Source organism: Pygocentrus nattereri, chromosome 2 (assembly GCF_015220715.1).
Source record: "Pygocentrus nattereri isolate fPygNat1 chromosome 2, fPygNat1.pri, whole genome shotgun sequence".
Taxonomy (NCBI): domain Eukaryota; kingdom Metazoa; phylum Chordata; class Actinopteri; order Characiformes; family Serrasalmidae; genus Pygocentrus; species Pygocentrus nattereri.
In genome coordinates, this window is record NC_051212.1 from 34,034,214 (window position 1) to 34,178,392 (window position 144,179).

General features: G+C 39.0%; 6 protein-coding genes and 1 long non-coding RNA gene across 11 annotated transcripts; 2 read left to right on the plus strand and 5 right to left on the minus strand.

Annotated features, from left to right (window-relative positions):
• Nucleotides 1-9,814: 9,814 nt before the first annotated feature.
• On the minus strand, nt 9,815-30,175 carry nsmaf (neutral sphingomyelinase (N-SMase) activation associated factor). The gene is made up of 31 exons (XM_017712446.2): nt 29,979-30,175; nt 29,246-29,341; nt 27,377-27,455; nt 27,226-27,290; nt 26,525-26,561; nt 26,356-26,406; nt 25,812-25,883; nt 25,668-25,715; nt 25,524-25,576; nt 24,111-24,240; nt 23,483-23,554; nt 23,280-23,388; nt 22,520-22,696; nt 21,965-22,044; nt 21,228-21,318; nt 21,030-21,093; nt 20,870-20,921; nt 20,654-20,774; nt 20,000-20,131; nt 19,490-19,532; nt 19,217-19,383; nt 18,175-18,283; nt 18,012-18,070; nt 17,688-17,755; nt 17,270-17,337; nt 17,021-17,144; nt 16,716-16,799; nt 16,049-16,199; nt 15,842-15,944; nt 14,810-14,919; nt 9,815-12,705 (listed from the first exon to the last, which is right to left on the minus strand). The coding sequence occupies exons 1-31, from the start codon at nt 30,014-30,016 to the stop codon at nt 12,611-12,613; spliced, it is 2,748 nt and encodes a 915-aa protein (XP_017567935.1). The 5' UTR covers nt 30,017-30,175; the 3' UTR covers nt 9,815-12,610.
• A 797-nt stretch (nt 30,176-30,972) lies between these two features.
• ggh (gamma-glutamyl hydrolase (conjugase, folylpolygammaglutamyl hydrolase)) lies at nt 30,973-36,434 on the plus strand. Its single transcript, XM_017712448.2, has 9 exons — nt 30,973-31,147; nt 31,559-31,667; nt 32,210-32,260; nt 32,346-32,430; nt 32,679-32,817; nt 34,247-34,353; nt 34,527-34,617; nt 35,760-35,894; nt 36,073-36,434. The coding sequence occupies exons 1-9, from the start codon at nt 31,045-31,047 to the stop codon at nt 36,189-36,191; spliced, it is 939 nt and encodes a 312-aa protein (XP_017567937.1). The 5' UTR covers nt 30,973-31,044; the 3' UTR covers nt 36,192-36,434.
• Nucleotides 36,435-37,094: 660 nt separating this feature from the next.
• unm_hu7910 (un-named hu7910) lies at nt 37,095-78,715 on the minus strand. 4 transcript variants are annotated; one of them, XM_017712443.2, is made up of 21 exons: nt 78,536-78,715; nt 68,446-68,595; nt 65,231-65,302; nt 51,341-51,397; nt 50,354-50,470; nt 50,146-50,181; nt 49,886-49,915; nt 49,701-49,736; nt 49,526-49,588; nt 49,151-49,330; nt 48,967-49,052; nt 48,773-48,859; nt 47,151-47,301; nt 46,935-47,071; nt 46,558-46,656; nt 45,115-45,204; nt 44,861-45,001; nt 43,551-43,686; nt 43,253-43,344; nt 42,180-42,313; nt 37,095-38,054 (listed from the first exon to the last, which is right to left on the minus strand). In XM_017712443.2, the coding sequence occupies exons 1-21, from the start codon at nt 78,573-78,575 to the stop codon at nt 37,904-37,906; spliced, it is 2,085 nt and encodes a 694-aa protein (XP_017567932.1). In that variant the 5' UTR covers nt 78,576-78,715; the 3' UTR covers nt 37,095-37,903. The 4 variants fall into 4 exon arrangements, with proteins under 4 accessions (XP_017567932.1, XP_037389158.1, XP_017567933.1 ...); XM_037533261.1 differs by lacking the exon at nt 78,536-78,715 and adding an exon at nt 71,010-71,082; XM_017712444.2 differs by lacking the exons at nt 50,146-50,181; nt 78,536-78,715 and adding an exon at nt 71,010-71,083.
• Nucleotides 78,716-82,019: 3,304 nt separating this feature from the next.
• LOC108436145 (syndecan binding protein (syntenin)) lies at nt 82,020-94,476 on the minus strand. 2 transcript variants are annotated; one of them, XM_017712438.2, is made up of 9 exons: nt 94,303-94,476; nt 92,933-93,020; nt 92,661-92,772; nt 91,252-91,358; nt 91,002-91,163; nt 89,360-89,535; nt 87,285-87,456; nt 83,462-83,553; nt 82,020-83,330 (listed from the first exon to the last, which is right to left on the minus strand). In XM_017712438.2, exons 2-9 carry the CDS (start codon nt 92,981-92,983, stop codon nt 83,276-83,278), a joined length of 927 nt encoding a protein of 308 aa, XP_017567927.1. In that variant the 5' UTR covers nt 92,984-93,020; nt 94,303-94,476; the 3' UTR covers nt 82,020-83,275. The 2 variants fall into 2 exon arrangements, with proteins under 2 accessions (XP_017567927.1, XP_017567928.1); XM_017712439.2 differs by lacking the exon at nt 94,303-94,476 and adding an exon at nt 93,838-94,226.
• LOC108436146 (piggyBac transposable element-derived protein 3-like) lies at nt 83,746-86,164 on the minus strand. Its single transcript, XM_017712440.2, has 2 exons — nt 85,944-86,164; nt 83,746-85,327 (listed from the first exon to the last, which is right to left on the minus strand). Exon 2 carries the CDS (start codon nt 84,876-84,878, stop codon nt 84,225-84,227), a length of 654 nt encoding a protein of 217 aa, XP_017567929.1. The 5' UTR covers nt 84,879-85,327; nt 85,944-86,164; the 3' UTR covers nt 83,746-84,224.
• LOC119265261 lies at nt 93,665-112,202 on the plus strand. Its single transcript, XR_005131538.1, has 5 exons — nt 93,665-93,808; nt 106,244-106,328; nt 106,480-106,639; nt 111,896-112,010; nt 112,155-112,202. It is a non-coding gene; the product is annotated as an uncharacterized LOC119265261 (long non-coding RNA).
• On the minus strand, nt 97,344-115,518 carry LOC108436144 (cytochrome P450 7A1). The gene is made up of 6 exons (XM_017712437.2): nt 115,350-115,518; nt 110,499-110,739; nt 109,120-109,709; nt 106,487-106,617; nt 100,003-100,181; nt 97,344-98,615 (listed from the first exon to the last, which is right to left on the minus strand). Exons 1-6 carry the CDS (start codon nt 115,433-115,435, stop codon nt 98,283-98,285), a joined length of 1,560 nt encoding a protein of 519 aa, XP_017567926.1. The 5' UTR covers nt 115,436-115,518; the 3' UTR covers nt 97,344-98,282.
• Nucleotides 115,519-144,179: the final 28,661 nt, after the last annotated feature.

Consider the following 144,179-nt stretch of genomic DNA (forward strand, 5'->3'; position numbering starts at 1 on the left):
TACTGAGATGTACCCTTGAGGGTACCACCCCAGTGACAAGAGGGGAACTGCCCCAGTAAGAGCTTCTCACCTTTTTTTTCTGAGAGTGTAACGCATAATTGAACCACATGCTATTTATACATATGTGGAAGAAATGTGTTATTAATAATATTATGTAATCCTAATAGAATGGTTTTGTCTGTATCATACACAGAGGAGCACATCTAGGAATCAGACAGAGTGATTCTGTCAGAAACTTATCACAGGTGTTAGTGGATTGATTGGCGGCTGTACAGGACATGTCTCTGATTTTCAGACATGGGGGAGGCGCTATAGATCAGTACGACTCTCACACACCCAAACAAAAAAGGGAGAGAAAGTTCTCCTCACTGCTTTAAGCAAATGGAGATGGATGGAGGAGACTCCACTGGCCAAAAACTCATTTAATCAGCTAAAGACCGCTAAAGACTCAAATCAGCCAGCAAAAGGTAGCTGTATATCACTCAATAGAAGTTTTACTTTGGTGAATAGCTGAGCAGATGCCTTGTAGATGAAAATATAGAGGATTTATTTGGTATAAATCAGTGAAAGTAGCCTGTAGCCTCTGGATATTTCAAGCAGTTTGATATGTACATACCATGTGTGCCTGTAAAGCAAAGACATACAGTACACACCATCACAAATCACACATTTAGCAGAATATATATGCTTTGGTTACATTTGGCTATTCAACATGATTGAGCCACTGATGAATTATCTCAGCATAATTGTAATTATGCTAACAAATGATAGGAACTGTTTGCTTGCATTGTTTGACGTAGCATTTCTCTGTGGAGACAGACTCTAATATATAAAAACACAATTCTGTAATGTTCATATATAATAATCCGCCCTGTCGCCCATGTCAGCGAATGATAGAAATACAATATCCTGAATGAAAATAGATTTGTATCCTTTCTTCATTTATTGTCAGCTCCTGACGCAGAAGAAGCTTCAGAAGGTCTGCTTCCTCCTAATGGGAATCACCATGGTTGCCAAGGCTGGCTAAAGACATTACTGTTGAATCTGTTGAGTCATGGTGCTGACGTCCCGTAATATCCTGACCCTGTTCCTGTGAAAGATCCCTCCGCCCCCGCTGCCCATTCCTTTTTCTGTCACACGTGTCAGAGTAGTGGAAAGCACTGATCTCCCAGCCGTAGTGTCTACCTCAGATGTATGTGGGTGGATGTGATCCAGCGAAAGGGATGTCAGCAGATGTTTTCCTCTAGTTTACAGTCTTGAAAGTGTAGGTCTCAAAGAGGATTGTATGGAGCTATGCAACAGAGGAACATGTTTGGTTCCCTAATTAACCTTAAAATCAATAGTTCTTCTTTAAGGTCAATAAGATGTGTGAAAGATGTAATGCAAAGGCTGTTGTGAAGTTTGAAGGATGTAATATAAAAGCTCTATACTAGCTATTTTTTTCCCCCTAGAACTGCACATCCAAGCCAAGAAACATTCAGGACCATGTATTTCAATGTGAAGAAGTAACAGTGTAGGAGGCAGAAATGAAAATGATGTCCTTCATCAAATGTGAAATCAGACATATGCATGGATTCTGAGATATATTAACATCATACATTTGTACTTGGGGGGGGGGGGGGGGATGAAAAATAGATTTCGATTATTATTTCTGTTGATCAGTTTATATTCCTCTGTCAACAGTCGAGGAAATTAAAATTAAAAAAATTGCCAATCTGACAAAAAGCTGCTGCCATTCTCAGGACAATGGATGGTCCCAACCTCAGCATCACTGAATGTGTTTGGGGTTACTTGGATTTTGGAGCAGAAAATCTAACCAACTTCACTGTACTGTGGAAGTGTGGAAAAAATCTGTATTTGATGGGTGGTCTCTGTCTTTTGCCCAGTGCTGGATCGTCTGCATCCTCTCAGCTCTTTTTGCATATTTATTTTATTACAAAAAAAATCACATTAAGAAGTCTCATCTTTTCTGTTGATCAGTTTGTATTCCAAAAAAACAGTGTGGATTCTCACAAAGTAAATATTGGTACCCATAAATGTTAATGAATGGACGATTTGCTAACTGCAGGGAAGGAAAGAAAGAGAGAAAGAAACGAACAAAAAGGCTTTGGCTTTGGTAAAGGTTGGGCTACAGGCTTGCCTTTTTAGAGGGCAGCACTGGTGTTGGTCTTGCTACATGCAGATCAATACATTTGAAAAAATGTTCTATTATAGAAAAATTGGCAGAGGAAAACTGGTCTTTGTATCAGACGAGTAATAATAGCCACCTTAGATAAGTTAATGAGCAAACACAGCTGACTGGAACAGCGCTGGATGCTAATAAGGACTTGTCTTTGTAGAGGTGGCCATTTCTGCTTTTCTCTATCTTTGTACTTTTCTGATAAAGTAATATGTTTGCACATATATTTAAAAACTGGCCATACTACCAAATTGGTCCAAAGTCAGAGTTCAAAGCACATTTTGGACTAGATTAGATTTTATTCTTTGAGTGACTCTTTTAATATGTAATTGAAATGAGTGTATTTTAATATGTAATTTATGAAAATAAATGACAGCACATTCCGACTAGAAAACAGCAGTTGTTTCAGGAGTGACAATTCTTAAGGTCCCACACTGATTTTCAGACTCTGAGTCATATTTACTCCAAAACACTGGGCTCCAATTGCTCACCATGTGGCCATGAGGGACATGGATGCAGTCTGACGTCCTGCTCTAAAATTGCTAAAATAGGCCTCCGCCTGTGGACTAAAATTCTTTGTGTTTTGGTAGTGACATGAAAATGTGGGACAGCAATTTTTAAAATTTATTTAAAAATTAAATTCATGATTATTCTAAAACTTTCAGCTTCCAAAATCATTTAAAAAAACATTTGAAAAAAGCAGAAATGTTACTGAATTATAATTTTCACAAGTGTAAATTTAGGGCTTAGGGTTTGAGACAGCCACTTCCTAATGAAAAGTAGCTTATAAATGATGATTTTGTACATATCTGGCTTATTACTATCTCATTTAATGCCACAGGTACATCAAAACATGATCCTTGTAAATATCTAAGGACCAAATACTCTAATGTAAGGACTGAAGATTCTTTACTGTGGGGGTGCAGTTTGAACTAATTTGGTATAATAGTCCTGTATAAAATATATATACTCTTTCTTATTTAGCCATGTTAGTGATAAAGCCATGCCCTCTCTAATTATTCAGTCACATCCTTGGCAACACTCAAGGAGCAAAGCACAATATAATATACATTATATTCCTATTCTTCCCCTGCACAAACTCCCAAATACAAAAACTCTCCACATTTTACAATCATGTTAAAACACGAATTAGGCAGTTGACACAACTGTTGGCCAGTATGTCGTCTGTCTTTGTGTGATGAAACATAATAAATACCTAAAAGGTGATTTCTTTATTAGAATACTGGGACTGTGACCAGTTGTGCTTGAGTACCCATGCACAGCCATAGTAACTTATATTGTAGAGTTATGTGGTATTACTATTATGCACTACATTTCCTTTGTCATTTGCATCCGCTAAGCTCTTTTTACACTGATGATTATTTGAACTTAATATAGAAACCCACAGAAATCTTATCTGCTGGCTCTGTATCTCTCTTATGATATATGCAGTGCAGAAATTGTACGATGGCAATACAGAGAATTATAAACTGTAATTGCTGTAGTTTTGGGTACGTGTGATAAGTGAGCTCTCACACTGATAAATTGTGCATGATTAGGGGAACATTTTTCTCTTTGCTCAGTCCTGCTACATGTCTTGAAAAGACCTGGCATAGTTTTTTTTTTTTGGACATCTCTATAGTGTACTTATTTGTATTATTTTTATAACTATACTTCAACGTAATTTCAACAAGCAAATGAAAATCTATCGGCTTCTTGAGTTTTAAATGAAAGCAGCATTTTCAAAAGCACAAAAGAGGACTGGCTGAAGGTCCCCATAAGGTCAGAACAAAGTTTTCCTATCATTCTGGGGACATTTGTTCCCCACAAGCTACAGCGTCTGTGTGTGTGTGTACGATGGAGCAGGCGAAAACAGTTATTTTTACAGAAGCACTGAGGTGACTCAGGTCCACTTCCCCTGTCAGTAAGCATCATACTGAAGTGCCCTGCAAGGCTTGCCTGCATGTGTGTGTGTGTGTGTGTTTACCACAGTTGCCCAAAAAGGCCAGCAGGTGAGGACTCTATGTAGAGTAGAGGGGAGAGAGTGAGGGGATTCAGAGCGAAAGAAAACTGGTTCAACATAGTTCAATATAGTAAACTGTGATAAAAATAAATAAATAAATAAATGAGAACATGCCTTACTTGCATTTTGCTCATTAGAACTTCTAGCAGTGCCAATAGTGACATTTTTATTAAACATTAAGTCCATTTAAAGGTTAGAATTTTCTCATATTGTCAGTGCGAGAGTGAACTAATTAACCACAAAGACCATGGATCTGACTGAATATAAAATAACATGCTGTCCTACTTCACGCTTGTGCAAACTATCAGGGGAAGTCTGGAGCAAAAGAGAGTATTGTAAATCTGGCAAGCATGCAGAATGACTGAGCTAAGACATTCCATTGACACGCACACACACACACACACACACACACACACACACACACACACACACACACACACACACACACACACACACACACACACACACACACACACACACACACAGGAGAGAAGAAGCACTACACTGAATCACACACCCAAAATAGACACACAAATGAGCAAACACAACAGAGATGTATTTTGCTACTAACCTTGTCACAATTTTCATGAGCTGTCTTAAAAAATATTTGCACATAGCAGACATATTCATGCAGATTACATAACTGTTACTGCTCGTTCCTGTTAATGTGGATCTCTTTCTTATTTTTGGCCACTGTATTGAGCATTGGGTATTATCATGTTGAGTCATGACTTGCATATATAAGTGACAGCAAATGTTTTAGCTGAAAAGCTTTCAACTCACTTCATTACTGCACTCTTAGCAAAAAGGGTTCTAGAAAAATAGTTCTATGACAACAATAGCAGAACCACTTTTGTTATCATACAGAACCATTTACACATGTCTACCCTGAATATATACATACACTGATGAGCCAAAAACGTTATGACCATCTGCCTTATACACTTCTAGTCTTCCGTATGCCACATTAAGAGCTCGGACTTGCAGAGCCATGACCTCTACAATACCTCTGAAGTTACTCTGAGTTACTCTGGTCACAGGACATTTTTAGCAGATCCTGTAAGTCCTGTAAGGTGCGAGGTGGAGCCACTGTGGATTGGACTTCTTGTTTCAGCACATTCCATAGATGCTCCATTGAGATGTAGGGAGTTTGGGGGCCAGAGTAACACTTTTCGTCATGTTCCTCTTTCTTCCCAAACAGTGTGTACAGTGGGGCGAGGCCACTGCCACTGGGAAAACCACTGCCATCAAGACGTGTACATGTCAAACTGATGTCCATAGGAAAGGCTGGACACGGGGTTTCCCAGCAAAACATCACACAGGTTATCACACTGCCTCTACTGTCTTGTCTTCTTCCCATAGTGCATCTTGGTGCCATCACTTCCTCGTGTAAATGGCACACACCTACCTGGCCATCCACACAACTCATTGGAGCAGGAGACCTTCTTCCATTGCTACAAGATCCAGTTCTGATGCTTGCATACTCATTGTGGGTGCTTTTAATGGTGAACAGGTGTTAGTATGGGCACTTGTGACACACTCCTCCTGTAACCGTCAATAAAAATGTCCACGACTTGTGCCACACTAGCCCTTCTGTCATTTTGGACCAGTTCCGTAGTAAAGCTTCCACTGTCCACATGAATTGTTGAGGCTTGCGTGTCATACTACTTCTCACACTGCTCATTTAACATCTAGAGTGCATTACACATCCCTGCTATATTTTATTTTATTCTGGTGTCCCCCCAGACTATATTAAACAGTCTGAAGGAGTAACAGTGTGTCCTGTGTTTAATTGGTTTATCCTCACCTCTCTACATCCTGTACAACATCCGAAGGATCCGACCCTTCCTCACCCGAGAGGCCGCCCAGGTGCTAGTGCAGTCTCTTGTCGTCTCAAGACTTGACTACTGCAACTCACTCTTGGCTGGTCTTCCCACGCAGACCATCAAGCCTCTGCAACTCATCCAGAATGCGGCAGCACGACTCGTCTTCAATCTGGCCAAGTTCAGCCATGTCACCCCACTGCTGCGCTCCCTTCACTGGCTTCCTGTAGCTGCACGCATGAGATTTAAAACCCTAATGCTTGCCTACAAAGCCAAAAATGGACCAGCCCCTTCCCACTTGATGGCAATGGTGAAATCTCGAACTGTACCACGAGCCCTTCGAGCTTCGAGTACAGCTCGGCTTGACCCGCCATCCTTCAAGGTGCACGGAAGACAAGCGTCGAGAATGTTCTCTGTACTGGCACCCAGGTGGTGGAATGAACTCCCACTGGCTGTCTGAACAGCAGAGTCTCTTGCTGTCTTCAAATGTAGACTGAAGACTCATCTCTTTACACAGCACTTGAATGAGCACTGAATTACAAGCTGCACTTATTTTATTGTACTGCACTCTGTATTGTAGTGTATTGTATTGTATCTTATTGTTATTGTATTGCATTGAATGGCACAGAGTTCTGCGTTCAACTCTGTTTCTTTTTCTCTTGGTGTCTGCAGTGACATTTTGTTTCTAGCAGTATCTGAGCTCAGGACCGTCTTTTTCTCTAAGCTATTGGTAGCTAGCAAAGATACTTTCTCTAGATTGACACTTCTTGTAAGTCGCTCTGGATAAGTCGCTCTGCTAAATGCTGTAAATGTAAATGTAAAATGTACCCTCTATCCTCAGTCTCTCACTGAGTTGTTTCTATTGGTCCATTTCTATTTTAAGTTGTTTCTATTGGTCCATTCATCATGACAGGTTCATAAAAGGTACCTGGAATCATTTTATATATTAAGGCAGCATACTGGTACCATTGTATACAAATGTTTGAACACCCCCAGTCAAACTACACCATAAGTTAGCACATCCTCTACAGGAGATACACTCATATATGACATTTTTCTGCTATGATACTTTTCTCTAGCAAACAATTTCTATTTATTTTTTGAGTTTAACGTATTGAAAAAAACAAAATATAACTTGTGCCATAACTAATAGTTTCTTCCAATATGTAAACTTCAGCAAATAAAAGTATTTGTGCACTGAAGTTTACAGAACTGTTTTCTTGTTAAAAAATTTCAACTTACTTTTACTTAAAAAATCAACAAGACATGCAATTTGACTGTATCTATACTCACCAAGGGCTTTATCGGCAACCCCTGTACACCTCAACTCATACATCTATCTACTCAGCCAATCATGTGGTAACAGTGCAGTGCATAGAATCATGCAGATACAAGCCAGCAGCTTCACATAACATTCACATCATCCATCAGAATGGGAAAAAAAAAAGATCTTCGTCATTTTGACTGTGGCATGATTGTTGGTACCAGGTAGGATGGTTTCAGTATTTCTATAACTGCTGATCTCCTGGGATTTTCATGAACAAGCCTCTAGAGTTACTCAGAACGGTGCAATGAAGAAAAAAATTCCAGTGAAAAGCAGTTCTGTGGACTGAAATGCCTTGTTGATCAGAGAGGTCAATGGAGAATAGCCAGACTCATTTCAGCTGACAGACAACCACTCTGTACAACTGTGATGAGCAGAAAAGCATCTAAGAATGTATAACCTTGAGGTGGATGGGCTACAACAGCAGAAGACCATGTCAGGTTCCACTTCTGTCAGCCAAGAACAGAAAGCTAAGCTTGCAGTGGGCCCAGGTTCACCAAAAATGGACAGTTGAACACTGGAAAGCCTAGCCTGGTCTGATCAACCTTGAGGCACACACAGATGGTAGGGTCAGAATTTGGCACAAACAGTATGAATCCATGGACCCAACCTGCCTTGTGTCAACAGACCAGGCTGGTGGACGTGGTGTAATGGCGTGGGGGCCTATTAACACCAGTCATCGCTTGAATGCCACAGCCTATTTGAGCATTGCTGCTGATCATGCACATCCCATTATGGCCACTATTTACCCATCTTCTGATGGCTACTTTCAGCATGATAATGCACCATGTCACAAAGCAAAACTGGTAGCAAAACTTCTCAAACTGGTTTCATGAACATGACAATGAGCTCAGTGTTCTTCTGCGACATTCCCAGTTGGAATGTTTCCAACATCTTGTGGAATCCATGCCATAAAAAACAGAGACTGTTTTGAGAGCAAAAGGAGGCCCTTCCCAGTATTAGTATAGTATTATTAATAAAGTGTTTGGTGAGAGTATATTTAACAAAAGGTGACCATACTGTAGATATGAAAATGTAAGTGTATACATTTTTCTGTTACAATTCTTCATTTGACTATCAGCGTTTCTATGTTTGTTCATCAGTTTGATAGTTTATCTGAAAGTCAGGCAGGAGTCCAGACTCCACTCCCAAGACAAAAAATGGATCACACACAGCAGGTGTGATAAGGCTGGATAGTGGACATGGACATGGTTGGCTACAGATTTGGCACATGCTGGTCACATGGCCTTTCTCTTCTCATGCCCTGTGCCCAGTTTATTTAGGTTTTATCTCAACGTCACAGAGGCCTAATTGTTCCAGCAACATGCCCGAGTGGAAGAATGCAATGGATGAATGTCAAAGACGCAGACTGAGCTGCCAATCAATGGCTGGGCATGGTCACCTTCAGGTTTAGTTATCTAAAAATGAGGGAGAATTAAAGGTCAGGCTAGAATTTGAACAGCAGCTCTATGTAGGCACATTAGCAGTTTTGTGATCAGAAATGTTTGAGCTAAGTCTAGATAATTTATACAACTAAGAATATTACATCTAACATTACATTACAAATATCACTATTAATTATTAACTACTTTTTAATACTGCTTACAGTATTAATGATACTAATACTTTAGAGAAACAAAGGTCAAAGCATTTTCTAGGAATCACAATGATGAATAATGATCTAGTGGATAATCTGGTGTTTGTAATGGCAACAAATTCCTGACCACAAGCTACAAAGCAGCTAATCGCATCTCTAGATCTGTGATAACTTCTGCCTCGAGTGTAAAATTGAAGTTCTTTTCTCCCAAACACAATTGTGTCAGATGTCTGAATGAATTCAGTGTGACTGTGCTGGCCTACTTTTCACCCACTCCTGCTATGATTCAACTAGGTTAGTGGGTTCAGTAAACTGATGTTTCTGTATCACGATGAGACTCTTACATTGAACCATTCACTATTATCATCTTTCTTGTGGTTATAGCAAAATGCAGTCTTTCAAAATTTGAAACGTATAAGCCACTAAACCTTTGAACATTAGACGTTACTACAACATAGCCACTAGTAAATCAGTAAGCACTATTGTAACTTCAGTGCTGCAGAAGTTCTAAAAGAGATCATTCAACATATTTTGCATCACCTCTGTGGAGAGGGACAGTTACTATTTCAGGATGATATGGACTCAAGGCTGTGTTAATCACATGAGTTGGACTTAGTCATACGCTGCCAAACAATGAATATTGTGCCCTCCACAAATATTGGCACCCCTGGTAAATATGAGTAAAATGGGTGGTAACAAATATTACTGCTTATTCTTCTGATCTTTCATTCAAGACATTAACAAAAATCAAATCTTTATTCGAAGTACAATGATTTAAAGGAAAAAAAAAATCTTTTCTTGAAATATTTTTCTCAAGGTTTCCCATACTGTATACAATCCTATGCAAAACTCATGATATATGAAACCATTAATCAGAGCAGTATTTATTTATTGTAAAACATTAGAATTAATACAATAAAGCATACATTGTGTGTGTTCGCTAGACTGTTTCCAAAGCTCTTCTTAAGAAGTCCAAAATCCACTTCAGCTATTTAGTTAATTAAATAATCAGATGGAATTGAACAAATCTGTGTATTGACTAGAGTGCCGAGAGATGTCAGATATCAATCCAAACTGTAGTCTTATAACCAACATATTAATAATTTGTCTAGAAAAGGAAATTCATATTTTCTGTCCTAAGTGATTATAACAAGGTCTTCATGGTTTGTTTCCAGCATTTATTATGAAACATCACCATCTGCTGGACTCTTATGACACTTTTCAGCCCCTAGTTTTTACTCTTAACGCTGAAGGTCAGTGAGTGAGCATTTTTTGATGGCACCGTGACATTTGTATAGAGGGACATGACATTTATTTAGTTCAGAACACACACAAAAAAAAAACCCAAACAAGTTAATGTTCCAAAGGCTGATCCAGTTTTCCGGAAAGGCTAAAGATAACATGACACCTTGGAAACTTGTCATTGTAAACTAATGCAAAAGCTCAGGATCTCATCCTACTGTTTTCCGCAAACTGTCAAAAAAAAACAACAACAAAAAAAAAAAAACACAAGATACAAAACCCAAAAGACAGGTCACTTGTTAATGCACACTTACTGCAGTAGATATACATGATGTCTTTGGACGTAAACTACATATTTATATATTGGCTTCTACAGATTATTCAGTTGTATATTGCACAGCATGATGTCATAATATCTTTCCTATACATTTCTTAGCCAAGTAACTTCTTTGCTGAGTTATTTTTTTGAACTATATCAAGAAAAAAAAAAAACTCTTCACTGAAGAGCAAACTCTGAATACTTTCTGCAGTAATATATAAATATAAAATGAAAATTAATATGTATGTATTGATATATATCAATATATACATATTGATATATATTGATACACACACACACACACACACACACACACACACACACACACACACACACACACACAGTGTTTTCATGTTTGCATAACTATTAATACAGTTTAATACCTACCTATCAAAACATTTATACACAATAAATATGAGTCTATTTACCAAGTAGTTTGTGGCTGCATATTCAAGCTTAAATGTTCAATAATTAAGGCACATTTTTGAAGCTTCAAACAGGTTTCGTAGGTCAAAAAAAACTGCATAAAATTTTACATAAAATTTAATGCGTAAATAACCGCACTAGTGATAAGCAAAACGTATTCAAGTTGTAACTGCGTCAATGCCACTTTTTTAATGAACAAAGGAAATAAAAAGATTTACTGTATAATGGTAATGCACTTCAATCTTTTTACCTGCACTAAAGTGAATAAAGAATATAATCAGCTGTCTTGATTATATAAAATTTTGCATATTGTGTAAAATGTCACATCTAACCAAGTAATAAAAAGAGTCTCATTTAAGCCCCAATTTGAACTGCTGAAACTACAAGACCAGGTTTGACTACCAAGTTCTTAACAATAACCCAGCCAGGAAAACGTACAACAAGAACATTTATGATCATCTACGTTAGTAAGTTTAGAGCCAGTCCTGTGTTCACGCCACTGTTTTGGCAATTCCTGATTGTTAAGCAGGTATTCGGGATTGCATGCAGTAATAAATGTTATATTACATAATGTTACATGAATAAATACTGCTTTCAGGTATTTTTTTAACATTGACATTTTTACGCCTTTTAAAAGGTCATTTTCTTTTTACTATTTGGACTGATTTTCCTCATCCTTACGCTTCACCAGCTGGAGGAACGTGAACCTGCCACCCATTCCTCCTTTTAAAAAAGCAGCAAATTACAAAACTCAGTTCTGTAAAGGAATGTACCTATTGGCTGAGCCACTGCAAGTCCCTGTAATGTAGACACCACCAGTGATGTAGGACTTCAATGTTGCAACAACACAATACATTACAAGAACTGAAACAAGTCCTAATATTATATATATATATATATCACACGGTTATGAAAATGCATATTTTATAGTCTTTTCATACTATTTTATTAAGCGTTATGCTTTACTAAATACTTGTGTGTATTGCACAGGCTCTGTCATATACTTGTGATATCTATGGGCATAAATATGATATTATGAGTTTTTATGTTAAAAGAAAAGAAAAAACATGTTTTTGATAGGATAAAGATTGGGACTGCACCATCAATAAGACAGATGTATTCCATATAGGACAAGACAAACAAATGTTCTTTAGATATTTATGCAATATGTGACTCATTTCTCTCTTTCTAGTGCAACCTCACTATACCATCCCCGTTTATTAACATGGCATCATATTGGTTGTGAAGAAAAATAAAAGTAATAAAAGAATAATCTAAAACAATAAAACTCTCAACATCATGTTACAGTGTAATGTTTACATATTTAGACTGTGGTTTCGCTGTAAAAACGCCTCACTATCAGTAAAACAAACTTGATTACATTGAAATCTGTGCACAAACATTTACTCAGTGGTTCCCTTCCCTGGTCATGGAGGCCCCCAGTCATGCATATTTTGGTGTTCCAGAACTCTAACTCATCTCATCCAGCTAATCAGATAATTAAAAAGCACTCCTGCAAAGAACAGGGCTACTTTAGGAACCCCTGATTTCACTTATGTTCTCTTCTCTGTATCATATTTATGCTCATATAATCACAGGATATGTCAGTTTGGTAAAAATGGATCATGGCTTTTAGACTGAATACTTGTGTCCAGCAAAAATGTGTGTGTGTGTCTTTCAATACTGGTGTTTCCAGAACATGATTTGTTTATCTTCTCCTCCTGTGATGACACTGCTGCATTGTTCATTCATCCAAATACAAGTGACAGGACCTGAAATCAAAAGAAAGAAAAAAAAAAAAAATCAAGCTTGTGTGAGTAAGTGTAAACCTGCTTCTAACACAGAGGCCTTCATCTACAGACCATATCGGAGTTCACAGTTCTCGAGTTTGCAATCACTGCTGGCTAAACTACTGATGTGCCTGATCTGCCATCTCCAATGTGGTCCACACTGCCCTCACCCACCTGGAGAGAAAGGATTCTTATGTCTGTATGCTCTTTGTGGACTTCACACCTGCCTTTAACACCATGATTCCCCAGACCCTGGCTTACAAACTCCACACTTGGACTGAGCACCTCTCTCTGCAATTGCGTCCTGGACTTCCTGACAAACAGGCCGCAGTCTGTGAGGATCCACAACATCTCCTCCTCCCCCATCATCCTCTGCACCGGCTCCCCTCAGGGCTGTGTGCTGAGCCCCCTCCTGTTTACACTGCTCACATATGACTGTTCAGCCATCCATCCAGGCTGTCATATTGTAAAGTTTGCAGACGACACGGCAGTGATTGGATGCATCACGAATAGTGATGAGTCTGGCTATAGGCAGGGGGTGGAACACCTGGAGAGTTGGTGTAGTGAGAACAATCTCTGCGTCAACGTGAAGAAGACAAAGCAGATGATTGTGGATTTCAGAAGGGGCAACACCATCCTTCCCCATCCCTACACATCGGAGGAACTGCAGTGGAAGCAGTATCCAGCTACAGGTACTTGGGCGTACACCTAAGTAACAATCTTATCTGGAGTAATAACACTTCCAGCCTGATCAGTAAGGTACATCAGCACCTCTGCTTACTCAGATGGTTGAGGCATGCTGGACTCGGAAGCTCAGTCCTCACCTCATTTTACAGATGTTCCAGCATCACCGTGTGGCACGGAAGCTGCTCTGTGGCAGAGAGGAAAGCTCAGCAGAGGGTGGTGAAGGCAGCACAGAGGACTGTTGGAGTCAGCCTTCCCACCACCATGGACATTTACACCTCCAGATGCAGGAAAAGGGCCACTGGCATCATGAAGGACCCCACTCATCCAGCACACACACTTTTTGTCCTGCTCCCCTCAGGTAGGAGGTTGCGGAGCATTAAGATTAAAACAACCAGACTGAGGAACAGCTTCTTCCCTGAAGCTGTAAGACTCTTAAATTCCAATTAGACAATCACTGCAATGGCACTTCATGTTCACTTATTTATCTCTGCTGCTGTACTGAATCAGTGCCTCTACTATATCACCCCTACACGTCACTTTATACATTATCAGTATTTAGATGTACACCTCATTAAGATGTGTCTACCTCGAACTCATGCTGCTGTTATTTGCACCTTAGTATTTATTGTTTGTTACTTTTGGGAGTTAACTGGGACCTTGAGTACATTTCGTTCCACCCCATGTACCACATGTGATGCGAATGACAATAAAGCCTCGTCTTATCTCTTATCTTATCTTATCTCTTATCTGCCTACGCTCAGTCCCAAATAACAACCCTAGCCCTGCACTCTTCACCAAACTCCATACTTCGGATCTTTTTTTTTTTTAAATAAATGCACCACTTTGCTCACCTACAGTATCTCAATTCAGATAACACACATAATGTAGCTCAATGACAAGGTAAATTAATATCTTCCTCTCTGTTGTGCTGGTCAGACAATTGTAAACAAAGCCACCCATTCTGATTGGTCCTCGGCCATATCACCGAATTTCACATAACAGGTAACATCTGCAACGTTGTAGACATCACCAAAGGCCGCAGTAAAGGCAGAGAGAGGGTGTTCCTGAGCACTTCTTGGGACACCCCACTGTCTTACAGTACTCATTTGCACATGCAATTGTGGACTGCAGGACCAGAAGTGCACCAATGGGACTTGACTCTGTCATCCCTATCAGTGATTATAAAATCCAGGACTGGAAACTGGATTCAAGGTCTGAGTTGTAGGCCTTTGCTGCAACATAAAGGCCTAGATTTAACAAAAATTCAATTCAAATTTCATTCTTCATTATATGTCATGTTAAGCTGTCCATACCGGTTGTCTGTTTTTTTTTGTTTAATGAAAGCTTTTTATATAATATTATTACCTCTATAATTATTATATTGTCTGTGTGCCTTTACCTGAGTGAGCAGGGATCTTGTGTATGACCTTGCTGCTAAGAAGGTCCCAAATGAGCAGGTTCCCTGACTGTCCACCAGATAACACAGTGTTACCGTCCCAACAGAAGCACCTGTTGTCAGAAAAAAAACATCAGGGTCGAGCAGTTATGGATCTTGAGAATTCTGAGAGGGTAAACTGATTTGCTCATTTTATGGCTCAACCTACAAAACACTTGAGAGTGAATATGAGGTAAGGCTGGTCAGCAAAAATATATAAGTACTTGAAAGCATTTTCACAATGTTAAATTTTTCTGAGGTTTGCGAAGAACAAAAAGCTCCAGCAAAACAGTAGTACCACATTAAAAAAAGGCTATGAACCATGTCTTTTTTAAATTAAACAACTGGAGAAATAAATTATTTAAGATGAAACAAGAAGGAAAAACAAAGGTAAGACCTTTGAAAAACTTTAAAAAAAGTTAATGAGTAAAATGCCACGGCATAACATGAGCTTGCATTCAGTCAACCACCCCATTTATGTTGGTTCTTATGCACTTGCGTTGACATTCTCCGAATTCTCGGAATCGGCAAGTATGGCTTGGGGACTCAGAATGAAAAAAGGCACTTAGTTTGGGGATAACTCTAGCCTTGCGCATCCTCCCTGCTACGTTTCTGTTTTAATCTTCTCACCTGCCAGTCAGGCCTCGATGGACAAACTTCCAATTAAGTAATTAAATGCAGATATAGAAAATGCATTTAATTTACTCTTGCTTTGAATGTGGTCAAAATCTGTCTTTAATCACCTCCAAATGTGGTACAAGTGACCTGATCATAATCTGCTCACAATGCATCAGGGATTTTCATGCAGTCAAGTGAAATCTGAATGTGATCGGATCACATTAAAAAAAGCATGTTGGTGCAAGGTGAAAACAGCATTTATAACGCATAAACAAGGACACACTGCTCTTGTGAAGTACCAAAAGCAACTGGAGCGATAATAGCACCCCTTGTGGAGCGAGCGTGTGAGTGTGCAACATTTAAGCCAGGTCCAGTTACCTCTGCTCATCCTCTGCAGGAACAGTAGAAAGCAGCATGCCTGTCTGCACGTCTGTAACCTTCAAACACGAGTCCTCACCCACACTAAGAATATTTCTACTGTCTAAATAAAACATTCACACACAATAATTAGTCACTCTTTTTCCAGAATTCCAGGATTGTTCTGTAGCCAGACTGACTGGCACAGACATAGACAGACATACTCACCTGGACTAAAGGCCACCTGGTGGATCTTGCCAGAATGGCAGGCTATTTGATGAAGTAGGGAACAGCTGGCGATATCCCAAACACTGAGAGAGCCCTCTTTAGTGCCTGATGCCAAGAGTGTGCCAGCAGGACTGAGAGCTATTGTGTTAACCTGCGCGCACACACACACACACACACACACACACACACACACACACACAGAGTAACAAATGTATTCACCCAAAGTAGCCAATCCATAATCTCACATGTTGAACTGCTCTGATTACTTTATTCACTAATTTAGTCACCGACATCAGCTATGGGAAAAGCTATTGATTTAAAAACAAAAATACTTCATAATGCTCAGTGCTATGTGGTATTTCCAACAGATTGCAGTACAATACACACCATTTGTGTGAAATAGCTTTTGTTGTTTCAGTGCACCATAAAATAATGAATTACATCATACAGAGGACAGCTAGAGAAATGGTGCTGCTGTGAAGGGGTGTAAAGGAAATAACAGCAGGCAGACTGTTCAACGAACTGATTAACTGAAAAGTTAATAGACTAATTTATTACAGAAATAACTATGACTTGCAGTTTTAGCCACATTACAGTCCATAACAAATTAACTGTAATTTGTAATCTTTCTGCATGAACTATGGGTGAAATGCAAAACAGCACTCACCCCAGATTCATGTTCCAGCTCAGCCAACAGCTCAAAATGAGCCCTCTTATTACTGGAAATATCTGCTGCCACACACTTCCAGACCTTTTAGAAAACACAAATGTAAGCAATGAATTCAGAAACAGATTAGGAAAAATTCAAACATGGAATGCATTGAATATCTTACAGCAATCTAGCTATAATCCTGTTATCAGTTTTTTTTGGAACAACTGTGTGGCTACAGAGCAGAAACCTGCTTTTCACAGGCCTGACAGATTACAGATGCTTTCATCAGCATAATGCCGACAGTTGCGTGAACTCCTGACCTTTATAGTAGAGTCCCAGGACGCTGTGTACAGCTGATTGTCTCTCCAGCAAACCTGACTGACTGCATCATCGTGACCCATGAGCGTGTCCTGCCTTCTACCATAGGCTATTGAGTAGAAGTACCTTTTGAGAGAGATGTGACACAGAAAAAAAAACAAAAACAAAAAAAGGGACAAAAAAGTTAAAAGGCTGGAATAAACAGCTGAACTAGTGTGTAAACATGAAAAATCAGCCTTGCGAATGCTCACACATTATTGTCCCATGAAGAACAAACCACCGTTTTATCCTCTGGCAGCATCACACAAGAGGACAGAGCCTAGAAATACAGAGAGAAAGAGAGACAAAAAGACAGAATGAAAGAAAGAAATAAAGAATTTACATGTGGTTCTTTCAGTGACTCCGCATGTGTTCAAAAGAACAGAAATCAAATTATAATGCAAGTCATGTTTGGCGTCTGATGGTTGTTTCCTCAATTTTAGCTGAGCTCAGCTTTAATAAGCTGAGGCTAACCTAGCCAACAATAGACGCTTAGACCACATCAAATAGCACTGTGCATATGGCATGCCTACATCACTCACTTTCCTCAAACCATGTAGAGTTGTTAAGAAATCTCAAATTGTGTTAACTTGATTTTTCACTAAACATCTCTGCAAAGTTGAGACATACCATGTTGGAAAAGGATATGCTCCTCTGCAGACCACCTCCCTCTTTAGAAAACATCTTCAAGGTTGAGTCTGCAATGAAAATCAAGCAAATTTGGGCTTAAGGCACGCTTATGCTTATCAAAAAACCCAGCAAACATATGCAAACATTTGGGGTTCCTGTTTTCAATAACATACCAACTTGTTTCAAGCACATACATAAAAATGATGGATAATCTATAAATAAATATCAGTTTTTTTAATCATTTCACTTCTAGATGTCATATTGAAAATATATTGTCTGAAATATTAAAAAAACATCTTGGAATATCTTCTCGCCATTCTCTACCTTGAGATGTTGAGAAAATGGATGTTCCACTTAAGGTCCCTGCGATACCCGTCACTACCCTAATTCACCATTACACACAAAACAGGAAAGAATGCATTAGATACTGACTTTGTGTTAGCACCCACACAGACGAAGAGAGACATAAAGATGGTCACACTCTTACTCTTTATGTATCTTGTGACTGGACTGCAGTGCGAGTTTGTTCATATTGCTCCAGGCCAGCGTCTTACTCTCCTCTGTCAGGTCCTCAAAAGAGTCCAAGCTTGGAGAGGCTGAATATGAGAGTATACATGCCACTTGATCACATTAGCTTGCTGTAGATAATTGTGATTAATTGCATTTGTATTATATTCTACAATTTGATCCTAAAGAAAAGATTTTAAAAAGCTGTGCATTTGCTTATAGAGATCTGCGTGGATAAAATAAGCTTCATCAGTGTTTTTATTACCTTCAATAATTCAACCTGAAATCACATAACATGTGATTCGCTGAACATGAAAACAGGGTAAAAGCAGTTTCCTGTTTTCAGACATCCAATGAAATCAACAGCACATGCATGATTCTAGCTGTCTCATTCTCACACTGCTATGTTATGTCTTTGTTTTGAGGAGGACTGATGCGTTTCACTTTACTAATGCTTTTGTTAGTTTGCTGCTTTATTGACTGAAGGGTCAAATTATGAAAAAGTATTAACTGTTTAGAAAAATAGTAGCATTAATATCATGTTAATGTATTATTAATGCATTACCTTTGACACTTAAAGACTACATAGGACTTTGCATAGGCCCTCCGAGAGAGTAGTCAAGCTATTTAAAAGCAATAAAATGTTCCATTTTTTATGGAGGCATTCTATGTGAACATTCATGTTAGAGGAATAGTTTGGCAAAATATCTAAATTTAAATAATGTTGATCAGCCAAGACAAAGACGTTTGGTGTCTTAGGCTCATTTCTTTAGTTTTGCACTAGGACTGCAAACTAATGCTAACAAGTAATAGAAGTTAACAGTCAGAAGAGTCAAACTAACAGCTACCTTAAAGCCACATTTTTGTTTGTTTGCCTTTTGTCTGAAATAGAGAAGCAAACTTGAGAAACAGAACTTCAAAAAATAGGCACCAAACAAATCTTGGTTCATCAAGTACATTGGTTTTTTTTTGGTCATAGTAATCCTTTAATGCATGTTTATATATGAGTTTAAAATTAAAACCTGGTGAAAGGTCATTGGGCGAGGTGCTGAGGCTGGTTCCTGAGGAGACGCTGTGGAAGCGGGGAGTGATCCGCTGAGGATGAGGAGTGGTGAAGAGCTGTCGAGGCGTCTGTCCAAACTCCAAAATCTGCGTCAGCATTGCTATCTTCTGATCTGGATCCTCAATACTGAACAGAAAACACACATATTAAAAGCATTAAAAAAGGCAGGAAATAAACAGTCAAAAACTTTTATATAATCAATATAGAGTGATCAATATTAGCAATTGTTTACCTGTCACAGTCAATGACTCCCTCATATGTTAATGGATGGAAAACTACAAAACGAAAAGACAGACAGCTATATAAGAAAAAGACTAAATGGAAACATAGGACCATTTGCCGACTTATCAATAAATATATATAATGCTCACAAAATAAATAAATAGAATTTGATGTTTTTGTTTCCTTTCTAATAGGAATGAGTGATGTACGCCGTGATCTGTGATCCAAAGCTTCATTGTTGGTTTTAGTTCAATTTGAGTCCATGCCTTTTAGTAACTGGAGAATAATCAATAACACAAGTGAATCTAGCTAGTGTAAGGTTATTACCTCTGGCACAAATGGAAACTGTCCTCGATATATATAAAATCTAACTAATATCTTTTAATATCTGTAATATTTTTGATAACGAAAATGAAAAATATTATACATTTTGTATAATAATTTTGTTCTGATTTATTGATTTTTAGAATTGTTTATATCAGGCCTGTGTATTTTGCAAGTATGTTGTGTGTATGTATACCATTGTGTGCTGCCACAGCTTCACTGCCTCTCTGTTTGTAGCCAAAGATCAAATCGATCCACTCATGCAGGTGCTCAGAAACATGCTGACTCTCCAATGCAGCACGCATCTTCTGCAGGAAATCATCTACTTCTACTCACAGAGAGGTGCGCAAGAGAGCGCGACAGACAGAGAGAGATAAATAACACTGTCAATGTTCTTGAGCACTATTTAGGTGTTTAAGCTACAGTTCAGTAATATAATCTGGGATTTAACTAGTCAAATAATATGGGCTAAATTTCCCCAAATTACCACAGACAGCCCACAGAAATATCCGAGCCTATAAGTACACATTAGAGTTAAGAGCACAACAGCAAATAACAATAACAACTCAGCACATGGTTGTTACTATTACAAGATTTTGTTATTACATCATTGTGAGGTCTATACGAACATTAGTACAGTAAGACTGCAAAAACTACAGACATTAGATTTCAATAGTAATCACATAAATTACAGAACATCCCCAGATAATACTAATGCAGCTTGAATAGGGATTTAGTTTATAAACAGAACTGTAATGAGTCAGAGATCGTGAATTAAAAAAAAAAATTCAGGTTTACATATTTATCTAAAACAAACAATAAGAGAGCAAAGCATAACTTGAAGGACTACCTGAGGCCCAGGAAGGCAGCTCAACGTCTCCTACTCGACCTCCACCCTGCCTTCGACCCAAATTCAAACTCAACAGGTTCTTCAGGAAACTGCTGTCTGTGCCATAGAACTCGGGGATCAGCTAGAATACATATATATAAATCTTTTAATGCTGCTGTGAAAAAAAAAGAGGGTGCAGTGTTGTGTAAATACTACCCACTATTTCCCGCCTCTCACCTCTTTGAAGTCAGTCCCTCCCTCTAAACAATTTTTCCATGTTTCTCCAACACTGCATAAACAGACATTACAAATAAATTAATCATTTAATAAATACATTTTGATTTTGTGGAACAAAGCAATGACGCAAGCAGTGAAAGCAGGGTATGGGTGACGATACCTATTGAACATCCGGTCTGCGTGGTCATAGCGTCCATTCTGCAAACACAGCATGTGCTCTGGAGCTTTAATGAAAAAGACCAGGCAAATACAGGCACATGAACCTTTGTCAAACTTGTCATCTAATCGGTGATTCCTACACACTTATATTTAGTGAATTAGACATGTCTGAGGAAGGTGTGAAGAGAAAGAGACTTACCCACTCTAACGAGGTAGAAGAGAACATACCCTGGAGAGGAGTAATGGCTACCATACATGAAACGAGGCTCAGGCATGTCCCTGTAACGCTCCTGTACAAAGACAAAGACATTTATACATACACTTCATGAGAGACAACACTGAATACACGATACACAACACACGCAGGCACACGCACACACGAGCGCACACACACACACACAATGTCCCAGCAGTAAGATTTACATACAGACCATGCTTTGAGACCATAGCAAAGGCAAACATATTAGGGAAAACGATCCATTCTTTATTACACAGTAAGCAGCCTAAGCAAGAAAGGATGCTGGACTGTCCACCTAACTGTTTCTGTACAACCACAAATATGTAAATATAGTGACATTTTTATTGTGTACCAAGCAGACTAAGTAACAGCAGTGCCAGACTTCACATTGCAGAGAACCTGTATAGCTGACACAGGAATTGAGTTGATACATTGCAACAATTTTACTGGAGTGGTGGAGTTACTGATGTTTAAAGCACAGTACTGTGCTGAAACAGTCTTCCTGTGACAGCAGATAAAGTTTGTAGTATAGGGGGGAAGCAAAATGGAAAACAAATTAGAAATTTATGAGGTGAACTAATTTTTTTTTTTTACCATATTATAGAACAATTCAGACTTGGTGGCTGGAGCAAGCACTTACATTCCTGCCATCAAACCTCAAATTTGAACACTGTTTGATGGGTCTTTGCAACACTTACTAGTAGTCTTTCCAGTCTTTCAGTGTTTAAAGCTCCCACAGGTTTACTTAGATCCCGAAACGAAGCAGGATTCAACAAATCTAACAGAAATAAACACCTTTAATTAGTTATCACACGCCAAGAGTGCACTGTGCATGCAACACATCCACTTGTGCACTCTTGCAATCATCCATTTACAATACATTTATAGCATATAGCAGATGCTTATGTGCTTATCCAGAGCCTTGCCCAAGGACTCTTATCGGTATGCCACTATGTGCTTTGTAGGGAATGGAAACCTGGTCTAGAGATGAATTCAAATATATGGAAATCCAAACTTGATTTAATATTTGTTTATTTAATCATGTATTTAAATAACAGGTGTAGTTTGGAAATAAAACATAATTTAACTTGTGTTGTTTCGTTATTTGAAATATTTTGAGCATAACAACATGAAATATTTTCTGAGATATTAGACTATTTTTTAAACAAGTGGATATTTCACTAGCAAAACTAGTTCCAATGTCCATCCCATAAACCCAGTCAAATATGTCTCCCCATGCGATTATGGCTCACCCAGTTGTGGGCTGCTGTAGTCGCTGATGACCCAGGGAAACACAGGGTACTGAGAGAGGTCGTTAACGCTGCGGTCTGCCAGGTTGTTGAGGTGCAGCAGGTACTGATAGTTAGAGATGTGGCCTCTCTGCCACTGCAACATGTAACTCTCTGCTGTGTGCTCTGTTATGTGATTCTCTGTCTCAAACAAACAAACAAACATCCTGATCACATTTTATAATAATGAGTTAATGAACATGTGTACAACAAAACATGGATATACTGGTTAAATGTTTCTTCAATCAAATTCTTATAATTAATTGAATTAAAATTATATTGTGACAATTTATAGAAAACAAAACAATATTGATACAGACTGACAATTTTTACTTATTTTATAAACACTGTAATAATATTTTTATATATATTTTTTTCAGATAAGACACTAGGGGATACTGCACCATCTTTATATAAACAGTAGTTTAGCTGTAGTTTAACAAATGTCAAAAGGCGTTAATGCACAACTGTGTGTTGCATGAACTGCGAGTGCTCTGGTTTATCTGAGGCCTCAGCTCCACTGCCAATAAACAACATGTACTCAAGTGACGGCATTCAAATGACAGATGCACATTAAGCTGCAGCTTCTAAGATCACAGTATTTGAGTTAAAGAAACACGTGACCCATTTAGGTTTAAGTATTAAACTCCAAATGGCAGCTAATCTAATGATGGTGCACTTGACAGTGAGTTTGTAAGCGTGTGGGTTAGTGTGTGTAACATACCTAGGAAAGTGGCAATGTAGTAGTACAGCTCATCCCTGTCTTTCGTATTGTAGAACTTCAGGTAGATATCTGAACACAGATCGTTCTCTGTACAAAATACCTCCAAGCCCTGTCACACAAACACCCAAACACATGAAGAGATAAACTACTACACACATACTACCTACACAGTCAGTCATTTCACAGACAAAAAACACACGCACCAGTGGTCTCAGGCCGTGTCTTCTTTTGTAGATGCGCCGAACACTATGAAGCCCAATCTGCACCACTGAATCCTGTCTCATACACACAAATACAGAACATATCATTTCATTTGCCCCTGCCTGCTGAGGGTGCCCTCCCCATGGCACTTATGATGGTATAATTTACCCAAGAAACTATTGGGAGGGCTTGTGTGAACAGAAGCCAGTAACATCTAAATTGGTAAAGTGTTTGTGTTGCTCTGGTTATTAGTTTCTTAGTTTAGTGAAAATGCCACTATAGTGTATTTTGCTCAGAATTCTGGGAAGAGGAAATAAATAAAATAAAATAAAAAAAAACAGAAAAATTCTACCCTGCTTGTTTGCAAGGTCATTTTCCATTTTTGCAAATAAAAAGATTTCAGGAATGTCATTTTCCACATGATTCAGAAATGAAGGAGCTGTTGGCTATTCACACTGAGGATGTCACATTCAGTTCAACAGGAAATTCATGGAAAGTATGAACTTGTGCATCCTGATAAAATACTATTTAATGGCTACATGTGTGAATGATGCAAGGCCAAAACAATCCTCGTAAAAATATTCCAATACTGTCCTGGTTTTGAATATAAAGATGGCTTTAGTAACTCACAGGGTAACTGTTGAGGGGCTGGAAGTAGAGGTTGTGGTCAGTGATGCAGACGTGTCCAGGGTTGGTCACCAATGGGGACACCATCTCAGCCTCACACTCCATATGTGGACGCTCCGTCACACTCTGAAAACTACACACACACACACACACACACACACACACACACACACACACACACATTTATCAAAGAGTGTTCTCTGAATTTGTAAACTCTGTGTGTAACCACATGCATTCAGTGATAAAGAGCCAATTAAAGTTCAATTAAAAATTACATTTACAAATTTTCCACACATTTGCTTCTTTTACTTCGCACTGGAGCTATGAAACTGACACAGTTAATGAGTAAGGCAGCTAATAGCCACAAATCAGCATTGTGCAAACTGCTTGAATCAGCACATTTTCACATGGATTATAACAGTAATAGCGGCTGATTCTTGACTCTACTTTGCCCAAAATGCAGATATTTAGCTTACATCTCTGATATTTTTCTATTACTGTGAACTACAGCCAATGAAAGAAAAACAATGAGCACAGACTACACTAGTGACACATGTGGTAACACAAAAAAAAAAACCTCAAGCAAATCAGGCTGTGTTGACTGCAATACAGCTTACTGTGTTACTTCCTGAACATGCAGCCAGTAAACATTATACTATGGTGTGATCTGATGCTAAATAACCTATGGCAACTAATCAAGCAATGCTGTTCTGATGCCTAGTACACAAAACATCAGGAACACCTGTCTTACAGGTCAGGTTTCCAACCACATGATGAAACAACTTCAGTACCCTGTGTATAAATGTAAAACCACCGCTTCTCGTGTCTTCTCATGGTCACTTGCTTGCCATTTTTAATATAAACCAGTGTAAGCCAAGAAAATAAGGCATCCAATCATAATAAATGGGGTCGGTTGTCTAAGCCAAACCAATACATTCAATATAATGGTTTGTAAAACTAACACATAAAATATCAGAATCAGGATTTTAAAAAATATATATACCAAACCTGGAAATATTGTTCATTGTTACATATAGAATACCTGCTCTCAAGTAAGGAAAATCAACAGTTAATTCTCTTTCAAAAACAACATGTTTTTGACTGCATAGCAAGTCACATGGTTATTAGTTTCTTAGTTTTGTGAAACTTTAGCCACATGATTTGTATAAGTATACAAACATCTACTGTACACTCTGTAATATACACCCTCTAAAAGTTCTTGAGAGCAAGAGATTCAGTCTGACTTGTCAGATGCAAACTGTTCCAGGGTCTACAAGCCAGATATATTTGACAATTAAAAATAAATGTGACTGCTGCTTGCCTCAATTACAACCGACCTTGCTCGGCATTTTTGAAAACTTTAATCTGCTTTAGTAAACATAGCCTTAACAGTGGAATTACAAAAAGCCAAATTACCTGTTCTTATCAAAAGATGTTCTTGCCAACCTGGACTGCAAATTAGCAGCAATCTGGAATATAACATTTAGCATTGTTATAACCAATTAGAAAAAATGTTTATTAATAATCACATGATTTATGTGCTTGTGGCATTTTACGAACCATGGCTGTCTGGTCTCCCAGCTTGTCCAGACATGATGCTCTGTGTAACTACAGATATGAAACGAACTGATTAACCAAAAAACACCAAAGAGACCATCCTGAGAAAAAAATACAAAGAAAAGTACAAAGAGCAGCAATGCAAACCTGCAGCAATGTCTGGACAACATCTTCTGTTTTTAAGGGCATATCCAGCTGGAATATGACATTTCTTTCTCCCTAGAAAGTTAAAACATCAATTATTAATAGATTTGCTGCCCAAGATTAAGGCTGAGGGGAATAACAGTAATAAGGTATACTGTGGTATTTAAAAATGATGCCGGTATTTCAGAGTTATAAACGTAGCCAATCAGCATCAACTAGCCAGAATTGAACATGTTCTGATGAGCAGAGCTGTTATCATACTAGCAAAGCTATGCTAAGCAGCACCTCTCTCCTGGTTAGCAGTCCTGTTTGACATTTAGCAATCGTTAGATAGATGGGTTGACAATTACTGAATGATGCTTTGAAAACTGTGCACTGAGTTCACTTATATGGTGACAATGTGAGCGATTTTTTCAATTTTGTTATGTTATGAATCTTATCAAAATCAGACAAGAAAGACAAGGCAAGGCAAAAACAAACCCAAGACTGTACAAATACATTAATAAAAAAAATATATATCTAATATATATATATATATTGTTCTCACCCTCTCATATTTGTACGGAGCAACGACATCTCCCTCTTTAATGAGATAAACCTGTCAAACAAAAAATATGTAGTTAAGAAAATATTAAATAAAGCCACTGACAGTTTAATATTAGCACATTCACACACTCTTGGCTTCTTTCGGCATACATTCTGAAGGGTGCGCTCACCTGCTTGGTTTCCACAAGTATACATGCAGGTTTGGTTCTGCAGAAAAATAAGGAAGTGAAAACAGGAAAGAAACGTTTAGAGTGAAATAACAACAGCTGAATATGTGCGCACTGGAAAAGAAAATATGGACAGAGCAGTTTCATCATTTTAAAACTGACCGTTCTAAACACAAAGCCGAGGGCACACTACAAGATTTTATCCTCAATTCTCCAGTCACAGAAAGATTTTTTTGGAGTTCCCCTTCCAGTTCAGCAATGTGATTTTTTAGACTGTGAACTGTTGCTGACGCCCCCATATTTTAAAGCGTGTCTGACATTCTTTGTGAAGATCTTACTGTACAACAAGTGGTAACAGCAATGAGCAGCAGCCAAAGAGAGTACAAGAAAACTCTCATGGTGTGAGGTGTGAACAACCACATAACACCAAACATGGCAAAGGAGTTACTGGAGAAAAACTGTGAATATTCAGAGAGGATGTTGCTGACAGCCACTTGGGATGGGTACGGAAGACCCTGTGTGGACATGGCTGCTGGCTTTCTGTAGGGCTGTGCAGTGTGAGCAGTTAGTGATTTTGAGATTTTAAAATGTGTAGCATCCACTTGGTGGAAATTTCAATGTAATTGTGCTTGGATGTAACTCATGAGTATGTGAGGCTCCCCAACATCATCAATAACAGCGGGTAAGATCTTTAAAAGCCTCACTCTTTAAAAGGGTTGCCGTCATTCTCCTCCACTGCTTCTATCCGTTTGCAGTCTTTCAGGGGAATCTGTGAGAAAAGCAGTAGGTCAGCATTTTCCTTAAGGAGCTGAATATCTGTCGGTTCGAGACTGAGGATCTGAGCATGATATTTACCTTTAGAATGGGTTTGTTCACCTCGTCTGGCTCAAAAATAACTGATTTGGAGCAGATCTTCAGTGAGCCTTGATTATATCTGTAACAACAAAAAGAAACAAACAAAAAAAACAAGACGTGTTATATGAAACCCATAAGAAGTCATTAGCTCGGTTAAAGCACATAATTTCACACTCCTGATAACATTATTAGAAACACAATTTTACAAAAATGGTACAGTTTTAAGGATATTTAGCACCTTATCAGTTCACTTAGGGTGGGTGAATATAAGGATAGTTAAGTTTGAGAATATTAAGTTGCTATTATGTGTTATTAAGGTATTGTTTTGAAGGCTGACTCATGTTGTTGATGCAGATTGGACTATTGGAGGCATCCGGGACTCCACTTAAAGGTAGCAGGGCATTTAGACTCACTATAAAATGAGTATTTGCTTTGTAGTCAAGACCTTGACAGCTTGGAAGTAGGGATGTCATTATAAATTATGTAAGTAATTAATCTACTTTTTAATAAATCATACATGCTAGATCTGACAACAGAAAGGACAAACTAATAGCTCTTCTAAAAAGTTAAGAATAAGTAAAATAGTTGGTAGCAAATTAACGCAAATAAACAGAAGTCCTCCCCAGGCTCCATTTCTTACTGTAAGACAGAGCAGTGATAAAAAAATAAATAAATAAGGAAGATGAAATGTAAGAGCCTGGTCTTATTTGCATGTGTAAACTATTACAACTAACGACAGCTACAACAGGTGACATTACTTACACTGTCAACACAGCAGAGGCCGTTATTCAAAACTGACCAACATTCAAGTCAGCCATCTACTCTTTAACCATTCTGACGGCACTGGCCAATGAGCTGCTCTTCTGGACTTTGAAAGACTGGTCCTTTAGTAAAACTTTTTACCCAATTAAAAACTGTCCAACCACAACTAGTGTTTAGAGAAGTGTCCCATGTGTGTTTGTCCTCAAAAGTGTGTAGTATGTAGCTCTACTTACTCAAATAAATGTTTCATGGATTTGTACTGTGCCCAGGATTTTTAAATGGATGACACTTTTACTTCACCATAAGTGTATTTGTAAGGAACTGAATCTGCTTCTACTTTCACATTTTAGTCATTAACATTTACTTGTTTGATTTCAGCCTGTGATAAATACAGCATCTGTCCGGTTTTGTCCCTCAAGGTTTATTATTTTGAAAAATCCCAGAAAATGTAAAGCAAGTCCTAAAAACTTTAGTTCCTCAGCTGACAGTTGCTGGGTGTATAAAGAAGTAGGGATGGACACTGTGTCATACCAACATCAACATATTTTCATGTACATAAACTAGTCTAGAATTATTATTTAAGAGAAACATAACACTTTTTGTAGAAGGTGACAAATGCAGTAAAATGAATAAAATACAGACATTTTAGCACATTACTCCATTACTCTGTTTTATTATTTTTTTCACAGTACTCTAAATTTTCTTTCCAGAGAACAACAAACGATTAATTATCAAATGTTTTCAAATTATCAAAATTATCAAATGTCTGTCTGATGGCAATGTTTTAAACTAATGTTATTATATAATATTATATATTACACATGGGATCATTGTACATGCCTACTGAGAAATTCCCCTGTGGTCCTTAAGGGAAATTCATTACTTAGGTTATTCTTTCAGTTCCACTCAAGCTCAGGTTATGGAGTATTTTCAATTTAACTTAAGCCATAATTTGACAGAAGCAACGATACTTTTGTTTGATTATAGGTTTAGGCCACTGTACCCACCTCTATCTGTGTCCTACTTCCCAGCTGTTTGTAACACAATCATTACACATACTGTACCTTATCATTTATTCAAGACCCTTTCAGTTAGAGCTGAACTCACCTGTTTGGGAGTGAACTGCTGCCATTGCCAGTCATATGATATGCAGTATGCTGTTCAAAATAATACTCCTCAAGGTCCAACAACAACAAGGAGAACCTGAAAGACAGCACAGAGAAAAAGTTAGAGAGACAGAAATAAAGAGAGTTAGCACTACTGTGAAATCCAACGAGAAGGTCTTCCAAAGGCTGAGAGAAAACACCAGTTCAAATCAAGCCAACGTCAATCATCTGACACACACGTCCTGTGAGGGGCTTTGTTTCTCCAGTTTCTCCTTTAAGGAAAACGCTGGCTCAGGTTCCGGCATAAACAAACATGGAAACTGAGAACAAAACACGTCTCACAAGCTAGAAGCGCAGAGAAAACGAATGGTTTCTTCTCTCTTTCTTCCTCAGCGTCAACACGTAGCTAGAGAAGATGTGAGGAGGCGAAAAGGCTTAGCCTAGCGAAACACTTCGGGCCTGCTCACACTGCGGACTCGACTGGCAGCGCCAGCCAGAAGGCAGAGTGAGGAGGCCGGACGGAGCACGAAGCTGAAGCTTGTTATTCGAATTTTCCGTTCCACCTTAAATAGTGCAGCAGTTCCTTTTAGGCACTCACTGCCCACGAGGCTCCTGCACCATTTAAGGTGGAACGGAAAATTCGAATAAGAAACCAACTTCAGCCTCACAGTCAGAGCTGAGGGAAAGTAAAGGGGCTCAAAACACTGCAGGATAATACAGACACGGTGAAGTACCTCTCTCGGGAACGCTCCTTTCTCCTGATGAAAGCCATCGAGCTTGGCGCCCGGCATCAGCACAACAACAGCAGCCGCAGCAACAATCAGCGAGCAGCACTGCACACGGAAATCCTCTGGAAAATGCAGAAGAACCGGCTAGAGCTCATACCTCAGCCAGCCCACTGCTTCTGTTGGACTGCTGTGAGTTAGTCTGTTTTCTCTCTCTCTCTCTCTCTCTCTCTCTCTCTCTCTCTCTCTCTCTCTCTCTCTCTCTCTCTCTAGTGCGCATGTCAGCTCATGGCAAGCTTTTAGTTGAGCTCTTAATGCAGTTTCTTGATATCAGAAAATCAGTTTACACAAGTGCAATGTTATTAATGCTAGGAAAGTACGACAATAATCAACATTAACTCTAGCATGTCAGAACTGCACTTGTGGGAATTATATATTTGGCATTTATCACTAGTAAGATCTTTCTAGTAGGAATTAAATGTGGATTTTATCACGTTTTTTGTAATGAGACAGATAAATAGCACTCCCTGCCCCCCTCCACACCGCATGATGTGACTGCAACGTGACTACAGTGTGACTTTAACTTAATATGACTCACAGTTTTCTCCATTTCCAGCTGATATAATTTCCGCATATTATAAAACTATGTAATGTAAATGAAGTAATACGTCTTAAAACATTTTAACCTTTCAACTTTAATAAGTTACAAAACTATAACGGACAGTTGTTTATTTACCTCGCAGGCCCCGCCCATTGGTGACGTCGCCGACAAGGAACCGACTCCGTTACGAAATGAACAGAGCGGGAAAATGACCGTTGTGCGCTTATCATCTAAAATATGTGCCAAGATTTTGATGAAAGTTTTAAGACACATATAGCCTGAAAATGTTTTTTTGCGGAAAACATATCAGCTGGGGTAGCTTGAATGTGCTCGTTTTTTGTGTGTAGATGAGAAAAAAACATCTAAAGGTCCGGTTCAGTGAACCGACTCGTTTAAAGAGTTCTTCGAAAAGTCCCGGATCGATCTCTGGTCAACAACGAAACTTCATTTCGTCCCGGGGTGAAGAGGAGGAGAATGAAACGCCTGTACGGGGCCGCATGTTTCTTATTTTTACTCCAGACGGTTTCCTCTGTTGTCGTCCCAGCGGGAGTCAAAAGAAATGACAGTCCTGTGATAGGTAAAGTGAACTGCTGCTGATTGCCGCTGTCAGCTCGACTGTGAGTGCAGTGCTGTAGGTTAACTGTGTTGGCCTCAGTCTGTGGCCAGCTGCGCTGTTATGTCTGCTTAACACTTCCGGGGTGTAACGATAGTTTCACAGAGCAGAATTTAGGCAAAAACTATCCAGCTTTCCTTAGAAATTCTCCTCCTAAAAAAATCATAGACACCATTTAAAGTTCTTGCTGGTTTCTGGTGATTTTCCTGATGGCTTGATATCACAGTGTAAATGTTCTAGTGGTTTAACAGGTGACCTTTCACTGATTCCAGTTTTTTTCATGTTAATGGTTCTAAAGGTCTTTATTTTCAGCCGGGCCTTCTTCATGCACTTCTTTATTCCACTGCAGTAATGACTGTGATTCTCTCCCTTCAGGTGTTCTTGCTCAGGAGGTGTCTGCACCCACACCTGGAAAAAATGCTTACATTGCAGCCTCATATGTCAAATATCTGGAGTCTGCGGGCGCAAGAGTCGTTCCAGTCATGTAAGTTTAAAGCAGTGATTCACAGAAAAATCAAATTCACACAATTTCCCCCTCACCATAAAGGAAGGCTTGTCGGGAGTCTGAAGTTTGCCTCACTTTTGTAGTGGAGCTACAGGGCGAGTGTAGCTAAAAAGTAATGGAAACCAACAAAGATTTTGGGTGGCATAGTTTTGGGTTTTTTTTCATATTAATATGTATAATATATAAGTGTGTGTGTGTACGAAAAAAAACCCCAAAACTATGTCACCCAAAATCTTTGTTGGTTTCCATTACTTTTTAGCTACACTCGATATTTAGCTACACAATATATTAACCCCAATATGTATATATTGAAATAGATTTTTTCACTGAACTGTTCCTTTAAGTGGTCATAACTCTATTGACCGTTTTAAATTAGACATTTAAAAAAAGGGGTATAAATGCAGTGTTACTTGCCACCATTGGTTACATAGTTTTAAGCAATGACCTTCTCCAGTGCTTCTTGACAGTTTATTATGCAATTTATCGCTGTTGCAAAGACTGACTTATCTTTACGTCCTCAGGATTAAAAAGTCTGAGGAGGAGTACATCAAACTCTTCAAATCCATAAATGGGTGAGTGACTGAACATCAGGAATAATCACACTGTTCACTGTGATGCCTTTGCATTGCGCTGTAAGGATCTCTATTTTCTCTGCAGAATCCTTTTTCCTGGAGGTGGCGCCAGCATTGTTTCATCTGGCTATGCCAAAGCAGCTGGTATTTTCTACAGACTTGCTCTTGAGGTCAGAAATGCCACTTCTTGGCAGACTTGTTCCCGTATCTCACATGAAACGATCCTTTTTTCTTTCTATCATTAGTGTGAGCGTAACGGTCACTGTCAGCTGTAATTTCAGAGAACAGTTCAATGTCTGTGACCTTTGGTTGAAAGACTGTACTTACTAGCGTGTTTATGATCTCTGGTCAAGGACTCAAAGCAGAGGAAGATTCCTGCACGACTTGCATGCTGAAAATATTTTGTTTGTGTTTATAGGCCAACTTGAAAGGTGATTACTTTCCTGTGTGGGGGACGTGCCTGGGCTTTGAGCTGCTAACATTTCTGACTAGCCAGAAGTTACTACTGTCCCACACTAACACCACTGGCGTTGCGCTACCACTGGACTTCACCAAAGGTGCGATAGCAAGATTAGCGAACTGTTAACATGTAATGGTTAATTACAGTTTCTTCAAACCTATTGGCTATTAATCATGAAAACTCTTCGCAAAGTACATGAAGGCAGGGGTGTTGATTAGTACTGACTCTATTCTGCTCACATCAAACAGGACCAGAGGTGTAACATATAGCATTTCATACAGTGTATAGCATTTCATACAGCAATTGTTATCGAGACATCAGGCTTTGTAATTACAATATCACAAACATACTAAAATGATTGCAGTATACGCTGCAATATAAGCCATGAAATCCAATGTCCTCAACAACAGAGGCAAAAAATGTAATAATTTGTGTCATACTTTGCACGTCGGTACAAAAACTGAAGCTACAGATGGTGTCAGTATTCTAGCACTTTCTTTTCAGTTGTTTTGATGTGTTCTGAATATCGAGCGGGATGTTGCATTTTGTACCATCTCTTAATGCTCATAGAACCTGTGATTTAGGTTTACACAGCAGAGATTTACACTTTTAATCTACTGCTGCTCACACTGTTTGAACACGTCTGGTAAATTATCAGCACAGAAGAGCAAAGAAAACAAAACAGCGCTTTGATTTTGATTTACATTCAAATTATTGGTGAAGTCTTCAGTTTTTATACTCTGTTGTAGGCCTATTTAATAGCCTATTTAATCTTTGTTTTTTTTATCCAGTCAAAACTTCTGGTTGTTTTTTTCCTTTTTTTGGTATACGTTTATCCTGATAAACTACATCACATTACGTCACAATATGCTTTTGTGAGCATATTGTGGACATCATCAGTACTGAACAACTGCATGTTTTATTACAGAGAGCATAATTAGCCTTGTTTAATTGGATGTAGTGCAGTATGTATATATTTTGACCACCCTACTTTAACCATGTTAGATCAAAGATTCACTAAGGTGAAGATTGCATTTGCAATATGGACCAATTTAGTTGCAATATAGTATTTTGTCCATGTTTTGCAGCACTAAATGGAACATTGAATATTGAATTTAATTCCATCTGAAACTTTTTGTTTAATGTTTATTTTGCTCTTTTTGCGAATAGATAACAGGGTCATGTTTTTTTTTCCCCCCCAAAGATCATAATGTTTTAAAAAAAATTGTAATGTGACCATTTCCTCTGATATCGTTCAGTTTTAACCAGTACTGCATCACCTCTGATTCCACTCATCAGCTAGATGTCAAGCGGTTTCTATTAACTTACACCAACCTGTGGAGTTATGTGACTCCCCATGACTGAAACTGTCCCACAAAAATAAATGAACAGTGAAAAAAAACAAGTTGTTGATACGGTGAGGAAAAATAGTTCAATTGTAAAATATTCTATCCTGAATATTTTACCTGTCCCAGGTATTTCCCCTGTAAAGAGCTACAGCGTGGTCTATTGTTTTATTGTTGTAGAATCAAAGGACAGTAGAATGTTCAAGGACTTTCCAGATGACCTGATAACATCACTGGCAAAAGAGCCACTCACAGAGAATTCTCATCGGTGGAGCATCACTACTGAGGTATCACACTAAATGTGTTGTTACGTCAATAGAAAGTTGATGGGATTATCTGTGTTATTACCTCATTTACCTTCTGTAATGCAACCATCTGGAATAATGCATTTTGACTACGATTATCACCAACACACTGCTAGCATCAGAGCACATTCACTGCCCCCCTCCTTCCCCCGCAGAGTTTTAATAAGAGCGAGAAGCTGAAAAAGTTCTACCGAATTCTGAGCACGAACACAGATGGACAGAAGGAGTTTGTGTCCACAGTGGAGGGTAAGAACATACTCATGTAATATGTGATCTGGAGATAAAGGACTTGTATATGATTTGCTGTTGCATGTATAGAAATGAAAGTTTAAATATATCTACAGCTGAAACTATTGACTATAATAGAGTCATAATAATAATATTCTATGTAGATTATAGTTAATGGTATATAGTGTTTATTATATTAAAATGTTTTTTTTTAAAGCTTCCTAGTTTCTTACTGTAAAAAAAAGACCTGTAATAGAAATGAAAAGGCCCATATCATGGAAAAAACAAATTTTCCTAGATTCTTTTTTAACCATAATAAAATTTATTATAATACATAAACACTGTTAAAGTTTTCAAACTGTACCCTTTTCTCCTCGGTTTGTACAAGGTAACCAAGCTGCACTAACAGATTAGAATTAATTGTGTTTGTGACTGTGTTTACAGATATCAGCAGTTTAGCTCTGCTCATTTATGCTGAAGTTGTAAAAAGTGCTTCCGCTAGACTTTTTTTTTTTTTTTCTTTTTCTGACAGCCAATCAGAACAAAGCTCATTCAGGCTCCCAAGTGCTGCAATTGTCTAGGTATTGGGCTTTTCATTTGGAGACCTGGTGATGCTACAACTATCTATATCCAGTAGTCCAACACAGCATAGCTGGCTTTCCTGTCTTTGGGTGGGTGGGATGGTCCTCCTACTCTTCCCACCCCCCAAAATCTGTCTGTTAGCTGATGTAACAGAATTGACAGTTAGTGTCCTCCTCCAAGTATACTGACCTGTCCCGTGACATTGAAAGCAGTTTGAAAACGTGGTCACACTTCACATGACTTGGAGGAAACGTACAGTAACCTTAAGGCTAGTAGAATCATCTGACTGGGGGAGTCCTAGCTAGCTGGTGGAATTGGAATTGGGGAAAAGAAGATGGAAAAAGAGGTCATTTAAATATACCAACTTTAAATGATGGAAAAAGGTCTTGTAAAAAAATACAATAGAAGAAAAATATGTACGTAAGATGGACGCTTTAAAATATGCAGTATTTTTATGCAAACTATTTTTAAGCCAATCACTGCTGATTAATCAAGAAGCAAAGTTTATGCAATTCATCATGACCGGCCTAAATGGTGTTATTTAATGTAATCCATCATGCCATTTTACATCTACACAGCATATGATTTTCCAATTTATGGAACCCAGTGGCACCCAGAGAAAAATGCCTTTGAATGGACTCGTCCATACATCCCTCACACACCCTCCGCCATCAAAACCACTTTCTACACGGCCTACTTTTTCGTCAATGAAGGTATGGATACATTTACTAGTCTGCAATATACTACACCATCTAGTCAGGCCTCTTAACGGGCCTTTTTGTGGTAAATTGAATTCCGAGTAAATGTTTTTGATTAAATCATGAATCAGTAACGCTAAAGTCAATAATTAAAAGTTAATCTTTTAATTTCTTCCCAATTTCTTTTTAACAGCTAAAAAGAGTCTTCATAGTTTTTCCAGCCAAGAAGAGGAGCAGAAAGCTTTAATTTATAACTACAGTCCTAAATACACTGGAAAGAGATCTTCTTTTGAACAAATCTATTATTTTTGATTATTTTTTTTCCTCATTTCCCAACAGTAATCTCAATTTTCATTGAGTGGTTTTTAAAATTTTGGATTTTTGTTGTGTGGTTTGGCCTGTGCTTACAGAATATTAAACAGTATATTAAAATAAATCTCTTTTTCTATGATTTAGTTTATCCTTGAGGTGTTAAGCCATCTTTCAAAATTGTACCATAATTCAATGGTTGAGATGTGAACAAAGTCAATAAACGTGCACTGATGAAATAGTTTACGGTAGAGAAACTTACTGATTACTTTGTGTGTGTGTGTGTGTGTGTGTGTGTGTATATATATATATATATATATATATATATATAAAAAATGTGAAAACTTGACCTGTTATGGTAGAAGAAAATGAGCTTCAAATTAGGGGTGGGCAATATGACAAAAATATATAACTTTTTCATGATTATATTGTATCTCAACATTTTCACAAATATACAGTGCATTAGTAGTGCCACATAAAAAAAAGCTTTAAAAAATGATTCAGAATTTCACATATCACGCTACACTAAAACAATTTAAACAGGACTACTGATGCTTTCTTTGTAGTGCAACATGCTATAGGTCAGTGTTCTTTAAGTAAGGATAAGGTCCATAATATGCTCAAAAATCATAGTTTCTGTTGTAAAAAAAAAAACTATCATGATAACGATGAAACATTGTAATATTGCCCACCTGTTTCAAATAATAGTTAATTTTCTTGTAGCTCTTCAAAACCACTGGTGGTCAAACATGAGTGGCACCTAAAAGTACACCATCAAATAAATTTTCCACCTTGAAGAAACACACATTTGTTTCAGCCACTGTCAGTTTGATTCACCCCAGGGGATTTCAGTAAGCCTGCACCACATCCTGTTTTCTGCAGACCTCAGGATGACAGAAATCAAACTTGTGAATTATAATTCTCTTTTATTTAACAAAAATAATGCTTGTTTTGGGTTTACATTGCATGTGTAGTGGATATCTTTAAAGGCCTGGCAATTGTGTGTAAGGCACAGTTTATAAGTGATGAAAGTTTATAAATGGCATCTCAGTAATTTTGACTCCCTCGCATACACTCATTCACATCAAAAACACACACACACACACACACACACACACACACACACACACACACACACACACACACACACACACAGGCATGTAGTGCAATGTTAAATCACGTCATTTCCATATCTTAAAATGCTGCTTTTGGCCTCTTAAGTGGCATATTTCTTAGAGCTAAAATACTTTCATACAGTAATATGCAGTGTTTGCAGCTTTGGAGGTCACAGTTCTCCTTAATGGTTGGTCATCTTCTGTAATTCTCATAACTACCTGTCTATGCCTATACTTTTCCTCTCAATCCTAAATATGATCCCAAAATAATTTGCGGAATGCTAATCCATCGTGTTTTAGCCTCTTTTACGTATAACAGGAATTTCAGATCAAAACTGGCGTTAACCTGACAGAACTCAAGTAATCTATCCACATATTCTTCTCCCTGACTCAAATGTTCATTCTTAATGTTCTTCATAAATCACGCTTAAATTACCCATATTTATTTTAAAAAGCAGCGTACATTCATGTTGCCTTTTTGTTCAGTACCAGAGATCAGCTAGAGGTCAGAAGAGTCCTGTGACTGGCCAAGAGCTTAAAAAGAAGTCACTCAGATAGGCTGAAAGCTCTGAGCAAAACTTTTGGGATTTGCTAAGACCTTCATATGGGTGAGAGTGCGTGTCTCTGTGATTGGCTAAGTTCTGGATGCCAGACGTCCACGATAAAGATGAGCCTGTAGCTATCTGCTTCCTGCCAGACCTCATGCTCGAACGAGTCATCAAATATTAACACCTTCCCCTCTTCCCACTCCCTGCAACACACAAAGAACACAGAGATTTCACTGAAAACAGTTATTAAACTGAGCACAGTACTGAGTACCTAACTGAGCACCAGGCCATGTAACCAATGCACATCTGGACCTGGTTACATCATTATACCAATATTCTTAAGTGCATTTACCAAAGCTTTAATTCATAGGCTTTTGGCTTCGCGTTATACCAAACAGACTTTCAATGATGTGAAAAGTATGACTATAGCACACAGCATTGAGTGCTTTAATAAAACAATGACAAATTACACTATAATAAAACAGACACACACATATTTTATAAGCTGCTTAATCATCTGGGTTGCAGGGGGGGTGCTGGAGCCTATCCCAGCCTGTTGTCAGTCCATCACAGGATAATATAAATGATTCATTATTAATACCCATACTAAACAATTCTTCTGCAGTGCAGCTCTCCAACAGTAGGCTATGGTTGATGCCCAGCATTATGATCAAATATACTCTATAAACAGCAGTAGTTTTATAAACTAGTGCACTAATATACAAGTCAGTTGCTGTGCACAGTCAAATGTGTGTGTAAATACTGATTATTTAACAACAGCTCTCAAAGTGGCTCAGCAGGTCAGAGAACAGGGATTTGTTTTACAGTACTGTACAAAAGTTTTTGGCACCTGAGAAAAGCTTTTATATTTAAAAGCTATGTATTTGGTCATGTAAGCATTTATTTGCTCACAAAAAACACTCATATTACAATAACCACAAATTATACACCGCTCAAAAATAAAGGGAACACTTAAACAACACAATATAACTCCAAGTAAATCAACCTTCTGTGAAATCAAACTGTCCACTTAGGAAGCAACACTGATTGACAATCAATTTCACAGCTGTTGTACAAATGGAATAGACAACAGGTGGAAATTATTGGCAATTAGCAAGACACACTCAATAAAGGAGTGGTTCTGCAGGTGGGGACCACAGACCACTTCTCAGTACCTTTCTGCTTTCTGGCTGATGTTTTGGTCACTTTTGAACGTTGGTGGTGCTTTCACACTCGTGGTAGCAGGAGACGGACTCTACAACCCACACAAGTGGCTCAGATAGTGCAGCTCATCCAGGATGGAACATCAATGCGAGCTGTGGCAAGAAGGTTTGCTGTGTCTGTCAGCGTAGTGTCCAGAGGCTGGAGGCGCTACCAGGAGACAGGCCAGTACACCAGGAGATGTGGAGAAGGCCGTAGGAGGGCAACAACCCTGCAGCAGGACCGCTACCTCCGCCTTTGAGCAAGGAGGAACAGGAGGAGCACTGCCAGAGCCCTGCAAAATGACCTCCAGCAGGCCACAAATGAGGACTCCATGAGGATGGTATGAGGGCCCGACGTCCACAGATGGGGGTTGTGCTCACAGCCCAACACCATGCAGGACGCTTAGCATTTGCCAGAGAACACCAGGATTGGCAAATTCGCCGCTGGCGCCCTGTGCTCTTCACAGATGAAAGCAGGTTCACACTGAGCACATGTGACAGACGTGACAGAGTCTGGAGACGCTGTGGAGAGCAATCTGCTGCCTGCAACATGCTTCAGCATGACCGGTTTGGCAGTGGGTCAGTAATGGTGTGGGGTGGCATTTCTTTGGAGGGCCGCACAGCCCTCCATGTGCTCGCCAGAGGTAGCCTGACTACCATTAGGTACCGAGATGAGATCCTCAGACCCCTTGTGAGACCATATGCTGGTGCGGTTGGCCCTGGGTTCCTCCTAATGCAGGACAATGCTAGACCTCATGTGGCTGGAGTGTGTCAGCAGTTCCTGCAACATGAAGGCATTGAAGCTAGTGACTGGCCCGCCCGTTCCCCAGACCTGAATCCGATTGAGCACATCTGGGACATCATGTCTCACTCCATCCACCAACGCCACAGACTGTCCAGGAGTTGGTGGATGCTTTAGTCCAGGTCTGGGAGGAGATCCCTCAGGAGACCACCCGCCACCTCATCAGGAGCATGCCCAGGCGTTGTAGGGAGGTCATACAGGCACGTGGAGGCCACACACAATACTGAGCCTCATTTTGCCTTGTTTTAAGGACATTACATCAAAGTTGGATCAGCCTGTAGTGTGTTTTTCCACTTTAATTTTGTGTGTGACTCCAAATCCAGGCCTCCATTGGTTAATAAATTTGATTTCCATTGATGATCTTTGTGTGATTTTGTTGTCAGCACATTCAACTTTGTACAGAACAAAGTATTCAATGAGAATATTTCATTCATTCAGATCTAGGATGCATTATTTGAGTGTTCCCTTTATTTTTTTGAGCAGTGTATTAATGCAATAAGTAGGTCATACATGTGAATGTGTTTGTTTAATCCTTTCCTAACTTCTCCTCGAGGAAGCCCAATATTATTTAGATCATCCAGTGCCTGGTTTGGGTAACCTATATTCAGTGGTGGACAGTAACTAAATAAATATAATTCATTACTGTACTTAAGTAGTTTTTTTGTGTATCTGTACTTAAGTTTTTCCATTTTGGGCGACTTTTTACTTTCACTCCACTACATTTCAAAGTCAAATATCTGACTTTTTACTCTGCTACATTTTGAGAAATCTGTTGTTCCTTTTGGTTTTTGTGTGTATAAAAATGTAACATGTCAAAACAAAAGAACCACAAAGCATCATACCGACCCAGTGCAGCACACGGTTTGACATCAGTGCAGCAGTGTAAAAATTTTGTAGCACATACGTCCCTAAATGATGAACTAACCTAACTTTGTGTAAATAGACCACAACATAGAAATATGTACACATATGCAGTCGTGACTGGCATGTTTCTTTTTTTTTAATTCATACAAACACTTTCATTTTATAGTAAATTAGTTTCGGTTAGTTTATGTTTATGAACAGAGACCCTACAGATCAATACAGTGAAGGAAAACTTATTTGTGATCCTGAGTTTAAAGACTGTGTTTAAGGTTTTTATTCGACTTGTAACTAATTTACAAAGTATTCTTAAACTGAAACTTTGTAAACCTTGTTTGTAAAAGTGATTTCAGAGCCACTCGGTTCTCCTTGATAAACTGTTTACCTCCAGTGTTCTGTGCTTATGATCATTTTAATAGACGTCAGCGTCACTAATTAATGACATTCTATTAAAAGACTGGTTTACCAAGAGAGACACTGGAGGATTTTCACCTAAAATGAGTTCATGAAGCGAGTCTTGTTACAAAAATGATAACAGGACATCAGAGCCATAATTACTCTTTTAGTACTTTTACTTTCGATACTTAAGTACATTTTAAGGCAAATACTTTTGTACTTTTACTGAAGTTGAGGTCTAGATTAAGGACTTCTACTCTTACTGGAGTAATATTTTACCTTGGGTATCTCTAATTTAACTCAAGTACATGATTTGTGTACTTCGTCCACCTCTGCCAATATTTCATTGTGGTAAATGACTGCTGTGTGTGCTGGTGAAGTTAACAAACCCATGTGATTGCTGTGGGTATCGAAAAAAAATTAAATTAGCTACTTTTTTAACAATTCTTGTTACTTTTTTACTGCATTTCAGTTTATTTGCATACTGTGCGAAAGTTTTAGGCCTCTAATCAAATTTTTAAACAATTTACCTCAGCAGTGAGTTTATCACAATATATGTTAGAATAAAGTCATTCATAATTCAAATAAACATAAAAACAATAAAAAAGTAACAAGAATTTATTGAGTCCATATTTTTCCTTGACACCCTCACTGTCACCACAGAGACTTGTTAATATCGTCAATTACATCTTGAGCAATTTAATGAAGCACTGCTTGGTCAAACCAGGAGTTGCTTTTTAACTACATATAATACTGGGCTTCCTCGAGGAGACGTTTGAAAATGGTTAAACAAACACACTAACATCCATAAAATCACTATTCATTTTATATATATATATATATATATATATATATATATATATATATATATATATATATATATTCCATAAATTTAGTTTATTCAAATAACACTTTTCTCAGCAAATAAACACATACTGCACAAATAAATATATTTTAAACAATGTGCTTATGTGCCTTTTTTCACAGTACTGCATACTGCCACCGCTACTAAAGCTAATGTTACTGTTTAGATTTCTGGTCCATGTGCTTGTTTGAGATTAACTGACCGGGTTTGATTGGTGCACCGGATTCTGCAGCCAGTATGGGGAATGACGAGGCCCAGATGCATACGCAGGCGGCAGTTAGTGGGACCAGTGTGTGGCCATACGTGTGTGCCAGGCTGCATCACTGAAAATTTGATCTGAAGGAGAAAAACAGGCAGAAAAAAACAAAACAGAATGCAGGGAACTAAGTTTAAACAATGCAAACAGCCAACCAAGGTATTCTTTTCAAACTATAATCTGCACAAGACCTCTGAACAAATGAAGTAGGTATGATGATGTACAATCATATTGGTATCTAACAGATGTTTATGTGTATGCATTGACAGATATGTACATAAAATATCAGCTCAAAATTCTGTGCATCAATAAAATGAGTAGTTTGTGTGGCTTTTGTCTTATTTTATATGTACAGTTGTACGCCTTAATGTCTCGTTTTTCATATACAAATACTGGTATATGTGTCATATGTACAAATATATATACATATTTGTATATACAAATATATACATCACGCAGCAGTCTGCATGAACATTCCCCACTTCATTATTCCTGCCTGAAAAATATTTACTGCAATAAACGGATTAAGTGTGTATGTATTACTGAACATGCACTATTTACCAGATGTACTAACAAATTTCAGCACATTTAGCACGTTAAATTACTTTTTCATTTAATTTTACATTGAACTTGAAAAACACACTCATCTCATATCTCAAATTTGGTCACATCTCAATTAAATAAACCAAGAGAGTTGAGCACAGTACATTTACAAGGAAAGGTTTTTATATTTCAGTCACAATAAACTTAATTATTCAGTTGAAACAATGACTTACAGTATATTACTATATAAATAGATATCTAATCTAATTTAGTCAGTCCAATCACTTCTGAAAAACAATAATTACAGTTATTTCTACCTCCATGATGTAAGTGCTCTTCAAATCATAGGCTTAATTTCTCATTAAGTAACAGTGCTATAACACTGATGCACAATAATTAGAGAATGTAACATAAATCTTCAGCAGGGCCTGGTTTAAGTGGTTTTTCGAGCATGGGGCTATATAAAGGAGCTTTACCTGGCCTCTCTTGCAACTGGTGGCTTCCGGGTAACGTTCTAGGAAAGCACAGGTTTTAGGAACACTTTGGCAGGAAGTACCAACCTTCCGGCCTGCAGAAGAGAAGTGATTTTGAAATGCACTTGTGTTTACAAGAGGATACTGTGTGAGATTGTGGTCAATATTATTTACTCAATCTAAAGTGACAGACAGTTGGTAAGTATGTGGATGTATCTTATATTTTCATGAGGGTTTACTATTTTGATTATGTGTGTATCTAGGTTACTGAGATGACATTGTTGGTCTGCATTTGTATTACCCTGTTGCCAGAGTGTGAACTGGCCCCAGTTTCCTGTCTCTCTAAGATTTTCATCCTCTGGCAAGAACAGTCCACTACTAGTGTCCAACACTGCTAGTGCTTCATCTCTAATGGTCATCCAGTTCCGCTCCAGCATCTACAAAACAACCACAGATATGCAGTAATGGAACAAACACATAATTAATGCTTCTAAAAGAAATATTCTATGTAAATGAATGTGATATTATTGGAAAGAAGCTTTTGGAGGAAATTAAGCCAACATTCAAGAATGCATGCTGGCAGTAAAACAGCAGCCACTAAAAACTATAACTTTATGATGGAACGACTTTCCCCAGTGAAGGAGATGATCTTAACTGTTGGCGTTCGTTTATATAATAATATATATAATATAACATAATAATAATAATAATAGTAAAAAAGAAGTTGATAAAAAAATGTAACATCATTATTAAAATAAATAGCGTAATACGTAGCTACATTAGCATTGTATTCATGTCGGGTCAACTTCAAATTTTAGGTCTACTTAGGTTAGTCACAAGTTGGCCCAACTTATGTTTAAGACAATGCAGTTAGGTCTACAAAAAGGTTGCCTTATAAAGCTAAAATAGCTTTTTTGTTGGATTTTCTCTCGGTTCCTCCCCCTAATTTATTCACTGGCAGCTCCCAGCTTCAGGCTACAACTCTCTCCATCAATCAGGGTCCCCTGCCTGCGGGGGTGAGGGTTTCCTCCTCTCAGACTGCAGAGGCCTGAGGTGTTATTGGGATTCGAACCCATGATCTACTGTCTTCTGATCATCATCATGCAGTAAGCCAATAATAACACAAGTAACTGTTTTTCTATCTAAGCACAGTGCTGTCTGAGCATGAGGAACTACTGAAACACCAAGTTAATTCACACCGAAATCTAAGCAACTCTGTGGTTGAGTGGTGCAAATGTTTTACTGCTTAATCATCAAGAGTGCATGACTTTGAATCCAAGTAATGTTTCAGCTGTCTGCTGTCAGATGTCTGAGAGAGAAAGCCCTCAGCCACTCCCCAGCACTGAATGATAGGGGGAGTCATACCTTGTGGTTGGAAATTAGCAATGACTGAACTGGGGACAGGACACTACCATCACTTATTAAAGGTTTTTTTTTTTTAATTTTAATTAACCTCTTCATATGGTACTAGATAATGAACACATTCTCTTGCAAACCATGTTACTAATTTACTAATTCACCACATGCTTGTTTCACTCCAAAGAATGTAGATGTAAATGTAGAAAATTTCAAGCATAAGCCTAATTATGCATGATTATCCACATTCAGTACCCGAACGAGGTCAGTGAATCCAGTTTCCTTGGCTGTCCACCACGGTTGAGCACGCAGTCCTGGTACATTATAAAGTGATCGCTGCCACACCGATGCAAAATGACCATGCTGGTAACCAGTCTCATACCATTCATAAGCCTCCTGCCCACACATACAAGCACATACACCTCATTACCTTCACATACACATCATTACCTCTGTATGGAACATCTTAGATTTTGATTAAGCTACTTTCTATTTCTGTTACAACTTACATTGGCATCACCCATTCTCTGCAGAGCATCTCCAAGATGAAAATAAAATCTCCCATCATCAGTGCCTGGCTCCCCTGACTGCAAACCCTCCTGAAACACAAACAAATCCAGATTCACTTTAGGGGTCTTGTTTTGATGTAAAAGCACAAACCAAAAATGAAATGGCAGGTAGAGAATTAGCGATGATAGAAAAGCTGTAAGAGAGTTTTGAGCATGGGATTTAAGCAAATACCAATATAAAACCATTGCAGAATGACTGGGCATCCTAAAAAACAACCGTATGGAACATTCTGAAAAAGAGGACTACTGGAGGTGTAAGCAATTTGCAATGATCAGTCCATCCCAGAAGGCCACAGCAGCTGATGAAGGGAACATTGTTAGATCTGTTAAGCAAAATCCCCCCCAAAAAAAAGACTAAAGTCTGCAGAGGTTAAAGTGTTAGTATTCATATTTATACAGTACATCAAGCACCACAGAAGCTACACTGTTTTGTACGCCACTGGCCTTTCATCACCAAGAACAGAAAGGCCAGTTTGGAATTAGAAAGGAGTTCTGGAGCTAAATTAATGTCAAGATTAATGTTCATCAACATAACTGGAAGTGAAAAGTATGAAAAAAAGAGAAGGACTGCATATGATCCTAAGTGCGCCTTTTCATCTGTGAAGCATGGTGGAGGCAGTGTCATAGCTTGGGCATGCATAGCTGCTTAATAACTGGCTCACTAGTCTTTGCTAATGCTGTAATTCAAAGGCCACCAACCTTATTGACAAAGAGCTGACGTAGCTGCAGATTTTATTATAACAAAATAGCTCACATCATAGTGTTACTCAATCACTGAAAACTGAGTCCAAGTGATTAAACAAGTGAAATAAGGTGTGCTCCTGCTTGATTGGAATGAAAACCTGCATTCACACAACGGCACTTTGTGGATACACCTGCTGACCCCTGCTGTTCCTGGTGAGCAGCAGAATCTGTTCTGTAGTGTACACGAGCATCTTTTATGGCCATGTGCAAGCAAATACTTCTGAACTCACTAGGCTGAAGCTCATAATGCAGAAAGACAATAACCCGAAGTATACTGCACACTTAACCTAGAAAGGTGGACAGCCTCCTGATATATACCAAATTTAGCAAAGAAACTCAAGTCAGAACACAACAAAAACAAACACCAACTGAGAGAGGCCTGGCAGAACCTTCCAAGTGAAGTCATTACTGGGTCACACACTCGAGACAGTTATTGATTGTAAAGGGTTTGGAATTCGTTTTTTTAAATTGATCTGTCCCAATACTTGCTGAGCTGAAATTGGAGGACAACAAATTTATTTAATATGGTTTATATTGTGCTACAGTCTCATGCTCAACTTTTATGAATATATAACAAAAATAAGCCATTTCACACTATTTTTGGTTTCTCGCTGTTTATAAATAATCTGTAGGTCTCACCCTGAGGTAAGGTATGCTTTCTGCAATCTTATTTTCTGATTTAAGGATGAATCCATAATGCACTTTGGCAAATCCATCATTTGGTGCCATAGCCAAAACCTATAAAAGAGAAACAACAAAGGGAAAAGTCAGTCAATTTTTTTCATCTGAATAGCAACTGTTTTATGTTAGCTTCTCTTAAACTGGCTAGATTGACCATTTTTTAATAAGCTGTAATATTAAACTGTGTTGTAAGTGTTATCTGATACTGTTTTTATATTATTACCTATGGAATAATCTTTGACCGTCATGTTGCAATTGTAGTCCACTGTTACTGATCTACACTACTACAAAACTTTAAGTTATCTTTTCTGGGGCATCTTAAGAAAACATCTCACCTCCCCATAGATTTGTTTAGCACCCTTGTTATCCCCGATCAGCAGATGAGCCACTCCAAGATCATTCTTCAGAGTGATTTCCTCTGGAAAAATTTGCACTAGTTTCTCCAAGGTAGCTAAAGAGCCTCTTGTACGACCTGTGGAAAGATCAGTTAGAGTGCACCCTGAAGACAAGCATTTAAGGATGTGCGAGTGCGTTTGGGTTCATTTGTGTACCTAAGAATTGTTGTCTGTCAGCACGTCTCTTTAACGTAGCTTTAATGAGATCTGCAGGGGCATCTGGGAGATCTGCTGCTTCTTTGTAAGTGTTTACTGCCTTCAGTAACATCTCATTACTTCTCAGCTTCTCAGCCATATCATCTTCAGCCTGCACACAAACAAATCAATGTTTATATATACAAGCAGCCCCCAGTACACTTTCATCATAAATACATTTTCAGCTCATCTGTGGTTTATACATCTACAAATGTTTACTTTGTTTCTTTAACCCTTGAAAGTTAGATTTAGAGTTATTTATTTCATTGCTATGCTTTTTTAATATAATTGAGCAATAATATATGTAAGAATATGTAATATCATGAGCTATGCAGTAATTTCTATTTACACACTGTATCGACTAGGAGTATAAAAATACATCATATATAACACCATTTAGCGCAAGTCTTTCAATTCAATATACACATGTAAGGAACAACACATTAAACAGATGGCAGCAAATAAAGTGCTCAGTTAATAATACTCATTTTATTTTATAAAACATGATAATTAATCTAGCTAGCCCACAATGAGGGCAGACTCTCACTCCTCTGAAAATAAAGCTTCCTCTTCACTCAGAATTCAGAGCTAACATACCACATAGCTCAGTCCTTGTCCATCATTATAAAATACCATGCTGTTAGGATTGCCTGAAAATCTGCCTTATGTAATGTCTATCTATCGAAGAACGACGTGAATCAAAACAACTATATTGTTTTCGAAATGAGTTATGATTTGTGAAATCACTACACTCATACTGACAGGTTTGAGCCTTTTTTTACAATTTTTGTTGTCAAGCAACAACAATCATGGCAGAAATATATTGTTTTATATTTCTGTAAAAAAAGACTGCACAATATTTTTACAATAACAAATTTAAATTATAATGTAATAACTCCTTGGCTACATACTATTCAGTACTTCGATTCTGCACTTTTAATAGGTTTTCTTTGCTTGTTTCAACAAGCTCCACTTGTTTCATTAATAAAGCCACAATCTTCAAGGTTCCAGCACAAATTATCTCAATGAGGTACATCAGACTGGGGCCTTTTCGTAACAGAGATATACAATAAGAAATACAATACATTTAATGAAAAATTTTCTTATGAGCAATTAAAATCATTATCAGACTCACTAAATTGTTTTATCTACATCCAGCTTCATGTCCTCAAGTGAAATGATGTACAAAAAATACTTTATTCGATTGCTACTCTGCTTTCATAGCACCCAGTAATTCGGGTGAGTTTTTGAAGTATTTCGGTTTTATATGAGCCAACAAATCAGCAGCGCCCAAATTTATGTCTGTAAGCCGCATAGTGTAGGAATCAGGCAAAACATGAAATACTATGCTGTAGCACCCCCTTCAGGCCAATCCAGCTCAACTTCAGTTTGGTCTGCACACTTGGCTTTAAAAAAAGAAAATAATTTATACAAATCTGAGCAAAAGCAATAGGAATTCAGCACTTTCAGTGGTTGGAGCTCTAATAATGGCGCATTACACAGTGGGTCTTTTATTGTGGGTAATAACTGAGCTTGTCAAGCGTGAGTGAGCTGTTGTGCATATTTCCTTCAAAATCTATTACCTGAGCTTTTCCATATCGGCTTCTGGGACTTTGAGGATATTTTTGGACAAGAGCTTCAAATGCACGCAGAGCTTCCTCAACCTTCCCCTAAAGAATCAAGCCAAATACAATTAAAGCACATTAAAGTACATTTGCCATATGAAGTTAATTTTATTTGCCCTGGTTAACTAATAAAAAACAGGCACAGTGCCAACCTTCTTCCGTAGTTTCTCAGCTGCGTTAATTTCAGCTTTGATCGTTTTGTCAAATTTATTGAAGAATTTTGGCTTTTTCTTCTTGGCTGTGGAAAGTCAACACACAAATACAAAGAATTCAGTTAACCCAGAGAGTCAGACTGGTAAAAGACTTTTGAACAGCACAGCAGGACTCTGAACCCACCCTCTGTTTCTGTGGTAACCTCTGGAGTAGATTCATGCCCAGGAGAAGACTCTGAGGAATCTTGAGGTGCAGATGTTTGAGGTGTAGTCTCTGGAGCAGTCTGAGTTAGAGGTACAGATTCTGCTGTAGGTTCAGGTTCTAGTTTCTTCTCTGGTGGAGCTTTACTTTCAGGTGTAACGTCTGGTTTATAATTTTAGGAATAAAAGGTTTGTAATCCAAGAATGAATTAACATTTTTTTTTTTTAATAATTGAAAGCTAGTGTACACCTTGACAGATCATATAAACTAACAAATTAAAGGTTAAAATATGAGAAAATACCTTATGAGTAACTTAACAATTAAAGGAAGCCCAAAAGGGTGCACAAGTGTACATACTAATTTCTTCAAGTTTTACTGGGATTGATTCTTCCTCTTGGTATCTTTCTGTAGCAGACAGTTCTAGAAAAAAGAAAAGAACACAAATCAAGGTTTGCAGGCATGACATGTCATTGGTGTTGGCATAAGCAATAAACCTCAGAAAAACTAGTCTATAAATAAAATCCAACATTACCTAGAGTTTTCTCCGGTAAGGCCTCTACAACTAACTCTGAACACACAAAGCAAATATATATTAATACATACTGATAATACTGATTTTTTAACAGATTTTTTATTTAAACATTACATGAATTAATTTTATAAAAAGGTACAATTAACTAAAATGCTTGTTCTACAAAAAAGTCATGGAAAACTTGCCTCCAGTGCTGTCAATGTTTTCGTATGAGTCTACAAACAGAAAATGGAAAGTGTAAAAGCTGGAAATAGGATATTTTAAAGCCAGATTTTGCTGATCTCACTACATATTTAATATCATGACAGCTAGCACTTACATTTTACCGCTATTTACGTTGTATTTATTGATATTTACTATGTAAATATTTTGGGCTAATCAATAGAAACAGATCTTAAATTAATGGCTTAAACAAGGGAAGTGTAAAAAGCTAATAATTACTGACCAAAAGAGTGAAAATCTGATGTTTGGGCAGCCTTGTCTGTAAATACATAATAGAAACTTATTAACCTGACCTTTATTTTTAATTATAATAAGCTGATAAAGGCAAAATATGGAAAATAAGGGAAAGCATTTCAATTAGTAATCCATTTCATTAAAAATAAAATAATTTTGCCAAATGTATGAAGGTAAAGTTAAAACTGGTAACATGCCTTCATAAACAGAAGTGACTGAGACAGACTCAGATCCTTTATCTCTCACTTCACTTTCAGTTTCTCTTTGGCTCTCTCCTGCAAGGACCTCTTCAGTCTTTTGATTGACTGAAGCATCTGAAACCAGATCATGGAATTCTTTATGATGTAAATAATGATTAATAGTTTCAAAATGTCTGAACTTTTTCTGTAATCCATGGAAACATCTGTAAAGTTGCTTTGTGACGATGCCTTTTTGAAAAAATGACATGGCTAAAATGGAAATGAACGGAATTTTAAGTTAATTCATATCAGTCATCTTACCTCTGCTTCCCATATTTCACTGAGTAAACGGTTAATATATTATTTTGTTTCCAAGGCTTGCAGGAAGACTTAGGTTTTAACTAAATGTCACTAAACATGCATGTCATCATCATCAACGCTGCTTTTTGGTGCAGAGGATACATGACAATGCTTAGTTTTGTGCAGGCTTTCCTATTAATGAATAGCATACATATTCATACTAAATTGTAAAATATTTACTGTTTATATATATATATATGCAGTAATATGCTAAAGTCTGGGTGCCCCTAGTCAAATTACATATTTTGTTGATTTTCTAAGTGAAAGTTAACAAATCCTCTACAGTCACAACATTTCTGCATTTATTAACACACAATTACTATTTATTTGCTGAAATTTTAAAATATAAAATGTGTCATAACTTTTGCACAGTTTACATTTTAAAATTCAGCAAATAAATAATAAATTCATGCACTAAAATCTGCAGAAAAATACCATATTTAGGTGTGTTCCATGTAGAAGATGTGTTAAACTATACTTACATAGAAAAATCAACAAAGCATGTAATTTGACCAGGGACACCCAAACCTCTGCATACAACTGATGATTAGACAGCCTAATTTGAAAACCAGGTTGCTTTCGGTGTCCTCTAAATTAGTTCCATAGTCCACTGCAGGATGTGCTGTATTGTGGCTGGGGCCTTACCTGCTCTTGTGTAAGCTGCCTCCCTTGTTTCCACTGTGACATCTTTCTCCTTTAACCCTGTTTGTTGTGTGCAAGAAAATAAGAAACTAAACCTTACCTACTTATTCATATAACAGTCACTCACTCAGAAAGAAAGAAAAAATTACCCCTCCATGCTCCGCCCACAAATGTGCTCTTTCATTGTAACTTCTGCAAGGCTGGACAAGCTTTACAGAAAGTTGGGAAAAATCTAATGAAACTGCAGCAAACAGCTCCATATTTGTTAACACACCGAGATTAAAAGTGTGTTATTTATCCTAAATTATATTTATTTTGAACTTTTACACTGTTAACATGCACTGTGGCAAATCTGCTTAATTTCCTTTAGTCACAGCAACAACTCAGTAGTATAAATTCAATAACATTAATTCATTGAAAGTGTGTATGGGAGTATGTCCAAATTTGAACGTTACCATTTAAGAACCTGAAAAATGCTTGATTTTAAGTTAACTAGCCACAACACCATCAATATCATTTATAATGCCAATGATAAGAACAAAAATGGAAAATAACAGTAATATTAAACATTTATGCACATGACAATCTAGTACAAAACTGGATGTACTTATTTTACATGCACACTGATAACCAAACACATTTTCCATTTAAAGTCATATTGCTCTGCACTTGTTTTTTATACTACAGATACTGCCCAAAAATACAAAACACAGCTAGTGCATATAAATCTCATATACCATAATAATACAGCATTTAAACATTATTTTATGAAAATAATCACACTATACCATCACGTTTCTATCTTAAAATTTTTTTTTAGTAGTTGTAGTTTTAACACTCACTCCTCAACCTCAAACTTAAGCACAGTCATTGGCTCATGGGTCACTAAAAACTGATGTTCGGCTTCCTACTGAAACATCTGTATAATTTAGGACATGCTTCATGTAAATTATATGTAAATGAGGATTTGGTTAGTTAACTAGAGCTTGATTTCACACAATGAGGTTGATTTATCATCTGCATTCATATCTCCACTTGTTTCTACACAAAGGTTTCATGAATCAGATGCAGAGTAATTCATACATCATTAAAGGTCAAATCGGTGTTTTTATCTTTTTTATACAACTCTAAATGAATAAAGGGCCAACATTCTCAATCTCAGTTGCTACCAAAAGTACCATTTGAGGGCGAAGCATGGATAGTTCAATCAGATATTCACAAACAACCAGCCAATCACCGAAACAAAACATGCAGACTTACAGATACACAGACACATACAGATAGATAAAAACTGCATGACTGACTAGAGTTTTTCCACAGAGCTCACATCCTATTCAAAAAGGAGTTCACTCATGCACACACAGAGTCTAGGCAAATATCAAGTTGCTAAAAATATATTTTAATAAGGAAAGGTTACATCACATTAGAAACAACTACATTATCTTCACCTTTGACCAAATACAGTACTTACATTCTGCTTTCTGAAAACATGTTGGCTCGTTTTCATCCAGTAATTCATATACAAACCAAGGTCTGACCAATATGAACATTTTGTAACCAGTGCCAATTTTAACAAGCTAACATTTCTGATAGCCAACATCATCTGGTAATATAATTCAATACGATTAAAACTAAACACTCCTTTAAGCTATCTGTCCACGGTCAACTGTGGATTGTCAAATATCAGTTCTCAACTGCCAAATTTCTTAAACTCACAAACTTATAAATCATTTAAACATTGTAATGTGAGGGCAGAACTACCTAGCATTAGAGGTTTTGTTTGCCATTTATCCTCAGTGTTTAAAGCAGTTTAGCAGTCTCTATACAGACAAGATTTCTGCCAATAACAACAAATCTGCAGAACATTATCAGCCAATCAACATATCAGCCCGGCTCTGCTACAAACAATAGTTTACATAAACATTAGTAATAAAATCAGCAGTCTTAAGAACCACAAATGTTTACATCACATTTTGACAGTACAGTAATGTACGTTTATCAAACACCAAAAACTATACAGAGTACTGTGTAAAAGTCAGAGACCACACGTTTAGTCATTTTTCAGTGTTAGCAAAAAACATTTAGCAGAAAATGAAACTACATGTAAATAGGCCATCAATTCTTCAATAATTTTATATATGCTGCTCTCACAGTACATACTCTGTGTACATTTATGTTTACCACTTTACCATCCTTAATTGTAAATATTCTAACCACAGCATCGCTTACCATGGCTATGTATATACTACTGTACCTGTATTTTGCACCTCTGGTTAGATGCTAACTGCATTTCATTCACACTCTAACTGTATCTGCGCAATGACAAAGTTGAATCTAATCTAATAATGAATGTGTTCACTCTTTTGCCTTTCTTCTGTAGGAGACAGAAGTATTTTTTCACACCTTCAAAGTTGAGTCTTAGAATTTGGTTGCATTTTCTGGTCATTCTATCATTCTGAGAACACCAGCAGCTTTTTGTTTTATTTTCTTCTCTATTTCCTTTCCTCACTAACAATTTCTTGGCAGCTACACATCCTTTTAGACCCATAGTGGTGACCTGACTTCTCACAGTGGATGGATGGATTGACTTTTTCAGATCTGAAGCAAAAGTGAAGCTTGATTTTCTCCCGTCTCTGAAGGATGAAAGCTTTAAGTACTATTTATCTGATGGTGACTGTGTTGATGGTCTTACTTTTGACTTTTCCTTTCCTGATGATAGTGTATTAACTTGCATGTAATAGCTGAAAAAATATCTCCTAGAAAATAAACTTAATGTAATATTATAAATAATCAAATAAAATAAATGTAATGGCCATTTTCCTGGAAATTAATTAAATGAAAATTGTCCTCTGACTTTTGCGCTGTAATACATATACATAAACTGGAAAGGACTCAATATTTAAACAATAATGCTGAGATGAAAAATTTGATGAAAAATTAATTTTCATCTAAATGTGCATTTTTCACCATAATAGTACACTGTTTCAGAGTGATAATCTTGAAAAATAACCATAAATGGCAAGATATCACATAAATAAATGTCTGTTGGTAACTTGCATTTTCGACAATGCCTTGTAAGCTTCTATTCTAGACTAAAAAAACTAGAATGCATGCAGACATGGTCATCAAGTGAGTGCCACTACAGCAAAAATATCCATTTAGTTCAATCAAGGCAAACATCAGAAAATGTAAGAAGAAACTCAATAATTATATTGAGTAATAATAACACACAATAATTTAACCAAACAAAGGAAATTTGTTGAAAATTAAAATAATAAATAACCACCTCATTAGGTTCACCGTGAGAACAAAAAAGTGATTTAGAAAAACAACTATTTAATAAACTTAACTAACATTTCACTTCTCATTAATATTCACCTTAAAAAGAACATTTAAATTCTAAAAAGTCTCATCTGCACAGTGTCTGTTGCAAAATCTAAACCCCTTTAATTTGATAGGCTCAACTAGGGGATTATTTAAAAGAATCACTTTCTGCTGTGTGAAAATGAATCAATGAATCACTTCATTTGAAATGACATAATTAACATCACTGACATCAATAGAAATCATTGACATCATTTCTTGAAGGCTGAAACACCAAGCACTTCATAACAACAGTAAACCAAAAGATACCTCTATTAATATATATATTGTACATGCTTAATATTATCACAAAAGTTGGTAAGAACCTTACAACCACCCCGAAAGCTCTACTACCAATGTTACTGTACTCCAACCAAACAAGGCTATGGGAATGCTGACACCAGCTCCAGCCTTCAGCCAAGACCTCAACACAACTGTGACGAAATACACTGTATTTTACAGGATGTATTTTACAAGATGTTGATCTTATGTCTTTAGGTTACCACATGAAAATTCACCTAAATTTGGTCTGTGTGTCTCACGTCTCAGTGGGTTTAAACCAGCCCTGTTTAAAACCTTCCTGCTTTAATTTAAATAGGTTACATCAAACCTTACAAAGCTTTATAATATCCTTAATCGAGCTTTTCCAAATCCCTTCATTTCCTGTTTTTCCTGATTGAAGATTTCAGGAGACCCCTTGTATTTACTTTCTCTTCTTTTCCATTCTTTTCATCCTTCTTCTCTTTCAGTCTTTCGGGCTTCTCTTTCTCTTCTTTCTCTGCCTTCTCCTTTTCTTTGGCCTGCCTTTCCTTTTCCACTCTCTCTTTCTCTGCCTTTTCTTTGGCTAGCCTTTCCTTTTCCGCTCTCTCTTTCTCTGCCTTTTCTTTGGCTAGCCTTTCCTTTTCCACTCTCTCTTTCTCCGCCTTTTCTTTGGCTAGCCTTTCCTTTTCCGCTCTCTCTTTCTCCGCCTTTTCTTTGGCTAGCCTTTCCTTTTCCGCTCTCTCTTTCTCCGCCTTTTCTTTGGCTAGCCTTTCCTTTTCCGCTCTCTCTTTCTCCGCCTTTTCTTTGGCTAGCCTTTCCTTTTCCGCTCTCTCTTTCTCCGCTTTTTCTTTGGCTAGCCTTTCCTTTTCCGCTCTCTCTTTCTCCGCCTTTTCTTTGGCTAGCCTTTCCTTTTCCGCTCTCTCTTTTTCTGCCTTTTCTTTGGCTAGCCTTTCCTTTTCCGCTCTCTCTTTCTCCGCCTTTTCTTTGGCTAGCCTTTCCTTTTCCGCTTTTTCTTTGGCTAGTCTTTCCTTTTCCGCTCTCTCTTTCTCCGCCTTTTCTTTGGCTAGCCTTTCCTTTTCCGCTCTCTCTTTCTCCGCCTTTTCTTTGGCTAACCTTTCCTTTTCCGCTCTCTCTTTCTCCGCCTTTTCTTTGGCTAGCCTTTCCTTTTCCGCTTTTTCTTTGGCTAGTCTTTCCTTTTCCGCTCTCTCTTTCTCCGCCTTTTCTTTGGCTAGCCTTTCCTTTTCCGCTCTCTCTTTCTCCGCCTTTTCTTTGGCTAACCTTTCCTTTTCCGCTCTCTCTTTCTCCGCCTTTTCTTTGGCTAGCCTTTCCTTTTCCGCTCTCTCTTTCTCCGCTTTTTCTTTGGCTAGCCTTTCCTTTTCCGCTCTCTCTTTCTCCGCCTTTTCTTTGGCTAACCTTTCCTTTTCTGCTCTCTCTTTCTCCGCCTTTTCTTTGGCTAGCCTTTCCTTTTCTGCTCTCTCTTTCTCTGCTTTTTCTTTGGCTAGCCTTTCCTTTTCCGCTCTCTCTTTCTCCGCCTTTTCTTTGGCTAGCCTTTCCTTTTCGGCTCTCTCTTTCTCTGCCTTTTCTTTGGCTAGCCTTTCCTTTTCCGCTCTCTCTTTCTCCGCCTTTTCTTTGGCTAGCCTTTCCTTTTCCACTCTCTCTTTTTCAGCCTTCTCCTTAGCTAGTCTTTCTTTCTCCAGTCTCTCCTTTTCAGCCCTCTCTTTCTCTGCTTTTTCTTTCGCTAGTCTTTCTTTTTCCACTTTCTCTTTTTCTGCCTTTTCTTTGGCTAATCGTTCCCTTTCTGCTCTCTCTCTCTCAGCCTGCTCTTTGGCTAGCCTTTCTTTTTCAGCTCTCTCTTTCTCTGCTTGTTCTTTAGCTAGTCTTTCCTTTTCAGCTTTCTCCTTTTCTTCCTGCTCTCTAGCTAACCTTTCACTTTCTACTCGCTCCTTCTCTGCTTTTTCTTTTGCTAGCTTTTCGGCTCTTTCCTTCTCTGCTTGCTCTCTAGCCAATCTTTCTCTTTCTGCCTTTTCCTTTTCAGCTTTTTCTTTAGCCAGTCTCTCCTTTTCTGCTCTCTCTCTTGCTATCCTCTCTTTTTCAGCGTTTTCCTTTTCTGCTTTCTCTCTGGCAAGACGTTCTTGCTCAGCTTTACGCAGTTTAGCCTCAGCCTCTTCTTTGGCTTTCTTAACAGTTAGGATGGCCTGCCTCTCCTCCTCTTCCCGAGCCAGAATGGTGCGAACCTCAGCCAGTGCTATCTTAGCAATCTTTTTAGCCTCAATCTTCTCATGGATCATCCGAAGCTGCTCCTTCAGAGCGACCTTCAGCTTTTGCCCAATTTCTCTGGTAGAGCGCTCTAGACGAGGAAAAGTGCTTAATTTGTAAAAGCAAATTTTCTCTATCTATGCAAAAACATAGCTCACGCTCATGACAGGAGTTAGTGGTCATACAAAGTCTCCTCAAAAATCGGCACTTCTGTGCCTGTTACCGTCATTCATGTTACACCACTAAACCAGGAGACTACAAGTTAATCAAAACATTCTCTGTTAGTGTGAGGCCACACAATGCTGGTCACAGACAGATCTTTATATTATGTGCACTAAAGGTGCATAAAATATCAGCATCATGCAGATTTGGACAACGTTTAAAACAGTGTTTAATATTTCATGCATTTACTGCACTCCAATCTCTCTTTCTCCACTTTCTCCTTAGCTAGTCTTTCCTTTTCCGCTCAGAAACAGCAGATGTTCAGGTGATGCTGAGTTACCACATTAACATCTGCATTTTTAACTCTCTACAAATAAGACATATTTCTCTATAAAGCTAATTCTGGTAGACATAGATTCAATTTCTACAATTTATAAAGGTTTAAGTATAGACATCGGAAACAAGTGATGTTTACATGCAAACTACTGGATATTAGCAACAGCCCAGAATTCCCTTATCATGCATCCATAATGTACACCTAAGCAAAACAGGTTGTGCCTGTTAAGAGAAAATAAATAAATAAAAGCAATAGATCACAGTCAGGCAACTCACCTAGCGCCTGACAGGTCACGTCATTAATTTCCATGAAATGGTTTTCATGAAACATTTTCAGGAGTACCTTCTACTAAACTCACGCTACAATACAAAAGCTCAAAAGTGTTCTCTGAATAGTTTATAATCCACATACTTTTAACTTTGGCCCAGCAACTCCTGAACTGCATCATACATTGCATATTGACTCAAAGTACTTAGTGATCGATTCAACTGAGCTGAAACACAGCATAAACTAATTATAAATAACATTGTTTCTCTTTACATTAATAACTTTCGGTTTAATAAACACCCACAAAAAGTTAATTTATTTAGGAATGTAATGTTTTTTTCAGACCATGAATCTTTTCAACTTTGATGGTTACCTAAACAGAAATGAACTAATTTCTCTCAAACCTTTTCTGTCCTGAGTAAGGACAGTTATGTCTCACTCCTCACTGTGGGACTAATAAAAGACTATCTTAACATATAAAATGTACATATGTACTAAATCACCTTCATGGTTTAATACATTTTTAAACATAAGTACAATATAAAGAAACAGTAAAATTTCCAAAAAATAACATTTGCGAGAAAAGAGATCTGTAGAGGCTCTTAACAAGTATCTTGTCTTATGCGTTACTACAAAAATGTTCATCTGGGGGGGTCACTGAGGAACGGTCTGAGAAACACTGCCCGGAGCAGATTTCATCCTTACTCCGAGTTTCTGTTGCTGGTGTCTTTAACGTTTTTAATACTTGGGTAAAATGCTCGATCCCAATTTCATGGTCTTTCTTGCAGCAGAATAGTACTGATGACCAGTAATTTTGTGCATATGTATAAAACACCAAAACAGAGGGAAATATGCCTTCCTAGGAAAGGGTATTACAGGGTCATGTAAAATCAAATGTTTTTCTATGAACTGTTTTACTATGTCTTTATATTTTACTATGTCTTTATATTGTGTTCAAAATGTATTAAACCATGAAAGAATTACGATATATCTGTTTTCATTACATAAGACGTAACTGTTCTTATTCATAGAAAAAGTTTTGAAGAAAATGTGATGTCAAATGGTCTCCAAACTGGGTTTTCAGTTGTGAAGCCTTTCTGAACTTATAATATAATACACACATATAAATATATCAGAAATGAGTAATTCTTAGGTTTGGTACAGAGATATAGCAATACTACATGAACTATACAATTGTATAACTGACTGAATGATTACATTTCAAAGATAAAAGATTTTGCAGTCCGATATCAAAATGATGTCCTCCAATAAATTTACATGAAACCAGTTGATTTAAAGTGAATTATTCTTCTTAATGTTGTATTTATGCCCAGATATTTCAGCTCAGTTTACACATTCTGTAAGCAGTTCAACTCAATTTAGTATTTCATTCAGAAGCTGCTGCGGCACATTTTAATAATAATACTTAAAAAGTGTTTGGAGCACAGCTTCAAAATTTTGTAAGATTTTATGAATTAAATAGAAGTTTTTGCTTAGTTATTTAAATGGAAACCATAACATGATAAATCACTAATATGTTAAATGCACATCAAATGCATTAGTATGACCTTAAGATTATTACAGACATGGAATCCTGAAGTCTTTTAAATCAACAATGCAGCTCCACACACACAATCATCAGCACAGCTCATGCCAAGTACCTCGAGTTCTCTCAGCTGCATCTTCTTTATGATTTTCAACTGTGGTATGAGAGGGGCAGACAACATCATTGACCTTAATTTCATGCACAGAAGAGTGTAATTAAGATTTAAAATCATGATTTTACACCTTCAATTAAAACAACAGACTGATTCAACAGACTCAGAGTAATATTTCTGCCGTCTGTACGCTTTTTTTTTGTGGGGGGTTTAAAATAGTGTTACTGGTAAAATTCAACAGAAATGTAGCATTATTCTCAGAGTTGCTGACACCCCCCCCCCCCCCCCCCCCCTTTTTTTTTTTATTTGTCTCATGCCTCAACTTTGCTAAGAGAACACTGTCTGCTGGTCAGAATGTGTCCTAAAGAAAGGTCCTACAGTCAAATTTATCTGCACATGCATACATATGCAACATATCTGGCATGTTTTCTGCAAGTTATTTTTTCCTAATAAACATCATACAAGTCAAAACAAAGTGGTCTGTACTTTAAATTATGTGAATAAGGGTATGAGAAATCTGTTGCAATTTTAGCGTTAATAAGTGGCTGTCATGTTTATTATAACAGACACCGCAATTTTCAAAATAGCGTTGCATATTCTCTTGATTAGCATGCATGTAATCATGGTCAGGGAACAGCAATTACTAGCCACAAGGAATTTATATTGTGTTACACCATTTAGCATGCAAACCTGATTACAGGCATTGTGCCATGCTTCCTATTTTTATACTGGCTCTTATAGTGGTGACTTATAATATAATGGTATCTCAGTTGCCTCCGAAACCAGTCACTTAAAAACAAATGGTTAGACATTACTTGCACATATGTTTGGAGATAATGCAGTCAATTAATTTCCAACCCTGTTCAACCTCAACCACGGGGTAATAAAATGTAAGACAGTACATTAACAACTATACCGAGGTGGACAGAAAAGTCTAAACCTGTATTCAACCTCAAACGTCAGAGGTGTGACCAGTCACAAAGCAGTACAGATTCAAAAAGTTAATGATTAAAGTGTAACGAAGTAAAATGTAATTACTTTCCTCACTAAAACAAGTAGAAGAGTTAAAATGATCATCATTTAAAAATAAAGAGGAAAGTAGAAACCCTTCAAAACTTTACTTGAGTACATGGAGCTCAATAAGTAGTACCCACCTCTGCAAACATAGATGTTAGAAGTGCAGTTGCCAGAGACAACAAAGCCGTAATTTTAGGGTTGTGACCAGCTCACTTTGATTGTAATCTAATCAGGGCTCCTCGACATTAGAGAGTTTTTCTTACTTTCTTACAGACGTGGTGTTTGAGTGGAACAGCTCCAAACTGCAAGGCAGGACTTACAAAACTATACAGACACAAGGAAAGCCATTCAAAAACCCACCAACCAAAACAAAGTTCCAGCTGTTACTGTACCATAACTACCATCATCATGCATGCTTTGAGAACTTGCTGGTTTCGTTCCATTGCTAGCTAAAAAAAAAAAAACCCACCACCACAAATATGCATAATTTATTAGTTAGTCAATATATGCTCAAAATAGCCACACAGCCAGGAACAATGATGCTGCAGTAATGCTACTGGAGATCCTCACAGATGCCAACATGAGCACACACACAGGCGCGTCTCAGGATGTTGAGCCAACCTCACAAGAAATTGAATATAATAACCACAAAAAGCCAAGCAAATTACAGCAACAAGAAACCACGGTCACTACAGTTGTGGAAATGCATCTGCACCTTTTTTACTTGCGCCTTTTTTCTTGGTGTTCACAGGAGTGTCCTCTAAATTCAGAAGGAAAAATTATTTTAGTTATTCAATAACTTACATGAGGATGTATCCTCCTACACACACCCACTCTGACATGTGGGCATCAGTGTTTTCAGAAAACAAAAACAGTGATCAGTCAATGGGAGCTACGTGGACAGTGTTCAAACACGTGTGAACTCTTCTTGGTGAACATGCAGCAACCACATAAAATAAACTACAGAGGATGAACAATACACATTCTATCACAACACACACTCAATATGCGTGTGTAGATGCACACACGCTCCCTTCTTGGAAGAAAAAAAAAACATGCAGCTGGCATCTACAACAGAGGTGTCAAACGAATAAACTTAATGAAAGAAAAGGGAAACATCCCGGGACAGATTACAATAACTTGTAGCAATACTTGGATCAAGTAAAGCACATTAATGATAAAAAAAATACAAAAGACAGTTCTATGACATTCTTCTCCCAAGAGCTTCTGAAAAGGGCTGCTGTGAATTAGTGACCTCTACTGGATGAGGTGTGTTACTGCTTTGGGATTTGTGCTGTCAGTAAGATGACTGATCGATAAGCAGACAGAAAATAGACAGACAGACAGATGGATATTTATTTTTTAAAATAACAGCACACAGGTTGGTATGTTTGACACCCCTGATCTAAAACTACACTAAGTAAAATGCCAGTCTGCTGCAGACTGCATTTTTAAGGAAATACCTTGAGCAGGGCTTTTATTTCTTGGAAAATCCCCAGAATCTTCCCATTCAAATGGAGTAAATGCTAATGGCAATAAAAGAAAACTAACACAGTCAATAACTATTAGACAACTGCAACACTTGTGTTCAACTATAACAGCTGAGGCCTACAGTCCTCTCTCTCGTGTAGTATAACACATAACACAGGACACATAAGAAGTTCTGCACCTCACTCATAGTCTCTGGTTGGACACAGTACAACTTCATATATAATAGGGGAATTACACAGATTTCTCAAAAAACTTAATGCAAACAAAGTCATTCAGAACATTTAGATGTGAAATGCTCTGTTCTAGAGAAACAACTCAGAGTGTTTACAGCAGTGGTGATGGGTACCAGACGACATCTGAAATGTATAGTGTCTATTAAAGCTCTCTGATAGACAGATTTTACATTTAAAAGTTATAAATGTTGGGTCTGATGCCAGACATCATTTTATATGAGAAAAGGTTTAGGCCTAAAGGCTAGTCCTGATGGACTGACACATGCAGTGAGTTATAATTTACCACTGTTTTACCATTAATCACACACAAAAACTCCAAAACAAAATGTGCAGGTTCACTGGTCATTTTGGATAGTAAATAAAATGATTCACATCATACCACTCACAAGAACCCATAACGTTTTACCTCAATGACGGAGTTATTTAGAAAGTATGAAAAAAATCTGTGGAATCCCCCTTTGACGTTCCTCCAATCTCGCAGCAAAGCAACTCTAGCAAGTTTACTGTCTCTCTCTCTCTCTCTCTCTCTCTCTCTCTCTCTCTCTCTCTCTCTCTCACACACACACACACACACACACACGGAAGACGACTGTTAACAATGACACATTTCATGCATTTTCATATGAAAAACTAATTCTGATGAACACACACACCAATGAAAAATAAGCAACATAAAAACACTGAAAAGAGGCTAACTGCTACACACAGGCAAACACACAGCAGCAGAAGTTCGTTCATCATTCATCAATCCATGGCAAACTCACTCCGTTTTAAGACACTTTAAAAGACGAGCATGCATCTGCACATTCTTCAAATGCTGAGCACATTGAGAGCCTCTCAGAACTGATAAAAGCCTCAATGCAGAAACATATCCGCCTTACAGGAGTGCAGCCCAAGTTACAGGGCTAATGCCCTCTAGCTTCATGACATACCAGCAGCCCTCGCCTCCTCCTCCACAACACTCTCTCCATCTTCTCCTCCCTCACACAGAACCAGCGCATCACAGAGTAAAGCCTGGAAGCTTTTTAACCAATCAGAATGCTCATCTGCAAAAGCATCAGCGCTCATATTTTGCACAGAGCTGCCACCCTTACAACAGCCAGGCAAACCTATGTAGCACAGAAGAAGGTGCAAAAAGTGAGAAAGACAGCAAAAAAAGTACGTGAGGAAGAAAAGAAGAGAGGGGAATAGAGCAAAGAGAAGTAGATTACACAAGAAAAAGTCTTCACTGAACTTTGGTTCAGAAATGTTTCTCTGGACCCTGAAAGATTTTAGTAAAATTTTGCATTGAGATTCACATTTTTCTTCTACTTTATGGTCCACAAAAAGCCAAGCAAATTACAGCAACAAGAAAGCACCGTCACTGCAGTCATAGCAATGCATCTCCACCCTTTTCACTTGCGCCTCCTTTTTATCCCAGGCCGTTTCTGTTACTGTGCCTTTAGGCTTGATATATATGTTAATTAGCTCTATTCTGACTGGCTGTCCTGTATTGTTCATCTTCAGTACTTAAAAATAACTGACAAATCATTAAATAAGCAAAATCAAGTAACCAACCGTTTTAAAAATAATACTTTTCTAGAAAAAAATAGTCTTTTAAAAAGATTTTTACACGCACATATATAACTTAAAAAGATATACACATATACATAACAATGAAAAGTGAATATAAATGGGTGTATCTGTCCAGCTCTGCTTCTCACTACTAAACAGATTTGCTGAGAATGTAAATTTTAGTTTAATACTAAAAATGAAGCAGGACAGCCTCATGTGTCAATACCTTCTTAGTGGCCTACTTTCCTTCACTCACTGTTAATTTGATAGTATTATTTTAAATGTGGCACTACTGGTTCTTTTTTATCTGTTCCAACTTATGAAAATGAAACATCATGAGGGACATTGTGTATTTTGAGAATGTCTTAAAGCACCATGATCGTTATATTTTTTTCATATTGCCACCTCTATCAACATGTTCCTGAGTTTTAACACCATATGATCATTCATAGAGTTTGGGTTGCTTATATTTTGGTGTAGTTTACATAAATAAAGGGAACTGCTGCAGTAACAGGCCTTAGGGATGTTCTTAGTCATTGTGGTCTCACTGGTGACGAGCAACTAGACAGCAAGTCCGAGACCATTTCCGCTTTTGAAGGATGTGCTATACATGTGTGAACCACAGATGCAAAAAAAAAAGAAAATGATATCAGAAGAGTTTTTCAGAGAGAGCCTTGTATGTTTAGAAAACGGTTCTTTGCTGTGAACTGCAAAAGGCATGTGGTTAGTAGATGCTTTTTTTTAACTACATGTGAAAGATTAACATTAGCATATTGTATCTCACAGGAAGAAAGCCAGTTAAAAAAAAAAAAGAAGACAGCCACTAGTCATCGTACACCGCACTGACCAGTAAATCTATTGCAGAGGTTTTCAGTGCAGTCTTTCATGACACGCTGTGACATGCTGTGTTAGCTCCCGATATACTTGAACCAACTGATCAGGATTCTGAGTCTGAGGACTGCACTCAAAACCTCCGATCCACAGCTTCTGTCAATAAATTAATAACCACCCTAAAAAAAAAAAAAAAAAAAAAAAAAAAAAAAAAAAAAAACACACATCTCGCACGATTCTAGCACTTCTTCTCTAATAATAAGCTGGCATGGAGTCAGACACATATATATCTTGCAGTTGTCTACAATTATGGACTAGGAATCAAGATCCCTAGTCAGTCATGCAGAAAACACAAATTGGCACGGTACACACACACACACACACACACACACACACACACACACACACACACACACACACACACACACACACACACACACACACAGAAAGTACTTAGACTCACCCAAGAGAACTTTGGCATCTTCCACATCAAAGTCACCATCACCATCTGCATCATAAACTCCTCCAAGCGTACCTGTGATTGAAAGACATGTGTTGTCACTGCATTCTCAGTCTATAACACAAAATCCAACTAAACATAATCTTTCTTACTACATTAGTCTCAGATTTCCATGGTCAGGTCAAAATCTTGTGTCTCCAAAATAGTAACTTTATGGAATAAGGAAAAAGAATTCTCTTAACGGTAAAAAGTTAATTTAACAATATTTTATCATAGGTCACTTCGGACCTTTTCTGTTGGTCAGTTTGTCATAAAATTTGACAGTGTAACTGGCAGCAGGTGCTTTTTAGAATTTTGTAGAGATAAAACAGAGAAAAGAGACCTGCATTTTATCAGAAGAGATTGTTCAGAAACAATAACAGCTACAGTGGCGACACAGCATGGACATTATTTAGTATCCTACTGTAGGTCATGGTCATAAGGCTTCATGACAACTACATAAGCTTTTCATGCCAAATGAAATAACATGCATCAACATTTAGAAAGTTTTATTCCAATAAACACCAGTGATATAAAGGCTGCTTTTATTAACCTCACTCCCAAACTGGCATATCATGTATACAGCTTTTCGTTGACAGTGTCTATCTGGGGTGAAATGACCTAGCATGTTATGACAGCTGGCCAAGTAGCTCAGTATATTTTGGTATGTCAAACATGTAACACATCTTGACAAGTAAGCAGATATAAAAATCAAGTTCAAAATTGGCAGTTTTTTGAAAATCTACTGTACACTGGGAACATTAAAGAGGTTTAATAGTTCTCTGCAGCTAATGTAGTCTAGTGTTTTACATAAAACAATTTGTTGTTATTTAAAATTATTTTTGAATCGTTCAAGTATTCAGTTCCCATTTTCTGCCATTGTAGTTTTGGCATATTTCATATAAACAATGGCCAGCTGGGATCATGGCAAAGTGTTAAGTAAAAATAAAATAAAAACACAGCTGGCCCACTGACTTATTGAGGTTTTTTTAAATATGGCCCTTTTAGTGGCTGAGTTTGACACCCTTGACTTTGTAGCACTTGGAATAAAAAAAAAACACTAACGGCATTATGTTTTGAATACTTTAATATGGTTACTTTGTCACAACAGTGCTATGCATGTTTTCTCTAGCCCTTAAGTAAAGTGAGTGTAATAACTGTGTTCATGATACACTATATTACCAAAAGTATTCATTCACTCATCCAAATCACTGAATTCAGGTGTTCCTGAAGTCGTGAAATTTCCTCGCTACTAAATAGCCCGCAGTCAGCTGTCATTGGTATTATAACAAAGTGGAAGCGATTGGGAACGACAGCAACTCAGTTACGAAATGGAAGGGCCGCGTAAAATGATAAATGAAAATAAAAAAAAGCGGGGTCAGTGGATTCTGAGGCGCACAGAGGTCACCAACTTTCCAAACTTCATGGGATCTAATCTTGAGATTAGCTCAAGAACAGCACAGAGAGCTTCATGAAATAGGTTTCCATGACTGAGTAGCTGCATCCAAGGCTTACATCACCAAGCGCAATGCAAAGCATTGAATGCAATGGTGTAAAGCGCTGCCACTGGACTCTAGAGCAGCGGAGACGTGTTCTCTGGAGTGATGAGCTACACTTCTACTTCTGGCAATCCGATGGACGAGTCTGGGATTGGCGGTTGCCAGGAGAACAGTACTTGTCTGACTGCATTGTGCCAAGTGTAAAGTTTGGTGGAGGGGGGATTATGGTGTGGGGTTGTTTTTCAGGAGTTGGGCTCGGCCCCTTAGTTCCAGTAAAAGGAACTCTTAATGCTTCAGCAGACCAAGAGATTTTGGACAATTTCATGCTCCCAACTTTGTGGGAACAGTTTGGGCCTTTCCTGTTCCAACATGCCTGCGCACGAGTGCAGAAAGCAAGGCCCATAAAGGCATGGATGAGCGAGTTTGGTGTGGACGAACTTGAATGGCCTGCACAGAGTCCTGACCTCAACCTGACAGAACACCTTTGGGATGAATTAGAGCGGAGACTGAGAGCCAGGCCTTCTCGTCCAACCTCTTGCCTGACCTCACAAATGCGTTTCTGGATGAATGGCCAAAATTTCCCATGAACACACTCATAAACCTTGTGGACAGCCTTCCCAGAAGAGTTTAAGCTATTAAGGCTGCAAAGGTGAGCTAACATCATATTAAACCCTATGGATTAAGAATGGGATGTCACTCAAGTTCATACTTGTGTGAAGGCAGACAAGTGAATACTTCTGGCAATGTAGTGTATTTTTATGAAGCCCTATGGCAATGCCTAGTATGGTAAGGGCAGAGTTATGTTATTTGCCCCTTAAGTAAAGTGAGTATCACATTTATTCTTATAATATCTTTAGTGATCACTATGGCACTGCCATGACACTGTGATGAGATATATATATATATATATATATATATATATATATATATATATATATATATATATATATATATATATATATATATATGTTTTCTCCAACCATTAAGTAAAGAGTGATTCATTTAGCTGTTTATAAGATGTTATAAATCCTAATGGTAATGCCTAAACACTAAAATGAGTTATGTATATTTTATGTTATTTGGCTTGTAAGTAAAATTAACAGTTTTTGCAGGTTATTTTTTTTTTTGCTGAACGTCCCGGCAGTTAAACCACTGCTTCATGTCGTCATGTCTTTTCTCTCTCTTGGTGGAGGTCCCATAAAAAATGTCCTTACTATACACAATATTTAATTCTCATGGAAAAATGACCTCGATGAACAGATTCAGGTCATTTTTGAGTTGGCCTTAGGAACTAAATGGGATAGAAATTTTGTAAGCACTGAAATGTATAGTATAGTAGTTTAAGAATTACATGGGAAATAGACACTAATCGAAACATAGTGACAAACTGTAAAACTGAAACAATGCCACTAAAAACTCAGCCATCATTGCTTGCTGTGCCATTTCACCCAGACAGTGCTATGACACAACCCAATCTCAGCAAAAACCGATGTCACTTGGCATTGGTGTTCTGTCAACATAACAGTGAAGTTTATAAAATCAGCCTTCACTAATATCTAAGTAGGTTTATATGAGCGGTCATAAAATGTTTAGTGCACAGTGACCTGTTGCATACTTTTTAAGACTCACAGAGACTCATAGCCACATGGCAGGATGCAGAACAGAGAAGACCCATCCTACCTACAACGCTGTTGTATTCAACCAGGTCGAACCAAATAACAGCCACAGAAATCCAGGCACCCAGCAGAGCCAGCACTATCAGCCAGCTGAAGATAGAGTTTCCCTCTGCCTTCTTAGCGCTCTTATTGACAGCAGGTACTGCCTGGGGCTCTGTGAAGAAAAACAGATAATAATACAACACAATCATAGACGCATACGTACACAGTTTGTGCTTATATTGTGTGAAGTTCCTTTTTTTTTTTGCAAGAAGTGTAAGGAAAGAAAAAAAAAAGTTTCTTTATAAGGAAGCTGCTGTGGCCTAGTCAGTGCGAGAGTGATGTTATTTGTTTGCTGAATGGGATGTTCTTTAACAGGCTTACAGCTAAAGTAAGAACTGTATGCAGGAGGGCACAGAGGATGGGTTTAAAGGAATATTCTGGTGTTTTTAACCTTATTTTTAACCTTGGTTTTAATTACAAATGAGTTTTGAGTGTTCTACTATTTTACTAAGAACAGCAAAAAGCTGTGACAATACTGTATGTGGTATAGACCGTTCCTCCAGAACGTTCCTTTAAAAGGTCTCATATTGTGCAAAACCAAATTACTCATTTTTCAGAATAAAAGAATTTCATGTATAATGTAAGCATACAATTCAATCACAGGCCATACATGGAAAGTAAGCTGCAAAAAACAGCCCATTCTGAATACGTTGCTTTGGTGAGGCCTTTAAAACCAATGCATTCTATATATTCTATAGAATTTTATATTTATATTTTATATATATTTTAACCACATACATTGTGAAGTTATAAGGAGTGTTTCAGATTGGACTTCTTTATGAATGATGGACAGTACAGGTAGCCAGTCAGATCAAAGATCATTTACATGTATTAGTCCTAAAGATACCATCAAAAATTAGCCTGTTTAATGCAGAGGGATAAAGAGAGGCCATTTTTGGTACATAAAACCAAGCAAATGTCATGAATGGACCTCAATGTAATTAATTCCAAGAAAAGTAAAGGATGTTGTTATTCAACCCCAAACCAGTCCTCAGGACTCAGCAGACAGCTCACATTTTAGCTCTAATTCAGCTTCCAGAAAAGTCATTCAATTTAGATGGAAGATTATTGTTTGTCTTTCAAATTATTTACATTTACATTTATGCATTTGCAGAGTCTCTTATCTAGAGCGACTTACAATTTAGTCTTGTTACAGAAGTAGGTGAATGGAGCATTAGGAGTCTTGCCCAAGGACAATGGATTTTAATGACTAATCAATTAACAAACAAATTTGTAAAAATGTTTGAGATTACAGCACTATCACAACTTTGACTTGCAAATGTGTTTTGTTAGCTAACAGCTAGCCTGTGTAGTTAGTCCCATTACAGAAAAAGCTTAAAAGTAGTGAGCTACCTACTTTATTTTAATTGTTGTTTAAGCTCTGCATATTCACTTAAAGTCCTGGCAATGCTAAATAAAACCTCATATATCCAAAATTGTAACTTTACCAGAGAGGAGAAAAACAAATGTATGAAGTTAACATAACAATGTGGGGTGTTTTTTGTTCATGGGTTGTGTCAGCAATTTTGTCGGTTAACAGCTAATCAATGACAAATTATGACCGGTTAATGGTCAAAAGAATTTGCCAAAATTTGCATCCCTATTAACGACTGTTGGTGTTCTTACCAGCACGGGAAGTCAAACCCCAGTCGCCGCATGGAGAGCAGCGCTGTTACCTTCTTCGCTATACCAACCAAATGATGTAATAAATCATGTATGAGCAGGGACAATAACTAACAGGGTAACAAGGGTCAACTTTGTTTAAGGTTGACTTTAATGGCTTTGTGTTGGTGTTTTGGGAGCTAGGAGCAAAACTGTGACAGAGCTTGAGTACTGCATGCAGCTGAATGCACTTAAACAAGATGAAGTGAACAAAGGCTTAGAAAATAACATCAGGATCATATAACACAGCCTATATTTTGCTGACAAGGTCACCTTTGTGCTACAATACCAAACGTGCGCACACACACACACACACACACACACACACACACACACACACACACACATATATAGCTTTTCACACAATACAGAGACTTTCTATGACTGCTTAATTTCGCTGCTCTGACACTGACAGAGGAAGGAGTAATAATACAATGGGCGTGTCCTAAACTGTCCATCAGGTGCACCATAATTGGGGAAAGCAATGAATGAAGTGATCCAAAGCCAAATCACTTTAGGATCACTTTGCAAACTCATTTGAGATGCTATGACAACCAAAAATGGACAAATAGCTACTATCAGCATCTCAGTATAAATAAAGTAAGAAAGACAGCGAGAGAGCACAACACAAAACAGCTTTGTGAACAAAGTTGGTAACTTTGTGAATGATGCTCTGTTAGTGAATTACGGCCCAACATGTATACTAGAAAAGTTTCCCAAGAAGCAACCTCACTCATCATGAGGCCAAGTATGTGTAAATTCACACAGACACAAAAACAGGGAAACACACTCCACGTAACAGGCAAGCAAGTCCTCACACATGCCATACCAGTCAGTTTCACGTCAATCTGCACATTATTTTACCTGCTACGTTTACCATTTTGGTTCCATCTGCTTTAGTTTCTCCCATTCCAGCAGGTTCCTAGACTAGTGATCCTGAAGAAAGCTGCAAGGGAAAAGCAAGTCTTTTTTTGCTCATACGAAACGGTGCTCGCTGGCTCAGCTGCAACTCGATATACGCTTCTGCCTGCCGAGTATTTTTAGTGTGGCTGTCACCACATCACTCTCTACTGGGCCTCATATGGAGACGAGCAGCGGTGGCAGAGCTTCTCTCTCACTCACTCACACGCACACACACGCACACACTCTGGGCATGCATAAACGTGAGCAGGTTCTCTTTCCGCTGAACAATCGGACTGGCTCAAACTCGGACGTGTAAAGCTTCTGCTATATCAGAAAGAAAATCGGGAAACTAGTATGATCACACACTCATACACATGCACTTTCTCACACTCACAGACACAGACGCGCGCACGCCCACGCACCTCCATGGTTTTAGAATATGAAATAGCTGACATGTTACGTAGAAATAACTAGAACATTCTGTCTACTCAGTTTTCAAACTTCAGTCCAGCATGTTTCACCAAGTCAGAGCTGCCTCACCAACTTCATGACACAGTAAAGAGATAATAATAAACCAGTTATTTAAAATTCTAACAAATTTGTGTTTTATATGCAACATCTTTTATGAGTTTATGTAAATTTTTAGTCGAGTGAAATGACATGATGAACGTATCAATATTGGGCAGATATCAGTGGAAAACACTGGAAAGAATCTGATTCATGAGGACTGTAACCACACACAATTTCACAACATGTTAAGATTTTGTATTATGATACAATACTTATGGTACAGATGCTAGAAAACAGATACTAACATATCTTTCACAGACAATGACAATATTTATCATGATTAAGGTCACAATATGCTTTTCTGAGTATACTGTGGAGATCATCTGCACCCAATAACTGCTTGTTTGATTACAAATAGAGCACGATTAGTCCTGTTAGCGCAGCACAGTGTGTGAAATAAAAGGCTGCACTATGTAAAATTTATTTGCTAAAATTAAAAGAAATTGCATAAGTGAGTGAAGAGGAAAAAAAATCTGCTAAAATATAGTGTTTGTGTGCTGCTATCAGTCTCTCTGTAAAGCGTGAAAGCTGTGAAGCTGTCGGGTCATTTTTTCGGGTCAGTTGGTTTTTACGTGTTGGTGTCATACACACAGACTCAAAAAGAAGGTCCAGCTCGACACGTGGTGAATTGGGCTAATGAGTCAGAATCTCAGTAAGCAAGACCCAGGTTATCTATTTTACAAAAAAAAAAAAAAAAAAAAAAAAAAAAAAAAAAAAAAAAAAGAGTAAAGCAACTCATATTCAGTTAAAATTGTATTGGCAAAACTTAGAACAGGTATCAGAAATTAGCTACGTAGGAATGTGGATGGACTCCCAGTTCACATTTAAGAGGCACATTAATAAATCAAGTGTCTAAGGACAAAACCATAATGAATGTGTGATGTTTAGCATGATGTCACCCGGGTGCGAGCCGCCAGGCGCGGGACAAATATCTTCTTCTTTCGGCTGCTCCCTTTAGGGGTCGCCACAGCGGATCATCTGCCTCCATCTTGCCCTATCCATTGCCTCCTCTACTTTCACACCAACCATCTCCATGTCACACCTTCACATCCATAAACCTTCTCTGAGGTCTACCTCTTCTCCTTCTACCCGGCAGCTCCATCTCCAACATTCGTTGCCCAATATATCCACTATTCCTCCTCAACACATGTCCAAACCATCTCAACCTGGCCTCTCTGGCTTTATCTCCAAACTGCTCCACCTTCACTGTCCCTCTGATCTGCTCATTTCTCTTGTCCATCCTTGTCACTCCCAACGAAAATCTCAGCATCTTCATCTCCGCCACCTCCAGCTCAGCCTCCTGTCTTTTTCTCTTTAATACAATCAGCCCTGGACTATGCACATGGTTCAGCATCAATAACACTATTAAATAAAGAGGATGTAGTTCAGACACAGGCATTAAGGGCTTGCTGAGGTGCTTTCAGGGCCTCTCTTTATCCTGCAATACAAGTGGAAATAGGCAAAATGCTACTACTAGGTCTGAGCGATAAAACAATAAGGACAATCATTGTGATAACTTTTCCTCGATAGAGCAGTACATTTATCGATATTTGATATAATAAACCACTCAATCACACTTCCACGTTCAGCAACACCCCAGGTGGCATTTTCTACTGCAAGGAAAACTACTCCGCTGTCACCAGGAGAGGGCGCACTTCCGAGTTTTGCGATACGATTAGCGAGAAAAATAAAGGGAACACTCAAATAACGCATCCTAGATCTGAATGAATGAAATATTCTCATTGAACACTTTGTTCTGTACAAAGTTGAATGTGCTGACAACAAAATCACACAAAAATCATCAATGGAAATCAAATTTATTAACCAATGGAGGCCTGGATTTGGAGTCACACACAAAATTGAAGTGGAAAAACACACTACAGGCTGATCCAACTTTGATGTAATGTCCTTAAAACAAGTCAAAATGAGGCTCAGTGTTGTGTGTGGCCTTCATGTGCCTGTATGACCTCCCTACAACGCCTGGGCATGCTCCTGATGAGGTGGCAGATGGTCTCCTGAGGGATCTCCTCCCAGACCTGGACTAAAGCATTTGCCAACTCCTGGACAGTCTGTGGTGCAACATGGCGTTGGTGGATGGAGTGAGACATGATGTCCCAGATGTGCTCAATCGGATTCAGGTCTGGGAAACGGGCGATAGTCCATAGCTTCAATGCCTTCATCTTGCAGGAACTGCTGACACACTCCAGCCACATGAGGTCTAGCATTGTCCTGCATTAGGAGGAACCCAGGGCCAACCGCACCAGCATATGGTCTCACAAGGGGTCTGAGGGTCTCATCTCGGTACACAATAGCAGTCAGGCTACCTCTGGCGAGCACATGGAGGGCTGTGCGGCCCTCCAAAGAAATGCCACCCCACACCATTACTGACCCACTGCCAAACCGGTCATGCTGAAGGATGTTGCAGGCAGCAGATCGCTCTCCACGGCGTCTCCAGACTCTGTCACGTCTGTCACATGTGCTCAGTGTGAACCAGCCTTCATCTGTGAAGAGCACAGGGTGCCAGTGGCGAATTTGCCGATCCTGGTGTTCTCTGGCAAATGCCAAGCGTCCTGCACGGTGTTGGGCTATGAGCACAACCCCCCTCTGTGGACGTCGGGTCCTCATACCATCCTCATGGAGTCGGTTTCTCACTGTTTGTGCAGACACATGCACATTTGTGACCTGCTGGAGGTCATTTTGCAGGGCTCTGGCAGTGCTCCTCCTGTTCCTCCTTGCACAAAGGCAGAGGTAGCGGTCCTGCTGCTGGGTTGTTGCCCTCCTACGGCCTCCTCCATGTCTCCTGGTGTACTGGCCTGTCTCCTGGTAGCGCCTCCAGCCTCTGGACACTACGCTGACAGACACTGCAAACCTTCCTGCCACAGCTCGCATTGATGTGCCATCCAGGATGAGCAGCACTACCTGAGCCACTTGTGTGGGTTGTAGAGTCCGTCTCATGCTGCCACGAGTGTGAAAGCACCACCAACATTCAAAAGTGAGCAAAACATCAGCGAGAAAGCAGAAAGGTACTGAGAAGTGGTCTGTGGTCCCCACCTGCAGAACCACTCCTTTATTGAGTGTGTCTTGCTAATTGCCAATAATTTCCACCTGTTGTCTATTCCGTTTGCACAACAGCTGTGAAATTGATTGTCAGTGTTGCTTCCTAAGTGGACAGTTTGATTTCACAGAAGTTTGATTTACTTGGAGTTATATTGTGTTGTTTAAGTGTTCCCTTTATTTTTTTGAGCAGTGTACTTTAGCAACATCTGAAACACAGAGTTATACGTTCCCTGTCTGAGTGGAGCGACTGGCGGTCTGTTCTCCTGTGACCGAGTGTGAGTGATGTGATAAGTGTCGTAGTTCTGCTGTCCTCCAGTGAACTCACCTCTTTCTCCACATCCTGGCAAGCTTTAGCAGCGTTACATCACATCTGCTCCTCACAACTACAGCGCTCAAAAACTCATATTTTAGTTTTAGTGCATTCCCAAGCAGCAAAAGTGAAAGAACGAAGTGGGTTCATGCGGATTACAGCCCTGATTTAAATGAAAGTAAACTGAGGACGCTGTGGGGCGTTGTGAGAGTGGGTGAATACTAACTAGCTTCCCAGGCTAACTAGGTGTTTTAGCAGCTGGCTAATTTGAAGCAGCGCTCCGTCACTCAGACAACACGGAGAATTAACGACACTGTAGATCAAACAAGACAAAAAAGCGCTGTTTTCAGTTTAATTATACCTAAAAGAAGGACTCAGTTTGTCTGGTGTTGATATACTGCGCTTCACCCCTCAAACTACGACGACAGCACAGAGAAACCCAGTCATCTGCTCGCTGGTGTCTGAATGCTGTGATGTGGTGGGAGTGATGGCGGTAAGGCCGTGTGATCTGTCACTGACCTACTGAGCCAGCTAATGTTTGCTGTTCGTACTGAACTGATGCTGTTGAGAAACTAAACAGTTTAACACTGTTTTTGGCCACTTGTTCAGAATTAGTAACAGGATACCTGAGCGCTCGTCACCAGACAGGTAAAAATAATCTGTTTTTCTTAACGTATGACTATTACAAAAAATTGCCTCAGTGCTTTTCCAGCTGGTAAAAACAGCTCACCTGAAACTTTCTACCACTGTCCCATGACAGACTTGTGAAATGTTCCACTGTTTGGTGAGTGTTTGTCATGTTCTGACCATAAAGGACCGTTTAAAACAGCAAGTAAGAACAGCAGTCTGCTCAGACTATCCAGCAGCATTACAAAGCCTTACAAACAGCCGGCTGTCGGCTAGGGTGGATATACTGTAAGATCCTTCTTAGGCTACAGCATTTGGGGTTGCCCATTAGTTTCCTGTGGGTACCAGCACATGTAGGGGTAGAAGGAAATGAGGTTGCAGACAAACTAGCAAAACAAGGCTTCAAATTGGGGCACGATGAAGTTAAAGTACTGTCAGGGAAATCAGAAGCAAAAACGAGTTAACGCAATCAAGATATGGCAGAAAGTTTGGGATAAGGAAATAAGAGGGAGACATCTTTATAATATTCAAAAACAAGAAGAACCCAGAGTGACAACTGAAAACTGACAGGAGGAAGAAACTGCAGCTAGGTTACCTATCGGACACAGTGGGCTAAATCATTCTTCATTCAGGATTGGAAAACATTTAACTGGTCAATGTACACACTGAGCAGCCTGAGACGGTGGAGCATGTATTAATACATTGCAAAATATGAGAAAACGAAAGGAAAGAGGTGTTTGCTGATTATGGCGAAATAGATACGTTAACAATCAAGACGTTTTTGCAAGATATAACAGGGAATATGGGAGGAAAGTTGATTAGATTTCTGAAAATTACATGGTTGTTTGAAAAAATTAGTTGTTTTCTTTTCTTCTTCTTCTTCTTCTTTTAATGGATAATTCTCCCATTACATCACAGTCCTTGTTTAATAACCTGATAGTCTCCTTTAGGTGGTAAATGTTAAATCCTGATATTGGTGCTCCATTATCCAGTCCAGTAAGCAGTAGTAATGCACCACGACAAGATTGCCAACTGCCAAAAAACCTAGAAGACGATCTGAACTGGTTACCTGAGCAACAGTGGTGGGGACGCAGCTCACAGTCCTAAAAATTAGTGAAAGGAAGTGCGACATCGCTGAATATGGAGACATCAGAACGGCAAACTCTGTCACCTCTGCAGCATCAACCGCAGTCAGAGCAAGAAATGTAAGACTGAAGCGTTGGTGATCCAACAATGCATTCTACCCACTGAGCAGTCTTACCGAGCATTCGCATGTCATTAGTGCAGCGTAGTAACTAGTGTTTAAAACCATTTACTGTGTTAATGTTAATTCAGTACAGACTCCACTTAATATTACTACTTACCCTCAATAAACATATTTAGGCCATCAAATTATCCTAATAATTCTTTAAAGTTGATAATATTTTCTGAGAAGGACATTTACCAGCATCTTGTTCGAATTCACCTGCTCCACTGTGGCACATGTTAGTTAACCATCAGCTGTTTGTGTTGAAGCGGGTAACATACTCATACATTTCCCTTCAGGTTCCCCTCAGAAATTGAATTCAAGTGTGCAGTTGCAATGTGATTGTCAGTTAATTTCAGCTTTCACATTAAGTCGACCAATGCTCAGCGTATCACTTGTGAACATGTCCACTACTGATAAGACTGTTTGGTTCAATTTCTCCTCAAAAGTGTTTAGTAATGCTGACATCATCAGCCGGCTCATTATATTGCTTAATCAATCTAGACTTCAGCAAAAACATATGTTGAGTAACACATACAAGCCACATGTTCTGATTTCAAAATAGTTAATAAACAAGAACTGTATTCTGAATATTGAACACATATTTAACTCCTGTTTTCTGAATGTGTATTCCCGGTAACTGTATGCTATATTTATAGAATTTAACAACAAAAAACATAAAATCAAAACACTCTTTAAAAAGCTGGTGCTTCAGGTTCCTCAGTCAAGAAAATGCATTTTCCATCAATCTGAAGGAGCCTTTCATAATACAAAGAACCCTTTAATCATGCAAAGGCATCTTGTGGTGTTACCAGCTATATCTAGGACCTCTGAAGCACAACCTTTGAGTGTACTTGTTTACATCTCTTCTCTCGCAACTAGGTTAAAACAGCACAGACCATAGACCACTTCCTCGCCATCGAACAGATCAGTTTGGATGCAATGAAGCACATCAGACCAGAATTTTGCGGAACGGGTACAAAACCAAAACAACTGCTCAGCAGAGGTAAAGCCAATTCCTCTTTATGTAGACTAGACTGAAGTCTCTTGGCTCATTCTTGCAGAATTTACACAGGCCCGAGCCAGCAACATGGAAAACCAGGAAATCCAAGGAAGTCTGGGAGTAAAAGCGCCCCCCGCAGGCTGGCAGACCGACCAGAAACGTTTAGAAACCATCTGCGCCCAAAACTACATCTACAACAGCAGGAGCTCTTCTGAGAAACAGCTCGGCTTCTCTACATTTACTGTCCTACACACCGCGGCGTCTTATTCGAGTTTTCCGCTCCACCTTAAAAAGCGCAGCAGTCACATTCTGGCGCCTCTGGCGTTATGATAACTAATTTAAGGTGGAACGGAAAATTCGATCAAGCAGCCAACTTCAGCCTCGTGAACAACGACTCGGTAGGTGTTACAGCGACGAAGTTACAGGGCAGAGGGTGCGTTGGACACCCTGACACATGTAGTACAGCCTGCTTTAGCCCTGGCTTCACTGACCTGAAGTCTCTGTTCTGAGTCGTAGTATCAGTAAGAGAGAGAAGAGGAGCGTGTATGTAAACACAGGTGTAGCTTTAAGAGCTGGAAGCTCGTAGGACAGAACAGCAGCGATACGCGCATCACCATCAACTCCTCACCACACTCGTGCTTATGCAGGCTAACAGAGAAAAGGGGCACAGTTACCTTTCTTAGCCTGGCTGCGAGCAGGTTTCTTATGGCCCATCACAACAGAGGCGAACCGCAGCGAGGTCTGACCATAAACTCGCTCCTTACTCTAGAATCACGGGCTTCTTCTGTAAGCAGCAGGACAGAGGCCGATCAAATCAGCGGCTCGCTCCACTCTGAGCAGTTGAGGGAAAACCGTGCGAGAGTGACAGACAGGGATGTCGTCCAATCCGCGCCTGCGGACAGGGAGGTGGGCGGAGCTCTCGCCTGATGAAGCCAATCACATCTCAGCTCCTCCTCGGCGCGTGAGGCGTGTGGATGCGCGCGCCTCCAAACCCGCCTCGCAGTGGAACGTGCGTAACGTGGCAACCTCGGAATTCGGGGAGATTTTTCTCGCGAGAGTTTCGGGATTCATGCCTTGTTCTGGAAAAGAAGGTTAACAAATTTTCTCACGAAGAAAGTTCACACTGTTTCCAAGGCTTTTTATATTTTTAACTTTCCAATGATGTTTTTTCTTAACTGTCTACAACCTTTTAAAACCTAATACATGTACACAGTAGATGTGTTTTTGTGTTAGTGAGTGTGTCCAAGCTTTTACAGCTTCCATTGTTTTCAGGAGACCTACTTTCAGATTGTATTTTCCAAACTTTCAAAGTTCAGTGTCTTAGAATTCATGATACTCAGTGGTGTTGAGGTCTGTACTCGTTGAGGGCTTCTTGACAGCTACGCATCCTTTCAGGCTCATGTTGTTGAGTTGTCTTCTCACAGTGGAAGGATAACCAGAAAAACCTGTGGGTTTTTTTGGCTCTGAAACAAAAGTGGAGGTGGATTTTCCTCCTCTCCCTCTCAAACATGAAAGCTTTATGTGCTGTTTATCGTATGATCCTGCACCATTTAGCTGCGGTTAAATATCATGCTTGGTACAAACGTGTGAAACTGCGTGCAGCAGGTTTTGTGTTGGTTGTCTCTGGTTTGATGGATCTGAGGTGTTAGGCAGTTGCGAGGTCTATACAAACCCCACCATATTAAAAAGGCAGTGCACACAATGGATTCTGATAAAGTCTCTACACACCCAGATCCAATTTCACTAATATAGATACGTAACTTCATAGATCTGTGCGTACAAAGGTCATGTGTGAAGGTATTTTTCTGGCAAATTTCATCTTATGTACGTAAAATTTAGCCGTCACTATGATCATAAAAATTGATCGTAAAGCACTCACTGAGGTTAAAGAGGGTCATAAAAAAGTAATAAATTATAGTGACTTTTGAGAGGAATTTTTTATCAGTCTTTCTTTTCAAGTCTAAAAAGAGATTGACCCAGAAAGAGTAAGAAAACACACAAGAGACAAATAAGTGTTCAATGGATTCTGTAGCCCCTTTTCAAAAAACACATGCATCACTCTCAATGAAAAATATATTCAAGGTATCATTGACAGGGCAGCATTTATGCCATATTTTATAAAGCAGCTCTTTCATTTTGTTACGAAAAACATTTATATGGGAGAGTCCGAACTGAACAGCTGTTCTGCCTTTGCTGAGCTCATCACTGGACTGTTACTAATAGAACACATTTATGAGGTAAAACCTGCCTCATAAAATTATGGTTACATTTCTTATCTACTACATCAACTCCATTAATAGAAATGCCATAGTTCTGTAAAAGAAAAAAAATCTGTAACCTTCTAGTTACTTTTACGAGAGAAGATCATCAGGGATAGAGTTACATACCTTATAGGTAATGTGTTCATTATTCCAAAGTAAAGACTGATGAGGTAAAAAAATCATGTTTGTAAATGAATAACCAATTTTAAAAAGCTTGTCTGTGTAAGGCTGATAGTTTTGTGGGAAGTTTACTAACATTGTAAGGGAACATATGCAAAAAAAATGAATCCATCAACTTCTCTGATGAGAAAATTTGGTATAAAATTCCACAAACTTTTAATAGTTTGGTTGAGTGTGGTGAAGTCCTGAACTTTAAGTCTGCTATTTTATTTTTAAATACATCCGTAACTACTTTTGTAGTACTAGATTTGCATCTCCAAATGAAACTGAACAACATTTGGTCTAATTGCACAACAGCTTCTAAAGTGCTTCTAAAAAGAAACTACATAGGCATGTCTGCAGAGCCCCTCTGCTTTGCTCAGTGATACATAGCCTTGGAGAGTTAACTCTTGCCATCCAAATATTAAATCTTTTATGTATTTTATGTCTATGAGGAGATTAAATCATTCATATATGTCTTTAGTCATTTTAATACCAAAGTAGATGAAAACATTTAGACTAGAATATTACATAAAGAGTTAACACCACATTTGTTTAAGGGAATGAGCTCACATTTTTTAAGATTAAGATCCAAACCAGAGAAATTTGAGTGAGTGAACTACGCTAATAGTTAAAACTTCAATTTTATTATTAAGAAATAACGTTGTTCAGCTAATTGTGAGATTTGACTTCCATATCGTTCAATCACATTGTTCAATTAACAGGCTAAGAATTCACGTGGAAAGGAGGAAAAGTAAAGGACTAATTAGACGTCTCTGATGTTTGTCTACACCTGCCTATTCACCAGCCTTTAACCCTGAAGGTTGGTGCGTAGACTGCTGGTCACCACAGCGATGACAACGGTCTCGCCCAACTAGTAGCTAACAAAAAAGGCAAAGGGATTTAAGGTGAGCATCAGTAATCTGGGGACAAATGAATTTATTTGCATTTATAAGTGCTCCTGCTGGTTTCCTGATGTGTTTAATCTGCAACAAGATATTGTCAAACACTAAAAAGTCACAGCACTAAAGTGAGCTTCTCGTTCACCAGCTAACATTCGGGTTTTCCTGTTCCACCTTAAATGGTGCAGCAGTTACATTCTGGTGCCTCATGCACCACTTATAGTGGAACGGGAAAATTCAAACAAGAAACTCCTACTTTTGAGGAAAAGTTTCCTGACTGAGATGCGTGAAAAGCGGCTACAGCTGTGCTAAAGCTTAAAGAAGAGCAAGTCTGCATTTTCAACCTATACTAGTACATCAGCAGATACTGAGACATATTCACAGCTAAGGTGGTAAAATGGATATGAAATGTGGCTCCCAAGGTTGTTTGATTTTTGTGGAAAGGACAAAATGGCTCTTCTTAACATTTGGGTTGCCGAACCCCGAGCTAGGATATATTCTCTAAGTGGACACCAAAGGACTTTTTTTAAGTGACTCTGGATAAGAGCATCTAGTAGATGCCATAAATGTGAATGTAAATATGCATTAGAAAGACTGAATTTGAATACCCATACTTTTTCCTCAATCCCAGTCGTGTGCTGTGCTCAATCTTTTCCATAATCTGATGCCTCTGATTCGACCGGTCAGCCAATACTTCATGAGCCTGGCCAGGCTTGCTCTAGCAGGGAAACCTAAGAATGTGCACCACACACAGCTCCCCAGAACTAGCTCCACTGGTTTAGTGAACAGTATTAGTAGCTATTGTTCTCATCAAAAAGAAACTAGAAACGCGCAGATATCACTTGTTTGGATTTTTATTGAGCTTGAAATATCAAAACACACTGATATGTCTTTGGACATTATGTAGTGTTTGGATAATGGACACAGTACTGATTGAATAGAACATATTTACTATACTTCTCTTCACATTACTATTAACATTTGTAAAGCTGTTTAAAATGATACAGGGTCAAGATTTTCTTGAAACTGTGAATGTGATAGAGTAATGCATGTACTTGCCTGGTTTAATGAAAAATGCAGATGCCAACAAATTATTGGAGGGAGATGCACTAACAGAAGTCATTCCCCTACCTCATGTGTAATCTTCAATACCTCATGTGAGGTCACCTTCAACCACATTGTATGAATTCTTCCATCAAACTGCCCTAATAGGCAGAACAGTTACCATATAAAGAACAGGTTAGGCCTATGCACATACAACTCAGGCCTGACAGTATCATTATAACAAAGCAGGTTTCACATTTTACAAACTGTCCTGCAACATCAGCTTTTGTTTTTTAATATATTTGCTTATAAAAGTTGCGGCAGCTCTGCATAGTTTTACAATGGCTTTCAAATTGTGCATTACTTACATTTCTGTGTTTAACATTTTAAAAATGTTTCCTGTATTTTCTGTATATGTAATATTTTGATGATTTAAGATAATTCAAGATGCTGTACAGGTAGGAACACCATGAAGTTACAACATGGATAAGCAAAGGTTAAACAGTGGGGATTTCTATCAGTGTAATTCCCCAAAAAAAGTTAAATTCAAGGGACTTTGCCTCTGTAAAACGAGTTTATTTGCCTATAGCAGGGAAAATGATTATGAGAATTGGGCTAACATGTTTCAGCTTAGCCTTTCTATGTACAAATATAGATTTTTTTCACTTTTTTTAAATGGACAGACACTGAAAAATACTGTTACTACCACATAAAGGAAGAAATGAAAAGAATACTTCAGTGTTTTTCAGCTTAATCTCTGTCTGCTGCATCTAAAGCATGCATTTCCTTGCCAGAAACACATTTCAAGCGCATGCCAGAAATGTAGCTCATACAGATTAAGCTGAAAAACACTGAATTCCTTTAATTATGGAAGAGGAGAAAAATAAAAAGAACAAAGGTCCCTCTCTCTCTCTTCGTTTCTCTCTTTTCTCTCTAATTTTAAAATGTACAAATCCTCACACACTGTGTATGTATGCATAACATCACTCCCCCAAAACTGTAGAGCCGCACACAAAGACAAGCCTGTTCCACGCTGGCTCTGTCCGTATCACACCTCAGGAATGGAGTGGTCCATTAGAGACTTCACAATGCTGCTGCACATCCTGCAGAGTACGGAAGTACAGCAATAAAAGGCCATTAAAAACAGAAAGAAAGGGGCTCTTTTAGGTATGTGTAGCAAATCAAGCCCCTCATTAGCATTAGGTTTTGTTTTCCCACAGTCGCTCGGCTTTACCTTTTCATCATGTGTTCAAAGATGACCACTGGCATCACAGTTACGGTTACAACTCTGCCACTACAATTAAGAATGTCCAACACTTGAGAGTCCTGAGAGAGAGAGAGAGAGAGAGACTGTTTACAGTTTATATATATATATATATATATATATATATATATATATATATATATATATATATATATATATATCCTCCTGAGACCCAGGGAAAAAAAGTTTTAATTTATTATTCTTTTTCATATAAATTAAGTGTCGTGGTGATAAAAAATACATTGCAAAGAAAAAAATGTTAAAACTTATTTTTATTAAAATTTTACATGTCCACTGTAGTGGACAATGGGATTTCATGGTTCTCAAGTGTTAAACTTTTAAGAGCCGAGTATGTATATGGAAATATCCACTGAAATCATCTAGGAAAATAGAATACCATGTACAAAAACAATAGCAAATGTAATTAACCCAGAATAATGGAACATCTACAACACTTCACCTAAAATTCTTTATAATTTCATTAGATATTTGACTCTAGATGGTATTTCATGAAACAATCTGACTGTTTGGAGACACAGAGGAACATGCTGCATTTTATGCATCTCACAAAGGTTTTGCGTTTGCATCGAGGCATTCTGCATCTGGAAGCATTTGGAATGTTGAGCATTTGGGGCAAATGAATTGCACCATATTTCCTTATTCTTGTATCTGGATGGGGCTTCCTTTTCTTGATTTCCAGAAAGAATTCTTGATCACTTGAGTCAGTGTCATCTCATTGACCTACTTGGGCCTGGGATATCAGTTCTTCAGCCAAGAGAAGTTTGAACTCCAGGTACTGGGAGGTTTTCTTTGCAGGTCGTTGCAAGGTCTGACTGTCTTGTCTGTATTGAATCCAGGAGTTGGTGATGGCCAAATCAGTGAAGTGAAGCATGGTACGAACAGTCCACTTCTTGGTGCGACTGGACATTCTGTAGTAGCTGAGCATGTGATCACACATGTCAACACCCCCCATGTTTCTGTTATATTCTGCTACCACAATCATTTCTGATGACCCTCTTCCTTTTTTGCTCAGGACCTTGTCAGCAGTGATGTGACACTCTTTTGGAATTCGATTCTTAGGAATTGTTCCTGTAGCAGGCAGGCCTCTTTCCAGAAGAGCCTCCAAAAGCCTGATGGTGGTAAAATACCGATCAAAGTACACCAGTGTTCCTCTGGGAACTGTCTCAATCAAACGCAGGACTGCATTTGCACCTATTCCCATTTGCTGGTGTTCAATGAAGGTGCTCTTTCCCTGGTAAGTCTCAAAGTCCAACACAAGGCCACCTGGAGTTGCAAGAACAAATACCTTTAATCCTGTTGGATTTGGTTTGCCAGGAACATACTGACGAACTTCAACAGGTGCCTGTGAAGGGAACCATTTGTTCATCAATGCATACCTTTGCTGGCCTAGGTAGGCTGAGGCAACCTTGGAGCACTCTATTCAAGAATGGTTTTACTTTCCAAAGCAGATCCTTTTTCTTCTCATCATCTGTCACATCCAGATCATTGACAACTTTGAGCGAAGATCTGATCTTGTAAAAACGATCTCGTGTCATGGAGTCAGTTATTATTGGGACTCTTGTTTTGGCAGCCCAGTACATTTTCATTCTTGGATATCCGAGGCATGCCATGTACACTGAGATTCCTAAAAAGGTCTTGATCTCTTCTGGTGTTGTGTTCAAACTACAGCCTGAATCCTGTACCATGCGCTGGTTGGTGAAGAAAGACAGATCCCGAATTAACTGATCATCAATGTACTGCAGTGGGCTCCAGTCTCTTCGGTATAGGGAATCATCAGCTGATGTAATTCCACATTCCTCCAACATGGGCATGAACCTTAGAAGAAAGACAAAACATGCTTGATAATTTAGCATAATTAACATGCCATAAGAATGTTAAAGGGATAGTTCACTTGAACACTTTTGTGTTTTCAACACATTCATTCATCCTTCTAATAAATGTCATAAAATTTTTCATTAGATTCCAATATAAAATATTGGGATATATATCATGACATAACCCTAACCCTGCAGATTATCCTCTCATTTTTGCATTGATTAAAAACCTCAGATCCCTACGTGCTGGTTTTTGCCCATAGAGGACGACGGGACGCTTCATCCAGCTCTGCATCTTGGTCCACCTGATCTGGGTCCTCCTCATCTGTGTCATCTGAGCTTTCACTCTCTCCTGTCTCATGCTCTCTCAATGGACTCTCATCCTCAGAAAGATCTATGTCTGAATCTCCCTCAATGATTCTGTTAAGAATCCTCTCTGTCTCTGTCATTGAGCTGTCTACTAAAAATTGTGAAACAAATATAAGCACGAGGTCCTGGCGTCCACTACAGAGTACATTTATAAATTAGCTGTTTTTCCTATGAAAATACTTAAGCTCAACTTAATCAACTTACTTAATAGAGTAAAAAAACTCATTAATTATGAAAATCATGCTTACCTTTCTTTTTTCCATAAAATATGCTTGTTGTGATGGCAGCCATTTTGAAAAGACAGCAACAAGAACCTGGCAAAGTCACACCCCTGAAATGTGATGTCATTTTAAAGCCACAGTGGTCCTCTTTAAGGAACAACAGGACTAAGTAGAGTGAAAAGTATAGTATGGAAGATTTGAGAAAAAACATAATGTCCACTACAGTGGACAAAATTGAATTGCTGGGTCTCAGGAGGATATATATATATATATATATATATATATATATATATATATATATATATAAATAAAAAACGATGGTTATTTTATAAACAATGGCCAAACGATCTTGTAAAACGAATGGAGAAATATAACCAGCGCAGATGCTTCCTGACAGATGTACAGCATGATACAGGAGATACAATTAAGCAACAGACATCCTACCATGCTATGGGTCATGTATAAAAATGCCAATCTGGACCAGCTGACCTCGATTTTTGATCAAGATGCCAAGACAGATGTGGCTTGAGAACTAGTTACTGTTTTAATAAGAACAGTGACAAGAACAGCACTATAGGCTTGGGTCTGCAGAGATGTGGAAAACTGTGATATGATCAAATGAGTCATCCTCCACCATATTCTCCATAAGTGGGAGATTGCTAGCATGGCATACACCAAGACAGCAGTACTGGCATGCATGCTTGACCCCTACAGTGAGGGGGTACCGTTGCTCTGTTATACTTATGCATTTTGCTGGCGCAATTCATGTCCACTTGAGGGACGCAGCACTGCAAATCAACACAAAGTTATTCTGACTGATGACCTTTATCCTATGATAAAACACTTCTATCCTGATGGGAGTGATCTCTTGCAGGAAAGAGGAATGCCCCCATCTATAGGGAATGAAAAACCAGTGAAAGGCTTATGAATATCAAAATCAATGTTACGGCCTTCGCAATCACCAGATCACCAGACACAACTGAACACCTACGGGAGATTAGCATTATGTGGAAGTGTGTGTGTGACTCCTCCAAAGTCTGTCATTAGGCTCCATAAAGACACCGAAAATAATTTTAGAGCGACCTCAATGCTATAATGGCTCTGTTTAAGAGGATAACATTGGTATCACACTCTGAGAGTTTTAACCCAAAAAGCAATTACATTCATCAGGGGAATTTAGAAATAGGAACAGGGCTGAATCCAGGACCAGGGGAGTAGTTGATTTGAACAGAGTTGAATAAAACCAGTTAACTGTTATCACTTTCATAGTGCATAAAGACAAAAGCAAAGAACAAGCAAAGCTTTCATAAGTCATTATGCAGAGAAGTTCCTGCTACAGAGACAGAACAGACTGTGAGACCTATTTACCTTCAATCCAATGACATTCTGTCCATTTATCTCACAGATCTGCTGGTCGGTGAGCAGTCCGTTACGAGCTGCTGAGCTGTCCTTTACTATCGAGGTGATTCTGCCTTTCTTAAAGATGAATCCTAGCTGCCCGCTCATGTCCTTGTGGAGAGTGACTGTGCGCTCCAAAGGCCTGCAGAGAGTGAGGGTCAGCTCAATAGCATGACAATTAGTCTTAGCTTGGAACATAAATGGCTTTTTATATGGAGATTTAGAATATAATAAGTAATGGTAATCGGTCAAAGGTCTGTGCTAAGGTAAGGAGTTAATATATAGCAGAAACATAACAATAGGATACTTAAAGGGCCCACATACAAATATTTTCTTGCTTTTTTGTTACTGTTCATTTAAGATTGATACATGTAAATGAGCTTTTCTTCAGTTTGGCTGCCCTGTATTAAAAAAGCAGTCCAGGCTGAAACACTCCTTATAACCTTTGGAGGAATGTGTGGGGCTAAACAGCTATAGGCTGAATATAAATAGATTATGCGAATGCGCTGGTTTTGTGACATCACAGAGGCAATGACTACAAAATTTGTTGCTTATATGGACTGTATGAACTGGAGAGTGAACAGTACAATTTGAAACATAAACAATGTTTACATACTACATCAAACTATTTTGATTAAAAAAAGCAAGGAACAGTAAGTTTTCCATGACATGGGCCCTTTAAAGACATTCTCATGATACATAATATGTATCACCATAGTTTGTTTTTCTGAGGTTTGCAAACAGTTTAAACTGGAAATTGGAACAAATAGAGTGCAGCAGCACCAAAGTGCACCAAAAACAGGAGTGACACATTTACACTAAGAAACACTAAGAAAAACTATGATAACGACATAATCAACTCTTATCCAATCAATTATTTGTTGTACAGTTTGTGCAGCTATGCAGTTTGCCTCAGGCTCTCTATAATTACTAAAAATCTGTTTTATTCTTTATTCAGTGTTCTGTACTGACAATATTCATCATCAGAATTGCCAATGTAATTTGAAAAGAATTTTCCAGGACACATTTCATACAATTTCTCTGATTTGTATTCATGATAGCTTTCACATCAGGTAATCGTAAACTAACGCACAACTGCTGGCATCCTTAACATTTCAGTCAACAATACAACCCCCAACAGACTGAGTGATAAACTGAGACACACTCACATAACCATGCCTTAATCATCATTTGAGCACAAGCCCTACTAAAATATGTGAAGTGAAGGTTACAGGCAGCAAAAAGTTTGTTAATATAGCCTTGCTCTACCCGGTTTTCTGACACAACGCCCATGTATATGTCGACATACTGTACAACAATGCAGCACTCCAAACTACAATAGGCATGAACAAGACACTAAAACTGGGCATCAGCAGCTATAAATATGCTGAAATATGTAAAAAAGTAATATTGTTGCTATTAGGATAAAACCTTGTATCTCCATTTTTGCGTTCTTCTTTTTTGTCTGTTCTTAACATTGTGTAAAAATTGATGAATGTTCCAGTAGCGATGATATGCTAAAATATACAGTCTCAGGGTTTAAATTTACACTTTTCCAGGACTTCACTAATATCTCCAGGACATTTTCATCATACTTAGTATTTTCCCGATGTTTTACAAAGCTAGTCTATAAATTTCCAGGTGTTCCAAGTTTTCCAGAATGTGTGAGAACACTGAGGATATACCTATATAAGTGTCCTGTGATGTAATTTAGCATGATAATGATAACATATCATCATACTGTCCACCCCATTCTAATAAAAAGGCATGGTTTGATAAAAATAGGTCACTAGCTGCTTTATTATTATTATCCATTTCTATTTACTGTTAAACATCAACTCAGACTTAAAACACCCTATGCTTGCTTGCCGTTAAGCTTTTCAGCTATACACTTGTAAACACGCCCCACTGTTCCTGATAACTTTATCAATAATTCAGCCAGGGCGGGCTCATTCTTTATGAATAAAACATTCGAGTGCTGTGCATTGATGACTAACAGAAACACTGGTCAAAGCTGCCCAAAGGCATGTGATGGGTGTTCTTACCTGTCACGTACAGCAATTGTGATTCTCTCAGGATTGGCGTTCTTCAGTGCTTTGTGTGCACGGTCACTGGTCCAGCCAGCACACGACTCTCCATTAATCTGCAGAATCTGATCACCAAAGCGAAGACCACCCAACGAAGCTGCAGTGTTAGCCTGCACCAGCTGCACAAAAACCCCCTGAAAAAAACACCCACACAGAATATGATGGCTGTGCATATGCCAGTGAACATCACTCAGTTTTTGTGTTTACAGATTCAAACTGCAATCTCATTATCAGTAGGTTTGGGTGATATTCATTTTTCAAAATTGTTGACATGTCTTTTTAAAACAGATAGTATTTATGTTCATATTTGGGGAAAAAAAGAGTCATTAAATAAATTCTGGTGTCTGTAACACTGCTTGTCAAGCCACTTCTTGGGGCCCACCAGATGGGTCCACATTTTTTGCTCTAAACTAGTAAGCTGGGATCTGGGATGCAGCAAAAATGTGGAACCGCCAAGTGGCTCACAAAAACAGAGAAACACTGGTCCAGAGGTGTTATTTGCAGTGGCATTTTTGGCTCCACTGAAGCTTGTAGCTGATTGTTTATAGGCTATCAGTTGTGGACAAAGTTGTGCACCATTTGTCATTTCTTTTTAGGAATCAAGAGAAAGCAGACATATTCAACTGTCAATCATTACAGGCTCTTACAGCCATGCTTCAGTGCAGCCATGATTGCAGGAAGTGAATAGGCTTTTAATTGTTATTATAGGTTATTTACCATAAACACCAACCATTCTTTTTTTAAAAAGCTATAAGATGGTTTTTGTTCATGTTAAAAGACTATTTAACCTTCCATAAACTATTTTTAGTCACAATAACCCCCAACTGGATTCTGTATTCGGACTTGGGTCCCTCTCTAAAATTGGACATTCCACTGCTAACATTGTGAAAATCGGCTTTTTTTGACTGAACACTCTCCATTGTGTAAGAAGGTGTCATTTCCTTTGCATTGAATCACATGACTGCATTTATGTCTTGCTTCTGCTTTAGACTAGATGCATTTCTCAAAAACTCCAACAATGGTCTATTGTATCTATGTATGTAGTCTGACTGGTGGGTGGCTTCTTTCAGACCAGTTAAACATAAATGTGTGTTCCAGTGACTGAGTTGCCAATTACCATCTCAATTCAGAAACAATATCACTGTTCAGCACTGTTGATATTGCAGTGACAATACTGTCAAATCACCAAAGCCTAAATATAAGAAACTTTGGAATTTGCCATTCCGATGAATGTGTTGGATTTTCAGTTCCATAAGCATGTTTCATTAACACAAATATGACGAGAGATCAATGCAAACATATTATGTCATTGTCATTATACAAGCACAAGGGCAGTGACAGGCAGACCTGCAGTGTTACAAAAAGAGGGAGGAAAGCAAGGAGGGATCAATCGAGTTGCCACTAGGCCATCGGAAAGGTGATGAAGTGGTTTCCCTGTACCCCTTGAAGTCCAGGCTTATTATTCGGTTATTAAACTGAAGATATTAATCTTAATCCTTTGGAAAGTGTCTAATTATGAGAGTGGGAAACTGAAGTGTGAGTCCATATAAAGGCCCACGCTTGAATTTAAGGGTATTTAAGGGTGTTAAATGTATCCTACGTTGTCTATAGCTTTGAGGCGAAGGCCGATCTTGCCATCCATGTCTTTGCACAGCACCACCTCCCTGATGCCCTGCCGGATCTCAGCCCTCTTCACGCCCAGATCGCCACCGGTTATGGGAGCAGCTGCCCAGTTCATGCCAGATGAGTGGACACTGAGGGCCTATGAAGCACAACAGAGGATACACTGTTCTACAGACATGGACATTTATATCCCCTGAATCAGCTAGTGACGTACACAACAGACTTACTCCACTGCTTTGCTCAGGAACTGTGGTAGACAGAGTTTGTAGAGCATCTGTACTGAGATTCAGGCCCATAAATTCACTCAGCTCAGGATATAATCCACCAGATGTACCTGTGGGCAGCAATATACACACACACATCTGTGTCACAGAATATAGCCTCTTACATTACCACTACTCTTGATTAAACCTGAATTATACAGGGAGATGCAAAAAACATCCTTAAGTTTTTAATATAGGATAATGTAACAGCTTTAGACTATTTTTATTTATCCATTTATCATGTTCACACAATGCTGTGCTACAGAAAAATAAAAATGGGAAAAAATGGAGGTACATGGTTTTGATGTGACACCAACAGAATGCATGTAACTGAGTCAAACTGAGTCAGCTGTGTTGCAATTCAGATTTAGCTGAAGCGTTTGCCTGTTCAATGCATATTTCCCTTTGGATGGCATCATCTTTTTGCATATTGAACATTTCACCCTTCTTTGACTTAGTGCTACACTATGTAAGATTTGGGATTTAGAGACTCTCTGGTGGAAAGGTGTACTTGCATGTAACGTGCAGAAGACATCATTTTGATTTTGCCATATTTTAGCCTGTTTTTTCTCCTGACTCAGTAATGTGACGTCTTTCACTTTTAACCAAAATCTTTAAGCGAATCTTAAGTGGTGCAGCTTTAAACTCTGTGCGATGTCTTTCCCCCGGCTTGCCTTTCCTTGTGTATGAGTTTCTCTTCTACTCTTTAGTTAACTGTGTAGCCTCATTATTGCTGGCAGTAAGAGCAAGTTCATGTATGCCTGTTCTGTGGACTGAATACTACTTTACACTTACTAATAAATTACTCTCTGCATAGTACAGACAGACATAATGTATATTTTCAATGGGTGTACTTTTCAGAACACTATTTTGTCACTCAAAAAACCCATTTCAGTTCCATGGAATTGTTCTACTGTTCTAACTGAAGAGCTATTTTTGAGTATAACAATGTCTGATAATAATTTTACTTGTTCATACAAAATGATTTGTATAATGTAAAATTTTTTATTTAATATTACAATCTAGACATCAAAGGGTATATTAAGAACAACATATTAAATGATACATTCTGTACTGTAATGATCTATGTGCAATGCTTTTTTTCAATTATCTTATTTTTAAAAGACACTCTGGATTATTTTATACAGCTTTCACAATCATTTTAGAATCTGCTCTGCCTATCATTCTGCATACATTTAAAATGTATTATCTTGTTTTTTGTACAACTTCTTAGATCCCTGTTCATTATTTGAAAACTGTAAATTTGTAAATGACTAACATGTGTGAAAGACAATTTTAACTGAAAACTGTTGAAAACATTGATTGCACACTTTTGAACAGTTGTGTTTACTGCAGAGTGCTCAGTAACTGACCTGTACCAATCTCCTCCACTTTTGACTCATGGTGGGCTGGGGTAGACAGGCAGTGGGCAGGGTCTGATAGTGCCAGTGCTTTGGATGGGCTGGCAGTAGGAGTGTTCTGTGCCTGCAGAAGAAAGAATTATTACATTTTCTACTATCAAAGAAGAATAAAGGATCGTTTTGACAGGTACTAACTTTCAAGAGCATAGTTTTTAAAGATGGTAGAAATCATTGGACTGGACAACTGAATAATTCAACAGGTAAGATGGAAAAGAAAGACAAACCTGAATGAATTTATCCACTTTCATGTCTTCTAACGACGGATACAGTGACATGGTTGCTATCCTGTCTCAGGTGCACTGGATCAGTTACCTGAAACGAGCACACACGCGCACACACACACACACACACACGCGCGCACACACACACACACACACAAACACACACACACACACACACACACACACACACATACACACTGTGTAGCTCTGCAGCAGTGACCCAGAACACAACTATAACTCGAGTAATGATAAGATCAGTCACTCTTACAATGTAGTTGTAATAAAATGGACACACAGTGTATCCAAAATATACACTTACTGACCACATGATCAGGTTCACTTATTACACTGAACAAGATTGTTCTTCAAGGGTTATAGAACCAGTTTATGCTTAAATGGGTCTTTGCATGGTGAAATTGTTCTTCACACTCCTAGACAATGTGTTGTACGTGGTTCTATAAAGAACCAAATGGCTTTTTCTATTGTTATTCTTGACACTGTAACGATAACAGAACCCTTTTTGGTGCCTATACAGAGCCATTTTCAACACATTTTCACCACGCAAATGACCCCTTAAGCATGAAATGGTTCTATATAGAACTCAAGGTTCTACACAAAACCATTGCCTTTATTAAGAACTCCTTAAATCACCATCTTTTCTTAGGAGTCTATGTTGTATTTACACCCACTGACCATTTTTTCAGGTCCACTTACTACCACGTCAGTGTCACTGCAGTGCTGAGACTGATCCACCACCCAAATAATATGGCTTGTGGGGCTCCTGACCATTGAACGACAGGGTAAAAGAGGGCTAACAAAGTATGTAGAGAAACAGATGGACTACAGGCTGTTACAGTAGAGCTACGGTTCTCCTACACGGTAAGTGAAGCTGATGAAATACACAGTACCTAATAAAGTGGTCAGTGAGTGTCCACTCCGCAGTGAAGGTGAACCCTGTTTGTTTGGATGCTGAGAGCTGAGCATGCGGCATACGTCATCACTTCGACGAAATAAAACATCTTGATTATAACGGACAGCTTTAAAACGCTCGCAGAGCCTCGTAAACGCGTCTATTCCACGAGGTGGGCAAATTTTAGGGTCTGGTAAACATACGGACACCTTGAAGCCGCAGACAGCGCGCGACAACCGCAGCCGCAGCCGCAGCCCACGTCTCAGCACAGTCCAGCAACACGAGCGCTTTGCAGACACGCGGTCAGAACCAGAGCCAGCCCAGCCAAATGAAACGGCCTCTCAGGGCGTCGAGGCGGGTCAGCCGGCTGGCTCTGAGTGATGTGCCGAGACCGACCTGCAGTGTCCAGAGACGACGCTGCAGTCACTGCGGTCAGCATCCGCCCAGCGACGTGAGGACTCACCCTGGTGTTTCTACACGGCGTGAAGAAGATGCTGACTGAGCTCCTCCGCTGCGTTTCGGCACGACCCTCACCCGCGTGTCTCGATCTTCTCCGTGAGGCAGATGACGAGCAGAGCGCGCGCTCACCGTCTGTGTGAAGTCACGAACCAGCGCGTCCTCGTTTGCCTACAAGCAACACACACGAACTCGTATTGCCGTCTTTTTGGGGACGTTTCACTGCGTCCCCATTTCTAGAGCAAAATACACTTTGCCCCCGCAAACCTACTCCTCACCTTAACCTCTGTGTTGGGTCCCCTTTTTTTAATCTATAGAAAAGTTTTATCTGACATTGTGTTCCTGTAATTTCAGAATTTTCAACAAACATTGGGGACATGTGAGCTAACACTAGATCACGGGGACCTGAAGTCCTCAAATAGAGGGTAAAACGGAGGTGTAGGGCACACACAAACACGCGCACGCGTTTAAAACGGCTTTCTTTTTCTACGTTATGTTTAATGGTGGTAACTTTAGAACAGATTGTTTGTCATTATTATAAATTTAGCCAGAGACAGTCCGACTAAATCATCTTTGCGTTGCACTAGCTGAAAGTTCATAGTGAGATCAGGTTTATACCTTCTTCACAAGGCCTTAACGCAGGCTGCAGGTGCATTACTGCCATCTGATGGAAATATACATTGTTTACAGCTTTGTATTAGAATATTATCTTGGACACAAACCGGACGCTTTCATTAAGTACAAATCCTTTTTTCTACAGTCACTGTCCATTTTATCAGCTCCACTGACAACTTTCAAAGTCTATGATTACAGACTGTAGTCCATCTGTTTCTCTGCACACTTTGGCAGCCCCCTTTTACCCTGTTCTTCTATAGGCAGGACCCCCACAGAGCAGGTATTATTTGGGTGGTGGATCATTTTCAGTTCATTGACACTGACGTGGTCATGGTGAGTTAGTGTGTCTTTGTTGCACTGGTACAAGTGGATCTGCTGGAGTTTTTAAACATCTCAGTGTAACTCCTGGACTGAGAATAGTCCACCAACCAAAACTAACCAGCCTACAGCGTCCTATGACCACTAATGAAGGACTATAGGATGACCAACACCAACTACGCAGCAACAGATGAGCTACAGTCTCTGACTGGGTAGGTAGTTTAATAGAGTGGACAGTAAGTGGACGCAGTGTTTAAATACTCCAGCATCACTGCTGTGTCTGATCCACTCGAACCAGCACAACACACGACCACGCCACCATTTAGTCAGTGTCACTGCAGTGCTGAGAATGATCCACCACCCAAATGATACCTTCTCTGTGGTGGTCCTGTGGGGGGTCATGACCATTGTAGGACAGAGTGAAAAGGGGGCTAACAAAGTACGCAGAGAAACAGCTGGACTACAGTTGGTAATTGTAGAACTACAATGTGCATCGACAGGGTAAATGGAGCTGATAAAACGGGTAAAGACGGTAGATACAAAGTAAGTGTACTTACTTAATTGAAGAGTAGGTGTAATCCCATGGTCAAATATAGCAGTGTGGTTATTTAAAAACGGATAGCTTGTATTAAAAAAAAAAAAAACCACTAGTCTGACCACAAGTACGTTACCGAGATACTATTTATTTCTTTATTTCATGACAATGAAGACAATTACAACGTTCTGCTGAATTATAAAGTTAGCAATTGACATAATGGAAATAACAGAAAAACTGTCCGAAAGCAAAGAAAAACAAAAAGAGTACCGCTGAGTATTAAGAGGGTTTAAGTATGAGCTGTACACCTGTTAGTAGATACACATTTCTTGAGAAAAGTCTTTTACTTAAATACACATTATATCAATACATGCAGGAATATGCGGTACTTAAAACATACATCACCCTTTCAGACCATCAGCAAATTTCCAGGCTTACAAACATGCACACACATTGCTATTACTATGAAATTATTGCATTTTGAATTCACAACAACTTGTTCACAAGCATATCTTTATAAAAAAGGTCAAATAATCACACAAAAAAAAACATTCACAAAATACATAATCAAACTCAATATTCAGCCTATTAGCTTTACATTTTATTGGGTGGAAGACAGGAATCAACAACTTTTACATGTAGACCTATCATTTCATGCACTGTAAGGATGTAGTTTCTTGTCTAACTGTGTGCTGTTGCCTCATTAGTTTCTGCACTATTTGGTGCATTGTTACGAAGCGAGAACACATTGTAGAGTTCTGGGACAAATTGTATTACGCAGATGAGAACAAGATGTAAGAGGAAGTGTGGAGAGAAAAGCAATTGCTCATGGTCCGTAGCATACCTCTTCATCTGTGACAAATCAGGGCATATGACTGCCAATGACACGGCCTCACTGGTCTTTGCTGTAGAAATGACTGCCAACTGTGGTAACAGGCATTTTGATGGATTTTATGTGTGCAGAAGTGCCTAAAACTGCTCAGCCCCTACTAAATGCCTCAAAATGCAGTTGAAGGCCCTTCAGGGCAATGACCCAAAACATACTGCTAAAGCAACTGCAGGGACAAAAAGCGCAAATGTTATTGATAGGCCAAGTCAGTCACCTGACCTGAACCTCATTTATCTTGCATTTCATTTACTGAAGACATGTCTGACAGCAGAAAGCCCCTCAAGGTAAGCAGGAAAATGGCTGCAGTCCAGGCCTGGCAGACCATCATAAGTGAAGACACACAGTGTATGGCTCTCAGACTGACAGCATTATTCAGTTGCCAAGTAGTAAACATGACCACTTAAATGAATTTGTCCCATTACTTATGAAGTGGTTTGGCTATATATATATATATATATATATATATATATATATATATATATATATATATATATATATATATATATATATATATATATATATATATACACATATATATATACACACATATACATATATATATATATATATATATATATATATATATATATATATATATATATATATATATATATATATATATATATATATATATATATATATATATACACACACACACACACACACACATAATATATATATACATATATATACACACACACACACACACACACACACACACACACACACACACACATTATATATATATATATATATCTCTCTAAAATGGCTAGGATTCTGATCTGGATCGCTCAAGAGTTATAGCTGACATTCTGCACTTTAGCTTCATAGAGACTGTTTTAAATTGTATGTACAGAGCCAAATACAGTTTAGTCACTGTCCAATTCTATATACAGAAACAAAATATTCAGATAGCACCTGCCCTGATTTTAGGCCAGATCACTCACAAAGAACAGTAGTACCAAAAATGTGTGTATTCCAACTTACACTTTGAACAAAAGTATGCGGACACCCCTCCTAATTACTGAATTCAGGTGTTTCAGCCAGGTGTATAGATTCATGCACACAACCATACTGTCTCCACAAACCACCTCTGCACTCTGAAGTGATGAATCACGTTTCACTATCTGGCAGTCCTATGCACAAAACTAGGTGACAAGACAAGGTTAGTTGAGTTTGGTGTGGAGGAGCTCTAGCAGTCTGCACAGGGCACTGACCCCAACTCCACTGAACACCTCTGCGACTAACTGGAACATCGATGGCAAGTTAGGCCTTTTTGTCCCACGAAAGATCTGAAAGTCAAGGGTCCATAAACTTCTAGCCACAGTGAGTTTAACTGACTGTACTAGGTACAGCTTTAAAGAAGGTTTACTTCATAAAGTGGCCAGCGAAAGTATATTCAGAGACCTGCTCTTTCAGTCATCTGTCTTAGCTCATAGCTGGGGTTCCATCTACATATCTTATAAAAGTCCAAAACATAATAATATTAGACAATAAACAGACATAATGGGCCTATCGCCAATTACTGGACATTTCTGGAGAAGAGCTTGCGCAAATATACATTACAGGATATTTGCCTAAATTTTCACAGCTGAATGGAAACCGGATAAAATCTCATTATCGCTTTGTCTCAGTTTGCTCGTTCCTCTGTGTAACTCTCTCTGTATCTGTCTGCTCTAGCTCTATATCTAACCAGCGCATCCTTCTTGGGTGGTAGAACACCAAGGCCTGCGCGGGTAGTGTCTGGTAACAATTTGGAGTCGGGGTCACTCAAGTGTAAGTCATAGTACCAGAGTACTACTGTGAGGAATTGTTTTATCTCATTCATGGCAAAGAAACGACCTGGACACTTGCTGGCACCAGAACCAAATGGTATAAGGTAGTTCTTCAGTTGCCGCCCATTTTTGAAGAACTGGCTCCTCCTTTCGCCTGACTTGTCCAAAAAGCGGTTGTACCTGAACTCCTACAGTTGGGAGAGAATAAAAAAATGAATCATCACTGCCATCTTCACTCATCACAGTGTCTTTTATAAAATGTCGATGACGTAACACAACAGTATGACAGCAGATCAGATAATACTATCAAAAGTCATCTTAAAATTGTAGGATTTCATCCCACCAAAATGGATACACTAAATAAACAGCTGAAGTTTAATGACAAACATTTTTAAATGTGGTGATCGAATCTCACTCAAACAGCTACTCAGTTACTTTATGTAAAGAAATGATAACTGAATAATCTAATTACAGTTTATTACAGAATATTTGCTTTTAAAAATGATATATGCCATACTTATCAGCATTATGATGCCAACATGTCTATAGGAGTATACCTTATTAAAATGAAAAGAGATCACAACTTGTAGTTAGTATTGTCTAAGAATGCCAGCCAATGCCAAGCACTCATTGGATTCCTGCCCACAGTGTCAACAGCCTGCTATGCTTGCTTTGTCTATGGGCTCCTCTACTGGGTGGCAACGGATATATCCGGTCAAAACACACTTAGGTGGAACAGAGGTTTCTTGGGATATCATGATTTCTAAAAGATGTACCACATTGCTAGTAAAAAGTTATTTTAATCCAGTCTTTAATACAGTCTTCATTTGTGTGTGTGTCACTTAATTACTTCTTGCAATGTTTTAGTAAATCCTTGCCTGTGGTTTTAACAACTCATTCTTTACATCCTCTTACTCAAAAAACAAGACTCCATCTGATGTCAGATGTTATGGCTAGACTTTCCATAGAAAGGGGTATAGTCGTGCTCTTTTTCAATTAACGATTATTTGCATCAACCAGTTATTCAGTTTAATCTGCTCAGTGCAAAAAAAAAAAAAAAAAAAAAAAAAAGCAAACAAGAAGTTTGCTAGAAGTGATGGTGGAGGAAACAGCCTTAATCTATATTAACAATTATATCTTGTGAAACACATTAGAAGTTAGTTGTTGAGGCTTGTCAGTTTTTACAGTCTAAGATAAGTCTGAGTCTGACAGGAGGCTAAGAAAATATTTCTTAACTCAAGAATTTACGTTTGTGACTCCTGGCCAAGAGTTCTTCACTTGCTGCTTGAGCAAAAACAAGACCTTCAAAACAGAAGAGCAGGTGCTTTCCCCCAACTTCCCACAACCTTCCTCTCAATTGAGTTCACCTTCCTGTGGTGACTTTGGAACTTGACAGTTTAATGATGATTCCAAGCTAAATATTAAAGTGGGAGGAGGGAGTAATTGAGGGCGATGACTCAACACTGAATCAGGTATTATTCACTGGGTTGACTGACACTGAACTCTGCTGATATGTGAATGAACATTTTGCAGTTGAGAAATTGCTGTTTAATTGTGAAGGCCTGAAACAGTTACCATGGGGTGGGGGTAGATGTCAGGGTCCATGTGGATGAGCTGGGGGTAGAGGGCAATGTAGTCTCCTTTTCTAATGGCTGCTGTTTTCCCAGAGTCCAGTGTGAGAGTGAAGTCATTATTGGCAACTCTTATCATAATAGAAGCACTGGAAAGACGAAGAGCTTCCTTGATTATACTCTCTGCAAAAGAAACGTGCAACCACATTAACAGTGATTTCTGCTTTGGGAGAGACTTTTCCTGTGCAGACGTCTACATACTTCCTTCAGTCAGTTCACATACTAAGTTCTAACTCAGTCCAATAGTCTGTAACACGTTGTGTTGTTTACTTAATAATATTAAATAATTTGAGCAAGTTTTTTTATACAGTATACCTTGGAATCTCAGCTACAAATGAAGACACTGTAATTCTTGCACTTATGGTTTATAAAAAGTTGAAAATGACAGGAGAGCAAATGTACCAACTAACCCCAAATGCAGGGTTCATTGTGACAGATTAAGAGACAATTGTAACAGTAAAATATTTTGTAAATCAATATAAATCACAATTCACCCAGTATAGCCATAAGTTGTCAACCTGTCAAATTTGTTTCTCGCACAAAATAGAAGAGCAAATATCAATAAAATAACACTGAAATATTTTATTTACCTGACATCTATAGCACATTAATGAATATGTGCAAAAAAAAAAAAAAAAAAAACTTTCAAAAATTGTACTGTTTTGAATTCATATGGGTAAAAATGGTCTTCTCTGTTTACTGTAGGAGGCTTCAGCCCAACCCTCACATACGGCATCTGTGTGCTGTGAGTGATGCGGAAAGTCATGATTTTCATTACGGCACCTTGGTTAAATGGTCAGAACTTTCACACAGGCTGCATGTGCAAAGTGGCAGAGCATCCCAGACGCCACACAAAACTTAAAACAATACAAACTTAAACGCTTTTTAAATTTAATTTATGATGAAATACAAGTTAAACATTCCTTACTGCAAACAGATTACCCAGTTCATCTACCAGACTTGAATGCTGTTAAGGGCAAACAAATAACATGCACTTTCATAAATTTTATTTTTAATCGAGCAGAGTGACTGATGTGACCATTTATCTGTCTGGAAAATCTGTCTGTATAACCGTCTCACTGTATAAAAAGGTCAGCGCGTTCGAGCTATAGCACTCAGGCTGCCACAACACTCACCCCACGCAGAAGCAGTATGTGTGAATAAGGTCTTGCTGTAACACGTGCCAGCTCACACTGAATTGTTTATATGCTTTAAAATGTGCTTTAAGAGAATGATTCAAATAATAAAGTGTGAATTTCATGACTTTTACTTACAACTCAGTAACCACTAGTGATAAAAAGTTATTCATATATCTACTTATCATATCAAATATCTAGTCCATTGCTGTCACAATTCACATAAGATGCTGCTGTGTGCATGACAATATGACTAAAAGTTAAATTTTACCCATGTTAGTTTGTGCCTATTAACAAAATCATTGAAAACAAATCTCCAAAATTATAACTTCACAGGAAAAGAGAAAATAATCTTAAACATGTTGTATATTAATATAACACAATTTTAAAAATTGTTTAAAATGTATTTAGAACAAGAAGTTATTATATAAATAGCATTTCTATCAGACCGATCATAAAGTATTCCCATGATATAAAAAGCCACTGATGTTTTCAAGCTAAGTGGAAAGATTCCGAAAATGGGGAAAAAAAATAAAAAAAACATTTTGGTATGATTATCATTTTCAGCCCCCTGAACCTCGTGCCTTGCCACTTTCACTTTGCTCTTTTCCAGCATTATCTAGGAATGCCAGATGATGCCAAGCACTATTTCGATCCCTGCCTACACAGTGTCTGCAGCCTGCTTTGCTTGCTTTGTTCATGGGCTCCTTTACTGGGTGGCAATCAAGGAAATCCACTCAAACCACATAATTAGGTGGAAGTTAAGTTCCACGGACATCAAATTACCTCTAAAGAAAGCACCATACTGAAAGCAAAAAGTTTCTTTACAGTGTTTACAGTCTTCCTATGTGTTCCTGCAATGTTTTAGAAAATCCCTGTCTGTGGTTTTAATGACTCATATTTTACTTCCTCTTAGTCATGAAAAGACTCCATCTGATGTTGCCAATGTATGGCTAGACTTTCCACAGACACCCTAATCTTAAGGCTGAACATTTTCATTAAAGTGGTGCTCTAATACTGAAACTGAAATTGTTCCGTCTGAAAGTTACCACATGACGATTTTCATCGTTCTTTGACATTTTACAAAAGAAACTATCAAAACACCAAACTGGTGTTAACTGAGCTACCTTTAAATGTAAATTATATTTGGATGTTCTTCAGAAAATGTAACAATGAAAAGCATTAAAAAGATTTAATGCTTCAGTAATTTTGAAACTAAATCCTAAAACACATGCTGTAGTGGAATAAAGCAATCTTATCATTGCAAAATAATTGCTGGATGTTATCAAAGAATCATTTTTTTCAGAATGAAAGACTCTGGCCACCATGTATACCACAACATATATTTTTTCTTCATATATTAAAACAGATCGCTGCTCAAGAAAAAAAAAACATCTCTCCTTTTTTTATTTTTACTTTTCTAGCACAGCTGATGTCCTTTACACTGTACGAAAAATTCATGATGAATGAACAAATAAAAATAATTTTAAAAATTTCTTTATATTGACTTATCAAATTTAAGGAGGATTTTGCTCTCTCTTGTAAAAGTAAAGTTTTTGTAAAGATATTTGCTTTTCTTGGACAACAACAGTATTTTAATGTTTCAGTATCAACTTCAACGGCATATGAAATCATAACAGATCAGTTCTACCACGTTCTCAAACACCAAGGCTACAAACAGCAGGATTTAGCCTTCAAATCAAATAGACTTCAAAAATGTGACACTACACTATATTGTGTTACTAAAACACTTTCAAAATATAATCCCAATTCCAAAAAAGTTGGGACGCTGTGTAAAATGTAAATAAATGTAAATAAAAATGCAATCACTTGCAAATCTCATAGAACACATCAGATCAAGTGAGAAAGTGAGACATTTTACCATTTCATGAAAAACATTAACTCATTTAGGACTTGGTGGCAGCAACGAATCTCAAAAAAGGGCCACATCTACCATTGTGTAGCATCCCCTCTTCTTTTAACAACAGTCTGTAAACGTCTGGGAAGTGAGGAGACTGACTGCTAGAGTTTTGGGAGAGGAATGTTATCCCATTTTTTGTCTGGTGTAGGATTCTAGATGCTCAACAGTCCCGAGTCTTCTTTGCCAGATTTTTCATTTCGTGATGCGCTAAATGTTTTCTGTTGGTGAAAGGTCTGGACTGCAGGCAGGTCAGTTCATCACCTGGATTCTTCTTCTATGAAGCCATGCTGTTGTGATGGATGCAGTATGAGGTTTAGCATTGTGTTGCTGAAATATGTGATATCTGCCCTGAAAGAGACGGTGTCTGGATGGGAGCATATGTTGTTCTAAAACCTCTATAAACTGTGCAGCATTGATAGCGCATTTCCAGATGTGTAAGCTGCCCACACTATAGGGACTAATGCATACCATCCGAGATGCTGGCTTTTAAACTGTGCACTAATACCAAGTTGGATTGTCTCTCTAGAGTCCACAGGAATCTCTAAAATGCTCTTTTTATACATGGTCATGTGAGTTAGTTGAAAATTGACCCTCCAGTTTTTATTAGTATCACTTACTTTTCCAGTCTTTTCTTGCCCCTGTCCCAACTTTGAGATGTATTGCTGCCATTAAGTTCTAAACGAGTCCTGTGTGTTCTATGTTCTATCATGAATAAAATGTGTCTGAGATTTGCAAATCATTGCTTTCTGGTTTTATTCATATTTATTCACATTTTACACAGCATGCCAACTTTTGTGGAATTGGGGTTTTAAAAGGAAATATCTTCAAGTACTTATAAAAATATGTTAATTAGGCAAGGGAGGTGGGGACCCACAGTTCATATTTTGTGGAGCCCTGCTGTATAACATTGTAAAAGCTGAACAATTTTCAGAAGATTGGAAATAGATTTACACTTGTACATTTTGTTAGTTAGCTGCTGTTTGATTTATCATCCCGTGAACACTGTCCAGCTTAGTCAGCTGAGGATGCTACTTTAAAAACTATTTAAAAGCTGTACTTGAATGAGAGGGCTATGATCACGGATTGTCCTATTTTAATTGCCTCACTTGCAGCCTTGTAGTCCTCAGTTGTACATGTCCATGAGAGCCATGTAGGGTGTCATATTTCTCATTTTAGTGTTAATGGGAGGGGATGGTTTTGTTTAAAGCACTTTCAGATATTCAGATGCGAGATTAGATGAACCTGTTTGAGTCAATGTCACGGTTTGCTCCTCCCACTACTCCATGTGCTCCTTTGTTTTGATCTTCCATGTGCGTTTGTTTTGGTTTTCAAGCCCTGCCCATTGTTTGGTTACTCCGCATCTGATTGTTTTCACCTGTCCCTCGTCTTCCCGGTATGTATTTAAGCCCTGTTTTCGCTGGTCTTTGCATCCGTCTTTGTTTGATATGTTTGTCTGTCAGATTCTGGTTAGTGTTTCTCGTCATGTCTGTATCTGAATCTCTCCATGTTGGCTTCATGAACCTGGACTGTTATGACCCTGAATTTGGATTTGCCCTCAATAAAAGTCGCTTACCTCCGCACATACGTCTGCTAACTTGCTCTGCGTTACAGTCAAGCTGAAGAAAGAGGCCTTCAGGGACTGGATGGCCCGAAGGACTCCCAACTCAGCAGAGAGGTACCGACAGGCTAAAAAGGTAGCAGCTGCAACAGTGGCAGAAGCAAAATCCAGGGCATGGGAGGAGTTTGGTGAGGTCATGGAAAAAGACTCGCTCGGCCTCAAAGAGGTTCTGGACAACTGTCCGTCTACTCAGTAGTGGTCAGGGAGGCTGCGCCCAAGCTGTATTTGGCAAGGATGGAGAAACTGACTTCAAATGAGGATATTGTCGGTCGGTGGAAGGAGCACTTTGAAGAACTCCTTAATCCGGGAGACATGCCTCCTTCACAGGAGTCAGGGCCGGAGACCTCTGGCGTGTCAAGCTCCATTTCCCTGGTGGAGGTCACTGAGGTAGTTGGCAAGCTCTTCAGTGGCAAGGCACCGGGAGTGGATGAGATTTGTCCGAAGATGCTTAAGGCTCTGGATATTGTGGGGCTGTCATGGGTGATGCGCCTCTGCAACGGACCTCTGGAACAGTACCTTTGGACTGGCAGACCAGGGTGGTGGTCCCCATTTTTAAAACAGGGGACTGGAGGGTGTGTGCCAACTATCAGGGTATCACACTGCTCAGCCTCCCTGGGGAAAGTCTATGCCAAGGTGCTGGAAAGGGGACTCTAACCGATAGTTGAACCTCAGATTGAGGAGGAACAATGCGGATTCCATCCCGGCCGTGGAACAATGGACCAGCTTTTCACCCTCTCGCGGATTGTTGAGGGGGCATGGGAGTTTGCCAACCCAGTCTACATGTGTTTTGTGGATTTGGAGGAGGCTGTAATTTCCCTCTGGGATCAATAAAGGATTCAGATTCTGATTATGACCGGGTTCCCCGAGATTTCTTGTGGGAGGTCCTTCAGGAGTATGGGGTACCAGGGCTACTACATCGGGCCATTCAACCTCTGTACTCCTAGAGTGAGAGCTGTGTTCATATACTCAGCATTAAGTCGGACCCTTTCAGTATTAGTGTTGGGCTCCGGCAGGGTTGTGCCCTGTCTCTCCTGTTTGTGATATTCATGGACAGGGTATCAAGGCATAGCCAAGATGGGAACAGGATGGCATTCCCACTCCAGGTAAGGGGAGAGGACTTACCCCAGGTTTAGGAGTTCAATATCTCGAGGTCTTGTTCATGAGTGATGGGAAGAGGGATCGTGAGATTGGCCGCAGGATGGGACAGGCAGCAGCATTAATGCGGTCACTGTACTGGACTGTAGTGGTGAAGAGGGAGCTGAGCCATAAGGCAAAGCTCTATGTTTTTCCAGTTGGTCTACATCCTGACCTGACATCCACACCTGTCTCAAACACAATATCTCTTGCCCTGTAAACTTCCACATCTGTTTCAAACACGCACAATGTCTCTTGCATGTTAATAATGTCATATATATGCAGGCTTCTAGACAGCTGGTTATAAAGTTCAAACTAAGAAAAAAAAAAAAAGTATAAACCGTGCTTAAAATTTGTAATTTATTTCATTAACTAGCCCTGCGATGGACCAGTCCAGGGTGTGTCCTGCCTTTCACCCAATGACAGCTGGGATAGGCTCCAGCACCCCTCATTCCCAGAAGGTAAAGTGGCTTAGAAGAGGTGTGTGTGTGTGTATTAACTAGTTTTTAACTAGTTATTAATGCATTGGCTTTGGTAATCCTAATAGTGATCAAATATTTGTATACACTTTTATCCAGAATATTTCTATTTACCAGTATCTCTCAATCACAGGACCTACCTAGCACAGTCATGGAGTCCAGTTGCTGTTTGGAGAGGCTGATTGGCATGTCATGGTCATTCATTGGCTGGTCTAACTCCTGCAAGACCTTGTCCACTTCAGTACGAGCTGCAGCAAGAGCTTCTGGACATCTGACAATCACAAGACGTGCAAGTAGAGATGACAAACATTAATGTTTACTACAAAAAAAAAAAAAGAAAAAACAAAAAAGAAAAAAACCTAAAATGTAGTCAAACAGCCAAGACATGTTATTTTGCACTAGAGCTATGAGGCTAACATAGCTAACATGTAATGGAAGCTTATACCCACCAGTTAGTATACCATGTATACCATGTTACCATGCAAGGCTAAACCATCACACACTCACCTTAAAAACAAACAATGTCCACTTACATGGTGAGTGATCATTTAGGAATACTTCTTGCTAAGGCTGACCTAAATGATCTGAAAACTTAAGTAATCATTTGCTAATGACACCCATATTAAAATATGACTGCTCACTCACAAGGTATCCAGTTACTGTACAGCGCAATTAAATGGGCTGAAATAATAATCAACATTAGAAACTTACAAAAGATAAAAGGAAAATAAAAGAACTAAAACACACAAAAAAACAGCTTGAAAGTAGTTAGCAGACCGTCAACACGACAAAGACGGGAAACTGTCTTTATTGGCTCGTGAGTTAAAGCTTTGTTAATAATGCTTTAACTGAACTAAAGGTGTAATCTCTTATTATATTCATGTGGTAAGATTGTCACGTTATAGTATTGTTTAAATCAGACTGAGCAAATGACATTCAAGCTAGCAGTGGGAATTTACACAAGTGAACTATGTTCTGTGAGAGATCTGTGATTAGTAGCCGCTGCTCCATTGCCATTTTGTTAATGCCACAAAGCACATAGGCCAGAGCACATAGCCATGTTGTTTATTTCTGCTTGCATTATGAGAAATGGACGCCAACTGAGTTATTTTGGGTTCTCTTGACCTTGTTGCACAAGTGCTACACTAAGCTGGTAGTTATTTCTCTATTTAGTGTTTTTTTTTTTTTTCTCAATCCACAAAAGCTGTAGGATATAAACTACAGTACGTTCTATTATCAAAGGCCTTTAAGACAGAGTATGAAAAATGGTAACAATACACAAATTATAGCCAATGAAGTTGAATGTTTCATAAATTCATGCTAGTCACCTTGCCTCAGGATAAACCACACCACTTTCCACATGACCACTCTAGCTACAAAAATAGATGCCTCATGAAGAAATGACATTTTCGAGTGGTTTAAATGATCAGATGGTGACAAACACGCTCAGGGAAATCTGTGATAAGAATTTGGTACACCACAGACGCACAATAAGCTTGATTCCTCATTTCAAATATACAAGTTTAATAATCTTATCCATGTAAGTGTACATGTAATTGTAGAGTAAAGGAGGCACAAGCAATCATGTGTCTAGTTCATACTGTCTGAACTCTGCCACATGGAGACATCAAGCGAGGGTATCAGCTTTTTTCTTTTCAAATTTAACAGCTTTTGTAGCATATTTATTATTTGACAGCACAAACAGCATATCTGGTTTTTACCATGAAATCTGAAACTACTAATTCACCAAAATGATAGCATTTTAAAGGGCGCATATCCTAGATTTTTCTTGTTTTTTTATTTTTCTTTCCCTGGGAAACTTTATGCACCACAAACACTAATAACCCACTTTGCCATGACCATTTTCCAAACTCTCTTAAAAATGTAACTTTTTGTTACCTTTAAGGCTGATATGATAAATTAACACTGTCCTGATTGGCTGCCCTGTACTGTCTGGTATGAAACACTCCTTATAAACTTTGCATGTACTCATGTAGGCTGAATAGGAGGATATGCATAAATGTGTTCATTTGTCATGACCTGACAAAAACAATAAATTAAAATGGGTTGTTTTGAAGCCAGGTTTTTGTATATGGGCAGTAAGGGGAAGTAAATGTTGCATGTTGAAATTTTAACAATATTTACATACAACATTAAATGTTGTATTCCAGAGAATCCATGCAAGTAAAAATAACAGATGTGGCACCTACAAAAACACAACAGGTCAGGAGGTCGGGATGTTTTGATGGATGCAAGATGTATGTTTAGCAGTCAGTATGAAATGGAATATTGATCATTTTATCAGACGTACGACTAAAACGTTTCAAATATTTTTGTTTTTAAGGGTGACTGAGAATTATCTGGATCCTTGTTCTGAAATATCAGTGAGTATTCAAAACCTGTAAAATGCTGTTCAGGCCAGCCCAACAGTTGGTACACTAACGTGTGCCCAGTTTCCCATAAAGGATCTTAGTGTTAAGATCATCTTACGTGGGAGACCGTGTTCGGTGTGGTGCTTGTTCTACCATTTAGGAAACATCTTTGTGCTAAGGTGCTTTTGGGAAAAACAAGCCCTGGAGGTATTAGCTTCTGCTTCTTGTTAGCTATGCAAGTCTTTAGCTCCAATGCAAAAATAAAGAAGTTCAAACAAACCTGTCTTCGCTGGCTGGTGTCATTTGGGTTAAGTGGGAAATTGTATAAATTTGCAAACAGTACATTTGTGACTTGCATTTTGTAGCTTTTGAATATATATGAATGCATGTAATTTTACTACCTCAGAGTATAGTAGAGGCTCCAAAAGGCAGACGGCAGCGTGTTGGCTTGCGATGCCCAGAGCATGCATACATGCGTACGTGCTTTCCCAATTTCATCCAAGTGCATGTGATCAAATGCGTTCATCCTAAGCTGAATCAGATCTGAAATGCTCATCCTTTGACGAAGTTCACCATGCAGCAGTTTCTCCGCTAATGCTTCCCTTGCCCACAGTGCAGGTATACATAATGTGATAGGCATACCTGCTGCCATCACAGGAAATGCCCGGTCAAAAGTAAAAAAATCTTGCTTTGCCTTCTTCATGCATGTATCAACACCTCCTGTGCTGCCTGCCTCAACTCCATTCTTCCTGCCAAATATTGTCAGGTATCCAGCCTCAAACATGATTCGGCTGGTGAAACTCTGCAACCCCTCCTCCTTCCAATTCTTTTCACTGGGCAGGTGCTGCCCTAAAACTGTCTGCAGGTTATCTAGCATGGACTCTGATAGCTGCTCAAGGGGCAGGCCCTGCAGTGTTTGTGTAAAGATAGAGTGGACCTTATCGTAGCTTTCACTGTACACTGGAGTTGTGAAATCAGCATGACCAAATACCTGCAAGATATGAGATCAGTGATGGGGTTAGGATAGTGAGGCAAGCTGACATTTGAAACTTATAAATAAAAAAAAAATAATTACTTTCCAGTTTCATTCAAAGAACCACATAATGTGCTACACTGAAAGCAGCACTGAAGAGGCAACTGGCTGTTTAGCACAAAGAGCAGATAACTTAACAGCATTTTGGTTTAGGTGTGGCAGGAGCAATCAAATACAGCATACGTGCACTTGCCAAACTCATGTTATTTATCTCAGAAAATTCAAAAAAAAAAAAAAAAAAAAAAAAAAAAATCACATGGGCGCATGTTTGTTTGGAGTAAGCAAAAAAAAAAAAAAAAAAAAAAAAAAAAAAAAAAGTCTGCAGATTCCAATTTTATAAAAAAAATAAATAAATCTGCTGATTCTGAACATGATATATGACTTTTTGCAACATTACTCACGCCTTTCCATGTCTAGATGCAACATTTCAATCAGTAAAAGTATTTCCTTCTATTGTGAATAAGCACTTCCTGTGCTCATAAAACACACACACACAGAGAGAGAGAGAGAGAGAGAGAGAGAGAGAGAGAGAGAGAGAGAGAGAGAGAGAGAGAGAGAGAGAGAGAGAGAGAGAGAGAGAGAGAGAGACACACAGGACTTGATCCGATTGGTGAGGCTCATATTTGGGTAAAAGTTGAGGGGATACGAAAGAGGACATTCAAGGTGAACGTTAACTTTCAGATGAACAGTCTCAAGAGCAGCACATAGAACTTTTCCTTCACATTGTTTCCAAACCTGTGTCCTTACCCGATGAGAGAAGCCCATGGCAAACTCATGAAAGTCAAGGTTTCGGCCCTGACGCATCACCACAGAGAAAGAGAAGGGGTCTGTGATGAAGGTCAAGTACTTCCCCGCAATCCTACATGTAAAGATGTCTCCGTATTTTTGCTGAGTTGCCCGCAGGAAGCTTAGTGGGTTTTTGGCATAGTCCAGCATAACACCAAAAAACGGCAGCCATCCTTTCACTAGTTGAGGTTCTCCCTGCTGCCTGCAGATACACACATACATACATACATACATAGACACAGCTTGTAGTAATAATATAAAAATAACTTCCTTCTGTTTCAATTTCCTGTTTTGTTTCACTTATCATAAAGAATGAAGATACAGTAGGGTGCAAAATAGACCATCAATTTATTTAATGTATGTGTTTGTACCCAGAAGATTCTGCCCCAACTATTTTGTTTGTCTGTACCTATATGGTCATATCTACCACAGCCGTTACTCATCATGTATAGAGTGGACCTGTAAATGTGGGCTGGTCTGAATGTGGGTGCTTGTGTGCATGAAATAAAGACCAATTCCTTCAGACACAAGGCCACTATACTGATTTGTAAAGGGTTTGGATTCTTCATCTGGTGCCATTACCTAGATTAGACCTTTCATTACTATGCTGTAGGTGAGTGGCCCATTTAAATAAATTCGAAATCAGCCTCTTTATTTATTGTCAAACCAGATGAACAGTTAGAAAGCCGTAGGATATGCAACATGGAAAGATAGTGGTAAACATGGGGGGGGGGCTTAAAAACTTAGAAGTGAAATGTTAGAGTCATAAATAAAAAAAATAAATAAATAAAAAATAAAAAAAATGTTGTTACAGTTTATGTTCTACCATGACATCAGACTAATTTGCAGGAGGAAACGTATCCAGATCTTCTGAATGTCAGGACAGCGAGTCAGAATCAGATTCTGGTGTCAGAAATTAAATACCTAAATTGCATTATGCTCTGCTCAGTGAACAGTCACACATTTAGCCACAGGGGGAATGTGTGTGTAAAAAAAAAAAAAAAAAATTTATATAGCCAATATAGTCCAGAACAGCTTGATAAGTAAGGATTTTAAACCCCCTTTAAGTTATGGGTCCCGTCCCTTTCATCAGCATGTTGCACTGTAAACGACGATTATATAACTTATATCTGTGGATAAGGTGTTAATTTTATTGCAACATATCGCTACAAGAGAGGTACAAGAATTGCATGATGAGCCAACTACAGATGAACATTTTAGATGAGCACAGGAAAGTACTTCAAGACCTCGGATCAGATTTTAGTTCCTGGTCTACAACAGCTGCATGCAAACATCTTATCTATTGTTTTACATATCTGTACCTGCTTATATGACTCAATTCTGTGAATGTTTCCTAGCACCTTCCAGACTGATGGATCATCATGATGACACTTGAAGGCCAGTTTCCTGGTTTGTGGAGGGCTTGGATGCCTAAGGGATGTTCTTTCACACCTCCAAAATTTAGTTTTTAAAGTTAGTAAAATGTTCTGTTTCTCATGATCCCAATAATGCCAAACACGTTCAAGGATGTTGAGATCTGGACTCTGGGGTGGTCAGTTCATTGTTCTGAGAACACCACCAGGTTCTTACTTTAATTTAGGTTTTTCTTTTTTTCAGTGAGGGCTTCTTGGCAGCTGCAAACCCCATCAGACTCATAGTGTTGAGCTGTCTTCTCACAGTGGAAGGATAAATAAAAACATGTGGATTTTATCAGATCTGAAGCAAGAGTGGAGTTTTTTCTCCTGTCTCTTGAAAAGAAAGCTTTAAGTGCTGTTTATCTGATGACAGTATTGGTTGTCTAGCAGGTTGCACAGCTGTTAGGAACTCCATTTTCTCAATATCTGTTAATTTTTTGAACTCCGTTTGAACCCAGTTTTGGACACTATTGTTTTTCCACTTACTTTACGCAGACTTTCTCATTTCTTATGCAAGTATATTATTCTCCATCTAATCTCCACTGAAAAAAAATCTGAAAATGAGTACTCTTTTACATAATGACCATTTTGACTGGTCATCCTAAATAAAGGGTGGTCTCTGATTTTTGCACAGTACTGTTTGTAACACACTGCCCGAATCAACATAAACACACAGTGGATAAGCAAAAGTGAATGCATACAAATATGCATTATGAATGGCTTTTAAAAAGTCTGCTAAGTAAAAACATTGTAAAGAATGCAATCTCAGGAAGTTGTCAAATGACTTTGGTTTCCAGATCCTGGCCAGCGTTGCCTGAACCTTATCAGTTATCAGTTCATAAATATAAACAATTTATTACCAATTATTCAAAAGTAAGATTTGGAATTCCTCAAGGCTCCATTTTAAGACCATTATTATTTACACTATACATGTTACCGTTAGGCACAGTTATAAGTAAGCATGCCATTAACTTTCATTGTTACGCAGATGATGTGCAATTGTACATATCAGCCAAGCCTGATGACAAATACAGATTAAAGAAAATACAGGACTGTGTAAAAGACGTGAAAAGCTGGATGAAATGGAATTTCCTCCTACTAAACAGTAACAAAACAGAGGTTCTCCTTCTGGGTCCAAAAGTGGCAAGAAATAAATTACCAGATTTAATTTAAAATCTCGCTGACTTTCCAGTTTCACCTGCTTCGGCAGCGTAAAATCTCAGCATCATAATAGATTCAGATTAATCATTCGATCAACACATAGGCAGCATCACTAGGACAGCTTTCCTACATCTTCACAACATTGCCAAGATAAGAAATGCCCTGTCCCTGCGTGATGGAGAAACACTAGTACATGCCTTTATTACTTCAAGGCTAGACTATTGTAATGCACTACTGTTAGGATGCACTAGCAGGAATTTAAGCAAACGTTAACTAGTTCAAATATATTTTATAAAATATCATATTTTATAAAATTTCATATCAGTCCAGTGCTATAGTCACTTCACTGGCTGCCTGTTAAATTCCATATTTATTACAAAATTCTTTTATTGACATATAAAGCACTACATGGACTCCTGAATAACTGCAAGATCTTATTTCCTATTATGAGCCATCACAATTACTCAGATCACAGAGTGCCGGCTTTTTAATAGTTCCTAGAATTCAGAAGGCTGCAGCTGGGGGAAGAGCCTTTTCTTATAAAGCCCCCAAACTCTGAAATTTTCTTCCAGAAAATGTTTGGGACTCAGACACAGTCGCAATCTTCAAATCTAGGCTGAAAAGTCATCTGTTCAGTTTAGCTTTTGGTAGGTAATGTTCCTCCTTAGATAAAGGCAGTAGGTCCAGGGGTCCATGGATACAGGGAATTATAGTAAACTGAGACGCTGTTGCTGTCGTCCCGCTGCTCACACGCGGTCACTCAGGTTTGCAGACGGTGGAGCGGAGGGATGCCAAACTGTTTCAGAGTGCTGCCATGTCTATGTGTCCTTCTGGCTCTCTCCTTTTAGTTAAGCAGTCAGTCAGATCTGCCGGAGTCATTAGCCAGACTCTGAAATGTTCACATTCCCTGTTTTACACACACCCAAACAGAACAAAACTAATTCTATCTCTCTACCTTCTTCTGAGTAAACAACTGCCCACCTGTCCAGCCGGACACTGAAGGATGACTGACTGTCGAGCTCTCCTGCTACCCGTTTCAGACCAGCTGCCCACGCCCAGCTACCGCCACCTGCCTTAGACTAGCTGCCCACCCTACACTGATGTTTTCATGAACGCCTAGCTATTACAACTACTAATACTACTGGTATTAATATTATTAGTATAATAACTTTGTAGGTAGTTTGACCAGAGGAGGACAGGTCCCCCCTTGTAAGCCTTGGTTCCTCCCAAGGTTTCTTCCTCAGCTCTGAGGGAGTTTTTCCTTGCCACTGTCTGTTTCCTTGCTTGCTCACCTGGAGGTGATGCTTTGTGATGACATCGGTTGTAAAAAGCGTTATATAAATAAATTCAACTTGACTTGAAAGTCCAGTCACGGTCATTAAATCATGGTAAATGACACGCTTCAGGACACAGCAGACATAAAAATGCTTTAAAGAAGGAAGCTTTACTGAGTCATTTGGAAATAACTAGAGAGGAATATGTGGAAATGGATGTTACTGAGTGTGTGAGCATAAGCACACTCATTCCTGGGCATCTAAAATTTTCTCATGAAACTGAATTGAATCCAGATGTGTTTGGCAGCTGGAAATGAGTGAACTCCAGAAGCATGTTCACACACAGGCCTGGGAAAATTAGCTTCAGCAGAAAAGCCTGTGGCACTCTGAGTCTTACTGAAAACTGTACTGAGAAAAAAACCTAAGAAAAATAAAAAAAATCTATCTAACTGCATGTCTGTCTATCAATCAATCTTCCTGTCTTTTTACCTGTCTGTCTGTCTATCTATCTGTTTAGCAGTCTATCCATCTCTATCTATCTATCTGCATGTCTTCTCATATATATATATATATATATATATCTGTCTGTCTGTCTGTCCTGTCGTTTCCCCACACCAGTTTGCAGTGCGCTTTCAAACTTGATCTGAGCTCTTCAACTACTAAAGAACAATTTCCCTTTACAAGCTCTTTTTTATTTATTTATTTTTTTTACAAGACATTGCTTCATACCAGGACGTAAAATCCTCGCGGGGAATCCCACTCTCTCTCTCTCTCTCGCTAACTCTAAAATTATGCTCTTCTCTGAAATGCAGACTTTATCTACTTCTACTTTTACAGCGTTGGGCTTCTAAAGAAAGTTCTTCAGAAAGGTTCAGTTTTCTGAAGCGTTCTTATAAACTCTCGCACAGCCGTGAAATGCAGAGCCAGTCTGGGCTGCTCTAATTGCAGGGTGCTGAACTCACCACCTCCTCGTCTCTCCGCAGACTCGCAGCAGTAAGAAATAAACTCCGGCGGCCAGAAAGCCAGCAGCGAGTAGCCATGCAGCCATGGCAAACAGCACAGACGCCCTCCGTCTACTCCGCTCTGCGTCTACTCCGCTCTGGACCTCCAGCAGTCAGCGGGCTATACCTCTTTTTGTAAGTCTTCCTCAAACCCCGCCTCCCGCGCTACGATTGGCTCATAAATGATGAACAGCAGCCGCAGCTACACGGTTTATGCTATTTGCTTTAAGAGCGTCAATCCTAGAGGTTGACACTATAAAACGACTCTAGAAAACTGATATGTAAAGAAAAACGAGAGCATTTTAAAATGGCTCAAGTGTAAAACTCCAACAGCGTTGCCTACTTGTCCTCTGCTGTAGTCTTGTGCTAACTATATAACATTAATACTGTGGGTTACTAACAACGATTCACGCAGTGCGACTTCTTTTACTCGGGGAATCAACAACACACACACCTGCAGTGAGTAGCAAGCAATCACCCAACGTGGTGATAATGACAGGCTCACATAATCGAGCACAGAGTGCTCGCTCGTATACACCACATCCCTCTTTTCCAAGACTTGGTCCAGACTATCGCCATCTGAACTTAATACATTAACTAAAGTGTATTAACTCAAACTCACTCTTATTTCAAGGTGTATATTCCAAAGCACTATAAATCATATTTTCAGTAAACAACTGACTTTTCAGTAAATCAGTATCAAACACTTTTCTGTCAAACTTTGCATTGTGTTCTGTTCACCTTTGTGTTTAGACTTTAAACAAATGTAAATAACGTCTTCTGTAAATTTTAACATTCACACTTCCTTTTTTTTTTTAAACAACAAGAACAAACTAAATGACCCGTTATGTCGTCCACTGGACTAGTCCCTGTACCTGGTAGGGCGTCTGACTGCCCTACCAGATCTGGTGTAGCAAGTAGGCTCATTGTCTCTGTTCTCATGAGGTGGAATGTGTGGTGTTGGTCTGATCTGGGTGTCTGAGGTGTTACCTCTGAGTCAAAGTGTTCATCAGGGTCTGTGTTCCGGAAAAGACTTGGATGTATCCTCCTCAGATGACGTCTATTCCTCCTGAACATCATACCTGCTGGAGTCTGCACGGTGTAGGAACGTGATTCATCTCATTTACATTTACATTTACAGCATTTAGCAGATGCTCTTATCCAGAGCGACTTACAAGAAGTGCTTTGTCAATCTAGAGAAAGTATCTTTGCTAGTTACCAATAGCTTAGAGAAAAAGACAGTCCTGAGCTCAGATACTGCTAGAAACAAAATGTCACTGCAGACACTGAGAGAAAAAGAAACAGAGTTGAACGCAGAACTCTGTGCCATTCAATGCAATACAATAACAATAAGATACAATACAATAGACTACAATACACAGTGCAGTACAATAAAATAAGTGCAGCTTGTAATTCAGTGCTCATTCAAGTGCTGTGTAAAGAGATGAGTCTTCAGTCTACGTTTGAAGACAGCAAGAGACTCTGCTGTTCAGACAGCCGGTGGGAGTTCATTCCACCACCTGGGTGCCAGTACAGAGAACATTCTCGATGCTTGTCTTCCGTGCACCTTGAAGGATGGCGGGTCAAGCCGAGCTGTACTCGAAGCTCGAAGGGCTCGTGGTACAGTTCGAGATTTCACCATTGCCATCAAGTAGGTAGGGGCTGGTCCATTTTTGGCTTTGTAGGCAAGCATTAGGGTTTTAAATCTCATGCGTGCAGCTACAGGAAGCCAGTGAAGGGAGCGCAGCAGTGGGGTGACGTGGCTGAACTTGGGGAGATTGAAGACGAGTCATGCTTCGGCATTCTGGATGAGTTGCAGAGGCTTGATGGTCTGCATGGGAAGACCAGCCAAGAGTGAGTTGCAGTAGTCAAGTCTTGAGATGACAAGAGACTGCACTAGCACCTGGGCGGCCTCTCGGGTGAGGAAGGGTCGGATCCTTCGGATGTTGTACAGGAGATACCTGCATGACCGAGTTCGGTTCGCGATGTGAATCGAAAATGATAACTGGCCATCCAGAGTCACACCAAGACTTCTTGCCTCTACAGATGGAACAATCAGGGAGTTCTCGAATGAGATGGCAAGATCATGATGAGGACCTGTAGTCGCAGGGATGAATATCAGCTCAGTCTTGCTGGGATTGAGCTATAGGTGGTGGGCTGCCATCCATGTAGAGATGTCAGACAGGCATGCTGAGATGCGACTGGAAACCTGTGTGTCAGAGGGAGAGAAAGAAAACATTAGTTGAGTGTCATCAGCATAACAGTGATAAGAGAAGCCATGAGAAGATATTACATCACCAAGAGAGCTAGTGTAAAGAGAAAAGAGAAGAGGACCCAGGACCGAGCCTTGGGGGACACCAGTGGAGAGCCTGCATGGAGAGGATGTGAACCCTCTCCATGTTACCTGATAAGAGTGATCCTCCAGATAGGACTTGAACCACTTCCACGCATAACCAGTGATTCCGAGGTTGGTGAGGATGTCCAGAAGGATCGTATGGTTGACTGTGTCAAAAGCTGCTGAGAGATCAAGAAGGATCAGGACAGAAGACAGTTTGGCTGATCTTGCAGATTGGAGGTTCTCCGTCACTGCGATGAGGGCAGTTTCTGTAGAGTGTGCTGGTTTGAAGCCAGACTGGTTGGGGTCTTGGAGCTGGTTCTGTGTGAGAAAGAAAGAAAGTTGATTATAGACTGCACGTTCAAGAACTTTTGAAAGGAAAGAAAGAAGTGATACCGGTCTGTAGTTGTTGACATCAGAGCTGTCAAGCATGGGTTTCTACAAGATGGGGAGTACTCTTGCAGTCTTGAAAGTTGATAGAACTTCACCTGATGCCAAGGACTTGTTGATGAGAAACGTGATGAAGGGCAATAGGTCCTCAGAGATTGACTGAAACAATGCAGATGGGATGGGATCCAGTGGGCAGGTGGTTGGATTACTGGATTTGGTCAGTTGAAGGACAGCATCTGTGGAAAGAGAAGAAAAACAGTTTAAGGGATTGAGAATGAGATGATGCGGTCTAGTGGAAGGTGTGGGGACGGAGGCAAAAGACTGGCAGATTCTATCAACCTTCTCCTCAAAGAAGGTGACGAAATCCTCAGGGGTGAGAGAACAGGGTGCAGGGGGAGGAGGAGGGTTGAGAAGATCACATGCTGATGCTTCCAGTTTCCCTTTGTAAAATCTCTCTGTTGTATAACAACTGCAGGCTCCCAACCTCAACGTGTCTGTGTGTGCAGTGTCACCTGAGCTCAGCACAGGAAGTGGCTTTGCATGCTGGTCATAGTGTTGTTTTTGACGGCACTGTAGATCCTGTATTCTGTCATGGACATGCGGTGTGGACTTTTTCAGCACAGCACTGGAACAAGCAAGTGTGCTCCGCAGGACTCGTCCCATCAACATTTGTGCAGGTGACATGTTTAGTCCCGTCACCGGTGTGTTTCTCAGTGACAACAGTACAAGATGTGGGTCTGTGCCGGTCTGCATGGCTTTCTTTAGCGCATGTTTCACTGTCTTGATGGATCGCTCGGCCATTCCGTTTGACGAGTGAAAACCTGGGCTGGAGTGTGTGAGCTTGATCTCCCATGAAGCTGCAAATGATTTCATTTCGTAACTGGCAAATGGGACATGATCGCTCATCAGCTCTTTGGGGATCCCGTGCCTTGCAAAAACAGATTTCATTTTCTGAATTACTGTATAAGCAGTTGTATCAGGCAGATTGAGCACTTCTGGATATTTGGTCAGATAATCAACGAGCAGAAGATACGACTGACCATTCAGCACGAAGATGTCTGCTCCGACTTTCATCCATGGCAGTTCTGGAACTTGATGAGGAATGAGAGGTTCTCGCTGATGCTTGGGTTGTAGCTGCTGGCATTGTGCACATTTCTCAATCATGGTCTCTATGTCTCGTGCCATGCCAGGCCAGTAAAGGATTTTTCTTGCCTTCGCTTTTGTACACTGCACTCCTTGGTGTGCAAGATGCAATTTCTCTAATATCACATTCCTGAAGCTCTGGGGAATGACAATTTTCTCTCCTATCATGACAATGTCATTTTGGATGCTGATGTCATCTCGCATTGACCAGTAACAGTGTAGTGACCGGTCAAGACTGCGCTTCTTTTTGGGCCAGCCTTTCATGTGGTTTTTACATACGGCTTGTAATACGCCATCAGTGGCGGTTGCCTCCTTCAATCCACTGAGCGTTTCTTCACTCAGAGCTTCTGTGGCCTCTAAGGCATATACAACTTTCTCCTCGCATGGGTTTTCATCTATATGTTCACTGCCTCTGCCCACTGTGGCATGTGATAGAGTGTCGGCAATATGCATGTCCTTGCCAGGAGTGTATGTTACATGTAGGTCATACCTTTGCAATTGTAGCATCATTGTTTGCAGACGTGCTGGTGCTTTGCTCAGCGGCTTGCGCATTATGACTTCTAGAGGCTTGTGATCGGATTGCACAGTCACTGGTCTGCCGTAGACATACTGGTGAAATCTCTTGGCAGCAAATACTATGGCAAGCAACTCTTTTTCTATCTGTGCGTACCTCTTTTCAGTGTTAGTGAGCGCACGCGAGGCATAGCACATTGGGCGGCCTTCCTGCAGCAGACAAGCTCCCAATCCATCTCTTGAAGAATCCGCCTGTAGTGTAAGTGGTATCTTGTGATCAAAGTACCTGAGCACTGGGGTTTGTGTGAGGGTTTCCTTTAAAGTTTTCAGTGCTGCACTGTGGTGAGGACACCACTGCCATACCGTGTCCTTTTTTAACAACTGTCTGAGAGGAGCTGTGAGAGAAGCTTAATTTGGAATGTATTGTGCCAAGAACTTTGTCATTCCTAACAGACATTGGAGACATTGTTTATCATCAGGGGTTGGCATGTCAACAATTGCTTTGATCATCTGCTCGCTGACCTGCTGCTGTGATGACATGTCCCATGTATTTTACTGTGTGGACTTTTGTCTTTGTTAAACTTCACATTTGCTATTTTTGCTCTCTCCATCACCTTATGCAGGATCACATCATGCTCCTGTTCTGATGACACTGCAATAATCATGTCATCAGTGATGACATGTACACCTGGAATGTCACCGAAGGTCTCACAATTCTTTTGTTGAAATACTTCGCTGGAAGATTTGATCCCGAGCGGGAGTCTGAGGAAATGAAAGCGACCCCACGGCGTATTGAAAGTGCAGAGCTTTGATGACGTTTCATCCAACTTAATCTGCCAATATCCATCCTTTTCATCTAGGATGGAGAAGATGGACTTTTCCTAATCTGCTAATTTCCGCTAATTTGCTGCAAACATCTTCAGGAGTAGGAATGGAGTAGTGCTGACGTTTGACTGCTTGATTCAGGTCACAAGGGTCCAAGCACACCCTAAGCGTACCATTTTTCTTCTTTGTGGCAACAAGACTGTTAACCCATTCAGTTGGCTCTCTGACAGGTGTTATCACTTTTCTTTCTTGCAATTGTTTCAGTGTCTTTTTCAATGGATCCATAATAGAGAGGGGCACATTTCTGCAGGCATGGATCACTGGCGTGATGTGTATGTGGTGGACTCCTGGAAATTCGTGCCATACAGTGTCTTTCATCCGTCCTGACATTTTCTTTCCTTCACATTGTACCATGCCAATGTACAAAGAGTCAACTTCACTCTCTATGTTATTCACAGCTTTTGCTTTTCTGTAACTGCCTTTCTCAGTGTCTGCTCTACATACCTTTGCGAAGTGGTTGTTCTTTCCACATTTGTGACATGTTACACCATAAGCTGGGCATCGTCTGGGCTTTTGTTTCCACACTTATGGCATTCATTTGTCGCTTGCTTTTTGCTGTTCATTTTGCTTTTGTTCCATCCTGTCCGTTTTTGTACAGTCGCTTTTTTCAACGTATCCACAGATGTATCATGAATGACAGGTGTTGTTAACATTGTTTTAAGCTGTGTTTTTGCGTGCTCTGAAGATCTACATATCTCTATGGCTTTGCGTAGCGTTAAATCAGTGTCTCTTAGCAGCCTCTCTTTCAACCGAGTATCATTTATGCTGAATACTAGCTTATCTCTAGTATATCTTGCAGTTTTTACTTTTCTGGCGTAGTTCTGTGATAAATCTGTCCACCGATATTCCTGATGATATTATGTGCGACCAGAACTGATATCTTTCGAAGATAACGTTATTTTGTGGACTGAAGTCGTCCCCGAATGCCTTCATGATGTCCTCCATCAGTACTGTGCCATTTTCTCCGGTTGGGGTAACGGTTATACACCTCTAACGCTTCTTCGCCGACAGTGTGAAGTAGAATGGCTCTTTTAACCTTCTCTTCTTTATCCAACGCACCTGAAGCGTCCTGTAACGGTGCAACCTCCAAAAGAAGAGGCACCGGGATTTACGCACGGCCAAATTGGCGCTATGGGCGTGGGTGTGGATACGAGGAGGCGAGACTCCAAGTCCAAGTGCACTCGTACTTATTTTATTAGACTCAAAACAAAAGAAAAACTGAATTAAACAGAAATAAAACAAAAGATAAACTTGAGATTTCGCCGCAAGGCTAATCCTCACCACAGGTTATTCCCAAACTGTTACAAGCAGCTAACAGCCTCGTACCGGGATTAAACCTCTCCTCCCACAGGTAGCTGAGAAAACCCCCTGTTGAAAGAACATCGAGCGTTCTTATTGTCGAAGCCCCGCCCCGACTAAACTAATAATTTGCTTTAAGGGACGATGTCCCAGGGCTCTAATCTACATTCACACATAAACATATATACACACCCATATATACACATCTACTGACTAGTCGTGACTAATATATACATATTACCGGTAAGTATTCCTTAGTTAACTAATTCATTCCTTTGCAGGTTTTTCACTTTAGGACACTGAGGCCCCTTTCCTTCCCTGAAGGTGGATCCGCCCAACAGGGACAAGAAGCCTCGGTCCACTTTACCTCCCATTTGCCCTCATCCCCTTCTACACAGGACATCAAGGTAGGTACATACAATATTCCTATTAATTTCAGTGATGGGCATACACTGCACCATCACACACCCCCCCCCTTACGTCAGTCACTGTCCTCGTGACGTGAGAGGTAGTCCGCTGTCACATTGTCCTGTCCCTTGCGGTAGCGAACCTGAAACCGAAAGGGTTGCAAGGACAAATACCAGCGAGTGATCCTGGCATTAGAGTTCCGCATCTGCCGCATCCACTGCAGCGCCCGATGATCAGTCTCTAACACAAAATCATGACCCATCAAATAATACTTCAAAGAGTCTAAAGCCCACTTGACTGCCAGAGCCTCCTTCTCTACTGTGGAATAGTTACGCTCCCTCGGAAAAAGCTTCCTGCTAATATATAGAATGGGTTTACGGTCTTTTTCCTCGCCTTGGAGCAAAACCGCCCCCAGTCCATTTCCCGACGCATCAGTCTGCACAGTAAAGGGTTGGCTAAAATCAGGGCTTACTAAAATCGGGTCAGAACACAAAGAGTCTTTAAGGTCCTTAAAAGCCTTATCGCACTCCTCAGTCCATTTGACTCTTTGCGGCTTGTCATTACGGGTCAATTCAGTCAATGGGGCCGCACGGCTTGAAAAGTTAGGAATAAAACGACGATACCAACCAGCCAATCCTAAAAACGACCTCACCCGTTTTTTTGTAGTAGGTATCGGACTATTCCTAATGGCCTCTACCTTATCCACTTGCGGCCGGATAACTCCTCCCCCCAAAACATATCCCAGGTAGGAGACAGATCCCTTGGCCAAGTGACATTTTGAAGAGTTCACTGTCAAGCCAGCCCCGCGAATCCGCTTTAGCACTTCTTCCATGTGCTGTAGGTGGTCCTCCCAGGTTTCACTGAAGACCACCACATCATCCAGATAAGCGGCCGCGTACTGTTCCGTCTCATGCAGCACTCTGTCCATCAGCCGTTGGAATGTCGCTGCCGCTCCATGGAGACCGAACGGCATGGCCGTAAAATGGAATAAACCATTCGGCGCCCTGAACGCGGTCAATTCCTTTGCCTCCGGGCTGAGTGGCACTTGCCAGTAACCCTTACACAAGTCAAGAGTGGATAAAAATACAGCTTTTCCCAACCTCTCGATGATTTCGTCGGTCCTTGGCATGGGGTATGGGTCGAAGACAGACACCGCGTTCAACCTTGAAAAATCCACACAAAAGCGCAGTTCACCGTTCTTTTTTGGAACCAACACCACAGGACTACACCATTGACTTGTTGATGGCTCTATGATTCCTGCAGAAAGCATTTGTTCCACTTCAACCTTGAAGTCTGGAATCAGCCTAGCTGGCACTCGGAAACTCGTTTGTCTGATCGGCTCGTCTTTCAGCAGACGGATGGAATGCGCAATCATTGTAGTCCGACCTGGCTCTCGGCTAAACAGACCTGCTGGTATTACGCCCTTGAGCTCCTCCACTTGCGCTGGTGTAAGGTGTCCCAGTTGTAAAACCTCTGATTGGGTGGTATTGGATGGAAAGTACTGCTCCTCACATTCCTCCTCCTCTCCAACTGCTTGCACCCACAGGTGTTCCGTGGAGTCTTTATCTCGTTCTTGCCACTGCCGCAACATGTTTATGTGAAAAGACTGCTCGGTTTTCTTACATTCAGGACGTAACAGTTCATAGGTGGTCTCATTCACCCTTCTTAGCACTTCGTAGGGCCCGTGCCGTTTTGCCAGAAGACTTGTGTCAGACGTCGGTAGCAACACCAGCGCCTTATCACCTGGTGTCAGTGCCCGTTTCCTCGCTGACTTGTCATACCAGCTCTTCTGCTGACGTTGCGCTTGCTCAAGGTTCTCATGTGCTATCTGTGTTGCTTGTGCAAGCCTCTCTCTCATCTTGAGCACATGGGAAAGGACGTTCAGTTGTAAACCGGGGCTCTGTCCTTCCCAAGTCTCTTTCAGGACATCCAATGGGCCCCGTACTTCCCTCCCGTAAAGTAACTGGAACGGAGAAAATCCAACTGATGCCTGGGGCACCTCCCGGTAGGCGAACAGGACATACGGCAACCACGTGTCCCAATCAGATCCAGTCTCGTTCACAAAACGCCTCAACATCACCTTCAACGTCTTGTTAAATCGTTCCACGAGACCGTCAGTTTGCGGATGGTACGGAGTGGTTTTCAAGCCCTTAATGCCCAACAAGCTAAAAACATCTTTAAGCTGCTTTGATGTGAAGTTAGTGCCCTGATCAGTTAGAATTTCTCGGGGTATTCCTACCCGTGAGATCAGCTGGATAAGAGCGTTAACCACCTGCCTGGTCTTTACGTTACGTAAAGCAAACGCTTCTGGATACCGGGTTGCGTAATCACACAAAGTGAGGATATACCTATTACCCGAACGACTACGGGGCAAGGGGCCTACAATGTCCATCGCTATTCGCGTAAAAGGTTCATCTACTATTGGCAGATTAATTAAAGGGGCTCTGTCTGATTTATTCGATGGGGCCGTTAACTGACATTGTGGGCACGAGCGGCAATAACTTACGACATCTAAGTGAAGCCCAGGCCAATAAAACCTCGCCAAAATGCGGCTTAGCGTTTTGGCTTTCCCCATATGGCCCGCCCACTGTTCAGAATGTCCCATTTTTAAAACCTCTGCTCTAAGATCTTTCGGCACTACTAGCTGCTCCTGCTCCCCTTTCTGCCTATACAAAATCTGATCTCTGATGACAAACAAACTCCCTCTGTCGAGTGTACCCTGCACTGCTTTGAGAAATAATGACTGTAAGGTTGTATCGTTCTTCTGCAGCTCCGCAAGGCTAGGGTTCGTCAGGCCAGAGCCGAGGTCTGCTACCGCTACAGGCTCCGTAATTTTGGTGCCGCGCACCTTAGCTTGTCTCCGCTCTCGCTTAGACTTTTTAGCTTTAACCACATCACTAAATGGCAACTCACTCAGGGTCCTTCTGTTACCCTCCTCAGCACTTTTAGCTCTTTGTCTGGTTGCGACTAAAACTTCTGATTCATTCTGCCTGTCCGTCAGCAAATCTATCAGCACTGGCACGTCGCGACCCAGTATAACCTTATACGGAGAATTCTGCATTACCCCAACCGTTAGCAGGTAAGTTTGCCCTTGTATTTCCATGTTTACCTCTGCTGTAGGATAGACTACCTCATCCCCGTGCACGCACTTTACTTTCAGTCTACCCGCTAATTTTAACATGTCATCCGGCAAGCAGTTGTTTAGAACGAGTGTCTGGCTGGCTCCCGTGTCTACCAACGCTTTCAGCTTTTTCCCTGCTATCTTAACATTGACTGTCATTTCTGTAGGCTTCTCAACCAAAGACACATTATCGCTAATTCCGGGGCTAATACCTAGCTGACTGGTGCCTCTAGCGAGCCTAGGACACACACTAGCTTTGTGACCGGGTTCGTTACAGTTAAAGCATTTAAAAACGCGCGATGTGCCTGGTTTGTCTAAGCTCCCAGCAGTACTTTCAGCCGTTTTAAAACTCTGGTGTCCCCTACTAAAGGGCTTGGAAATTTTAGGCTTAAAACCACTTCGAACCGCCCACTTTGACTCACCGGTCTCTTTGAAACGCCTGCCTTCGCTGTTGCCTCCGCCGAGCTGGAACGGTCCCTCCGCGCGCCTTGCCGTGACGTAGGCCTCCGCCATTTTGGCTGCTTCGGCCGCGGACGACGGACCCCTTTCCAGTATCCAGCTCCTTAGGTCGGGGTTGACAACTTTCAAAAACTGTTCCAAAATGATGGTTTCTCCTATTTGTTCTTTGGTCTTGGTATTCGGCAGCATCCATTTTTCATAGAGACCTTTGATACGGACGTAGAGTTCTCGTGGTGATTCATCTTCGCCCACTACATCATTACGAAATCGCAGGCGATATGTCTCAGGACTGATCTCAAATTTCTGAAGGATAGCGTTTTTAACACATGCATAGTCCAACGCGTCTCTCGGCTCCATGGCAACATAGGCTGAACGTGCCTTCCCATCCAGCAATGGTACTAAATGTATGGCCCACAGCTGCTCAGGCCATCCAGCGGCCGTTGCCAGCCTTTCAAACACAGTCAAAAAATGCTCAACATTGTCCGAGTCTTTTAACATGGGGAGTCTAGGTGTCGGCCAGGCTGTGACGGGCGGCCCGAGTTGCGCATATGCCGTTTCCTCGGCCGCTGACGCCATCCGGAGAATCCGCGTTGAGCTCGCTCTCTCCGTCGCTGCAACATTCTCACCGGCTACTTCACCCTCGGCTCCGCGTTCCGACCTTTCCTGCCACCGCGTCGTGCTAACTTGCTGCTGCAGCAAGCCAAACTGGTGCTGCATAGCGCGCCACCGCTGTTCTTGCCTCTCGGCCTCTTTACGTTGCAGCTCGTCCTTCTGTCGCTGCTCTTGCATGAAGCCGCTGAGCATTTTGCACAGTTCCTCGACGCTCGCAGACCTCGGGCCGGACGTCCCGTCGGAGGTAGAAGGTAAGTCGCTTTGTTGCTCCGTCTCTGTCATCGGCACCTGCTTCTTGGGCGCCATCACCCCCTTTTTCCCACAGTACCCTATCGCTGTGCTGGTCTAACTGCAGGGGCACCCGATGCGTCAGGCGCTGGGCGTCCGCAAGCCTTGCACGCTGCTCCGTACTTCTTACACTGCTGCCACCATTTGTAACGGTGCAACCTCCAAAAGAAGAGGCACCGGGATTTACGCACGGCCAAATTGGCGCTATGGGCGTGGGTGTGGATACGAGGAGGCGAGACTCCAAGTCCAAGTGCACTCGTACTTATTTTATTAGACTCAAAACAAAAGAAAAACTGAATTAAACAGAAATAAAACAAAAGATAAACTTGAGATTTCGCCGCAAGGCTAATCCTCACCACAGGTTATTCCCAAACTGTTACAAGCAGCTAACAGCCTCGTACCGGGATTAAACCTCTCCTCCCACAGGTAGCTGAGAAAACCCCCTGTTGAAAGAACATCGAGCGTTCTTATTGTCGAAGCCCCGCCCCGACTAAACTAATAATTTGCTTTAAGGGACGATGTCCCAGGGCTCTAATCTACATTCACACATAAACATATATACACACCCATATATACACATCTACTGACTAGTCGTGACTAATATATACATATTACCGGTAAGTATTCCTTAGTTAACTAATTCATTCCTTTGCAGGTTTTTCACTTTAGGACACTGAGGCCCCTTTCCTTCCCTGAAGGTGGATCCGCCCAACAGGGACAAGAAGCCTCGGTCCACTTTACCTCCCATTTGCCCTCATCCCCTTCTACACAGGACATCAAGGTAGGTACATACAATATTCCTATTAATTTCAGTGATGGGCATACACTGCACCATCACACGTCCATGTACAGCCGGAACCGCTGTTCCCATCTACGCCAGTTTTCGGCTAAGCTACCCGTGAGTATCAGCGGCGACGGTGGCTTGAATTGCTCCATTTCGCGCCGTTGAATTGCCGGATATAATGATGTAATGTTAGAGTATTGATATAATGATGGAATATTAGAGTATTGATATAATGATGTAATGTTAGAGTATTGATATAATGATGGAATATTAGAGTATTGATATAATGATGTAATGTTAGAGTATTGATATAATGATGGAATATTAGAGTATTGACATAATGATGTCATGTTAGAGTATTGATATAATGATGGAATATTAGAGTATTGATATAATGATGTAATGTTAGAGTATTGATATAATGATGGAATATTAGAGTATTGATATAATGATGTAATGTTAGAGTATTGATATAATGATGGAATATTAGAGTATTGGTATAATGATGTAATGTTAGAGTATTGATATAATGATGTAATGTTAGAGTATTGATATAATGATGGAATATTAGAGTATTGATATAATGATATAATGTTAAAGTATTGATATAATGATGTAATGTTAAAGTATTGACATAATGATGTAATGTTAGAGTAGAAGAGTAGAGACTTGTCAGTATGAACTGCACTGCTTGTAGCACAGAAGGAAAGATGCTAGAAAAGAAGCAAGCAAAACAAAACTGCAGCGTTATCACTACAGTCCCACAGTTGAGTGCTTACAGCGTATCAAACTTCTTTCACATGATTCACAAGTTACTTTCCCAGGGTTCAGACATAATCTGTAAAAGTCTTGCACAATAACGACATCCTTGGAAGCTGTTAGATAAACAGCCCCAGATATGGTTTTAACTGTTTCATAACATTAAAAGCATCTACTTGTTTCTATACTCATTATCCATTTTGTGACAACAGGTGAGTTACATTGTTGGTGGACCAACAAGGCATGTGTGTCGGACAGAGTGGACAGTGAGTGGACACTGCTGTGTCTGATTCACTTGCACCAGCACAACACACACTAACTAACACACACTTACCCATTAAAAAACATCAACATGCCATAACCTTTAATATGATTCTCTATGAAATAAAATTAGATTACCAAGGTTCAGGGGTACATTTGCCAAACAAAAACTGCCAGCCCTTAAACTGCAAGTAAGAATGTTAATTGTTAAGTGCTTTTACAAATCTAGACTGTATACAATCCTTTTATGTTGCTGGTGTTGTTGGATAATTCCTTCTGAACTCCTTTCTTAAAGAAGTAGGGAAGTCAGTTTTGTTACAAAAACTAGAATGAAGTAACCCAGTAAACTGTCAACTCAACTGAAACAAATGAAAGAGCTTAAGGTTATTTCAGGAATAAGTCGAGAAAACTCAGGGTTGTAGTGTAATTACTTACTTCCAATTGCTTCAGCTGTTTAAGATGAACATCAAACTTAAACATAGTTGTTCAAAGTTGTTCAAACCTTGAACTTATTATGGCGCTTTGTTCAGTTGCTTCAAGCCAATGAGGTTGCTTGATTTTTAAATGAAAAATAGCTGAATAAATTTGCAGTGTATTCTGACATGATTCATTTAAAATGTTAATGCCTTGATCTGAATTTCACTTTCACTTGCAAACCTGCTCATACCGACTGGCTTTGAATAGCGAGTCCAGGGCAGTCCAGAGCAAGCTAAGACAAGCAGAGACACACACACTTTACTCTGACAGAACAACATCTACAGTAGAAAACATTAATGTACTCGTTTAAAGGCAGAAAACTACTTCACAGCAATCTGGTTACAGATTACTATTTCTTGGGAGATAAGCTTCTTTAAATGGCCAGGAGTCACCAGCAGGTCCAGGCTTGTATTCCTCACTCCTATAAATAAAGAACAACTCAGCCGATTTACATTGTTTTTCATGGAATTACTGTCTTATCTATCTATCTATCTATCTATCTATCTATCTATCTATCTATCTATCTATCTATCTATCTATCTATCTATCTATCTATCTATCTAACTGTCTGTCTGACAAACTGTCTGTCTGTCTATCTAGCTAGCTAGATAGATAGATAGATAGATAGATAGATAGATAGATAATGTGTTTTGTTAATTTTCTTAGTGAAAATAAGTTACACATCCTCTACAGTGAACACACTTATGCACATTTGAATATTTGAAAAAATAGTACTTTTTTGATGAAAGAAATGGTGCACTAACATTTTGAAAATTAGAAATTAGAAAATCAACTAAACATGTAATTTCACCAGGGGTGTTTAAAGCTTTGCACATGACTGCATGTTTACGTAATATTGGCCATTTTTATTGTGATTCAAGATGACCAGCATTACTACACACATATAACCTAAGAATAGCTCAGCTGGTTTGCATAGTAGTTCACATAATGACTGAATAATTAGTCTTAGTATGTCATGAGTCTAGGTTTATAAGGGGTTAAGATGTACTCATTCAGAATGGTCTGAAGCGTATTGCTCCTTCCCAGAAAAACCAAAAGGCTGAGTCAGAATTAGTCATAGCTGTGGCGATGGGAACCAGATGTGTCAAGCACTTGATGTCTCAGAAAGCCTCTATATTTCAGCTTCTTACATGTTTTGGTCTAAAACCTATTTTTTATATTTAGTCCTGTAAGGCAAAATGGTTTCTCCCAAAAAAAAATGTATTCTTCCCGATTCCCCATCATTTTGCCATTATCAACATTACATATAAAATCTTGTAAAATATATTGTCACCAGGACAAAGCCTCCTATCTCGGTTTTTGTTGTTTTCCATTTTTAAAATGATCACATATAGGTTTACTGGTTATGATGGATACTAAACAAAATGACTATATTTGTGTTTTGTGTAGGCATCTTGACTTCTGGTTCCTGTCATTAAATCATTAATGATTTATGATGAGTCATTAAATTTCTGTACAATGAAGAATTTCACATGAAACCATTCAGAATGACATTGCAGGTTTCTGAATTAGTCATGCTGATAATTAATTCAGGAAGCTGCAAACAATGTAATTCTGAGTGGTTTCATATGAAATTCTTCATTTTCAAAAAATGTGTGGAATTTCCCTTTGAATAGCATTAATCCTGTGTAATACTGCGTGATTATGGGAAGTATGTTTTTTCCATAATCATAGTTCAATGTGTGACATCTTTTGCCCACCTTTGAAACATTTTATATCTACATTTTGTAGCCCAGGATTCAGGGAAAAATAAGATAAACCAGTAAAATCATGCTTCACCTCCCCCTCCCACCACCCCCACATAACTTTAAGTGAAACACACAGCTAGTTCAGAGACCCTTGCTGAGAACCTGTTTCACTCAGAAATACATCACAGTATGGCAGATATTTCATTTGGCTACATTTCATAGTCAAATGTCTTCCTTTTGACTCCGCTACATTTCATAGTCAAACATCTGGCTTTTCACACAGATGTTTGACTATAAAATGTAGCGGAGAGAAAAGTCAGATGTTTGACTATGAAATGTAACGGAATGAAAAGTAAGACATTTGACTATGAAATATAGTGGAATGTCTTACTTTTGACTCCACTACATTTCATAGTCAAATAATTTATGTTTTACTCTGCTACATTATGAGAAATCCGTTCTTCCTTTTGACTTATGTGTGCATAAAAACGTAACGTCAAAATGAAAGAAGCGTGAAGCGAGAACACCAATCAGGGCACAGTGCACACTTTGTTTTGAGCTTGTTTTGACCTGTTGGACATACTGACCCAATGCAAGCACACGGTTCAATATCATTGCAGCAGCAAAAAATTTTGGGAGTGTCTATTCAACATAAATGATGAAATGTGGTAAATAGACCACAGTATAGACATATGTACACATATGCAGTTTTTCTGAATTCATACAAACATTATTTCATTTTACATTAAATTTGTTTTTGCTAGTTTATGTTTATGAACAGAGACCTACAAAGGAAATAAAGTAAACTCGTTCATTCATTTATGAACCTGTGTTTAAAGGAAGATTCTTATTAAACATGTAACTAAGTTGCAAATAAATCTTAAACTGAAATTTTGCTTGTTTGCAAAGTTATTTCAGAGCCACGTGGTTTTACCTAATGGAAATTGTTTGCTTTCAGTGTTTCATGCTCATGATAATTTGAATAGATGTCAGCGTCAGATTAATTAATGACATTCTATTAAAAGACTGATTCATCAAAAGTGACACACAGTATTTTCACCTAAAATTAGTTCATGCAGGAGTCTTGTTACAAAAATGATAACAGGACATTAGAGTCATAATTAAGCATTTAGTACTTTTACTTTCGATACTTAAGTACATTTGAAGGCAAATACTTTTGTTATTTTACTCAAGTGGCGCTCTAAAGGGAGAAACCTCTATTTTAACTGGAGTAATATTTTACCTTGGGTATCTCTAATCTCTACTTTAACTCAGGTACATGATGTATGTACTTCATCCACCACTGCAGTATGGAAGGAAATGTCATCGTTTGCAATGCACATTCATTTAACTACTCTCTTGTGAATGTGTCTGCATAAGAATCCACTGTATTGTTTAAAAAATCTGTTTTGAGAGTGTTTAGAAAGTATGACACACTCAAACACACAATTATTTGAGCTCCTCCAATGAAAAACGCAAACTGACCATTCCACTGTTTTTTGGACTATCAGTTATTTTGTTTTCTGTTTTATTTTGTGCAATGTTTTACAAAGCCAAACTGTGCTTTATTTCAGTGACCTCTTTATTTTAAATATAGGGCATCAAACAATGCCATGCTGTGCGTATATGAGTTTTACAATAATTGTCACTACATACTGTTTTTTCTTACAAGGACTCTCTCACAATCTTGTCAGTACTGGACCATAGAACCTGATAACTTAAGTTTATTCAAACTATTAGAGGTTCCTTGCTGGCAAAAATGAATTAAGTCTTGAAACTAATTTTTTTTTAAAGTTGTCTGAAATGATGTAAAAGTTTGAATGTACTTACGCCTTTTAATTTAACCCCTTAAATGGCCAGGGCCCACAGACAGGCCCAATTTTATTTGACACTTCTTTAGCCTAAGAACAGCTCAACATTAAAGATCTTGTAGTTACTGAATAATGAGGCTTAGCATGTAATAAGCCTGGGATTTTAAGGGGTTAACATAATAAGTATAGACACAAACTAAACTGTTGCAGAGGCTTGAGTTTTTAAGTTGAAGTAACTACTACATTAGTTCATTTATGAATTTTAACATCATTAACATAATTATAATGAAATTGTTAAGTTACAGTTAAACTGACAAATCAGCAGAGACACTAAACACATTCATGTTTGGGACACCTTAAAACATGCAAAATGCATCCAAACTCATACATATCACATCTATATTGCTTACATGAGAACATGTTGTTTGTTTGAAAATAATATCTGAAGGAAAAATAAGAGCTAATAAACTAATCAACTAACGTGCTAGGAATTGTGGTTGACTCTGCTCTGTATTATCTTATTGCTCGTACTTTTGAGTTGAATTTTAAGACAGACAGTAAAAACAACTTGCCTGGATTAAACGATAGTAAGTATTTGCAAGAATGTAAGTACTTATAATTTGATTATAAATGTACAAATAACATCAGGGCTTTCAGTATTATTTAATATTTACAACCCATCATGGAGATTTCAAAGCTTTTTAGTTTAACCCCTTAAAAGTTTTATTACATACTTCTACAGCTTAAAAGTAGCTCAGCCAGTTTGTACTAGGCCTTGTAGTTACTGAATAATAAATCCTAGTATGTTACTAGCCTGCGATTTTAAGAGTTAAAATCATTTTACTGTGGAAGTAAACCAAGCCAAACCCAACAGAAAGCCAGCGTTTCGTAAAACAATGGAGCCGTTTGTGGTTAAACTGCTTTAGACATTTCCTACTGGCATAACTCAGTTACAAACTAACGGCTACTGCGAAACACTTCACACATTTCAACCAACTCTCTAAAACTGTTTCACCTCTCTCTGTCTCACACTATAAAGACACTGATAACTGAGGCAAATGTAGAGTGAATCGTTTAATTTTGATGATCTGTAAATATTTCAACTAAAACATGGGACACTAGATGGAGACAGAGCTCTGGATAATGTGAAGGAAAACATCCTGACCCTTGCTCTGTGGAATTCACATCATTTTTTTCAATATTTGGAATCACTGAATTTGAATTAATCAAAGAGACGGAGCTTTTTCTGAAATCATTTACTTTATAGTATCTGCAACAAAATCAAGTGGTGGATTTCAGCTTCTTAATCACAATGCAAGCCTTCAAACTTAGTGCCAATCAAATGAAAAGCAGACTTTCCGAAAAGGATAATGTATAAAACATGACATTATATATTACTTGAGTCACATCAACCCTAATCTTACATGTCTAGTTCAAGTATGGAGTCCACTGAAATCTTTGATTAACTGGACCGAGTATGTTAAACTGTTGAAATTCTGCAGTACAATGGGCACATCAGATTCATTCTCATGACAAAATGATTATGTTAATGATATTAACAGCTTTTTGATCAGCAAGATTTGCTCACTGCTTTTTAATTGTCGGGAATTCTGTATTGACATCATTTTAAAATGATATAATTCATGTATCTGCAACAAACTGGTAGTTAAAACAGTCATAGATCCAAACTGTTGGATGCTGGTGTATTAATTAGTAACCACTGTGCTTTCTCTTCACAGACACAATGATGCTTGAAAAAGAGGAGTTCAATAAATGCAGCAGCATGTTTCATCTCTTACAGAAGACGTAGATGAGAAGAAAACACAGCTCCACAATGAACTGTGGGGAAACAATGGGACTGCATTTCTCAAAAGCATCTTGATATAAAGAGTATTTTTAAATGGTAGAGCAAATGTCACAGTGAACACTCTCTCTACCATTTAAGATGATCTTAACACACAAGATGCTTTTGGGAAAGCAAAGAAGCCATTCTTCCAATGCAGATGGTGCAGTTTTTATTTGAAGACGTTGATGAAGTGGCAGGTTCTCGGAACATTATTGACACGTCTTCTAATAGCAGTCAAATAAGATCTGTTTGAATATACATCATCATCTTTTCACATCATTTTAAAATAAAGTTTTCTAGATGGATGTTTGCTTGGTCATACAGTCTTACACAAACGTTTGAACATCTCCAGTCAAATGACATGTTTTGTGATTTTTTAAGTAAAAGAAAAGACACATCCTATACAAGAACCAAACTCACATATGATGTTTTTCTGCTAATTTTAGTGTACATTTTCTATTTTTCTGCTTGGTTTAACCTATTGGGAAAAAAGAAAATGTAAAACATAGAATAGAAAATTATAGTTTTCCCCCCAATGTGTTAAATTTAGTAAATAAGCAATAATTGTGTATTTAAATGTGCAGGAGTGTGTCTCTGTAGAGGCTGTGTTACTTATTTTCACTTAGGAAATCAATAAAACACATCATTTGACAGGGGCGCCCAAACTTTTGCATGGGGTGCCCAAACCTTTACATTATGTGGAGATTCTTTCAACATTAAAAAGGTTCTTCACATTTATACATCACATTTAGAGAAAAACTTTAAAGAAATCTTAAAGAAATGTATGGAACCTTTAGAACATGACTCTAAAGAACCCCAACTATCAAAGAGAAGAAGATCATTTGTCCGCAATCATCAGTACAACTACTCATTAGGTCATAATAGGCAAAAGCAGATCTGATCGCACCTCAACACTCTTGCTTTAATGAATCTGGACCATTGCCTGACTTTAGGCTGTGTTAAAGTCATCTCAGAATTATTAGAATTAAACACATCCAACTGTGAGTCTGTTCATGCAGTGTCACTTGATTCGTTTTCCCAGTCGGAAGCACGTAATTCCCATAATTCTGAGATGACTTCAACATGGCAATAGCCTCTGGTGTACACTCATTTTCTGGTTGGCTGAGCTATCCCCTGTGACCGACTCATGGCTCTTTTCATCCTGTAATGTCCCTTGATCCTCTACAAGCTCATCGTGACTTAGAAGATGGTCTCTCCGATTTTCTGACCTAAACTAAACACTGAACTGCAAACACATACAACGTTAACACCTGCTGAACTGCAAATTAAGTAGCCTAGCGCTACTTAAAATGAAACAATACAGCAATGATTTTTATAAGAACTGGATCAGAAGCTGAAATCCGTGACAGTGAATATTTCTGAAAGGAAAGGTGGTGCATCTAAAATGAAAAATGTTATCAGAATATTTGTACGCATTGAATTATAACATGTTAGAAAAATCTAAAGATTTATCAGATAAAGTCTTTTTTACTTTATTGATGGAGTCATGATTACTTGTAGAAGCTTAGAAAAACACAAAATCTGAAAAATGCACATAATTTAAATAAATGCCGAGTATCAGATCAAATCTAGCCTCAGCTCTGTTGCAACACTGCAGTGAAGCATGTTTGAAATGCAAATGAAGAAAATTGAATTCATCCAGAAAACCTCTTCACTTCTTCCACTGTGTGCAAAGCTACTAATTAGACTGTGCTGCAGATTCCACTCTGCAAATCAGAACCCAAACCAACTCTTAGAGAAATATCACTGGATGAAACGACAACCATATTCAGTAAATACCAATACAACAAAATTATTATACAGTGGTGCATGTTGCCATAGGAGAATTGTTTATTACAACATATATGGTTGGTCAGTGTAGTGGTTAACACCTCTGCCTTCTACGCTGTAGACTGGGGTTCAATTCCCACCTGGGCAAACACCCTACACTATACCAATAAGAGTCCTTGGGCAAGACTCCTAACACCACCTTCGCCTACCTGTGTAAAATGATCAAACTGTAAGTTGCTCTGGATAAGAGCGTCAGCCAAATGCTGTAAATATACAAGGAATTTTACTATTAGACCTTAAACATTTGCAAAGAAGAAACATTTACCACCAAACTAAATCAAATTTAACAAATATGAGTGGTGTGTGATAATGCCAGTTTTAATTAAGGTAATAGCAAATAGTATTCCAACTAAATCCCATTGATTAACACATTTTCTCTCATTCACTTTCTCTTGGACTCTTCTCCAGTCTGTTAGCTCTAACGTATGTGATGAATTACAACAATCAATGCGATGAAACCTCTTTATTTAATGAGGTACCACACTATCTCTCCTATACATTGGCTTAATTTGTTTTGTTTGTTTGTTTTTTTTTGCTGAAATAACCTCAATTTGTTGTTTCCTTTAACTGTCTGCAAGTCTCTGACACTGACTGGAGAATGTTTTTCCCCACTCCTCCATGCAGAATTCTTTCAGCTGTGTGCTGTTTGAGGGGTTTCTTGCATGCATAACCCACAGCATCTCAATAGGATTAAGATCCAGGCTCTGTCTTGGCCATTCCAGAACTCTCCAGTTCTTTCTTTTGAGTCATTTGGTGGATTCCCTAGAGGGTTTTGGGTCAATGTCATGCTGCGTGGTCCATCTCTACTTCAGCTTTAGTTTTTGGCCAGGCAGTCTCACATTTTCCTTAAGCACGCTCTGATACAGTACAGAAGTCATAGTGGGTTCTGTGATGGAAAGCTTGCCAGGCCCTGCTGCAGCAAAGCAGCCCCACACCAAGACATTTCCATCCCCATGCTTCACAGCTGGTATGAGGTTCTTGTGCTCAAATGCTGTGTTTGTCTTCTTTGTGTCTTCTTTGGGTTCCTCTGTCCAAAGTACATTGTTTTAGAAGTCCTGGTCTTTGTCTTGGTGTTCTCTTTAGTCTTTTGTCTTGCCTATTTGTTTTTTTTTTCTTTTTTGCATAGCAAAGGTTTTCTCCTCGCACTTCCACCCAGAAAACCAAACTTGTCTTTCTGATGGTAGATGCATGTACCTTTACTGTGGCAAAAAGCTACCTGCAGGCCCTGTGATGACATTTTAGGATTGTTGGAGACTTCTTCATGCATCTTGCCCTTGCTAGGACTGCCTGACTTGACCATGTTGGCCGTTGTTTTAAATGTTCTTCACTATTAAACTACTAAACTGTTTTCCACACAGTGGAATGGGTGATATCTAATTGTTTTGAGGTCTTTTTAAATCCCTTTCTGAAGACCTCAGAGGGTCTTTGGATTTCGCCATGATGATACAACTCACTCCAACAGCCAAGAGCACACCAAACATGTCGTGGGCTGGAGGTTAGGGTACCAGCCTTGTGACTGGAAGGTCCCCGGTTTGATCCCCAGAGCCAACAGCACATGATTGAGGTGTCCTTGAGCAAGACATCTAACCCCCAACTGCTCCCCGGGCGCTGCAGATTGGGCTGCCCACCGCTCCGGGCAAGTGTGCTCACTGTCCCCTAGTGTGTGTGTGCTCACTAGAGTGTATGTGGTGTCTCACTTCATGGATGGGTTAAACGCAGAGGTGAAATTTCCCCATTGTGGGACTAATAAGGGTCACTAAAACTAAATGTTTGAGCTTTAAATATGACAGGCTCCTATAAAAAAATCTCTTACAACAATTTAATCAGTTGAGGCTGATGTGGTGCACTTGATTCTAATTTTAGGCATTTTAAGTAGCAAAATGTGGGGTGTCTTAACTTTTTCACAAGAAAACTGCACTTCTGTTAATTACATACAAAATATTTTTTAAAGACATTTCTTCAGTTTTATTTGTTTACTAAGCTCCATCTCTCAATATTGTTAAAATGAAGATCAAATGTCCATATATTTAAAAATGTTAAAAAGGACAAAGGTTTTTATGGGGGTGTCCTTTTTTTCACATATCTGTATTTTAGAGTAGGTTAGAGTAGAGTCCTTGACTCATGGGGGCCCTAGGTGGCTGCCTACCTTTGCCCAGTACAAAGATCACCTCTGTATAATACTGCCGAACATTCTCCTACTGTGCAAACGGTACATTTGCATATTCTGGGTATTTATTTGATCAAATTTTATAAAATGATTTTACATTTTTTTAAATAAAAATTATTATGGATCATACTGAAGTAATGAAACTGAATCAAACTGTGAACCAAAATTTGATTCTCCACGATGCACTGAAACCTTTCCCAAAGGATCATAACTGTGTTGAATCACATACTGTGCCCAAAGCACTCAATAATGACAGGTGCAACAACCTGGAGCCATGGCAGACAGTGAAGCATGAAATAGTTCTCTATCTGCCTCTGTCGAAGGCTGTGAGTGTTCAGCATACTGTAGCACTCTAATTCTGTGTGAGCAATTCCGTTTTTGAGATGTTCACAATACTTACAAACATGGAGCAGTTTGGCTATAGTTCATTAAAATCAGAAGTGACTGTAATTAAATAGTGCTTCGCATGCTGCTCGCAAAAGGATTTCCTTCTTAGGTCCTTCTGAAGACCATCATTCATATGTTCATTCCACACTATGAATAACTGGCTTTCATAAATCAAATACAGTGCTGGATTTACTCTCACACCGAGATCATTGATCACATGCCTCAAGTGATCACATGCTTCCTCCCTCTGCAGAACAAAAATCCATCACTGTCTCCTCAGTGGTTTGGCAGTTTTCTATTTCCTTGCAGATGGTGAGCATAAGCTTTGTTCATTGTTGCTTAACCTTCGTTTTACCTAGAGTTAAAGGAAGCACCACCCGCAAGCACACAGCAGCCAAAGTGTCCTTTTATTTAAACTCACTCTTCATTCGGGCCACCTAATCCTTTTCTCCTCACTGTTTAAACAGGTGAGCAATAGGAAACAGTAGAAGGGAAAACAGAAGAAAAGAATATGACGTGAATGCATCTGACTCAACTGAGAAAATACATAATTAAAAATATAGTTGTGAGGAAGAGAAACATGTTTAAACTGTTATTGATTATATTTACACGTTTATTTGTATGTATTGCCTGATTCATTTTTATTGCCACATGACATCAAAATGTAATGTAACTCTGTTGGAACACAATACACATAAACATACAATGTAACACACAATAAACCGTACACTTAGAATAGGAGGATGGGTTCTCCTTTTGAGTCTTGGTTCCTCTCAAGGTTTCCTCCTCTTGCTCTGAGGGAGTTTTTCCTTGCCACTGTCGCCATTGGCTTGGTCATGGGGGCTTGGACCTGGATTGTTCTGGAAAGCTGCTTTGTGACAACGCCTGTGGCAAAAAGCCCTATATAATTCCATTTTGACTTGACAGTGATTTCATATATGTGTTCCTACAAAAGCTGTAAATCTTAAAGACAATTTTGATATAAAGTACAATTTGTCTGTTCTCCAAGTTCATGTTTTGTGACAAATTTCTATTTTTCTATTGAGCCATAAACCTTTGGCTATTTTTATGTATAAACGTCTTGGGTATTATGTCATATCACTTTCTCCATGATCAACCTTAAAGAGAGGCATTTTTCTATCTTTATGTAGGAGCCAATGACACTAAGTACATTTTTGTGCCCAAACTTTTTATTTTCATTTCAAATAATTAACTACATTTGTGAGATAGAGCACATTAATCTACATCTCCAACCAAGTAAAACTCACTTTGGGCACTTTTGCTTCGCACAGTCTCAAAATGTCAGAAGGTGTGGCCATCTAGCCATATATGCAGATTTAGTAAACCAATACTATTATATTACTATTATTTTATTTTATTCTGACTTTTAAGAAGGGGGCAGGAAGAATATGAACATATGATATTACTATAGTGATGTTTATTTATTTGAAAGAAATGTATCTATAAAATTGAGTTAAAGGAAAATGGTTTATATGGGTATCCAAAAGTAGTTTACAGATGTTTAATTAAGTGTTAAATTACATAACTAATATAAAATATAATCATTTTAATTCATGTGTGGTTGCTCCACCTCACATTTCCATGGGTGGAAATTATAAAAGCTATGACACATGACACAAATAAAAATACATTAAATAGACTCTTGCACATGTGAAAAAGGCACATTATTATTTTTTATTCTTTCTTAATTATACATATGTATATACAGACTCTTATTGTCCCTTATACCCCTTATACAGTTTTCTTGTATGAAGTCTGCTGGGCTAAATGTAGACAAACCACATGCTTTCCATGTGATTTTAATGACTAAAAGGATGAATCACAGTTTGTGTTCTATTGCTCTACATTGTATATTGTAAATGTCTACACTGACAAATATTACTCAGACTGTCTCCAGCTTGCATTTTTGTTCACTGTTGGCCTCAAACCCTGTGATACAAATGCATTTCATTAGCCAGTCCACGTTCTCTTCATTTTATGATCTTCTTAAGCTGCTCTAAGATAGAACAAAGCGAGTGTAGACCATCACGAAGATGTTCATATCTGAAATGTTTTATGAAGAAGAAGTCATGCACAGAATTACATCATTCCTCACTTTCACTAAAGAAAAAGGCAGAGTGCAGAGGTGACGGTGTTGAATACTCTGGTTTTACAGATAATAAGGGTTAAGAGTCAAGACAAGAAGATTGAAACTCTGCCCACTGGTGAAGACTGCGAAAGCACTAAAGACCACGAACCGATAAAGACCTCCATGGTACATTAACTCTACTGCACATGCACACATTAAGACCATCATTTGCGAAACTGGTCCCAAAGAGAAAACATGAGGGACACTAAATCTCTAGAGTAGCATGTCAATATAATGATTTCTGCTAGTCACATTATTGAAAAAGCTAGAAACAGTTAAATACTCTCTCTTTGTCTCTCTCTCGTTCTCCCTCTTTGCAAATCGGCCTATCCAGACTGACTCTCAAGAGGTTAATTAAAAAGATGTGCCTGAGAGCGAGAGAGAGCACGTTTGAAATTGGGAAAGAAATTGCTTGTCAGTCCATGTAAGTGTTTATATGTGTGCCAGCTGTAAACAGATGAAAGCGACGATGTGAAGGAGGACGTGGAAGAGCTTGTGAGGTATGTGGGTTTTGTGGCAGATTTCAGTGAAGTGGCCACCAGTGCAAGTCGCCCCTGAACCGTCCACTTCATGTGCTCCCAACACACACACACAGATACCACACACACACACACACACACAGCTAAACACTCAACACCAGCACGATTCAGAGTTGCCAGGCAACCATCTGGGTTTCAGTGGGATGTGTTTGCCAGGGCCCTGGGAGGGCTATTCAACGGCAGACCAGGTCTACCCCCCCCTTTCCCAAATCACCCCTTCAGTGAACACCGCATCCCCCAGAACTCCCCAAGCTTTATTCTACATCTTCTTGATTTGGTCTGAAACTTCTTTGGCTGATCATTAGTGGACTTCCATTGCTACATGCTGTCTATGCTCCATTCCATTTGGCGAGCTACATCAAATCTTCATGTCTTTGCTAATAGCAGCTCGGTTGGTGAGACGCTCTCTGAGAAAACACCATCTCCTTCAACTTTAAGCAGTGAAGAAAGTTCTTTTCAGCTGTTCTTGTTATTCCGCTGAGAGCGAAACATCTGCAATGAGACTGAAGGTAAAACAACAACATGCCTATGTACATTTCCTCTGTTATGTAAACGTCATGCTTTTCTACATTTTGTAAGGCAGGTCACCCCAATGTGCTCAGTACGTTTGAGTCATAGCTTTTAGCCATAAATAAATACATGAGTAATAACTTTCCAAAACTGAATGAACACATTGCTGTGGTTCTTTTTACTGGCCCTTAGCCTCAATTTTTCTAGGCAATATACATAATTCACAGCATGAGTAAAATGGAGCCAACCATCCCCTTTTCTAGACAGAACATTATTTCAAATGCGAGCAAATAACAGACTATTGGGTCTTATAAAGGTTTTATTAATAATTGAGAAACATTTTTGATCTAATCAAAATTATTTAAACAAGATGGTCTTCACTTTAATGGAAGAGATTTTTTTGCTCTGAACATTTTGAATAGGAAACTTGGTTAGCCTTGGTTAGTGCTGATTTTGGTTCAATGCTGAGTAGGTGTACTCATTTCATTTATTTACTCGACTTACTGCACTTTCTGTCTATGCAGATATGCTGTTGTAAGACATGCAGAATGAGGCTTGGTGTTGTCATGTTGAAATTAGCATGGATGTCTCTGAACAAGTCACAGCATAGGTTGCTTCAAAATATGTTCAGTGTTAATGGTGCTTTCTCAAAGTTTCAGGTTACTCACTAATACGCTTCCACACCTCCCTTGAATTTTACAATCTGGGTGGCCCTTTACTTCTTTGGCCTGAAGAATGAAAAGTTATATTTATTGCCATAAAAAATTCATTTCACATGAGCCCAGAGAAGTCAGCAGAATTTCTGACGTGTGGCTTATGCTGTGCATAATACAGTTTTAATTTCCATTTTTGGACGCAGCAACAGACGGTGTTTATTGAGAACAGTTATCAAAGTATTCTAGAGTCTGTGTGGTTATATTCATCACAGAAACAGGCCAGTTTTCAATTCAGTGCCCTCCGAGGGATTAAAGATCATGGGCATTTGTTGTGGTTTTCTTCTTTGCCCTTTACCTTCAGAGATTTCTCTAGATTCTCTGAATCATTTGATGTTGTTATTATGAAGTGGGTGAAATATCTGAAATCCTCGCAATTTCCCACTAAGGAATGTCATTTTTAAACTTTTTTTAAATTATTGGCTAAGTGGTGAGCCTTGATGATCCTTGGTAAAATAAAGGACTAGTGATGTCCTGGATATTGCTTTTATACCCAAGCATGATTGCATCTACTTTTTAAAATGTTTCTTGAGCACTTCACAGTGTTACTTGTCTTACATTGCCTGTCCCAACTTTTTTGGAATGTATTTCCAGAATCAATTTCAAGATGAACATGTATTTACAAAACATAATAAGATAAAACATCATAAATATTGTCTTTATACTGTTTTTGTTCAAATACAGCTCAAATTAGATACATTAATAATTGCTTTCTATTCTTTTTTACATTTTAAGTACTTACCTAAATTTTTGGACAACTGAAAAAAACAGCAAAACAGCCTGTTTTGAAATTCAGAACAGAGGACATTTACATATATCAGACTTTAAAGGCACAGAAATGAAAACAGCCTGTTTAATTCTAGATAAGAAAGAGAGGAGGGAAAATGGTAATGTGAAAATCGATTATGACTGTTTTGTTATATAAAAACACACAGATGTTTAAGTGGACCTCAAGGGAAAAAATAAAATGTAAGAAAAGTTTAGGATAAGGATCTGTAAAACGTGTTAGGCTCTTTTTTTCATTTGAATGGAAGGAGCTTTATTAATGCAAATATATTGGGGTAATCCTGATATTCTTGTTTTTACAGAAATCAGATAAAGACAACTATTTCTGATTTAGGTCTTTAAACAGGCATCCATTTTTTAAGTAAAAGTGGCCTCTTTTAAAGTACTGGAAAAGTAAATAATTTCACACTGCTGGCAAACGTAGTTGGTTGTCAGGTTGTCAGTTGTCAGTCAGATTAGGCATTAACAAAAGAATTTCAGAACCAGTTACACTGACCATTGGTATCCCTCAATGGTGCTGTATGATACTAAGCTTGTGTTTTATATGTACATGATTGCAGATTTAAAAGCAGCAGGATCTTTTTCAGGA

Excerpts from the sequence above, each read along its gene's own strand:
- ggh (XM_017712448.2), top strand. The coding sequence starts at position 31,045 with ATGAAACGCCTGTACGGGGCCGCATGTTTCTTATTTTTACTCCAGACG. Across the intron at positions 31,148-31,558 it reads AAATGACAGTCCTGTGATAG|GTGTTCTTGCTCAGGAGGTG; the intron begins GTAAAGTGAACT and ends CTCTCCCTTCAG. Across the intron at positions 32,818-34,246 it reads ACCACTGGACTTCACCAAAG|AATCAAAGGACAGTAGAATG; the intron begins GTGCGATAGCAA and ends TTATTGTTGTAG.
- LOC108436145 (XM_017712438.2), bottom strand. The coding sequence starts at position 92,983 with ATGTCACTGTATCCGTCGTTAGAAGACATGAAAGTGGATAAATTCATT. Across the intron at positions 87,457-89,359 it reads ACAATTGCTGTACGTGACAG|GCCTTTGGAGCGCACAGTCA; the intron begins GTAAGAACACCC and ends CACTCTCTGCAG. Across the intron at positions 83,554-87,284 it reads AGAATGTCATTGGATTGAAG|GACTCTCAAGTGTTGGACAT; the intron begins GTAAATAGGTCT and ends TCTCTCTCTCAG.
- LOC108436146 (XM_017712440.2), bottom strand. The coding sequence starts at position 84,878 with ATGAACAAATGGTTCCCTTCACAGGCACCTGTTGAAGTTCGTCAGTAT.
- unm_hu7910 (XM_037533261.1), bottom strand. The coding sequence starts at position 71,055 with ATGGGAGAAACTAAAGCAGATGGAACCAAAATGGTAAACGTAGCAG. Across the intron at positions 45,205-46,557 it reads AAAGCATACCTTACCTCAGG|GAGGGTTTGCAGTCAGGGGA; the intron begins GTGAGACCTACA and ends TTTGTGTTTCAG. Across the intron at positions 43,345-43,550 it reads GTTCACACTCTGGCAACAGG|GCCGGAAGGTTGGTACTTCC; the intron begins GTAATACAAATG and ends TCTCTTCTGCAG.
- LOC108436144 (XM_017712437.2), bottom strand. The coding sequence starts at position 115,435 with ATGGCTGCATGGCTACTCGCTGCTGGCTTTCTGGCCGCCGGAGTTTAT. Across the intron at positions 110,740-115,349 it reads TGCGGAGAGACGAGGAGGTG|GCAGCAGGGAGAACCTCAAC; the intron begins GTGAGTTCAGCA and ends GTGTATCTGCAG. Across the intron at positions 109,710-110,498 it reads CCATGGGCTTCTCTCATCGG|GTATTTGGTCATGCTGATTT; the intron begins GTAAGGACACAG and ends CATATCTTGCAG.
- nsmaf (XM_017712446.2), bottom strand. The coding sequence starts at position 30,016 with ATGGCTTTCATCAGGAGAAAGGAGCGTTCCCGAGAGAG. Across the intron at positions 21,094-21,227 it reads CTTCTACCTCGTTAGAGTGG|CTCCAGAGCACATGCTGTGT; the intron begins GTAAGTCTCTTT and ends TTTTCATTAAAG. Across the intron at positions 16,800-17,020 it reads CCTGGGACTCTACTATAAAG|GTCTGGAAGTGTGTGGCAGC; the intron begins GTCAGGAGTTCA and ends GTTTTCTAAAAG.